This window comes from Melanotaenia boesemani, chromosome 13 (genome assembly GCF_017639745.1).
Source record: "Melanotaenia boesemani isolate fMelBoe1 chromosome 13, fMelBoe1.pri, whole genome shotgun sequence".
NCBI lineage: Eukaryota > Metazoa > Chordata > Actinopteri > Atheriniformes > Melanotaeniidae > Melanotaenia > Melanotaenia boesemani.
The window spans coordinates 18,171,539-18,315,717 of NC_055694.1; the positions used below are offsets into that span (position 1 = coordinate 18,171,539).

General features: G+C 40.1%; 5 protein-coding genes and 1 long non-coding RNA gene across 14 annotated transcripts; 4 read left to right on the forward strand and 2 right to left on the reverse strand.

Annotated features, from left to right (window-relative positions):
- Positions 1–379: 379 nt before the first annotated feature.
- samd11 (sterile alpha motif domain containing 11) lies at positions 380–51,634 on the forward strand. 3 transcript variants are annotated; one of them, XM_042003194.1, is made up of 13 exons: positions 380–1,113; positions 2,303–2,394; positions 13,642–13,817; positions 21,877–21,986; positions 29,640–29,732; positions 34,531–34,701; positions 40,057–40,210; positions 46,004–46,119; positions 46,666–46,744; positions 46,897–47,684; positions 48,690–48,823; positions 49,601–49,711; positions 49,966–51,634. In XM_042003194.1, the coding sequence occupies exons 1-13, from the start codon at positions 414–416 to the stop codon at positions 50,224–50,226; spliced, it is 2,985 nt and encodes a 994-aa protein (XP_041859128.1). In that variant the 5' UTR covers positions 380–413; the 3' UTR covers positions 50,227–51,634. The 3 variants fall into 3 exon arrangements, with proteins under 3 accessions (XP_041859128.1, XP_041859129.1, XP_041859130.1); XM_042003196.1 differs by lacking the exon at positions 380–1,113 and adding an exon at positions 1,285–1,422; XM_042003195.1 differs by lacking the exon at positions 49,601–49,711 and having other exon boundaries at positions 385–1,113.
- A 1,036-nt stretch (positions 51,635–52,670) lies between these two features.
- Positions 52,671–71,234, reverse strand: noc2l (NOC2-like nucleolar associated transcriptional repressor). Its single transcript, XM_042003197.1, has 18 exons — positions 70,860–71,234; positions 70,385–70,504; positions 70,100–70,283; positions 69,781–70,024; positions 68,579–68,669; positions 68,071–68,149; positions 67,828–67,938; positions 67,619–67,732; positions 67,206–67,394; positions 66,678–66,817; positions 65,500–65,611; positions 62,821–62,934; positions 61,244–61,345; positions 60,867–61,010; positions 56,636–56,749; positions 56,300–56,435; positions 54,446–54,538; positions 52,671–52,983 (listed from the first exon to the last, which is right to left on the reverse strand). The coding sequence occupies exons 1-18, from the start codon at positions 70,877–70,879 to the stop codon at positions 52,841–52,843; spliced, it is 2,250 nt and encodes a 749-aa protein (XP_041859131.1). The 5' UTR covers positions 70,880–71,234; the 3' UTR covers positions 52,671–52,840.
- On the forward strand, positions 70,936–85,119 carry klhl17 (kelch-like family member 17). 6 transcript variants are annotated; one of them, XM_042003203.1, is made up of 13 exons: positions 70,963–70,977; positions 71,840–72,135; positions 73,942–74,206; positions 74,905–75,026; positions 75,143–75,364; positions 78,399–78,515; positions 78,641–78,872; positions 79,004–79,148; positions 79,450–79,617; positions 79,779–79,867; positions 80,020–80,093; positions 80,240–80,421; positions 82,379–85,119. In XM_042003203.1, exons 3-13 carry the CDS (start codon positions 73,993–73,995, stop codon positions 82,605–82,607), a joined length of 1,794 nt encoding a protein of 597 aa, XP_041859137.1. In that variant the 5' UTR covers positions 70,963–70,977; positions 71,840–72,135; positions 73,942–73,992; the 3' UTR covers positions 82,608–85,119. The 6 variants fall into 6 exon arrangements, with proteins under 6 accessions (XP_041859132.1, XP_041859134.1, XP_041859137.1 ...); XM_042003202.1 differs by lacking the exon at positions 70,963–70,977 and adding an exon at positions 71,258–71,371; XM_042003198.1 differs by lacking the exon at positions 71,840–72,135 and having other exon boundaries at positions 70,936–70,977.
- A 6,194-nt stretch (positions 85,120–91,313) lies between these two features.
- Positions 91,314–104,179, forward strand: plekhn1 (pleckstrin homology domain containing, family N member 1). 2 transcript variants are annotated; one of them, XM_042005088.1, is made up of 16 exons: positions 91,314–91,481; positions 93,272–93,362; positions 93,527–93,688; positions 94,540–94,620; positions 95,042–95,132; positions 96,895–97,028; positions 97,634–97,783; positions 98,670–98,750; positions 98,850–98,925; positions 99,749–99,894; positions 100,218–100,370; positions 101,018–101,260; positions 101,669–101,821; positions 102,108–102,341; positions 102,569–102,629; positions 103,416–104,179. In XM_042005088.1, exons 1-16 carry the CDS (start codon positions 91,408–91,410, stop codon positions 103,598–103,600), a joined length of 2,115 nt encoding a protein of 704 aa, XP_041861022.1. In that variant the 5' UTR covers positions 91,314–91,407; the 3' UTR covers positions 103,601–104,179. The 2 variants fall into 2 exon arrangements, with proteins under 2 accessions (XP_041861022.1, XP_041861023.1); XM_042005089.1 differs by having other exon boundaries at positions 102,111–102,341.
- A 1,411-nt stretch (positions 104,180–105,590) lies between these two features.
- Positions 105,591–109,414, reverse strand: LOC121651888 (PPARGC1 and ESRR induced regulator, muscle 1). The gene is made up of 3 exons (XM_042004345.1): positions 108,534–109,414; positions 106,613–106,729; positions 105,591–106,339 (listed from the first exon to the last, which is right to left on the reverse strand). Exons 1-3 carry the CDS (start codon positions 109,150–109,152, stop codon positions 106,224–106,226), a joined length of 852 nt encoding a protein of 283 aa, XP_041860279.1. The 5' UTR covers positions 109,153–109,414; the 3' UTR covers positions 105,591–106,223.
- Positions 109,415–110,535: 1,121 nt separating this feature from the next.
- Positions 110,536–116,315, forward strand: LOC121651889. The gene is made up of 3 exons (XR_006012521.1): positions 110,536–110,546; positions 114,373–114,378; positions 116,233–116,315. It is a non-coding gene; the product is annotated as an uncharacterized LOC121651889 (long non-coding RNA).
- Positions 116,316–144,179: the final 27,864 nt, after the last annotated feature.

Consider the following 144,179-nt stretch of genomic DNA (forward strand, 5'->3'; position numbering starts at 1 on the left):
ATTCGTCCCAGACTTAAACGCTATTAATGTTACAAAAAAGAAACACTGGTATGAGCCTCGTATTTTTACTTATGATTTTCGACTGGTAACATATGTTAAAGTAGCCCAAGATACGTTTTTTTTTTCTTTTTTAAAATTATCATTAATGGCTTTGAAGCCACATATTGGCCAAATTTCCTTCCCGATTCTCAATGACATTACTCTTCTTTGTATTTGAAGAAGTATCGATTATAAATTCGTCCTTTTCTTTGTGAAATTTATATAATACCACTAATAAATCAGAATTCTAAGGAGGGATAGAAATAGGAGATAGGACGTGTAGCTTTGACCGGTAGTGATGACAATAAGTAGCATAATGTAAGGGGCTCAGGGCTTCCCAGCATGTCAGGTATTAACAGAGCGAGTGAGATTAAATGTGGGAGGTAGTAGCTGTGAGGCTGGCGGAGAGCGCTGCTGCCGCTGCGAGCTGGAAACTACTGAATGGGAATCTATCCGGCAACTTCACCAGACCGCTGTCTCACGGCGACACGGGGACTCTGCGTAAAACCAAGCGGCGCGTCTCTAAGTCTGGGTCAGCCCAACTCACACACGAAGAGGACGCTCAAGTTGGATCGAGAGAGCAGCTTTTCACTTGTTACCGGCGCTCGACTCCCACTAACATGCCTGCCATCAAAAAGGAGCGGCTGGATGGAGACGACATGGCATTGACCGCGTTCAACCAGTCCGAATACCTGGCCCCTTTAAATGCCGCCGCCATCCCCGTGGTGACCCCGCATCCGCCGCCCTACGACCACATTTTCGCCCATCACCGCGCGTACTTGGGGCTCCATGACTCGGCGCTGCATCACCAGCACCTTCACCATCACACGGACGACTTAATGCTGGAGAGATTTTCTTCCATCCCCGACTTTCAGCCCTTTTTCGACAACGGAGAGCCATGCATCGAGGTGGAGTGCGGAGAAAACAAGGCTTTGCTTTATATTAACAAACTGTGTCAAGGCAGTAAGGGACCTTCAATTAAATACAGGGGCGAGTGGCTCACCCCCAACGAGTTCCAGTTTGTCAGCGGACGAGAAACTGCCAAAGATTGGAAACGGAGTATTAGACACAAAGGTAAGCACACATCCACTTTCCTCACGGTTCACGGGTGGGAAAAGAATAGTCTGAGATTACTTTAAAGCTTTCTGGGAAGCATCTTCTGTGGGGACTAACTTGGGTCTGGTGGTTCGGTTCTGAGTTTTGGAGTGAAAGGGTTACAGTAGTGCAGTCAGTGCGTAAAGAGACAGCTGAGTAAGCCGCAAACTCTGCACACATCTTCCGAGTCTTTGACACAGAGTTTGAGCTGCGAACAGACACCAAACGGCGGCATCTGGATTTGGCTGCACGCGACTGGGGTGAAAAGTTAGGCATGGATAATTAAATGTGAGAGACTTCAAATATTTTTTCACTATAATGACGTGAATCGTGAACTGCAGCTAGCATGTGTGCGTGGATGTTGACACTTTTACGCACTGCATGTCGGGTTTAAGGGAACTTTAGACGATAATGTTTGCTTTCAGCTCTTACAGCAGTTAGTGCTGAACTCGAATGGTTTTTATTTGCTATTTCAACCATTTAAAGAGAAGCTGATCTTCGAGACGCATTCTGCAGGTGTTTGGTTGGTATGTTCTAGAAAACAATCTTGAGAGCAGTCATATGTACATATACATATATTTATATTATCTTGAGATGTGTAACAGTATATTTGTGCTGTAATTAAGATTGATACGCGGACTCTCGCCACACACATGCACACTTAAGGTTAGTCAAGCAGAGCTGACACGCGTTAAGGTGTGTGTGTGTGTGTGTGGAGGTGGGGATGGGGGGGGGGGGGGGGGGGGGGGGGTGTCGCCCCCAGGTCAGAAATGATAGCCTAATAGTTTATTATACCGTTTCCTATAGACAGATGACAGTAGGCTTCTGTCTCTTTAGCTGTCTGTACTGGACTGTGGGCCCAATTATTGACAACATTATAGAGGTAAGCTAAGTTTATCTGCAGGGACTTTCTTCTTAAACGTTAATTCTGAGAGGTTTTTTTTCTTTTAGATTTTGCATTCTTAAAAGTATTTATATATATATATATATATATATATATATATATATATATATATATATATATATATATATATATATATATATAAAGTAAAACAGGTTTAAGCAAGTTTATAACATCTCGTGAGATGATTAGTCATAGAAATGAGTTGATAATATTGCACACTAAAGAGGGTTTATTTTGTTTTTTTGGGGGGGTTTCTTTTTTCAGGAAAAAGTCTCAAGACGCTTATGTCCAAAGGAATCTTACAGGTGCATCCTCCAATCTGTGATTGTCCGGGTTGCAGAATTTCATCTCCAGTGGTAAGAATACTTTGTCTGATGATGCTACTTCTTTGTCCTCCTCTATTTCTGTGTCCTTGTGTTACAGAGTGGGAGCTACTTAAAGATATTCATTTGATCATATTCAAGGGCAGCTTCTTTGATCTAGACATAAGAGGTTGAAAATTGTTGATTGGCGGGGGGGTCAGGAATCAGTTTGTCTCATTTATGTTGAGCAATAAGTTCTGAAAGATTACAACGCCGATAGATTTGATGTAATACTAATATCTGTACTAAAAAATGACACATTTTTATTTTTAATGTTATGCATAATTTTTTTTTAATTTTTGCTTCACCTTAAGTTAAAGTAAAAATGAAAACTTGGTCTACGTTTGCTTTTGAATGAAGTCACATCAGATTTTCTATATTGCATAATCACAGGTCAGGTCAGTCTAGTGAACATCCTCCTCTGTTGTTTATGATATTTTTAAAAGGTGAGTCTTTCTAAAAGCTCAGCTAGTACACTAGTGATATACTGTGTGTGACCCTGCCCTTCTTAGGATGGGGGTGAGTGTCTTAAGACTATGTGCACATTTTAAAGCACTGCCTTTGTAACCTTCATGATGAAGACCCCACAGGCACACGTCAACTTTGATGCTAATTTTTCTCAGCATGAATATCAAATCCATTTTCAGCCTTTCGTAGACGCACATTATCAAACAGCTTTTTATTTAGAGGCGATGAGCTGCGTGGTATGGCCGCTTGACGTTAGGTATATAGTCGGTCAACCTCTTCTGTCTCACTGAATCAGCTTCCTCACCTGGCCGTTGAACTCATGTTTGCTAGTGCTTTCCTCAGGGCTTGAACCAGGGGCATAATGCCAAACCTTGAGGCCTTGCAGGTGTGTCACGATTATGGCATCACTGCTCTGTGTTTTTGTGTGTCTGTGTGTATATGTGTCAGCTCTGAGCAAGCACACTGCTGCCAAATCTGTTCACACAGGTGCAGCGGGCTGTGAGTGTGTGCTTTTGCATGTGTGTGTGTGTGTGGGTTTTTATCACCACAGAGCGCATCTGTCGTCGCTCCCAAGCACTAATCTTGAGGGAAGGGTGTAAGAGGCTTAGCGGGCTACTGAGCGTGGCTACTGCTGATTATTGTGTGTGAGGCACGCAAGGCAAAGGCGGTTTTGATAAGCCGGAGGTGTTTGAGTGATACAGGTAAACTGGCGACATTTTTTACAGATGAGAATGAAGACCTGCACCCTGACACGTAGGTTTAAGCCAAAATAACTGACACGAGAGAGGTCAGGGGAAGGAAACAGACAGCAGAAATGATTGTGTCTTATTTTTTTACAGAAGGATTTGAGATCATGAGTGTGTTTGCTTATGTTTTGGCTCATTACAGATATCAGACTGATTGGCTTTTGGCTTGCCATGACTTGTACAGTTCCACTTTAATTACGGCAGTGACTGAGAGAACTTTGTTACTGACGTAAGCAGAGATATGAGAGCCTTAAGGTTGTTGTTGTTCCAGTCTTCTCTCCTGCTCTCCCTTTTCTTGTGTGGTGGTGAAGCTTAAAGCCTAACCCACCAAGTGAATATCACTGTGACACACAAACACAAACACACGCACACATACACACACACAGGCTAAGTATGCTGGCAGTTCCATGCGAGGCTGAGAGGGTTAGGCGGAGGAGGGAAGGCAGCAGGGCTTGTATGGCCTGTACTGGCGTCTCCTTCTCCCCATTGACTCCCCTCAGGGCATAGCAGCCAGCACTCTCTCACTGATGAGCTCTTACATGCACACACACACACACACAAGCACGCAAACACAAGCCTGCCTACCGACACAAATTACCTCATGCAGGCATTTATTTAGAAAGTTTGACGGCTGAACTTTGAGTGATCTTGTTTCGCTCATAGGCATGAGGCAAGCAATCATAAAGTACAGCAGCTGGTGGGGAGACGTTTCACCTGGCTGCTAGGAAATCACGGGTGTTAATTTTCTTTGTGTGCCTGTGGAAAAGCCGTGTATTATGAAACAAACTGTTGCAGAGTTTAAAAATCCTGATTGTACATAATATAATATGAAATCAGTTGATGCTGTTATGTGATAATCAGGTGCTTCTACTTGTACAATTCCTGTGTGATGGCAGCTTGAACTGTTATTGCTCATTAAAGTTGCTAGATGGAATATAACACCCAACACTGTGTGTGCTTGTTGAAGTTTATTGCCAGCATCTGTGTATTTGTATTTTTGCCGGTGCATATGTTTGGGTACTTAGTAATTGTGTCTCTGTCTGTGATTGTTTGTGAGCCTGATGCTGACTGACTTGCTAGTTTGCCAGTGTGTGTGCGCATCAGTGTGTTTGTGCATGTGTGTCTCCTCCCGGGAGAGCTGGGCTTCCTCTGCTCTGTTATTTCAGCGGAACTGGCGGAGGCCGGGAGGAAATTACACTCCCCTCCTCCGGCTCGTAAAGACCTCCTTCAATCAAGGAGTGCTCTTGCAAAAGTGGAATTAAACACACAGTTGCACAGATCTACACACGCACACACTCAAACATAAAGTACAATAAACACTTTTTACTTAGAACTTATGGTTTCTATGACAACATTTCCATGACTGAAGTCATATTGGGTGAAATTAAAGATGCTAGTCTGTTACTTGAAGGACTCAGCTTCAAAGATCATTCATTTACTCTGCGATGTTTTTGCTGTGTGTTTTGTGTGTGTACATGTTGCTTATGCTACGTTGCCATGGTAACACCGGAATTGGTCATTGGCCCAGAAGTGTGCAAAACTGAGGTGGTGCCAAGTGCATCTGAGCATTTTGTGTGTCTTTTTGTGTGTCTAGAACAAATTAGACATTGCAAGAGTCTCAAGCAATAGGTGCGACACGTCACTGTCTCATAGAGACCAGAAACAAACTGGGAAGTGTTGCAGAACATAGGAAAATAAAATTTACACACATTTGTGAAAACAGTATCATACCTCTTCTTGTTATTTATTTTATTTAATTTTTTTTTTGTGTGACTGAAGTATTTGTCAAAAACTGTTTTTCTCAGGAAATAAGCTGTTAGCTTCCACTATTTCAGCCAGATGCTAAAGCTTAACAGCTAAATATGTCTGTGCTCCGTGTGACACTGTGTGAGCGTATGTGTTTGGGTGTGGACCCTGTTAAAATGCAGTTAAAATATGTTGGAGCATCTGTCTATTACTCAAATGTGGTTAATCGCAATGACGCCTGAGGGGTTGCTTCTTGAAAACCCTCCTCCCCAACATCTGTGTGTAAGTGTCTGCACAGAAATATGTTTTACTTATCAGTCCTACTATGGAGTTTACTCTGTCACTACAGACCTTTACAGTGAACAACACACACATATATGTTCATAAACATGGTAAAGTTTTGACTACCAAGCATTTGGTTTTGCTTTCACAGAGGTTTGGGACCTGCTCAGACGGGACCAATTCTACCAATTTATCATCTCTTGCCACTTCTAGGCCAAAATCGCTGCTGGTTAAGTTTTTTCACTTCATTGGTCTCTGAAATTTAACTGAAGTTCTTCACTGAAATTAAAATAAATATTTCATAAAGGAAGCAAAGATGCAGGTTTAAGGTTGTGCATTATGAACCCTTTTTAGGTTCTTGAAGTTAAAATAAGATTCCTCTACCTCGATCAAAGTAAACTCTTTTAAAGACCAAAATAAGAACCAATTTCAGTTGAATTTGTAAACCACAGCTTCACTTTTGCCTCTACTTCCTGTGAGTTTGTCAGCAGAAAGAAAGGCACAGTCTTTACCTGTCTATAAAGCTTCCCTGTGGCAACCTCAGTGGGCCTACACAAACACAGAGAGAACAAGAATAAGGGAGGAAAGAGGTAAGAAACAAGAGGGAGAGGGGAGTGTGAGAGCCGCACTTGCACGCCTGACTGCACCGGCGCTGACCTCCCAGCGCCGAGCCAGCAGCCTCCCCTCCACCTCGCTGCCTCTCGCCCTCTGTGCAACCCCCCCACACATCTCGCCCCTTCAGCCCCTTGTGCCGCTCCACTGGGCTGCAACTGCCCGCCCGACTCTGCGCGTGGGGGCCGGGTGCAGGAGAGCATGCACATTTGTGTGTGTCTGCATTGGTGTATATGTATGTGCGTGTGTGCTGGTGAGGCTTGGGTCTTGGTCGCATGCCTGTCTGCCCTACAGCATTTTCTCACTTTTTTTCCACCCTCTTTTCTCTCACATGGCTTCAACAACTAAGTGTTGCCTTAAGTCTTAATGTACACCACACTCACACACACACACACACACACACACACACATACGCACGCACGCACACACACACACGCCCAGTCCTATCTGGAATCAGATTTTTTCTTTGCCAACTCCATTTATACTTTATAAAGTTTGTTCATTGGTGCTTGATGTCATGGGTCACCTACAGTAGCATTTCTGAATAAAGACGTTCTTATTACAATATGAGTGAATCTATGCACACTCAGAAAACATATTAACATACATCCAGAATCTTAACCTTGAATGTACACAGTGTTTCTATGTTTTAATTTATCTCTCACAAATATTATTAGAATATCCAAATTCTCCATGTTTTACGTTTAAAAAGTTAAAAAAATCAACTTGTCTAACACTGGATAGTGAAAATGATGTCACTACTGTTTCTTTAAATCAGAATAAATATATTTGAGTTAACATTATTCACTTTGCAGAGGAAAAGAATAAACAGCAAGCAAAGCACAACAGGGCAAAAGTCCTGTTAAGTGTGATTTTTTGTTACTTTTCTCTTTTCTTGTGCAGCTTTACATGAACATGTAATCTTTTCAGGCATGTCTAAAGTCTGTCTCGGTGAACATTAATGCAACAGTATCATTAGGATATGTTTAATGAGGAAAGTTTACAATGTTATACATTTGGAATATGAAAACATATAGAAACAGTGTGATAGACAAACATAGAATATTTAACTTTATTTAACTAACTACAGTGTCACCAACAATGTCAACAATGTCAACAGCACCAAGTTTCAAGGGTTGAGTTACTAAAACAAATTAGGAAAGTAGGAACAAAATATTGTTTGCTTTTGCACGAAATAGGACATAAAAAGATGGTCAAGCAGGACCGATGTGCTTCCTTTCATTCAGTGTGTTTATGTTTGCATGTGTTTTAAAGGAGCTACATTCTTGTCCCGCACACATCAACATGTCTTATAACACTGCTTATCTGTACACAAGTCATTTGTTTAAAACCAGTTTAGGCAAATATAAAGTGTTTCTTTAGCTTGTACAGAATAGTGAGTTTTTGTCTTGTTGTGTCGTTCATAGCCGCTTCTGAACATGCACCAGAAGGGTCATGGAGTACAGTGGATGTGAACTGGTGATTTTTGTAGGCATATACTGTCATGGCTTCTGGTGAAGAGTAAGAAAATGCTAAAATTACTTTAGGATGACAGTAAAACAGCATCAATGTCACACATAATGCCAGAAGGACATAGAGCTTGGTTTTTTTGTGCTCTGTAGAATCATCTTTTTGTCTTCAGCAGACATTATCCCCACATAGTCATAGTCAAATAAACTTTGTTATTGAGTTACGATGAAAATCTGATTATTGTCAGGCTTGAACACATAAATCAAACCATTACTTAATTCAATTTTTCAGGGTAGCCAGGTTAAAATGGCTGATGCTTGCATGCAGCCTGATCTTAGACAGAAGATGACAAATTGGGTCAAATCACCATTAGCAGCTGCACCTGTAGAAATGTCATGTCCATGCATTTGATTCAGAGATGAGGAGGTGGAGCTAAACAAAGTTAGATTTTGGGATGAGTTGGATTTTAGATCATTAGCACACAGCAAACATGCAGTTTATTTTGGCCTTGTTTCAAATCTTTTACGTTATCACCGTAATGACCAGTTCTCCCCTTCGTTCCTCAAACTCATTTTTTTCCCCTCTCTCCTTCTCTGTCATCTCATTCCCCTCCCCCTTTCTCCTGGTGCTCGCGCCAAGTCGGCCCGCCATCCCGCCTCCACACACACACAAGCACACACACACACACAGATGCTGCGAGGTAACGGCAGACAGGCGCGTGACTCATTAGGCATCCGTCCCCCAGGGAGATCGCTGGGGGGACGCGTGCGAGGGAGAGAGAGCGCCGCAGCTGCAGGAATGTCACGGGCAGCTACTGCCTTGTGTGTGTGTGTGTGTTTGGGTGTGTGCTTGCTCATGTTAGTTTGAGCCAGCGGCAGGGCATTGCACCTTTCAGGAAATAATGCAAGGAGGAAAAACAAAACAAAACAAACAAACAAAAAAACAACCCACACACACACTCATTAGTCTACTTTTCCACCAAGAGTTTTTTTATAAGTCTGAAGAAAATGTAGAGAGAAAACATTAGATTGTTTTACAATTTCTGCTTGAATATAAACATCTTTGCAGGCCTGGCTTATCTGTGCTGTACCTCAGAGTTTCTTTCCCATTACAATGGCATCTAATTAAGACTCTGACATTTCCAAATTTTGCTTTGATTTTGTGGGATCTACAGCAAAAGCCTCGTCAACATGACTTTCAATGTAGACTGGGACCGTTGACTTGTTTAAGGTGTATGGAGAGCTGTGTCGCAAAGTAATTATAGCTTTGATGTTTAAATCGGACTGATTTTTATCAACTACACCCCTAATTTAAGCAGTGCTTTGGCTATGAACTGATGCATTCACATCAACTAAATGAGTTACTGCTGCACATATATTGTATATCTGAACATTTTTCACTGGAAAAGCCAAGCTTCATTACAAATGTTCAGCTATTACATAAAACCGCTTTAGTCGAGCTTTTCTCTTTTGTTTTTCCACCATATCTCAAGATTTTCAAAGAACTTTAAAAAACCCAGTACCTCAGGCGTCACCATTAAGCGGCATTCATGTCTCTAAGAGATTTTAATTTCTTATGACCCTTTACGTAGCATGAATCAACGTGTCTCCTTCTTTTTGGTTTGACATGATAAATCCTTGTATGGGGTACTTTTCCCAGTACTATCTCAACATAGGTTCCAAATGAGCTGAATCACAGGCTACAGTATTATACTGTTATTATTAATGTTATCATTTAAAATGATCCCTATTGAGGAATGAAAACAAAGACTTTGTTATAATTGCAACTTCAAAATACTTATACAGTACGTTTGCTTATTAGATTCAGTTTATCTAAGTTCAGTCATACTTGCTTACAAGTGAATATAGTACAATCTAGTTTTGTTGACTTTTGAGTGCTTACTTAAGAGGATTATTGTTAGGTCTTCATATTTAGATTTTCCTGAGGTTAGTTTTTGTTTTGAATCTGTGTATTTGACATATAATTCTCGAGTTAACTGTATTTAGAAACAGAGGTTTATAGAATGAAATGAACTGAAAAGTCATCTGCAGACTGCAGAAATGGAAACCTCACTAATAATCTTCAGTAAACCTGAAATATGAAGTCTAATCAGCTGTTTTGAAATACAGAGTCAGATGTAACAGACTTGATTTTTTCTCCAGTTTTTAAAAAGTTTTTTTTTTTTTTTTGACAAACATCTGCAGCCTATTCTCAGTTTCAGATTGCATCATTCTGCTGCTTGGTCAGAACCTACTGCATCAGTTTTAGACTTAGGATTTCCCAAGGTGGTATACACTAGCAGTCAAGGGATGTGTTGCCATGGCAACGTGCAAAATGTTGGTAAAGCTTTTTGCAATAAAATATATTTTATTTTTTATATAACACCAAACCATGATGCTTTCCTTACCAAGGACGTTTAAGGAATAATGAAATAGTAGAGTAGAGGAGCTAAGGAGTGAGAACACAGCAGTACCTAGTTCAGACTCAAACATAAGTCCCAAGCTTAGGTGTCAAGTTCCCTTCCTCTGAGCTCCCTGCACCATCTATATTACTTGTTGATAACTCAGCACTAGAGAATCATCCTGTCACAGCCAATGTATGCCATCGCAATAGGATAACTAGAAAGAGTAATTTAATATCAGTTTAAAATCAAGTATGAACTCTTAATCAATCATTAATGTGTAACTAGTTCAAATTGAAGATGTGTTGGTTGAGGTTGGTCCCAGCAAACACAACATAGGAAAGTGATTTCAGTTTCTTTACGACAGAATTAGTGTAGCAATGTAAAGACAGGCTTTAAACAGTCCACATGGCCATACTTAGAACACACTCCAACATCTTCAAGAAACACTTTGTCATGAGTGGGTTCCTACAGTTTTTTAAAACAATAATTTTTTTTTAACTTGATATTTTTTTCTTTACATTTTTAACTTTACATAAGTGGAACCAATTATTTTATGTCAACAACCATGAGTTAGAGCAGCTTATGGTTCCATGTTATACAAAATAAATGTATACATTCAGAATACATTAAAAAGAAGATTTTAGTTAATTTTATCTCAATTCTTGTATGATATTCTCAACATAAATGGAGGTGGACACAGTTGTGTAATGTACTTTGAGATAAGCCAGTGTTGTATAAAATACTGTGTTAAAGATGGCTCTGGGTTGATACAAGAAGTCAGCATGGTTGTTTTATATAGAATACATCTCTTTATATGTTTGACCTGTAATAGGTCACATAACTATAATAATTGCCTGTGTTGTGTTGTTTTTCCTGAAAGCATTAACATGCAATAATTGGTCTGAGTCATTTAGAGTGTTGCATTAGTCTCTGTGGATTAATACGGTAAATGGACTGTGCTTATATAGCACTTTTCCAGTCATGTTGACTACTCAAAGTGCTTTACACTACATGTCACATTCACCCAATCACACATTCATTCACTGACAGACACATCGGGAGGCAACATGGGGTTCAGTGTCTTGCACAAGGACACTTCGGCATGAGGTCAGGGGAAACCTGGAACTGATCCACCAGCTTTCTGGTTGGTGGATGGCTGCTCTTCCAACCGGCCCCTATATCAAAGACAGTGATGAGTTGTTATAGGAATGTTTTCTGGATGTTTAAATCATGTCCTGATATGATCATTTTACTTCTCACTCTAGATTGCGTAAACAGTTGATCGGTATTTCTCTGTGCATGTGTCTCCATATGTGTGTGTGTTTTTCCTTTTTGTGTGTAAATGTGAAGCCCAGATATATTTCTTGGCCGCCTGACTGTCAGACAGAAAGCGTGGGAGGTGATATTCATAGAGGTGCTTTTAGTGGGACTTTTATGAGACACTTTTTTCCATGGCTGAAAGGAGGTTGACCACACACAGTAAGGTTGCTTCATCTCAGCACACACCCGCGTGTGTTTGTGCGTGCTCGTACGAGCCTGAGAGCTCGGCACCCTTCCTTTGAGCACTCCTACGTGGGCTGCCAGGGGTGTGTTCTACTTCATGTTTTGTTTCAGAGAGCCCTCCCCCGTGCTGCGGAAGTGTTGCCGGAAGCAGTGGGAGCTCACCCCCAGTTCTGCGTCAGTGCCACTAAAGAAAGGACTGGGGCTTTCCGGGAGGAGAGAAGAGGGAGGAAGGGATGGGGGCTGTCAGCCTGGGTATGTCACGGCCATGTGGGTGGTTGTCTACATGCGCACACACAAGCGCAGTCACGACTGCTCATAGACAAGCTATTCTTGTATACTCTACTTTGCTGGCCTGCTCCAAGTAAAATCCCCAGCTTTGGAGGGGAATTCTAAGGAACATGAACAGGTGTGTGCATCTGTGTGAGAGTGCATGCTTTTATGTGTATTGATAGTGAGATTAGTTCACGTGAACTTGAGTGCGTTCCATGTGAGTTAAGACAGAAATAATTTGACTTCGAGGAGGAGAATTTGTATTGAACAGATGTGTTTGCCTGAAAGAACTGTGGTTGTGTCCATAAATGAGCGTTCATTCGCTTTGACATGATGTTTCGTTCCCGGTTGCCCTTCCATCACCCTGTTCAGGCTCCAGGACTAAATTCCTACATTGAGGCCTTGTGTGGAAGGACCACTTCTTCCAGAAAGTGATTCACAGTCCTCAGATGCTGGAGTACGGCTTGTAAAAAGCTCCAGCAAGAAAGAAAAAAAATGTCTTTTCTGGCAAGACACAGGAAAAGAAAAGGGAGAGAAATGTGCAGAACCCTGTGGCCTGCTCATCCTGAGGGATGTTTTCATCTTTCTCTGCTCCCCCAACTCTTTTTAATGTCTGCCATTTGAGAGACTCCAGAGGGGCTGCACCTGTTTGCCTCTTGGCTAGGAGCCCCCAAATCCCTCCTCCTGCCCCTGCCTGCCACTCAATCTACTGCACCTCCTGGGATGGATGGAGCAAGAGAAGGAGGGGATGGGGCTGAGTGGAGGAGTGTGGGGTTGCGTGTGGTGGAAGGGATAGCTGGAGGGCTTGAAGGCGTTTGGGAGTAAGAGCAGAGATGCAGGCATGGAGAGTGAAAGAGAATATAGTTTTAAATCCAAGTCCACTCTCCCACACTGGACAGACCTTTCTTCAGTGGAGGTTTCTGTCTTTCATATTTTGACCCACCACATTCTCTTTTATTTCTGCATTTTCTCTCATCTTCTCTCTCCTGCACAAGCCCACATCTGCTCTCCCTCTCCTCGGTGTTAGCCTATTGTTCCCTTGCTCTTCTCCAATTTCTGACTCATTCTCTTTTACACTCTCCAGTTCTCACTCCTCCTAGCTAGGTTATTCCTCTGCTCCCCTTTCTCCCCTTTGCCTATTTCTCTGTGATAGGCCATGGTAATCTGCAGTGACCCCTTCAGGTCACATTAAAGGTCGCCCAGCTTCACTTCTTCGCTCCCTGAGGGCCACACTCTTGTCTTAATCCCTACTTTTTTCTGTTTACTCCTAGCAGCTTTGGAACAAAATAAACACTCAGAGTATCTCCCCCATTCATTTATTTTAGACTTAAAAAAGAGGAGGAATGGGACTTCAGTCTCTGTTACAGTAAATCTACTTTATTATATCATTAAAACTTAATATTTATTTTGGTTTTATGTGTAACTCAGTGTGGGTTATATACACGTCTCCTCTGAATCAATTTGTGATATTTTTCAAATCAGTTTAGGTACTTAGCTTCAGCTATGGTAATGGTATGGTAAAGATGTCTCATCAACAAGATAATGGAACACAGAAATCAACTTGTAATGCAAAATAACACATGAATAACTTAATCTGTGCCTCCAAATTTTAAGCAGTTTAGAAGAAAGAAAAGGTTTTCTCTTTAAGGAATTGTAAAGTTGTGTTTTTTAACTTTCGTGTCGAAGAGTGGCGAATCCTGTTGCTAAAATGTCCTCTGTTCTGTGTGACATGGTCTTCAGAACCGCGGGCGCTTGGCAGAGAAACGCACCATCCCCCTTCCACCTAACCGGGTTCCCAAGAAGGAGCTGGCCTCCATCTTCAGCAGTGACGACAGCGAAGGCAGTGAGCGGGCCAGCGGGGATCATGCCCACATCAAGCAGGAGGACGAGTTGCATTACAGTATCATGAGAAAAAGGTAAGGCACTTTTGATTTTTGTGACCATACCTTCAAGCTTCAGGCAGTTTTACTGGCTTGTTTGACATTTGGGACTCATGGATGTTCCTGTCATGCTCTTATAGAGTCTTTTTTTATTGTACATGGAAATACATGTGTTGAGAAAGGTTGAAAATAGCATGTTAGCCTCTGAGTGATTTTTCTTTTTGTTTGCTACTCTTCAGGTACCTGAGACGTGCTTAATGTTTTCATCAGAAGTTGTTTCAGAATAATTTAAAGTTTTAAAGGCTCAATTTTAGACAGAGAGCCATGCCTCAAAACATGTTTGCTTTGAGATGTCAAATGGAAGTTTTTGGGCTTTCAGAATGTTAATTGGTTTGTTAGTTTGTATTTTGCTGTTCCTTCCACTTGGTATATCTCAGTATAACTATCTTGACTTGGTATTGAGAGACTGTTACTGCTTGCTTTGATCAGAATGTTGAATATAGATTTATTTCTACTATGGTTTTAGTTGTATTTTTTCACACATAACTGATGAAAACATTTGATAAATTATTATATAGTTCTTATTTTAACACAACCCTACTTTATTGTAAACATAGATTAGATTTTTTCCCACAACCCAATGGCCAGTAGTGCCATTTCCTTCCTTATTGAACTTTTAAAAGGCTCAGCAAAATCACCAAGTCTGTACATGGAAAGGGAAACCACATTCACCAAAGACCTGTTTAAATCAAATAGTCATGTTCACACACCATGCTTTGTTAGGAACTAAAGCAAAGGATCGTTCTATCTATCTATCTATCTATCTATCTATCTATCTATCTATCTATCTATCTATCTATCTATCTATCTATCTATCTATCTATCTATCTATCTATCTATCTATCTGTCTGTCTGTCTGTCTGTCTGTCTGTCTGTCTGTCTGTCTGTCTGTCTGTCTGTCTGTCTGTCTGTCTGTCTAATTCCCATGTGAATAATTCTCACATGGATTTTCTTATTATGGTATGTAAATAAACTTATTTGTATTATTCAGAGAGCAGACAGCATATTGACAGTTATAATGCAGAATCTGTTCATTGATTAACCTCAGAAAGTCCCTAGCTGCATTATAAGCAGCTTGTGCAAACTCATTACAGGAGGGGATGTTTTTCATGTCTTGAGACTTGCGTGTGACATAGCAGACAGCACAGCAACTGTGAAGCTTTAAATGGATCCACTAACCTCGTTTAAGAGGGCCTCCCCTCCCCCTGACACTTGTGCCGCTGGCGTGTTAAGATGATAATGAATTTAAAGAACACTTATGACTAATATGTCAGGCTTTTACCCTTTGAAAGGCGACGGACTCGCTGGAGCCGCAGCTCCGGTCTGTCGTGGGCATCCGTCTCGGCCCTGCTTTATCCCCCAATGTGGGTCTGGACGAACGGGATAATGGGATGTCCAATCATGGAAATGTGATTTCCATTGACCGCAGCTTCGTAAGTGAGTCGTAGAAGGGTCTTAACAAATTGGATTTAGCCAATGGATGTGAAAAATACAGGGTCTCTGTATACATGTGTGAGTGCGTCTGTGATGTCTCATCCTCACATCATCAGGGCTGGCGGCAGGGGTGACACACCCACTTGGTTGTAGTAACCTGTGTCATGTGTCAAGTTTTTTTTTTACAGCATAAGTTAATAGAGCAATTTACTGTACCTTTGTATATCATTAAAGATGTATTTTTTCTAATTAATGTAGGTAACTATTGTAATTAAAAAAGATTTAATCAGTGTCAAAAGTCTTGTTTTCATAGGTCATAATTGTTATTTAGATGCCTGGATGGCTTACTATAAGATAACCCATATTCTTTTAAACAATATTGAAAATTGATGATGGATTTTTAGGCATAGTTCTGGATTTTCCCTTGCTCAATAAACAAAAACCACATACAGACTGAATTACTACCAGACAGTAAAATCAACCAAATACTTATAAATACAATAAAATGCATATGGGAGTCTCTACAGGTGTCAGAACTTGTTGTAGTTCTTTGGAAACATATAGGAGCTGGACTATAGTTTGATGTTGTGGGAAGTGTTTGTATCTGATTGATAAACTTTTTTTATGAATATCATCTTAGGAAATTTCCATTATTTAACAGTTCATAGTGAGAAATGATTAAAAGGGAGATTGACTCTTGGGTTTGGAATATGCAAAGGAGCAGCACTATATCCGGAGTTTTGTCCTTCATCCCACGCAACTTCCTCCCAGTGAGGACTTTGTGGCAGTGTAATTACTCTACCTTACTTCCTCCTTTTTTCTCCTCATAATTACTAAGGTCACTGTCATGATGAAACAAAGTCATGGGTTGAATAAGCTGCTTGCACAAACAACACATTTGTTTATGGTTTTTGGCTTTTTTCTTTTTTTATGGGAGGACAGTCTGAAGATTTCAGTTTTACTCAAGGGCAAAACAAAGCCTTCTTTAGTTTGTTTTAGTTGGCCGTAGATAACAAGTTTTGATTGAGAAATGCTGACTGAGAGTCTGGGTAATTATCTAGCAACCACTGTGTATTTTATAACTTACACCTGCTGACATCTGCCTTTCAGCCTGAGCCTTCTGGAAATAAAACTTCATTGTACCTACTATTACACTTTACTAGGACAAACATCAGGACAGGTTCTCTAAATTTAAATTAAACCTTTTGCCTCTTGATCACTTGTATGCAAATGTTTAATTTGTGTCTTCTTTCTTCTTCTACTGTATGTATTATTGCAGTCTTTGTGGATTAAATCATTAAAGTTGTAGTGCCTGATACCAGGGCTGTACTTTATAAGAGCCATCTTTTCTGATGTTAAACAAGGGAAAAAGTGGTGACTGAAATAAACACTTTTTCAAATGTCCTCAAATCATTTAAAGCTACAGTGAGAGCTGCCATAGCTTTTTCCTATCCTTTGTTATCATTCAGCGAAACACTGAGACAGTGTGAGCGTTTGTGCTCACTCGGAAAAACAAAACTCATGACTATCGAAGTGTTTGTAGCAGGTTGATTCTGATAAAAAGCTGTTTACTGAAATTAGAAGCTTACTCAGACTTACTGTCAGAGTATTTGATCGTAATGGGTGCCAATGCTGAAAGGCATTGGGCATGCTGGAATTTTGGCATCTAACTTCGCCTGGAGCTTTGACTCTACCCCCACAAAGGTTATTCAAAACCAGGACTTGTGTGCTATGACTTTTGTTGTACAAAAGTGTTAGAGTGTTAATGTAATTTGCGTAAAAAAAAAGAAAAGAAAAAAAAGCTACTTTTTTTTCCCGCATAGGAATAAATGGGATTCGTCCCAAATGAGCCAACAACCTAGCCTACGTTGGAAACTTACAGCTGAGGCCTACTTTCAACTAGAAATATAATTTAAAGTTTAAATGGGTCATGAAAAATAAAATTTTGACTAAAAGGAGGTTTTGATATCTTTTATAGATTTGACACAATCACAGGTTATGTTTTAAGAAAACTCAGAAATCCTCCCCACCCTAGAATTCACTCTAAATCTGGCCCAAATTTTTTTCTTAAACAAGAGTGTGTAAGTTTTCCCTGTACTTACACAAATTATATATAAAAACGGAGGAATTTAAGTTGGCTTCAAATGAACCTTGCCTGCGAAAGAGCTGGGACTTACAGATTTTGAGCTACTTTCTTCCAAGCGTCAGAAAGTCTACCTTTTCCTCCCATTAACCCCCATTCAACAGAAACTTGGGATTCTCAGAGCTAAACGCAATTCTCATGTGTGTTTAACTTGCTACCATTTAAATCCTGTTCACATTAGGGTAAAATAAATTACATCCATGAGTTCCTTCAACCCATCTGGCGCCCGTGATTCAAGATTTCTTTTTATACAACTTTTCCTTTGCAAACACCGCTTGGTTGTTTGGGGGGTGTACTTTGAGCCCTCACTCATCTGTGAGCTCCGAGTCTATCTGTTTCAGAGTGACTCAGGAGCAACAGAATGTCCCTGTCATCATAGCAATGCCAACTAGCAGGCCAGAAACAGTTGTGTGTGTAAGCTTAGAATCATGCAAACACCACCCCAGGACTCAGAGGAACAGGATGTATTTAATGAACAATCCACAGTTTTTATTTGTTTATAATAGACGTCAGTGATTTAGTGCAGTCATTCAGTACACCTCTTATGACATTCTTTTTTATACACCAATACACACAAGCACACACTCTACACATCAAAGTGTAGGTGTATTTACATGTCAGACAGTCTGTTCACAGCCCCTTCCTTACACTCATAATGACCTTTGCTGTTCCATTAATAACTTGTCTTTGCATGAAAACAGCAAGGCGGGGAGTTTTATAGCCTTTTCAAGAAGCTTTCTACTTCAGAAATGTTTGAATACATTTAACATTATAACAGAGTCAATGTACTTTAGTAGTGGACTGGATGTTGGCTAGCAAAAATATGTTTATTGTGTCCACATAAAAAAGCACTTTTGTATTACCTGCCTGTCAAAACACAACAATAACAAAAACATGGCCAGGAATGTTCGACCAGTTTTATCTCATCATTTTGACACACACTGGTTATTGTTCACCATTTCCTCTCTGCTGAAATCAGGTAAAAATAAGGCTTTTGGCGTCATACTGCAATTTGTGAAAGCTCAGAGGAATTACATCATATATTGTATATTTACAATGTATATATATATATATATATATATATATATATATATATATATATATAAAGTCCTTTTACTGGCCAAATGTGCATTAAAATTTGAAGGTCTCTCCAAATTAGAAAAATGTGAACAAGATTAGTGTCTTATGAAGTGTATTTCAGATGAGAAATCAGGAGTGAAACTACTTAGGTATTCAGGAGAACTTCAGTTCAACAGCGTTACTGTATATCCTATTTCCATTGTACTTTTCTTTCCTCCCATGGCTGCTTTATCGACCTCATGTCAGCTTGTACAGCGGAGGAACAACAGAGAGAAGTGAAGCAGGGCTACTCTTACTTATTTATGTATCTATTTCTGTATTTATTCATTACCCCCTGTGCTTGCAGGGTTCCCAGTTGCAAGTTGCCTTCTGATTTAGCTGTGAGAAGCATGACAATTGTGTGGAAGTTGCTCACAAGAATTAGATAACATATAAAAATGAAATGAAATGCATCTACATTCCTGATTTACACTTGATATATCCAAAAGTGCTGGTTTTCTTGGATGTATTCTTTTTGAGCTGTAAGGAAAGGTCGGCGATGTCCATATCTTGCTGTGCTCTGGTTGTTGAAAATTACATCTTGCTTGGCAGTATTTGATTGCTGCTGTGGGCCACCTGTGCAGGTTGTAGCAGGGTGTGTTCAGGCTGTTGTCTTGAGCAGATGAGGGTAGCAAACCTGCAAGCACCAGATGTTACACAGCAATCGCAACCCTTTTCCCTGTCTTATGTGTCTCTCTTTCTCCTCCTCCGCTTTTGCTTCCTTGCCGTCTGTCTGTCAGCGCTTTCCCAGCGGTGGTGTGAGACATGGCGTCAGGGTGCCTGGGCCGCCAACTTCTGCCAGCTCACACTGTGACTTCCAGCTCTGTTGCCTCAGCTTTATGTGCCAATGCCACAGCAGGGCACTACTGGACATTTATACCAAGTGAACTCCCATTGCTATACCAGCAGAGGACCCTTTTCATGTTGTTTGGACTATTAGAATAGTAATGTGTATTATACTGCATAAGTGAGCAATATGTATTTTGTTAGAAAGCATTAAGTAAATTAATTATTAGAACGTTTGATATGATCAGTATCGTTCGATACCAGTCATATCTGTGACAGATTTTGAGTAATAACACATATTTGTTGCCCCAGTGTCTGAGGTCAGGGTGTCTGCTCTGAATCCGCAGATGGAGGGGCAATATTGACCAGTTTAAGGATGAGCTGAGCAAGAGATGATTGTCTCCGGTGTGTACCTGGGTGATAAGAAGGCGGCTCATGTCCTTCCTAGCTATCAGGCCCAACAGTCACAATATAACCCCCTTTGTATCCTCTTCGAGGCCCCCGTCCTTCCCAGCTATCCCTTAGGTGCTCCTCGGGGAGCGCTGACTCAGGTGACTGGGTTTTACACAACGTGCCCAACCCCCTCTCCGCCTTCCATGGCTTGAGTGTGACCTTGCCTCCACCCACAGGAAAGGGAGGAGGATTTGAGAGAGGGCAAGGGTGGGGATAGGACTAAGCCCTCATTAGCCCAAGCTGAGGCGGGACAGCTCAGGAGAAGTGCGCTAATTACCCAACTAACAATGTCCTTGCCGTTCATGGCTTAGAGCGGCCACTTCGCCACAGGATAATAACCCCATCACCTCTCTGAGAAGTTCAGGATGGCATTATCATGATCACTTTAAATGATGGACAGAGGGGGTGTTATAATGCAGCAAGCTGACTGATGGGTTTGGCTGCAGTTTCTTTTGCAGTGTGTGTTTGAGCTGTAGTTTGTTTGCTGGAGTCACTGGGTGGAATATATACATTATTTTATAACTTTTAACAAACCTTTCCTATATCTCATTTTCTTTCTGGAGAAAATCATTGGGCTTTCAGACATAAATAGCTACCAGTTTTAGCAAGTTACACGTTAAAAAGAAGTCTATCATTAGTTTTCAGCTGCAGTCCAATCAAGCGTCTCCTTGCCTAGCAACCGATGGGAACTGTTTTGTCTGGGACTTATTTCTGAGTCATTGGTTCTCTGTGACTGAGAGGTGACTGGTGAGGCCAGCATGAGGCCCTTAGCACTACCCTTCATCTTTTCTGAGGAAAACAGCTTGGCGACCGACAGCCTGACATTACAGCAGGAGTCTGTAATCATGGGACTGTAAAAACCCCAATCCAGCAGCCGCAAACAGTGTGGCCTCGTCACGGTGGTGGCAGTTAAGAACCATTCACCGCTTCTGTCCCATAAACTATGCTTGCCGTGTCATACCAGACCCCCTTCACAGATTACTGTGCTTTCAGTAAAGTTGCCAGTTAAACCAATAAATGTGATCCCTGCTTGTAGGAGAGCATGCTGATGTCATGAAGCTGAAACACACAAGTGCTGCAAGGTTTAAGACAATACAACAGTGTAGATGAGCCTTCACATGCTAACTGACTTTGGAGCATCGTCTTAAAAAATTGCATGTTCTAGTCACATAACAGTAAATGATATTTAGACAATAAGTAAAATATTTGGCTTTATGGCTCTCCTACCATACATTACTCTGATAACACTTTTATCACGCAACTGCCATATACTCCTCTCAAACGCTAAGCACCTATTTCCCATCATTATTCCTTTTTAATGCGATCAGTATGGTAATCAGATTGCACATGAAATACCTCCATGACACACTTGTGTGGTTCCACTGGTGTGGGGAGTTTAGAAAGACAGAGAATGGAGGATTTGGAAGGGCAGAGAGGCTCCAACCATTTCTAGGGCTAATCTGTAAACCCTCCTCCTCCTCCTGCTCCTCCTTTGACCGCTGAAGGGCAGGACAGGGTGCTTGAGTGACTCTTATGGACTTTTTTGTGAGGGACGTTTGGTTAAAGTGTTGAAAAAAAAACCTGGAGACCTGTTATTTTAATAATCAATGTCTTTAAAGCACAGAACATGTGTTTTTGAAAAAAATATATTCTTCATCTGTCTTTTCATATTATTTAGTTGTCATATTTAGCTAAAACAGCCATGTATAGCCACAGCTGAAAAGGAGTCATAATAAGATTTTAAGCTGCTAAACTACTTATGACTTGTGAATATGTTCATTAATACATCTTAGTGTGGAAGATGAGTAAGGATGAGATCTGAAAGTGCTGGATGCAGTAGTCTGTCAGAGTGTATTACACACCTCAGAGCTAAGAGCCAGTTAGCAGGACAGACACTTGTAGCTGCTAAGTCTGTGTGAAGGACTACATTTTATAGAGATCAGATCTGTCTGGATGGAGGATCTCTGTGGTATGTTGGTGCAAAATGATTTCAGTTAATACATCAATGCTTTTTCACATACTGCTTTCAACTGCAAAATGTGAATGTGATTTCCCTGTAGTTGATTTTAAATATCTTGTCTTTCCTGTGTGTGTTTACAGTCGTGACAGTGACCTTTCCACAATTATCTCCAACCTGCACCACACCAGACAGCACGGCATGCCCGACGGCCAGTCAGCTTCTGACCACAGCACCAGTACTGGACACACAGGTAGGATCCCTGCAATGCTGTGTATATGTGTGTGTGTGTGTGTGTGTGTGTGTGTAGTTTAATTTATTGGTTTGTCAGTGTGCAGGTAAAATGCAGCTTCCGATTTCTAGAATTCCCTTTCTTATTTTCCTAGGCTGATGATATATGCCACCTTTACATCTGCTGTAACACATATAAATGTTACATTACCCATAATTAGCTCTAATCTGTGTGATTTGGGCAATTTAACAAAAGCTTATTAGTCATTCCTAAAGGTTTCGCTCAAGTTGATTACTTAATGTTCTTCCCACATTCCCTGCCGCACTCCAGGATTTTTGTTAAACCCCCTGTTTTAAATTAACTCTGAATAAATAGCTTTGTTTGTCTTTAATCCAGTTTCATGTGAGCAGAGGAACCATAGTGTGTGCATGTGCTAAGCTAAGAGCTTTTCCTACAGCTTACCATGAGAACACAGACCTCATTTAATCACAGCTACTTGTCAAGAATCCTGTTTAAGGATATTCGGCAGCCATCTGTATATCACTATTCAGCAATCACACCCACTATACTGGATTTGCTGCCGCATTGAGTTGGTTGTACATATTATAATGACATACATTACATTTGGTTGATGCGCTATATGATACTCAAAGTGTATGACCAATAGCATCAAGGCTTCATGGTAAAAAAAAACCAATTTTATATATATATATATATATATATATATATATATATATATATATATATTCGCTGTGATCCAAGCAAATTTTTCATTTTATTACATCAAAATCTGACAACAAACTCGCTCAGTTTTGGTTTTTAACCTTAATTCACAAGACTATCCAGTGAAATTACAAATAATTATGTATTTCTATTTGTATAAAAGTACAATAATTATTATTGTAACATTTTATCTATGCTAGATATAGAAAAGTGTTGATTGAAACAAATCCATCCCCTGAACTGAAAACACCCATAAGCCAACCTCTTTACCCTTGATTAATGGTTGAGGTGAGCTGGTTGTACCATTGCTCCAGTGTTGCCCGAAGTTCGACCCTGTCCATTCTTATCCCATTAGCCAGAGGCACAGCAAGTGGCATAATCACCCCAGACCCAACACCTCCATACCCTATCCCTTTATGCTCACCTCCTATGTCTGCCAGATTATTTGCCCATACGGTGTCTTTGATATCAGGTAAGGTGGGTGGAAGAGGAGGACGGTATTATAGACTGTTCAACCGCCAGCTTTGCCAGAGCCTTAGACCCCAAGTTTGGGACAGATTTCCTCCAATATTCCAGTCTAATCAGCTGCTAAACTTAATGGAAAAGTCAGAGCCTTGAGTGTTCTTAATGTGGGAGGACAACAGTGGATAGGAGTGGATAAGTGGGGTGGTGATGGGGGAGGGTATGAGCGCAGTGTGGTCTACGCTATAGGGGGTCCAAGACCCTAAAATCTGTCCGTTTGAGCATTAAAGAGAGATTTAACAGGCTGCCTAAGCAGCTCGCTTCGTGTCTGTAAACAAGTCCAATCCGATCAGCCACTGGCTCTAATTCTGTCTGCCAGTGAAAATAGACACACACTTATACTCAAACACACAATTACACAAATAACACATATTTATACAGATGCATGCCTACGCTAAATCAACACCGGTTGAAATTTGCATCCAAACACTTAGGTGGGTGAAATGAGCATGAAGTACAGCAGTGGATAAATTTGACTTTGAGATGGATGAGACGTTCAAATCAGCTTTCTGCTATCATACAATGTGTATTCTATTCTGTCATTCAACCCTGCTATTTGACTTATCCTCCTGAAATGTTTGCCAGTGAACTGTGGAGGCAATGAAGAGTAGGACAGGTGAGACATTAAGGAAAAGTCTGAAATGTGAGAAACAGAGATATATTAATGGAAGAACCATTTGGAAATCAAGGCACAGAAGAGAAATAGATGAGTGAATGCTTTAATAGTATCAGAGGAGGGCAAGAAACAACTATGGCGGCGGATGGTTCTGTGTGTGTGTTTGTGTGTGTGGCGAGGGTCAGGAGCAAAAGGAAGCAGACTTGCTGGGTTTTCTCTGTGCCAGAGTGGGCCGTTAATTAAATTTGAGGGACAGACAGGAGGGCTGCCTCCCTCCTTCTCTTCCGTGCTCCATCCGTCACTCCCTCCCTCCACAGCCACTGGCGATTCAGAGGCTCTGTGATGGAGGGGGAGGGGGTGGTGGGGTTGTTCAGGGCGCTGACGCTGAGAGTCTGGCAGCCTGTGGAGACTGTAAACCGTGGCTCTGTGGTCAGACCGGAGACTCAAACAGGCAGATAAGGTGTTTTTTGGGCCGCCACTCTCTACCTCTCCCTTGCTCCTTACACTCAGACTCCCAGAGGCAGTTACAGCCTGTTGGCGTGTATGTGTGGCTGGGGGTTGCAGCAGCGGTTTGTGTCTTGAGAACATTTTTGTGTGTGTGAGTGCATGTGCACCTTTCCGTCTGTGGTTTAAAATTTGCTTGGTTTACTTGCGTGTGAATCTGCAGTCTGGCATGTTTGTGCAGGACTTCTTCTTTTAAAGTAATTATTAGTGAGGATGGCTTTTAAAGTAATACCAGCTTGTTATTACATGATTAGCATAGAAAGGAAACGCTTGCAGATCAGCTCTGATATGAGCTCTTTCCTAAAGAAGCAAACAGGTAAACGTAGTCATAAATAACAGGGATGTCATTACTCTTATCATAGTAAAGTCGCTGTCACTTTTGAAATTTTTATCATATCTGCTGTTATTTTGTCTCCTTTATCCTTCAATTTTGGCTTTATTTGACATCACTTTTACGATTTTTTTGTACATTTGAACAACATTAATATTAGCTAACAGTGGAGTAATGCAGTGCATACCATTATATGTTCTTTACATCCATCTTATGAAATTGTGAAAATGTCACTACATGTGGCATATAATTATTTGATGATGCTTTTAAAACATCAAATGCCTTTAATAACCTGTGAATTTTGAGATGATTGACAGGAATATTGCACAAATACTGGCATGAGCCGTTACCTAGCAACAGTAGCTGTAAGCGGAAGAAGATGGATGAAGGTTGGGATGACAGACTGAAGATTTGACAGAGAAAGCAGTAAATGGATGAATAACAGAAGACAGGAGGAGAGTGTTTCATGATATATAAACTTATTTGTCAGGGCAAAAGTTTTTTTTGTTTTATAAATTTTAATGAGTTTAGAAATATTGAAGTGTTTAAATGTTCAAAGGGTATATAAAAACATTTAAGTTTGTCTATAATTTTAACCACAGCTATAAAGAGATAAAAAAAAACTTGGGCTCTAGAACCAATACTTCAGAAATAATTTAAAATACCACCACTGCTGAAGTGCAAATGCTCCTATACATACAAGCATTTCCTTCAAATCCAAATTCAAGCAACAGATGCAATGAAACTAATTTATTAAAAAAGTTTAGACATCTGTTTAACAACTCAATTTTAATGTAATATTAAAATTTCTATAAAATACATTTACCAAAACAGAAGACAAACGATATTTCCAACAAAACACATCATAACAAAAAAAACAAAACAAACAAACAAAAAAACAACAAAACAACAACACACTAACAAACAAGAAATATGGGTTTTTGAATCAAAGTGGTGAAACATACTTTACCAAGTTTTCCTGTTTTTATTTGACTAGTTATGCAGTCCTGTTTCATAAGAAGGCCATGGCAGGGCAGACAATGATATGTATATTCATTATTCTAAAATCCAACAAAACTCTTCAGACCAAAAGGACTTCACTTCAGGTCAGTGCCACAGCATTAGAAATCAAAAGTCCCACTATTCACTGGTATTCCAGCACAAATCAGTAGAACTGTAGTTTTTATGTTGGGAAGGAGTGACTTTTGAAAGAAAGTCAAAAAGTAACATAGTTGTATGTTTTATTAGTGACACTTTAAGCCCATTCCAGTTAAAACTAGAAGCACTCATATGTGCAGACCTCCGCCAAGCCATTGTAATTTGTTTTGCTAATGACTGTGGACATTATTTTGAGTTAGAAGTTCTAATTGCAAAATTACCCCTCTCTCCCCATAGTAAAGAATCCTTTAAATAAATTCCTGGATCCAGGTGGTGATCTGGATCACCCTCAAAATGTAATCACTTGTTCCTTATTCCATTTCTAAGATTTTCTGAAAATTTAATCAAAAGCTGTCCATAACTTTTTGAGTTATGTTGCCAACAGACAGACAGACAGACAGATGGACAGAGAGACGGACAGACAGACAATGCCGCTGAAAACTTAACCTCCACCACAACAAGCCACAGATTTTAATTTTAAGATCAGTCAGTTTTTGACATTTCAGTCATCTCTGTCCATCTTATAATTCATTCCATCCTGTCTGAAGGAATTAGACAGTAGAGGTGCTCTTTATTTACCAGTGTTACTGTTTCACTGGTGCATCCTCTTCTCAGCATGATCAGAAATGCCTCTCGCCTTAGCTCCATCAGCCACCTCTATCCATCCATCCCCCCAACCCCACCAACCCTTTCCCAGCTGCATCGGCCCGTAAGCCAATCAATGACAGGGCTTTCAGGGCCGGCGGAGGCCCCGGCACACGGAGGGAGAATCAATAAGTTATTAGCACCATTCTGTCAGCTGTAATGTGGAGATTGATCGGGGGGCTGCGGCTGGCGGCCTACCCCACATCCCCACCTGTCACGCCCCCGCCCCTCAGCTCCTCTCTCCACACGGCCCACCCCCCTCCCTCCCACCGCCCCAGCCTGATAAAGATGACAGATTAACGGAGTAAGGGAGGAATTAAGGAGTCTGGCTGTCTGAGCTGTCAACATGCTCCATGGGATGGAGAGAGGAGAGGGGGACAGCTGAAGTTTGAGGGAGAAGAGGAAATCAGAAGAAAACAGAGCGCTCTCCTGCCTGATGTTTTGCCCCGGTGGCATCACTTGAAAGACGTTTAGGTCCCGCTGTTTCCTCTTTCTCTTTTCATTCCTCTGTTCTTGTCCATCTCTCCTCTCCTCTCAGTAGGGGGAAAGAGAAAATAAGAAGGAAGTAGTAGCTAGGAGAAACTGAAGGGAATGCTTGAAAATGATGTTTTAAAAAAAGTTACTATATAAACTGTAGTGACCACAAATGGCAAAAATATGGGGGAATATCATAGCTAATAATGCCTTTTTTGCACTATGTAATTGCACTGTTTTGACAATGAAATTCACAACCTTGAAACTGAAGCAAAACAGCTGATTCCACAACCTTAGCAAAATTAACAAGCAGGTGATAGAAAAAGGCCTGGGGTCGTGAAGATGACTGTAAGGGGAGTTAGTGGGAGTAAAAGGGTTTGCATAGACGCTAGCAAAGCTCAGGGTTTGGCATTAAAAGGGAGCGCCGGTACTCTAAGAAGCCCCATTTAATTGGCTTTAAAAGCTTTCCGCCCTCAAATCTCTGGCCCTCGGGCACTCGCTTAGGAGACGCGGTGTCTTGAGTGAGGTCGGCTCAAGAGACATCTCGAGTGTATATGTTTGATCATGAGAGGCTCTGGGTGTGGGTGTAAGCTTGTGTGTGTTTGGTAGAAGAGGGGGTTTAACTAATGGGGGTTCACTAATATGATAGATGGAGTCTTCATTTTTTGAATGGGCAAGTAAAAAAAATGCACTGGTGGTTTGAAAATGAAAACAGAATAAGAGATCATAAAGGAGAGGACAGAGAAAGTAGAAATCGTGAAAGGCATTCAGTGTGTCTATGCATGCTCTTGTCCATTAGTGCTCCTGCCCTCCTCGCCCCTCTTGTCTCTTTTGGATGGTATAGGAAGTATATCTCCTTAGGACCTTAGAGGCAACATCAAACACTGGATCATTAGTGAACCTCCCTCCTTTCTCCCTTCCTTTCTGGTTCAGTCGGCCTCTCAGTAACACCAAAGCTGATGTAGGAGCACAACAGAATCCTCTGAGTCTCGTCTAAGTCGCTTTGTCTTTTCCTGCTCCCTGAGAAGTTTGAATGATCTATCTTCATCAGTAATGTTTATTATTTGAGATCTCATCAAAGCACCTTTTTGTAGGTATTGTTTTGGTGAACAGCAAGGAAAGTAAACAGAGATATTATAAAGAAGGTTCATATAAGTTGTCTAATCCATTTAATTGTCCAATTAAAATTAAAGAGGATGCCATGCTGAAACAAATCCAACAATGATCCCAGTGATTTTTTGGGTTAATTTTTCGTCTATAGCAAACACTGATCCAAACAACCTGACCGCAAAATGTTAGAGTGCTGACACTGCATTCTTGCTTTCGACCAAAATCCAAGAAGTCCTTATAATGTTCCTGCTTCAGCCTTATACATGAATATTGCTGTCTTGTTTTGGTAGAAGTAAGAGCTGTGAACATATTGTAAAGCCCCTGAACACATTCGGCAATTAAACCCAAGATGCACTTCTGTTAATCTAAGTTTCACGCCATCTGTCATCAAGACTGATAGGTTGAGGGTTAAAGAGCAGATGCCAGAGTTGGACACATGACAAAAAACGCCAAACTTTTTTTTAACCATCTTTTCATTTCTTTCTTTGTGCTGTTTACACATGCTGTGTAAATGATGAAAAATTGCTTTGTTGAAAAGGAGAGTGAGCAAGAGAGGAACTGTTCTTCTTGAGGCTGGAAAAAAAACTCCCCCATCCCTAAAAATATGCATTGAGAAGTGAGAAAGAAGAGAAACAGTTGCTATTGTGGGTTGGCTGTTTATGTGCAGGGAGAAACAGAAGAGCTGGAGAAAATCAGAAGTGTGTAAGACAGAAATAAGAAGAGATAGATGGAGCAATGACAAACAGCTCTTTCCTTCCTGCCAGCATGATGCGCTCTGCATCCCCTCCCTTTGCTGATTAGGCCTGTATTGATTTGAGGCGTGTTTGAAGGGGTGGAGGCAAGGTGGAGGGGTGGGAAGGAAGAGAGAGATGAGAGGTGGGGGGGCTGCAGTTGGGGGCTCTCTGTAATTGTACACTAGATGCTCCTCTTTGGTGGCAGAGGTGGAGGCAGGGGGACAACAGGGAGGAAGAGAAGGAGGGTGTTAATGGCAGGAGAGAGGAGAGCTCCTGATGGGAGAAGGGCTCAAACACATCAAGGTGAGAGCAGAGGGAGTCGGGAGCAGATGGAGAAATTAGTGTTTATTAGGGGAGGACAAGAAAAAACTAAAAAAACACACAATGTAGCCATGAAGTCTGCTTATAGAAAAATATCAAGCAGAAAAAAAAGATGCTGTCTTGTGCTTTAGTTCAGTTTTAGGCTGAAAACCTGGAAAAAGAGGAGAAAAAGAGACAGAGATCGGTGATAACACTTGAGGACAGACTGGATAGAGACATTGGAGGAAACACAGGGAGACAGAGCCCATCTCCCCGCCTCAAACAGACAAACACACATGTGAATTAAATGGGCAGGTCTGTCATCCACAGTGGTGCAGGCTTCCTCCTCATTGCTGACAGAACAGGCACATCTCCAGATGCCCGTGGCTTGCTTCACTTGCTCTATTTTTCTTTCTCTCCAACTATCACTTTCTCCTTTGCATTTCTAAAGCAACAGCCGTGTATACAGGTACAAAAAGAGCAGGGTGGGAATATCAAACCCTCTATTTGGTCTTTTTTTCTGAAAGATCTTTCTCCCTGTGTTTGTACATTTACAGATGACCTTCTAGGCAAAAGGAGAAGCTTCTCTCCAAACAGCAGCAGCGAGTGTCCCTCTGACAGCAAGAAATCACGCAGTGTATCTCCAAAAGGTAAGACTGACTAGTGCTTGTATGTTGTTACATACACAGTTTGCTTCTTCAGAGATAAAATTGGTTCAAATTGCCATGATGACCATGGTACTGAAATAATAGAAAATATAGAAAATGCATCTCGTCCAAAGATGCTCAAAACATATCTGCACACCTGCGCTGAACCTCACAGAGTAACCTTGTGCAGAGCTGCTCGTCAAGCATTGTGATTGGTTGATCCACTTCCTGTTCAGAAAGAAGGCAGAAACATGCAAAGGCTACAAGTTTTTTTTTTTACTTACATACAAATTACACAAAACATGGAAAGGTTTTTACATAAAAAACACTTGTAAAAAGTTTGAAGAGCTCTCATTTAAACTTTCTTTCAAAGATAAATAGTGCCAAGTAGTATTACGTCTTAGGTAGTATTACATATTACGTCTTTTTATGAAAAGACTTACATTTTTATGGATGCTTTTGTAAATATAACCACTACAGTAGGTTCAATTATGGCAAACCTTGACAAGAAGCATAACGTGGCAAAACATCGCCCCTGTGTAGCGCTGCAATCCCACCGCTGTTCTCTATTATTCATTTCTCCCTTGTGTGGTGTGAAACCGAGCGCCTGACATGGGGCCGGCATCGCCATTGAGTCTGTCCCTTTGGGCTCCTGAGGAAGACTTCCTTAATGATGCATTATATAGCAGGCAAAACCTACAGCAGCTCACCACACAACCAGTCCTATCTCTGCAAACAGCATGAACGTCCACACACATCTTATAATCTTATAAAATGTAATGTGATGACGGTTCCATTTTGCATAGAGTTCAGCATGACCCCTGTTCTGACCTTTGCCCCATGGATGACCTGTGACCGGAAGCAGCCCTGCCTGGAGCTTCCTTCTCTTTCTCTGTGTATAGAAGCACTCACTCCTGACCATTATCGTTTTACTTAGACACAATCCAGCGTCTAAAAAATGCATGGGTTTGTTATTGGTTGAGAGGGAGCCTGTGTGTTTAGAAGAGTGTGTGCGTATCTGCTTGTATACTCTGCTTGAGCTTCCTTTTAAAGCCAGTAGGCAACTAGGCTGTGTGATTTCATTTGGAATTTGCTTTTAAATGAAGCACCCACTCTATATACTTTGCATATATTCCTCTGTGGATGTATATTTACATTAGGAGCAGTGTTTAAGAAGACGTTGTGGGTTTGTGTGTGTGCAGCATGCTGCTCACAGAAAAGCCATTTCAAAACACTGCTGATCCTGTGTCTTAACCTTGAGCTCTGTCCACACCCAAGGCCTGACTCGGCACCTGTGTGTGTGTTTACGTTTATGTGTTATCTGTGCTGGTTACGTCTTCTTGTAGTCTGGCGACAGCCACTCTCCTGTAATGACTAATACAGGTGGAGAAATAAACTATAAGAGAGCCTGCGAGAGTAGTGTTTGGATGGAGCCAGAGAGATTGGATGCCGCTGTTTAACTGATGTTGGTTTTGCTTTCAGCTGCAAAATCGGCACCAACTGCTGTGTTTAGAGAACAGGAAAACTTTAGACAAGCACTGACTGGTTGCACACACATACACACACACAAACACATACACTTTAGGACCTTGGGTGGATTAGCAGGAGCTCGGCGGCGGAGACAGAGATGCTTGCTATTTGCTTCCTCCCTTACCACCTCCACCCCACCTCCGCTCCTCAGCGCCACTCCTGCTCGCCTGCCCGGGGCCAGACTCAGGTTTCAATAAGGAGGAGGTGGTAAAAATAACCCCTGCTTTCCTCTGTTTCTCCCTCCTCCACCTCATCCTCTATCTCCCTCTTCAAACTCCTGAACCAGCTCCCAATATATCCCCCACCACCCTTACCTTAGATCATGTTACTATTGACAGAAAGGGGGAGAAGGGAGGTCAGAGGAAGAGATTAAGGATGGGGACTGACAGCTAGATAGATATCACACACCACATCATTTAAACACCACATGAATGCAACACACATACTGTGTACACACATTTTACCCCTTTGTTTTTATTTTTCTACTCTTCATTAAATACAGTCAAAGTACAGGATAGCACTGTTATTACAGAAAGTGCTGCGCTTTGCGTCAGAGGAATTCAGAGTTCATGACAGGGTCAGGCTCTTAACATTAACATTGCATGGCTGCACGTGTATAACTTCATGTGAAGAGGCTTCCATTTTCTTAATGAATAATCTGTGCAGAGATTGATGCCAGAGAAATGTTGTAGGTCGAAGTCAATGTTAGTTTCAATAGTCTTAGACTGTGGAGTATAAAATGCATTTTTTGTATTTTCTTGTTTCATGTGTAACGCGTCTCTATGTAGTTTTAAGACAAGATTTTGCAAAAGATGGGATTTTTATCCTAAAATTAAATATTACCTCATCTCAGATTTTTTTTAATAAAGTTGTTTAGTATAGATTTTTTGCAGAGGAATTAATCTGCAAGTACTGCAAAATGACTCTTTGTATTTCCACCACAAGGTAAATGGTACCGTTAGCCCCAGGGACTTTTTCCAGGGAACTGAAAAAATTTGCTTAAACTGTCTGCATTTCCACTAATCCCAGGAAGATTAGGCAAATTAGCCTTGAAATCTGAGCTGCAGTAGACACAGAACAGAGACTATAATAACTGAAACACACATTAATGAAAAAGTTTGAACTTTATACTTTGACTTTATAAACGACAAAGACACACAATGCCAAACCAAAAATGTTTAGAACTACAAACTTCACCCTGAAAGTACCAGTGACTTTCAAAACTACTACTTCCTGATCAGGGTTACTTTGATGGATCAAAATAAACTGAGTTTGAAATCCATGGTTCCTGGTGGAATTGAAGGGGATAAGGGAATGCAAGAGCCCACAGTTAAAGAAAGTTGGATCAAGGTTGCATAATGCTGTGTTTTGCAATGATACATTCTCATTGTTCATGACTAATCTATTAGAGTCTGATATAATTTATAGCTTCACATAGAATTAACCAATGTGATCTTAACAAAAAAAAAAAAAAAAAACACTTAAGTCACATAAATAACAAAACTCTCGTTCAGCATTTCAAAAATGTTTAATTTTTGTTTCTCTGCACTCCCCCCCGGAGTGATTCATCTATTCTGAGTAGATCCAGTCAAGTAATTTTCTTTTAATACTTTTAATTTTTCCAATCGCAATATATGTTTATAAAAATTATAATATTTCATTATTAGTTTGTTCTAATTCAGAACAGCCCCTAGCATCATACTGGTATTCCAGGAGTCCCATCCCTTCTTTGGCATGATGTCAAGGTTTGCCACAACAATAAGTCTATATAATCTATGTTTTGTGATGCTTTTAAATCCTAATATTTAGTTCTTCAACAACAGAACTGTGGTCGCTGGCAGTCATTTTGAACTACTGATGGTTTAAAGCTTTGTACAGGTGAAACTCAAAAAATTAGAATATTGCGCAAAACTTAATTTATTTCAGTAATTCAACTTAAAAAGGGAAACTAATATATTATATATACTCATAATACATTACATGAAATTAATATAAAAAAAATTATTTTGAATACACAAATTTTGACCATCTCATGCATATGAACTCAGTACTTACGCATAAATTACTGCCTCAATGCTGTGTGACATGGATGTTTTCAGCCTGTGGCTCTGCTGGGGTGTAATGGAGGACCAGGATACTTCAATAGCAACCTTCAACTCTTCTGCATTGCTCGGTCTCATTTGTCTCATCTTTCTCTTAGCAATGCCCCGTAGATTTTCTATGGGGTTCAGGTAGAGAGAGTTTGCTGGCCAATCAAACACAGTAATCTCTTGGTCATTGAACCAGGTTTTGGTTCTCTTGGCAGTGTGGGCAGGTGCCAAGTCCTGCTGGAAAATAAAGTCTTTTCTGCTGAAGGAAGCATGAAGTGCTCTAAAATATCCTGGTAGACGGTTGCGTTGACTCTGGACACCGGCAGATGAAACGGCTCCTCAAATCAACACAGACTGTGGAAACTTCATGCTGCACTTTAAGTGTCTTGGATTGTTGCCTCTCCATTCTTCTTCCAGACTCGGGGACCTTGATTTCCAAATAAGATGCAAAATTTGCTCATCAGAAAAGAGCGCTTTGGACCACCATTTTTCATTGGCCTTTTCCTGACGATCCTCTCCAGGCTGCAGTCATCCCTGCTGGTTGTTCCACCTTTTTCTTCCACACTTTTCCCTTCCACTCAACTTTTTATTGATGTGCTTTGATGCAGCACTTTGAGAGCATCCAACTTCTTTTGCAGTTACCTTTTAAAGCTTTCCCTCCTTGTGGAGGGTGTCAGTGATGGTTTTCTGCTCAACTGTCAGGTCAACCACCTTGCCCATGATTGAGAATTCTACTGAAATACAATGAGAGATAATTTACATAATCAGGAGTCCTTTGCAGGTGTGTTTAATTTGCTGATTAGTGTGAACCACCATTGAACCTTTTCACACTATTATAATTTTCTGAGATTTTGATTTTTTGGGTTTTCATAAGCTCTAAGCCATAATCATCAAAATTAAAACAAAATAATGCTTGAAAAAAATTCTCTTTTCATATAATGAGTCTATATATTAGTTTACCTTTTTAAGTTGAAATACTGAAATAAATTATGTTTTGTGTGATATTCTGATTTTTTGAGTTTCACCTGTATAGCTGTTTACAGTCAAGACTACTGGAGAGTGTGAATGTAGAGATGTGTTTTAAAAGACTAAACTAGTAACAAGTTGACAGTTTTACTCTGTTAAGCTAGTGTTTATTTTCTAAAGACTTGGCTGATGATTGTCACGCCTTACTTTTGCAGAAAACTCCCAGAGCCCGGTAGTGGAGGCAGGCGGCAGCCACGGCCACGGCCACATGAGCCCTGAGGAGCATTACAGGCGAATGATGTCAGCGCTCAGCGAGCAGGGGTCCTTTGAGGAGCAGCAGCAACGCCTCTACCAGCTAGCAAGCAGTATGGGTCTGCCTGGCCATGGTCAGTTTAAAGCCTCTGTGTTATGTGGACTATGTATCTGTATGTTTACAAAATTTACAGCATAAATACTTAGGTGAAAAAAATGTTTTTTTTTTAAACAGTAACTTGAGATTTAATCATATTTCAAAGTAACTTGAGAATTAGAGGAGTCCCTTGGACCTCTTTAGCTGCTTCTTTAAAAAAAAGAAGGTAAAAAAAAGCTTCTCCTATCACCTGTCACCAAGTCACTTAGGTGCAGAGCTGCTTTGTAACCGCAGAGCGTAGCTCTGTGTTCAGAGTACCGTGTTAAGGTGTGCCACCCTGCTGCCATGGTAAAAACCCTGCCATGGCGACAGCTGACATTTCTATTTGCAGTGCTTGCCCACCCTGTGTCAAAGTGTCACTCCAGGTGATTTCTGACCACCCTGAGTCTCGGCTGTTAACAACACCCACATGCATTAATGCCATGATTGATCCGGGAACTCTCATTGGCTGCCTGCCAACCCTGTAAATCTCTCAACACCCAGGAAACCGCCAGCGTGTCACACATTTACTCAGTTTTTGCAGACATGAAATTTACTGACTTTGGTTGAGAATCGTAGTTTGATAGGAGAAGAAAATGAGAAAAGTTTCCTCATTTGGGATTTTATAAGTTGGCATTACATTCATGTCGCTCTTCCTGCCATTAAATGTGAACATTTCTCTCATATTTTTCTAAAGAATGTTAAGATTAAGTCCTACCAGCTCTTATGAGCTCTGTCACAGTAGCATTAATCCAATCGATGCTCTGCCTGAATTGTAGTTTTAGCTACTTTGATTTTTATTTGATTAGTAATGATTTGTAATTGCTGGCTGCAAATCTAAGGGCGAAACCCATAAATGCTCTAATTGCCTTTTCCCTGAGTCTTACAGAATTTACAGGCAAAATGCGGTACAATGTGAAGGTTTTATGACAGAAGGCTTGCTCTGATTGCTGGCTTATTTTCCCAGAAGCCTTGTTGGTTTTTAGGCACAGCACATACATGCTTTCTCCTCTCCTTCTCTTCCATGCTTCAAATCATATGGTAGCTTACACTCTACTTCCAAGCCACATTTAAAAGCTGTCTATGTGCACAACAAAAAGAAGCAAAGGTGAAGAGACACTAGGAACAGGGCTGGGAAAAAAAGAAACTAGAGAGAGAAGTGGTCATAGAAAACAAATACATTGAATAAATAACTTTTCATGCAGCAAGAAATCAAAAGAACATCAAAATACATGCATACAACTTTTTTTTTTTGTCACAGGTTTAAAGACAACTTCCTGCTAAGATTTACATATAGTGTCATGTAGTATGTTTAGAAGTAGTAGAAGAGCCCCATGCAACACCCAGCAGCTTCCTCCAGATATCCACAGACTGCAAGTTTATTTGCAAAACATGTTATAGCACTACCTCCACATCTTCCCTTCCTTCAGTTAACAGGTGGAGCTTGTTAAGAAAATGACACTTTCACACACAGTGAAGGAAATGAGACCAGGTTTGAGAAGGGTGGTGGGGGGGTGCTTTTTCTCTAAAGAGGCTGGTGTGAATCTCTTCAGTGAGAACCCCTTGACACTGACCTGGTGTCCAAAGCCCCCCCCCCCCCGTGACATTCCCATCCCTTCGCCCTTGGGCCCCTCATCTCCTCTATACATCTCTCTCACAAGCTTCTACAACCATCCACCCTCACCCCCCTTTCCCCCTCCTCCTCCTACTTTCCTTAGCACCAACTCTCCCTTTAGCCTTGGTCCCTGCAGAGCATCCTTTCATGTGTTTGAAGTGTAGGGCACAGAAAATGAAAGTGTGTGCGCGGCAAAGAGGTGGGGGTGAAGAGGATCTCAGTGTGTATGTGCATGTGTGTGTGTGTGCGTGTGTAAGCATGTAGGTGCAAGGTGTTGTTTGAGAGGCTCTCTCTGGACCTGATGGGCAAAAGAAGAGTTGGGAAAAGAGTTGGGGGTGGGGGGGTGTTGAGGGGGGTGGCAGGGTTGTAGAAATGGCCAGGAGGGCTTTCCCTCGTCCTCCATATGATGAAAGGAAACTGAGGGAGAGGAGAAAGAAAATGAGAGGTGGGGGTAGAGATCCAGATGAAAGTGAGAGGAGGAGTAGGATGGAGGTGCATTTTGTTTTGTCCGCTGAAGTTTAGTTCACACTGAAACATCTCCAGTCTCTCTTTAGCATCATAAAAAAGTAGGAAACTCAAGTATATGATTAAACAAAGGACAAAAAATATCAGGGAGGAAGACTTGTTATATATTTACAGCTACGCAAGTTTAGAAAACCGGCTAAATACCACTTCTGAAGAAGAGACCTAATTTTCTGGTGTATGCGGCACTTCACCAGCTGGATGTTGCCTTTTATGTACCTGCTAGTCCACAAAATCCATCATCAGGCAGGCCAAGCTGTATCGTCGCAGCACTCGCCTGCATTCTTGTGTTGAGGAAAAACCGGCTTAACTGAAGGGGATTTAGGCCTAATTCCAGGAATGATTATGGTGAGAAAATGGGAGGGCACAAAAAAAGGGATTGAGTCCGAATGGCAAACTGGGACTTCCCAAAACTTAAAATAACTCATGCAAAGTAAGAAGTATGAGAGTGTAATAGTGTTTGTGCATCCTTAATTAGGATTGTTATTTGTAGTCAAAGGGACTATCCTCATGTCCCTGTAGCTGCAGCACGAGACAAGAGTTTTAGAGGGGAAAATTCTGAATCCATCTATCTGCAACGTGCACACAAACACACACACACACACACACAGAAGGGGAGAGCCCTGGGTGGCCCTGCTCCTCTCAGTTCACATAAAAGAGAAGTAAAGAGAGGAAGGAACAAAATATGGACCCACTGCTGCTGTGAGGTTTTCCAAGCTCGGGCTGAGTGAATAATGAGAGGAATAACTAGAGAGATGGAGGAATTAAAAGGAGAGAAATTAGTTTTACAGGTATCGTTTTGATTTAAAGAACTTCACCTGTTTTACTTGTCGAATCCTTGTTTTACTGTGACATTCACAATTTAAAACAAGTTTCGTGTACACGAATTTCTGCATTTACAGCCTACTCTAAATACAAATTAAGTCATAGAAACTATTAATGAAAATAAATAATAAATTAACACTATTATACACACACTGAATTATAAAAAAAACAAACATCAGGTATTTGATTGTATGCAAGTGTTTAAAGTTTACTTTTTATTTTTAGACTTTGACCAACCATTGAAACAGCACTTAATTATTTTATTTAAAAAAGAAAATATGATCAAAAATTAAATGATAAAAAATATTTGGTTTGTTGATAATGTCAATTTGGATGAAAGGAATGAGTCACAGGATTTCATGGTTAAAGCTCTGTCAGAGAGAGAGTACCACGACTAAGGATGTAGTATAAATTGTACTATATTGTAAACTAAAATATAGGAGGGCTGTGCTACACTGGTCCTTATAAATTAGTGCCCTGCAACCTAGACGGATACACATAAAATGGACAAAACACACAAATATTTACCAATTTCACAACATGTGAAGCCTTTATGAACCACAGCCAAACACTAAATTTGTAACACTTGAATCATCAAAAATTGTGAAATATAAAAACTTAAAAAAAAAGCTCATTCACCAATACCAATGTAGATTTAAATAATGTCAGTATCTTCATGAGTCACCATGGCAACAGTTACATGGATATCCAGCTGCGTTCATCACTTTATAGTCCCAAAAATGCTGCATGTGTTGTGACATTGGTGAAGATGTTTTCCTAATTTGTTCATGTTTCCAAAATAGCTTTGTATGTCTCTTCTTTTTAAAGTTTTATGTCAAAAGTTAGCCTTTGCCTCTGCAGCATTGATTCTTTTCAAATCTGTTGCTTTGAGGTACCCACACTTTGTGAAAGTGCCATATTAAAAATTGCTAAAGTGCCCCTTTAAACTTGGCCAGTCTTACAAAATAATTGGTGAGGTGGGACTGTGACCACAGAAAACACAGAGGTCAACCGTTCCACCCTGTCACAACTTCACAACACAACCTGTGTGTTTGGGTGTGTGCTTTGGGGCTTCATTTCCCTCTGATCCCTCTCTTATCTCTCACAACCCACCCTCACCTACCCCCCACTATACCCCCCCATGCACACACACACACACACACACTCTTGTCTGCCGCCAGCCGAGTCCCCTGCGGCCTGGCGCTGCAAACAGATCGATACACCGGAGCTAGGCCGCATTAATATCTGTCGCTTCACCCCCCCACCCCGGCGCCCACTCAACTGCTTCAACACACACACACACACACAACACAGTCAGGGACGCACAAGCAAGCACCTAAATCACACAGACACACAGAAACACACATCACACCCGTACCGGCGGCGGAAATGGCCCCTAGCTCCCGAGGGATCTGTCTAATTAAAAAAAGGGTGGTGGAGGGTCGGAGGAGTGTGTGGTGGTGGTGGGAGGGGGGTAGATAGATTGAGGCAGGGAGTGAGAGGGAGGAGAGAAAGAGCAGGATGGATTTTTCTCTCATTAGAAGACATGTCTCCTGGTGTGGCCTGGCCTGGCTGATAATGATGAGTCCTTCTCCTATGAGGGTGAAAGGGAGGATGAAGGAAGGAAGAGGTGGAATGAGGCGAGTGGTTGAGGGCAGGAGGTGGAGGATGAGGGCAGGCAGAGATGGGGGGAGAAGGCATGATGACTGTGGTGGTGGAGGGGGTAAAAACACTGCTCTTGATGTCAGAACCTGCTTTTTGCTCATTTGTACAAAACACAGTGGGCACAATTGGTTTTGAACAACTTTTCTTGGTATCTTAAGAAATTATTTTGTCTTTTATTTTCACAGATCCATTTATGTATGTTCTCACATCTGCATGCAGCTTCTCAGCACAGTTTAAAATGAGTTTGAACATTATATGCTGATCTCATGTCACTTCTTTTTCTTTATTAAGGGAATGTACACAGAGATAACCTGGATTAGGATATTCATGACCAATATTTTCTGCGTTATACCTGAATGAAACCAATAGAGCTTTTTTTAAAAAATGACTTATAAGGGGGTTTTAATGAGCTGTCTGCATTTCTTAGCTCTTCCATTCGTCACCATAGTTAATAATTTCTAAAAGTCTACCAGACCTGTGACACATCTAGCTAAGATATGGTGCACCAATAACAAGCTGTTGAATGTGTTATTTGGCTATATGTTTTTCAATAAATGTTCCCCACCTCTGTGAATATCTTAGGACAAACATGAGGAGATGGGGGCTAAACTTGTTTTTAACTTTGCCCTCAGCATTTTCTCTGTGAATCCGTTATTTCTCTGTTTTTGCCTCAACTATAAACCCATAATTTCTTATCGTGTCTCTGTTTCTCTGCTCTTAATACAGACATGCTGCGTGCTCGTCAAGAAGCATTGGCTGCAGTGGTGAGGAATCCAGCAGCTTTAGAAGCTCACCTGCCCACAGCAGGCAGCTCTTCATCATCCAGCCAGAGACGCAAGCAGGGTCTGCCGCAGCATCGGGACGCACATTACACCGACAGGTAAGAACCTGCCGTGGTGAACTGTAGTTGGTGAAGCTGCTTCCCTGCTTTGCATGCAATCCCAGCTTTGCTCACCATAAAAAAAAAGAAAAAAACAAAACAAAACAGGTTCATACTGTACAAAAACTGAAAGAGTTAATCACCTGTCAGTTTGCATCAGTACACTGCTGCAATCTTCTTTTCATTCTTTCAATCAATCCTCGCTTCCTGAGCAGGATCTGATCTCACATTGAGTTTTTCCCAATGTGCTGCAGTGTGCGAGTATGTGCATTTCCACATACATGTCTAAACCAAAGATCCAATAACCTCTTTGCTACCAGTGTGGAGTTGCACGCCTGCACGCCAGCTCCTCCTCCCCCACTCCAACCCACACCCCTCCAGCTCTGGCCTGTGCGCCTCCCAAACAAAGCTGGGGGCAGCGGGAGTGGGCGGGTAATTGCTTGTCGATTATTTATGTGGCGCGGGGAGAGGCGGGGGATCGATAATGGGCCGGCGGTGCGGCAGCAGGGGTGTGTGTATGTGTGTGTTTGTGTGTGTGTGTGAGAGACAGAGAGGGATTGGTGAGGGGTAGGAGGGGGAAATAAGCAGGAAGCAGAGCGGTCAGGCGCTGTGTGATGCAGCTTTGGGAGACAGTGGGGGTGTATATATTTTGTGTTGAGGTGAGGAAGGGGGGAGAGCTGAGTGTTCATGTGTGTTTGTTTGCTCCATTTTTCAAGCTGGCGGTCTGCATGCGCGCTCATCTATGCGGACTGAATGTGAGTTTGTTTGTGTGAATATGTCTGCTAATTTGTGTGTGTGCGAGCGTGAGACGCCAGTGGTTCAGTGTGAATGTACTCGGTGAGCCGTGGCAGTTCTCCCACAGCACACTGAGTAATTAGCCGCACAGGACCTAGGAGAGTTAACCAGGCTTTGCTATCCATTCATTCATCCATCCATTTCTATCTCATTCTGCCCTCTTATCTCCCTGTGTGAGATCTTTAACCCTTTCCCTATCAATATGGGTTTTAAAGTGGGAAAAAAAGATGTAAACAAGACAAATATGTTGAAGAACTCGTGAAATTTTAAAGTGAAAAGAAAAAAAGGGAAATGAAGAATAATGTTAAGTCTGTACACAGATGCACCTGTACGCAATCATGTGTACATTAATTACATGATGGTGTGTAGAAAACTGTGACAGCGGATGACTTCAAACTTGTGGAGGGCAGTAGAAAAAAACCAAACCGTCATGCCATTAAACATTACTGGCCCTATATCTCAACTTCATGTTTAAATTTCCCTTTGCTTCAGGAGTCACTTTTTTATTTGAAGTATGTCCTAACAAGATTAAATAGTTGCTCTTGGTTTGGTTGTAAAACAATTTGTCTATGTTGCAGAGTTTCACTTCTGACCACATTCCAAAATGTCTAATGTTATCAAGATATTTGATAGATGGCACATTTCTGTATCTTAATCCCTGTTTTGCCCAACAGACTTCAGTAACATTAGTCCTTGCTCCCAAGTTTGTAAAAGTTGAGAGGTTTGTTGAGGCCTCTGCACATCAAGTTTTTATTTTCCATATGCATTCTTCTTTTTATTCGTCACCTGATGGAAATCATTATGAACATAAAGTTTGCACGCAGAGTCTAAACGGAGCCATCAAACAGGAAGTTTTTCAGTGTAGTCCAATCTAGTGTCACAATCAAAAGAGTCCCATCATCTGCTAGAAAAGTAGTTATAATAATTACTAATGACTAATTACAATAATAATTTCCCCGATTGCTAGACTAGTTCCAGTCAGTGGTCGAGTCTAAAATCCTGCTGGAATTAAACCTTAAAAAGACAAATATCTACAATCCAAAAAAGTCTGCATTTTTTACATGGTTATAATGTTCTTGATTCTAAGAACCGAAATGAATTCACTTTGAATCATCACTGTAAAATAATTGTCACGAAGAATTTTATGGGAAAACACAGCAGAAATAAATCTCTAACAAATACTTTATTACAATAATCTCAAAATTGTAATACATAACGTTATGGTTACATTTACACACTTACTGGTGCAGCAAACATTGATTAATGTGTGAAGTTATAGCAGATTAAATCCATTCATATGGCAGAAGGAAGTTTCTCCATGTGTTGTCATCTACGCTCCTTTGCGCTTTGCTGTGGCAGCTAGTCTGCATCAGATTGCTTTGTTAGTGGATGTGAAAACTAACTGATTTTCTTTTTCTGAATCAGCCATGTTCTTCAGCCATAAAGCATCCAGTGTGGTTCCCAAACTTTTTCTGCAGGACCCCCTTTATATTGACAACAGTCAAGCCCTCCCCAATCCCACCACCACTACCATGTGCACCCAAACACTTAGAATAAGACTTAAGAAGAAATGTGCAGCAAAATCATATTGTTTGGCAGAGAAATAGTCAGCTTTAGATTATTGGCTGCTACTTCAGTTAAAACCAGTTAATTACCCTGCTATATTGTGAGGCTTACTTAGATCATTAAACTCTGCACACTAGTTTGTATGAAATGAGTTGAGCATATGACGAGGCGGATGTTGCTTAAGTAAAACAACTCTGCTATTTATGACAGTTGTTTATTTTTTCAGTAATCAACAGGCTTTGCGTTGTTTTCAGAATAAGAAGTCTAATCATTCTGTTAGATACTAATATTTTGAGACACGTGACATTGCGGTCTCTCTTCATTACCTATCATTGTACTGGTCAAGACCAGAACAAGATGTCTTCTCATATTTTCAAAAGCTATACCTTTTACTTAGCCTAGCTGAACCCTGCTTGCATTGCTCTGGGCCCCCTGGAGGAAATTTCCAATGTGTCCAAGACACACACATATACACAAAACTTGTAGAAAAACAAAAAAGAACATCATTTTTAAGTAAAAGCAAAAACTAGCAATATAAAATGAAGTTAGTTAAGAGATGGAAGCTCAACCCCTCTTCTTCTAACTCTCTCCACAGCTCACCTTTCCATCGACCCCTCATCATTGATTATTTGGGGCCCATTAGGGCCCATTGTTAAAAACAAATCATTAGGGCCGCTCGATGGGCTTAGAGCCTGGCGCTCCATTTGTCTGGCCTTAAATGGCACTAAGCTCACCAAGCATCTGCAAGGCAGATAGGGAAGAGATGGAGAAAAGGAAGAGAAAGGAAGAGACAGAGGAAGTGGAAAATATGGAGGCTTAAAATGGGGATGAAGAAAGTGAAGCAAAAGGGATGGCGAGAAAGAGAGAGATGAACTAAAATAGAGCGAGGAGATCGAGAGAGTGTGAGATAAGGGGAGGTGGGGAGTGGGGGCAGGGAGTGACTGAGATAGAGGGAGGAAGAGAGCAAGCGTGGAGGGAGCCTCATCCATTTTAATGAGCTTCCTGTGTAAATGTGTTCCTGCGGAGAGGGAGCCGAAGGCGGCCGCGCGGCGCTGCTAATCCCCCCCACGCTTCAGTCATTAGGGGCAGCCCTGTCTCTCTCTCTCACACATACACACATGCACACAAACTGCCTGGGCTGTTGCGGGACGGGACCGCTGTCGCCACTCTGACAGGTCGCCACACACCAGTGAATTCCCCAGGAGCCCGCGGCCTCACTGCAGGCGCACAGAGACAAAATCCAGTGATGGAGTTTTGTGTGATTATGAGTCCACCTTGCATTTGTGGTTCTGTCTTTTTTTCAGTTTCATGCAAAAATGAGGTGAATGTTTTCGCCTCATCTTTTTATAGTCTGTCAGTGGTTTTGCCAACAAAATGCACAGAAAGTGCAAAATGAAAACCACACAGACACAGAGATAGATAGACAGGCACCCAACACACACATCCCCAGAGCAAAACGACAAATGTCTGCAACTCCTCCCTCAAAATTGCCTCCTATAAAAAAGAGAGAGAGAGATGGAGGAGGAGGAGGAGGAGGAGGGGGGTGGGGGCGTCAGACGCACACTCTTTCTCTGCTCTCCCTCTCTTACCCGTGATTAGGCCTAATTATGGTGGCGCAGACGCCTGGCAGCCCCAGTCATGCAGCTTTAATTGACCGTTATTCATCTGCGGGCTAACGCTAGGCAAGGCGGTGCAGGGAGAGGGAAGAAAGAGCGAATATCAGAAAGGGTAGGGAGGGGGAGCGTGTTGTGTTGGGAGTTTGGCATGCAAGAGCAACGCTGGGGGTGGATGGGAGTTTTGCGGACGCAGTAGCGTATCCTGGTGGAACTGTGCGTCGCAAAGCTAATTGCTAGCCCTGAGGGATTAGGCCAGGTGATTACACACTAGGTGGTGTAATTACATAAGCAGCGGCTAGCGGGGCCCCAGCTAGTGGCTCCAGGGTCACGCGCCACAGCCCTCACCCAAGATTAATTGGAGCTGCCACTGGAGTGCAAGGCACCGCCGGAGAGAGCGGTTATACGATTAGTATTAACATTTCAGCTGCGGAGGCGATCGATGATTGCACACACAGACGCACACAAACGATCACCCTCTCAGTTCTGGCTCCACAGCCCCCCATCTCATCTCCCTGCTCTTGTACATGTGCCCTCCCTCTTTGCAGTTTCTCTGTCTCCCTCTCCGGTTAGAGAAGTGGGAGACATGCAGGCGCTAGCTAATTTGAACACAGTTGCAAAACAATATTTGCGGTTGCACGCGTCCCAGTGTTGGTTTTGACTTTGTTTTCCTCAGCTTGTTTCCTTGTGTTTTCTTTTGTGCGGCGGCAGTCACACACAGCCTGAGCTCTGATTGGTGTGAAAGCAGCAGCAGAGCGGGTGGGGAGAGAAACAGGAGAGGCCAGAGTAGAGAGCTAGAGGGGGAACCCTCAGGACAGCTGTGGACAGGAGGCAGACAGCATCATCATCCACTCCTGGCTCAAAACTTCACAAACTTTGACACCTGCAGGGGATAAAGGTGCATATGCCTCACTCTAGTGACATCTTGACCCCCTCACATTGTGCATGAAGCTAAGAGAATGAGAGGAGGAAGGGTTAGTTCGCCCTTACAGAGGCAATGTAAGGATGGGGTAAAAAGACAGGATGACGAGATGAAGAAGGGGCTGAAAAACACTTGAAGGCAAAAGAAATAATAGTGTAGGGGGAGAAAAAAAATCAGTAACCACGACAGAGTTTTTCAGAGGTCACAAAGAAGTATAGAGATGGGAGTAAAGAACACAAAAAAATGGTTAAGACAGAAAGACAAAGAGAAAGGTGAGAGGCACCTTTCCCCCTCGAGGAGGACAAAAGATGGAGCCAATAATGGAGAGGCCCTTTGAGAAGCAGAGGTTGCAGGATGCTCCATCTTTTCAATACAGCTGAGAGGGTGAGCGGGAGGGAGATGGACAGAAGAGAGGAGGGATGAGTGTTAATTAGAAGGTCCTTCAGCCCATGGCCCCGGTCAAGACGCAGGGGCCGCCCCAGCTGTCGGAGCATGACACACTGGCATTGTGCATTCAGCCCTCATTATGTGTGTGGGTCTGGGATTGTGTGTGTGTGTGTGTGTGTGTGTGTGTGTGAGAGAGAGTGAGAGAAAAAGAGAGAGAGGCGACAGGGGAAGGAAAGGCTGCAGTCCAGGGTACAGCAATGGCCAGCGGCGCTTGCTGCAGCGTGACAAGACTGATGAGGCGCTGGGGCGACATGGGGGCCTCCAGAGCACCAATGATAAAAATACACTGCATACATTGGTGTTGCAGTCAACACACAGAGATATAGCTGAGATGTGCTGAGAACAAAAAACTATCTTGTGGAGAAACTATTCCACATAGTGAGTAATTTTTTGTGTTAACAACCAAAGCCCAAGTTTTTACTGTTGTCTTGTTTATTTTTGTATCCTCAGAGAACTGACCCATCCTCCACCCCTCCTTTCTCCGCCAACTGCTCCTCACATTGCCTTAGGACCTCACCTGCGGCCTCCATTCTTGGGCATGCCCTCTGCTCTTTGCCAGGCCCCAGGTGAGTCTTCATTAATAATAAGGATTTAATGAATTATCAGCTAAGAAGCAGCCAGTAGCTCTTTGTCAAATAAAAATATTTCTTTATAAATATTTAAATTATAAAAAAATGGGGTTGTAATCTCATGGTCCCAATTTTTAAAAGTATATTCTGGCAAACTGAGATGTATTTTCCCACCATGCACCAGCATAGTATTTTGGTTACTTTTTCACACATTTGCTCACAGAGGTGCATCATTTCCTTCATTTCCGGCAGCAATGACGTAATTAAGCTTATTTATGTAAGTAACAGCACGAATACAGCAAGATAAAATATTGTGTGAATTCTAACATAAAAATGTATTTGTATAAAAAAAAGTCTTTAAAGAAAAAAAAACATACAAAATGTCAAGTAGTTGTTCTGCAGTAGAAATAATAGTTTTCTTCCCTCTGAGAAGCTGTTTTAAGTGTAAAGCTCAAGTACTTGATAAAGTCTACTTATACTTTCCACCACTCATTTTCTCACATTGTGGGACTACATGTCACTGGTGTGTTTTTTTTTTAACAGGTTATGGTTTCCTCCAACCAGCTCAAGCCGAGCTCATTGCCCGACAACAGGAGCTCTTGAGGAAGCAGAATCTGGCTAGGTGTGTATTGCAGTATTTAATAATGAGCAAATTATAAACAGCTAAACTTATCAAGTAGAACAAGAGTAGATTAGGGTATGGGGGAAACTCAGCAGCATCTTGTTAACATATGGCCTTCATTGTTAAAGTACTTGTATGTTTCACTGCCTCAGACTTGAGATGTCCGCAGAGCTGCTGAGACAGAAGGAGTTGGAGACTCTCCACCACCGACAGCAGCAGCAGCGTCTCCTGGGCTCAGACCCTCTGGGGGCTCTGCCTCCTGGCCTGCCCCCTGACCATCCAGCCCTGCGAAGTCTCCACGACATCCCAGAGGGACATCCTCTTCGTGAGGAACTGGCCCGCCGCTCAAATGCAATGTTGGTGCTTCGCCATGGGGCTGCCACACCCCTCTTAGCCCTCAACCAGCAGCAGCAACAATCAGTGGCGCCCTCCACACCCAAAGATACCCAGGTGCAGAGCTCCACTGCTGGACCAGACGGTGAATCTAGAAAAGCTGCTCGCAGGGAACCCCAGACACAGCTCCGTGCTGGGGATCACAGAGGAGGGAGAGAGGACAGAGGAAGGGAGGGAGATGTGGAGGTGCACGACGAGGAGATGAAGAACTCAGACAGTGAGACAGAGACTTGCGAAGACAGACGGGAGGGCGCCCGTGCAAAGACAAGCAGTAAACACAGGGACAGGGAGAGAAGCAGGGGCAAAGAGACTGGGAGCAAAGGAGGATGTGATGGTGCCAAGGAGACAGGAGAGAGCTCAGGCAGACTGAGCGCTCCTTGTAGTTCAGCAGGTACAGAGTCACCCAGTCGCCACCTTTTCACCCCTGGAATGGGCAAGGCTGATCTCAAATACCACCTTCCGCCAGGGTTCATCCCTCCGCTGCCTGCTCTTCACGCCCAGTCACTGCCCTTTGGATTCCCCTACGCCAGCCCTTACTTTCACACGGGTGAGACACTCAAACACACACACACAGCTTAGAACTGACATGTGAAACCCATTAGCGTCACTTTGTATGCGTGTCTCTAGTGTGGAGACCTCTCCTTGTTAGGGGCCCTGCCTCTGACCCCAGTGTGACCCAAAGGCACACTACCAGCAGCATAGCCACGAAGGCAGGATGGAGGGGGTTGTTCACTCACACACACACAGTACACAGACTTGTCTATATGCGGTGCATTGCTTAAAGACAAAGAAGAGTCCTTAATGGCCGTGTTTCTGGAATGCACAAAAAAAAAAAAATCCAGTTATGTCCGTTTTCATCTGCTGTGTGGAGGGTGTAAGTAATGGGAGGACTGCTCCCATTGCTTACTTACAGCAGGGAGGACTGTTGCAGTAGCACATTTGTTTTCTAAAATCAAGGAATGACGTTTACCTTGCCTAAGAAGGATGCAAATTTCAAATACTCCATCATATCCAGGATGCATCCTTTACTTTGAGGACAGTCATGGTCTAATGCAGCTTCATTTAGAAGATTAGCTAAGCTTTGTGCAAAGCATAAGAAAACATTCACCATGAGCAAGATAATGACAGAAGATTAGAATTAAATCAACCATTAATTTCCCTGTAAATAAAAAGATATCATTCCATGAATGTTTGTAATAGTTAATTGTTAATAAATAGTAAATTATTTAGGGAACAAAATACTTCCAACTATCCACTTATTTCATCTCAGACTGATATGTTGCAGGGTTTCCTTTCACAGCTCTGATTAACCAGCATGTCCTAAGCAGTTACTAAAAACACTGATTTATTGATCTTTCATGAATCAGTATCAAATAATGTACTTCTACATCCTCCTGTTCATCTCATTAATATTTTAATTCAAACTCCCCACAGCTAAACACGATTTGATGTTTTCTATGAAGCAGCTCCAAAGAAAAAGTTAAAACACTACGAGGCTTTGTACCCACCATTTATTTATTGACATCACTTTTACCCACGGCTGCTTTTTCAGGCTCTTTGGGAGGTCTTTTCATGGATGGGGAGGACTCAGCCACAGCCAACCCTGTGGAGGACATCAGCAAGTGGAGTGTGGAGGATGTGTGCGGCTTCATAAGCAGCCTGGCTGGATGTGCGGAATACACACAGGTGAGAGAACCGGGAGAGGGAGGACAGAGAGAGAAGGGGATGAAGACCAGGGGCAGGCTGACAATTAATCATAGAAGAGGAGTAGTGACAAAGAAATGTTGTATACTCAAAAACAACTGTATTGTTTAGGGGGCATAATTATGTTTAGATAGAAGAACTAAAACTAAAGTTATCACGTGAGATTTTAATGTGAACGTGTGTGGATGGACGAATGGTCACATTCAGAGTTTCAGCCATATTTGTGAGCTTTGTGTGAATGAGTGCGAGTTAGCAATGCATGCAAGTGTACATGTATAGCTTGTGTGAATGAAATATGTAAAGCCATTGATCAGAATGAACTAGTCAACATTTGGGTAAAGTCAATCTATTTTATATCCAAACAAATATAAAATTGTTGCTACTGAGAGAGGAATGTTTACAGTATATGGGACTAAATAAAGTCCCTGTTTTAAGTTAAGTTTGATTTGACTGGTTCAGTAGACGCTATTAAAGCTTAAATTGTCATCGATTTAGACTTTTTATGCGTTTATATTTTTTTAAAAGGAACCCTTCCCAGGGTGAAATTCCCTCCAATTAGCTTTATATTAAATAAAACAGAATAAATAATCTTCTCCAAAGCCAGTGTGGACAGTTATTAGCCCACACTTGGATCATGCATAAGGTAAAACACTGATGGGGATTCACATTTTTGGAATCGAGACACTGTTTTGTAGTCAGTGAGTGTGTGTGTGTGTGTGTGTGTTGGGGCTGTAGCTGAAGCGGCTGTGTCTCTGCCAGGTGTTTCGGGAGCAGGCCATTGATGGAGAGACATTACCGATGCTCACTGAGGAGCACCTGCTCAACACCATGGGACTAAAGCTGGGGCCTGCGCTCAAGATCCGCTCACAGGTACACACACTGCAGACCTGTGTGTGTTTTTGTGTGACTGAGTGGAGCTGTGTGTGTTTGAATGTGTGTTTCTGTCCTTAGGACAAGTGCAATCTACTAGCATAGTGTAGCATAGCTGATTCCCCTAAACTAGCCTGCCCCCACAGACTACAGCTTCTCTTCTTCTCTCTCTGAAATACAGTTACACATTAGCCTGCTACACAAAGCTCAACAGGCTGTCTTGACAGTCATATGGTTTCTTCTCATGTCCTCAGGTGGCACGTCGTGTTGGCAGGCTTTTCTACATGACAGGATTTCCACTGGCATTCCCGTTTACACCTTCTGCTGGCCTGCGCCCTCCCGAGCGGGATCGAGACCCCCTGCCCCTCTCTCTGTCTCTCCTGCATCGACCCACTTCCACCAGCAGCAGCTCCTCTCCATATAGTGGCCCCACCCCAGGATGCTCCTCCCCCAAACAGGAAAATGGTAATGGCTCTGCAGTGGTGGGAAGATACGAGGCCAAAACTCCCTCATAGGAGTGAACAGTGCGCTGGGGGGTGAGAGGGGCAGACCTGTGTCATCCATGGGCCTAAGAAGGGTCACTTGAAAACCCTTCCTCACCTTGAGAACTTTAATTTTAAATTTAAGAGAAAATATTGGACTGGAATAAGAAACTATTGGACAGTCTCTGCAGTAGCTGGAGCTGAGCAGAATCCAAAGAAACTGAGTTGGAAGGGAGAACCGTGAACTGATAAAAGAACAGAGAAGGAGAAAAAGGAGGAGACAGCTGGTCACAGACTGCCTGCCAAAAAAAAGGAACAGAGTCCTGCCACAAATGCAACATTCTTGCAAGTCAGAGAGACGCTGGCGGAAACTCTTCTTTCCTTCCTAGGCAGGAGGAAACTCTTCTCAATTACTTTCTTTCTCTCGTCTCCATCTCTAACTGTGCTCACCACAAGCCCTACAGAGCCTAGACATTAAAGAGGGACGCCTCTCCCCTCTTTTCTTTCCCTCCCTTCCTTCTTCTCGACTATTTCCCCAAGACCAAACGGTAGCGTGGCGCTGTCTTTATACAAGCTGGAGTTGAAAAACATGCTGAGCAGCACTAGATCTGACCAGCTCTTTCTTATATCACTGCAACTATGCATTCCACTGTCCTGATACCAAAGATGACCGGATGTGTGGAATTGGAACCATGTTTCACAATGTGTCCGTTTCTTTTTGCATTAATGGTTTCAGAGAAAGACTGGTCCAACAGGGAAATGACAGGCTAGTGCCTCACACAATGGACTCGTATTTGAGATGACACAGGTAGAGTGGTCATTTACTGACATACAAAAAGCTGTACAACTATCAGAAATGGGGGGGGGGGGGGGGGGGGGGCTTCTCATTGTATACTTGTGTTGACTACTGTGGGAGGTAGGGCAAACATGCTAAATTGTACAGAATCACGCTTAAGATGAAAATATTCTGATGGTTACATACGTGGTACGTTCACTTTTTGTTTAATGTAGTTGCACGAATAAGGATTTCTTTACTGAAAAATGTGACTTGCTGAACTTTGGTGGTACTTTTGTTCATAATTTTTTAAAAAAGTGTAATATTAAAAAGAAGACGCTTCAATCTCAAATGCTACTCCAGCATATAAATATGAGGACAAAAATATTTATAGGACTTTTGATGTAGTAGATAAAGCAGATTATGATATGTATTGAATTTAGCCCTTAACTCGATTCCAAAGATACTTTCACTTTGTTTTCTCTTGGTTGCAGGGAAAAGAAAAGGCACAAAGCTCTTAATGCAAATGTTTTGAATTTGTTATAGATTTTTTTCTTTAAACTACATAAGCAATGAATTAAAAATGGTCTAGATTTCCCTTCAAAGTTTTGTCTTCATCCTATTTTTCTATTCACCACACAGGTGAAATAAATCCTAAAGAAATAACTCTTGTATTTTTTCTTTCATCTGTCTGTGTACTTTCATCAGACAACGTACAAATGGCTTTTCCTCTCCAGGTGTCTGTGGTTTTTTTCTATAAAAATGTGCAGAGATGGGGGAGTTTGTGGTCTCCTGGTGTGTGTGGAGGAGGAGGAGGATGTGACCCTTAAGGGGCACAGTTCAGGTCAACACCAGCTGTTGAAGTGTGAGGTTCAGCCGCAGGCCAAGTCCTCCTTGCCTGTGGGGGCCAACCTGACCCTTCTCGTATACCCACACAGGAACAGAACCAGGAGCAACTCACGCTCACCTTCCTCCTTCAAAGCACTAAACTCTGCATGCTCTGCTGGAACATCCCGTCGCTTCAGGGGAGCTTCTGCACCTGAAGGTTCTGAATTTATAACAAAAACAAACAAAAAAAAAAAAGGAAAAAAAGTGACAAGACCAAAGTGTTTCTGTTTGATATCCATTGGTGATTTTAAAAACCATGTTCAACAACTAATTCACCCCGTGTTTTGCACCAGTAAAATAAATGCAATGATCAACTGCCCAGGAAAAGCCACATCCACCTTCAGTTTAGTTGTCAATTCTAGTAAAACGTGCAGAAAAGTCAAGAAAGAAAAGAGAAGCTTGAGCAGAAACGCTGTCGGAGCATGTAAATACAGAGACTGAAAAGACGGCGGTCTGAGCAGGGGGTGGGTGAGGAATTGGCACAGAAACAGACCAGCCTGTGTTGCTCTTCTACCACCTGGGCAGAGTTTTGGCACAGCATCAGACATCACCCTGCCAGCCTGGCACAGCACTGCTGCCTCAGGGCTCAACACCCGCCTCTTTGTGCCCATCCTCTTGGCTTGGCTCGGCCTGGCTCAGCCAGGCGCAAACCTTCCTCCAAATAGCCAGCTCTTACAAAGCCTGAAGGTACCTACAGGTGCGCACATGTACAGACGACACAAATTTCATGTTTCAGGTGCATGCATTTCATGCATGTGCACACTGCGATTAATCAGCATCAAGGAGAAAAAAAGAAAAATCAAGGAGACATGTAGAGTCTTGAACTTGTTTTTAAGTTTCAATGCCATATAAAATTACATGATGACCTCATTTGTGCTGTACATGTAAATCGGTCAAATATTGTATAGCAAAGAGCCAAAAGTCAAAACAAAAAATAGCTGAAGTATGAATATTGTGAGAGAGTGTTGACAAGCTCCATGAAAATCAGTCATCGTCAGACAGCTGAAGGTCTTCCACCACATCCTCATCTCCCTCTGCCAGCTTTATCAGAGCAGCAGAGGACAGGGGCTGAGGAGCAGTGGAGGCCTTTTCATCCCCTTCCTCTTCATCCTCGCCATCATCATCACCTAGGATACAGACAGGAATAAACTTTACACGGTCATGTCAGAAAGCACATAACATTAATTTTTTTACAGTGCAGTACTGTAATCTCTATTAAAAACATTTTACATCAATAGCATTTTTTAACTTTTTTCATTCATTGATTTGTAAACTTGCCTCTATTCATGTGAAAGGTTCTAGTTGGCAAACATAAAAGCAGTAAAAAGGTTAACTAACCTCGCCTACAGAAAAACTACACTTGAACCACTTGTGTGGTCCAGGCTTTTATTCCTTTACTTAATGACATCACTTTGAAGCACATTTGCCTGATGGGATGTGTTCACTTTAAACAAAGAAAGTTGTGTTTGACCAGTCAGAGTAAACTAGGGTTTCTAGGAAGTATCCTTTAAAGAGACAGAAGCTAAAACAGAGTATTTCAGACTATAGTATACTTGAATTAAGAGAGGATAAAGAATTTATTTCTTGAAATTAGTTATGTGTATTTTACTCCCCCCTAACCTTCTTGCTCAGTTTTAACATTGCATTTGATTTTGTGCAGAAGTACCCTGACCTTCTAATCTGAACACTGTCCGTTTGCCGGTATACAAGCATGTCAACACTGGACTTACTTTAAGCTAACTGAATGGTGATTTTGTCAGTTGATGCTGTGGTTATAAAATCACAGCATCAACTGAAAAAATGTTATTAGTGTGCTTTAAACAAGAGAGCCTTAATGAGCTGGTTTTCCATTTTTAGTGCTTCGATTTTATACAATATGGGTTAGACTAAAATAAATTTGCATGCAATTTTAAAAGACCAATTTTGGTCAGACCAATATTTTTATTTCTTCAAATGACAAGTAAATGTGCTTACTGTTGGTCAGATTTATCACTCATTTTGTGGCATTAAAAACTGATATCACAGGACCACTAAAAGTCTTGTTTAAGAAGACATCCTCCATTTTTTCCATAACAAATTTTTTCTGTAAATTTGTAAAGTAATAAAATAAAATGAAAAAGTTTCAGTGACTGAATTACATGTGGAGGATTTCCACACAAATACTGATGTTCTGGTTGCACTTAAACACAAAAATCTAATAGTACCTAAATAAGCCTAATAAATATTTCCATTAACAATTAATCTTTTCCCTTTTTCCACTGCTATTAATAAGATTAGGAATTGTGTCAATTATGTGTCATTTCAATTATTTGTTTAACTTTATCAATTTAAAAACTCTGGACATTCACTTGACAATATGCAACCCAAGATAATCCTCATTTTAGAGCCTATCTTCAAATGACACTTGGCTTATGCTTGAAGCAATTTTAAAACAGGCTTTTATCATTAAAACCAGCCTGCCTACATATGAGATGCACTGACTGCATAGTTTCTCTTTTCCACAACAAATATAAAAAACTGTAAGGAAATCTAAATTGTCTGAAAACTCCTGGTTTGTTTCTGTTTATATACTGATGATTGGATACCGACCTGAATCTCCTTCCTCCATCCCCTCGTCATCACTCAAGTCAGAAGTATCTTCAAAATCATCGTCGTCATCTGATCCAGCGCCGCTCTTCTTACCTGAGAGGAAACAGTGTAAAACATCACACCCCACTGATTTTTGTCTAGTGTTACATTCTTCAGATATTCCTAAGTTTGCACTCGTGCATTGCTGACGTCTTTTAGACTTTGGAGACGTGGATATGTGGGCCAGGTATCAGAGGCAGCTGGAAGTGTCTATTTCCTCCTGAGATGGAACTGAGAGTCGATTACAGGCACCGCTGCTGCTGCACAAACACCCATGACAGTTTACTACTGGCAATTTCAGAAATCTTATGCTCACGGCCTAAATATAGCAAATGGAGATAGCAGGCAGGTTCCAGAGCTGCAATGATGATGGCAGAGTTGGTGTGTGCCTGCTGGTGTGTGTTTGTGTGTGCTAAAGAGAAGTTGGGAGTTTGTCTGAACTTGTGTTATGCTATCCTTGGAGTAGTGCGAAAGAGTGTGTGTGTGTTGCATAGCCAAAGGGACAACTGGGGTCCACAGGCTTTGAAGTTGAGACGCGATGAGAGGCTGACGGTGTGATGGAGAGAGGCAAAGCAGAGCTACTTCCTGTGTGCAACACTAACACACACACAGTTTACAGTTAAGTGCACATGCACACACACAAAGAAGTAAACAGCATCTATTAAAACATCGGGTACTTCTCCTCCCATCTGAATTTAAGACAACAAACATTTTCTCGCAGCTTACACTCTTTGTAGCTCACACGGTACGAGCAGATTTTAGCTGTGCCTCTGAGGTTGCTCCTAAATGACCTAGATGACTTATTACCACCACATGGACACCACAAACATATACTCATCAATCTAAATCAGTGCCCTCCTCCTCTTAGACTCCCCCTCTTTCCGAGAGCGTGTGAGACCACAAACAGCTTTGGTGAGCTGTGCAAAAGCTTTAGGCTCTACAGGACTAGTTGACGAGATGGTGGCTGTGCATTTGTGCATCATCTTTGTGATGTGTGTATGTGGGTGTGGGAGAGAAAATGCGGGGGGCGCTAGTTGAAGCCCACAGAGCCAGAAAGAGGAAACAAAAAAAAAAAAAAAAAAAAAAAAAAAAAAATGGAGAGGAGTAGGAGCGGCCACCTCTGGCTGTTCCAGTGAGCTGGTTTGAATTAGGAACCCCCGCTGGGATCCAAGCCTGTACTTCCTGTTGGGGGGGGTTTCAGCTTGTGTGCGTGAGCATTATGGGTGGAGGAAAGACGAACGAAAGATGTGGAGGGCGGGGGAGCCGCTTGCCGGCAGCTGCCCATCCGTTTGTGGGGACTCTCCCTACAATGAAGTCCAGATGCATTAAAAAAAAATCCCCCTGCCGCCTACTTCTTTCCTCTGTGGCCTTGGAGCTTTTTTTGTCCGAGCGTAGAGCTATGAAAGAGAGGCTGCAGCTACCTATGACCTGTGGATGACCCTGAGTGGACGAGACAGGTAGAATTTAAAGGATGAGCTGGTTCCTTTTGCTGGGCAGTGAACCAAACTGTCTGATAAGGAGAGATTTTTTGTTTTAGTTTCACTTGGGATTTAATTTTAATTTCCAGACACCCCCAGAATGTATGTTTGTAATATCAGGGCCTCGTGGCAATTGAGCTGCAGGTGATTTGCCTCATGAAGCCAAAACATTAAGGCAGTGAGCTGCACACACACTCACAAAGTTTTAACTTTACTTTTAGCCTGGTGTGACAGAATACAGCCCCCTGGAGGCCAGAATGGGTAGTATATATGAAGCTGTTATATCTATATTCAGTTTCAAAGCCTGGGGAAAACCTGTATGCCAGAGTTCACTTGCCTTTGATTTTGAGTCCTGTGTCATCTTCATCTGAGTCACTGTCAGACTGGAAAAGATCCTTAAACTCCTTCTTGTCCTCCTCCTTCTTTTCTTGAACCTTCTTTCGTTTGATCTCAGGCAGATTTAGATCCTCCATCTTATCAAAACAACACAAACTTACTTTCATGACTTCTGTGTTGATCATGAATTAACCATCCTGCTAGTAAAATGTGGAGCATGACTGCTTTGTTATTAATGTAAAAGAACAATTCTGGTAGGAAATGTTAACATTTTTACCAGAAGTGATTAATGATGAGTGAGATGAAAGATGGTGTGTTTCATCAGTCAGATAATTACCCTTTCTTTCCCAGATATCTCCAGCTGGATCTCCTTCTCCCTCAGCTTTTTCCACTGGCTGTAATACCTGCTGAGCGGAGTTCCCTCCTCCTGGGTCTGCTTCTCCCAGGCCGCCTGACAGAACACAGATGTAGAAGTTATGTGGAGGTGTGGACAGGTTTCTATTAGATTTAATAACAAGGATTTCACACAATCTTTTAAACCTTTCAGCAGGTTTATTTGGGCTCTAAAATCATCCAAATAAATGTGGCTTTCAACAGCACATCAAGCAAAAAGAGAAAAATTGATGATGGGAGTCAAAAGATACAGAAGACAAACAGATTGAAGAAGCCTGAAAGAAGAGATCTTCTACAGCCCCTAAAGGTCTGTGAGGATGATATTGATTAGGTCCAATCACATTATCCGACCGACAAATCCAATAGACCAAACAGACCACGGCCTCCTGCACCCGTTAGCTTTACACATATATCACAATTTGCTGTGCAGCTATTAAGATGGCTGACACCCCCCCCCCCCCCCTCACGCACACACACACACACACACACACACACACACACACAAACACAGAGAAACCATAACAAAAAAAAACAAAAACAAGGGACTGTCTTTACCCTTTAAATTCAGTCTAAGGCAAAAGAAGATACTTCCATCAACAGATGAAAGAGTGCCAAATGAAACCAGAGCATGACCTCGGTATAAACGGGGCATCATTAATTAGGCTTGCTCTCAGCTTGGGTGACATGTCAGCAGGAGTCTGGTGGCTGGAGGGGGGCCGTGGCCTTTCCACAGCGGCAGCAGAGGGGCCGTCCTGTCTCCCTCGCCTGCAGTGACACCTCTAATGCTGCCCCGATGAGAGGGAGTCAGTGCCATGGCGACAGCAACAACCTCCGAGCAGAGAGCCGAGGCGACAGACGTTGGCACGCTGCCGTCTGAACTGTTGCGCTTTTACACACACACACACACACACACATCTGCCATTCACATTAATTTAATCCTTAAACGATATTAAATATCAAACACTACATGTAAAGTCAAGGTGCATAAAAAAAAAAAAAGTGTGGGGACAGGTAACATAATAAGAGGCCAATAGAGGCCCACACACACACACACACACACACACACACACACACACACACACACACACACACATACACTAATAGCTACTCATTAAGAGAGCATTGCCTCTGGTTCAAAAGCCTTTCAGAGCTTCAAATAAGCACAAGGCCCTTCTTAGCCCAGCTCAGAGTTTAGACAGTGAACTGTCTACCATTAACAGTTGTGCCTGCAGCACCTTCCCTAACAGGACTACAGCCCCAAGGAGAAATTTCAGGTTTTAGTATTTGCAATTCAGTAAAAAGTATTATTGTAAGGATCCTTCACCTCCAATTTGGCTCACGCTCTCCCAGTTCACTCCTTATTAAAGCACCTGGGTCAAGTCTAGCTTAGACAACAAGATCTTCAGTGTTGTCATATTGGTGTGTTGTCCACACTACGCAGCTGGTCTGCAACAGGATGGAGGTCACACAGTCCAAGATGTGCGAGACAAACTCCTGACTTGCCTAATTCATCTTTATCGAGTTACTCAAGCCGTCACGCAAACAAGTCTCTCTCTGGTCATGACCGTGACACCATGAGACAAAGTTTCAAATCTGTCTTCTTCTTGCAAACTGGAAACACCATATATGTATGCTCTATATTCTTTATGTTTCTCTCTTGGTTTCTCCATACTGTTATCCCCTGACCCGGTCTCTTGGCTCACTTAATATCAAACAGGATAGGTATTCAGTCTGGGGACCGGGATGTCTCTGCAAGCCTGTTAAATAAGGTCTTTGAATCGTTCAAATACAGTGATGGATAACTGCCAATCGAACATCTGCTTTCCTTCAGATCTGGACCATTTCTCTGCAACCTCCAACATTTGTATTCCAAGTGAAAATTGGTCTTAAAATGTAGTAGTTTGAACTATGCTTAATATAGCTTTTCAGCAATTTGTTACGGTGATGAATCAAAAGAATCTCCTCTACAAAGAGTTTTGTTCGGGCACTGAAATGTTGCTCTTCAGCTTCTCAACTTCCTTATTGTTTTTCAGAACCTGTATTGTTACTGAAATGACAGCAGGAGAGCGTAGGATAGACATGTACAGAACATTAATATGACAATGTTTGTATTTCTAATTAGTTCACTCCATCAAAACCATTGCATCCAATGATTATCTTTGCCCTGCTGCTGGACCTCTCTGCTTTTTTTGTAGCTGTGTGCAAATATTCAAATAAGACACTGACTATTAGTTAGCAAGTTATGACTGAAGACAGTAATCATGCTTTCCAGCTAATTTCAGAATACGTTTTCCAAAGGAATTTTCACCGGAATGACCTCATTTGTTCGAACGAAGAACTTGTAAGTTGCAGATGACTCTGAGATTCCAAATTTAAATATGGCTATAGTCAGTACCAACTCTAGTTCACTGTTGTCTTTATTAAATTTCTTCTAATATGTTTTGTGTCCAGTAAGTTTTGAGTGTAATGAACACTGAGCTGTTATTAATAATTATGTTAAGGTAGGGTTGTTTGTAGAACGTAGCATCAATGGTTTATTAATCTTTATGACTAAAATTAACTGCTGTTCTCATGGAGCACATTTTTACAACCGGTTTGTGATTTTCTAATTGCATGATTGTAGATGCTCACATATTAGCTGTTTTGGACATGTCTATTTTTTCAGAGTTGGTGCAGCGGGAAGGCAAACCACCTGGTAATGACGTCTCTTACTCTCGGGATCTCAGAATTACGAGTCAACTGGAATGCACCATAACAAGATCACTAATAACTAAAAAATGTCCCACGAGTGTGGTTCAGTAAACAAAAGACATCAATAACATGGACCAGCTGCGTCAAGTTGACCGAGTTGAATGTACTATAATCATAAATGCCCCTCACAGCTGGCACCATTTAACCACAAACTGGCAAAGTGACAATAATCTGCTCCTAAGCTGCTCTAATTTATTAATAAAAAGAGAAAAATGGTGAGATTTGCCAGTATACTTAATTTGAGTTTTGTCTTTTGTGGATACTTAAACCCTTTTTATTTTTTCAACTGAATACTAAAAATACAAACGTATTAGTTTTAAGCTTAGATCGGAAAGTTTTCAGTTTACCAACAGTTGTGAGTAAATGAGTAACACTAATCTAAGTATTAAATCTGTAATATTTCAACATACAATGATGAGGGCTTTTGATGTCTATCTGTTCTCTGTCTGCACAGCATGCAGCGTTTTCAGAGAATTAACTTCTGAAGTAACACGTGTCTCAACATAGCAGGCAGTCTGAAGCCTTTTAAATGTGCCAAATGGCACAATACAGGAGGTAAGTGGTTTATAAGGTGAATTAATAAAATCACACTGCAGCTAAATAAGCTGAAATTAAAAAACTGAGTGTGATGGGAGCCATGTTCAAGGAAAATTAAATTAAGAATTAAAAAATACTTAATTAGTCCCCAAAGGGAAATTATAATGTTGTAGTAGGGCTTTCCTTTAAAATTAGGGAGGGGGGATGATACATCAGGAAAAAAGTCAGGTAAAAACTGTAATACTGCACCCTAGATATAATTAAAGCTTGTTGGTACCAGATGTCTTGTGGGCAGCACATGACAAATAAATATGTATTTTACTCGGTCTCACTTCCAAGTACCCACACATGTTAAACGCCAGTGGAAAGTTAAGAATTTAAACATCTGAATTATGTGTATACCATTTCAGGCTACAATCATAACTGTAAATTCAGTCCTGTAACAGTCCTGTTACATTAACATGAATTGGGTAAAATAGTTTGTCCTCAACAAGTCTTACCCATAAAAAAAAAAAAAAAAAAACTGTTTTAGGCAAAATTGAAGGATTTCAAGGGGTTAATTTAAAAATCTAAATTAAATCCATAATTGAAGAACAGATTAAGCCATCCCAAATTTCTGCAACACATTGAAATCTAGTCTAGTCTTTTTCCCATCTGGTGTTGGTAAAATGACCTGAACACTTCAGTTAGGTATGAAGGTTTAATTTCACCAGAGACTTCCACAAACTCACAGCACTTTCACATATTTTTATTATCTTTGGCTTACCTCTGCAAATGAGGAACACTTTCCTCTTTATAATCCTTATTTCCTAACTTTAAAATGCACAAAGATTAAAGAATTATTGGTAATGCAGCTTCTGTCTTTCACACCATCTCCCGACACTCACCACAGCGGCAGCATCAGCCACTCCAAAGGCGGCCTTCTGTCTACGTCCTGTGATGTAGCTGCTGTTCTCCTGTATCTTCTCCAACAGCTGGCGCATAGGCTTGGAGTAATTGGCCACTTTGCACTCCTTAAGGAACGCTTTAAGCTGCATGGGCATAAGAAGGAGCATGAATGGGGGAAAGGAACCTGTCCATCCAATAGATACATTCCAGTGGAGGGTTTGTGGTTGTTTTCTCTGAGTTAAGTAGATTCAGACTCACAGGTCCTGAAATCATCTACACACATCATAAACTCTGGTATTGATTGAATAATTCACTTTGCATTTGTCTTAATTTTGTACACAAGTCAAAAAAAAGAAAGAAAGAAAAGTGGAAATACTTGAATGATGGTGGGCAGGGCAAGTTCGGGGAAGCCGATGGTGCTGGCCTGAGTGTGGAAGTATTCCAGTATCAGGTCGTACAGCTGGTCAATCAACCCATCCTTAAAAAGAAAAACAACTTGAAACTGAGCAGCAAAATTCACACTTTACACAAACGAAAAATTCAGCTGATGATATTATCAACTTTACACCTATGAAGTGTTCGGCGCTCCAATTCTAACAGCAGCAATTGTGTCCACTGATCAGCCACTGCTGAATGCATAGACTAGTCAGTCTGAAAAATCATAGAAGCTAACAAACATCCACCTGATACTAGACTGAAAGAACAGCAAAAAAAAAAAAAAAAAAAAAAGAAGAAAAGCAATATTGCAGCTCAGCTAAAATCTGATTAGATTCAGCATTTGGAAGACTACAATTAGCTGAGTCTTGGAAAGAAGTGATTCATTGACCACTGTGCAGACTACACACTCAAAATTACACCTGAATACAACAAGCTGCAGATATAAAACTGAAAAGTATTTCAAGACAACATTTCAAACCTTGCATCTTTATCCAAAAACAAAACAAAAAAGGAAAACTGAGCTGCACAATTACACAACTGAGATCTCGTTTTAAAGGAATACCAACCAGGAACTGACCTTGTGTTTTACTTTAACACCAAAATACATAGAGGAGGCCCCTTGATACCAATGAGAATTAAGCTTTAAAAGCGGCATTAGAAAAGCCATTTTTTTAAACATTTTTGGACCAACACATTTTCACATTCAGGCAAACGAGGTTGTTGCGTCTTTAAGAGGCAGCTGCCCAGGTGACAGCAGTTTACACAGTACTAGCGAGCGGAGTGTGGGGGATAATCCCAGAGATCCGTCCTGCAATCCTCTTGGCTACAGCACTGACTGTGGCGACTCAGGGACAGTTATAGAGCCCTGACAAGGGGCTGTGAGAGCTGCCCTCAATCCCCTTATTCACAAACACAAGCTGAGTGAGCCACTCATCTGATCAGCTGCTTCTTCTAAATGCAGCAAAGAAGCAGCCACAAACACCCATGTTTTCCCAGATGATCACAGTAGAAGCCCATTTATGCTCGATGCAGAAGACGAACACGCAGACAGACGGACACTTTCTTCCATCTCGTATCGTTTACGTTTGGTACCTTTTCGGTGCCCTTGTGGATGAGTCCCTTGACGCAGCAAATGAGCAATACCAGTGGAAACAGTGGGGACAGTGTTGAGCAGTATAGCCAACATGCAACCAGAGAATAGGAAGAGGAGGAAGAAGAAGACATGGGCAACATGGCCGGAGCTTTTGAAGAAAGGCTGTGTGAGTGTGTCAGGTGTGTTGGGACGTTGCAAACAACTTTACAGTGGTGCATTACTGCCACCAACCAGAGTCTGAGACTGACATCACAAAGCGGAAGTGAACTCTGAACTCAGCACAGCCCACTAGTGGATGGATTGACTTCACCATGGCAACATAAAAGACACATGGATGTATTAAGGCGGTGACATATGAGAACGTTTGAAATAGGCATACCCATTTGCTTTTTAAGTGAGCACAAATGGGCCTTTAGGTTTACCTTGTAGGCTTTCTCCATTAGGTTGATTTTGTTCAGCTTCAGGATGACTGCAAAGTTGATGGGTTTCTTACTCATCCGGCCAGGTTTTTTGTTGAAGTCCACCTCCTGGAAGATCTATAAAAGAGGCATAAAGTATAAACAAAGAGCTCTGATTTTAGTGGTACAAAAAAAGGCAACAAATACATTTTCAGAAAGCAGAATTCTCAAAGTCAGCATAAAAGTTAAATTAACATTTTATTTACTTACAGTTTCTTATCACTGTTTAAGTTGAGGATTTAAAGAAATGCTTCTTTTTTTTCTTAAAAAAATAATAATTAAAAACACCCAACAAAACTGGGTTAAGCAATTAGACTTCAGTCCGGCTATTTTTTTTTTAACTTGACCCCTTGTCTCGGGATACATGTACAGGAAAGAAATCAACCTGCTAACCAAATGTTAAGTCCAGCGCACAAATAGTGTACTGGAAAAAAACAGCCAAGACACTCTGCTTCCTTTAACGTACTCTGAAGGAGATCATGGTACAGACAACTTTAAGTTATCTGAATGGTGATTTGATAAAATCAGGATTCAATAAGAGCAAACTGAGAGTCTAGAAATACTTTAAATGACTGTGAGTGGATCAAATGCTTTTCAATCAGTTTCTGAATCATTTAGCCATCTGATAAAGGAAACAAAAATATTACTGTATTACTTTGTTATTTTAAATAAATGTTTTATTGTTGTTTTTCCTTTGCAACATACAAGTAGGACTTATGACACCAAAACTGCATCATCTATTAAACAATTATTTGTTTTTCTCTTGTACCATGTCAATGTGCTGACTGAAGGAGTTTATAAAAAGGTTAAAATGGTTTACAAATTTTCAAACCAGTCCTTAACTACAAGCTATGCAATTTATACGCTTCTTGATCAAAAATCAAATAGAAATACACTGGAAGCTGCATTTTGCATACATTAGATATATTCCTTTTCTTTTTAAACAAGGTTGTCTGAAGTACTTATGAGCAGTCAATGTCTTACCTGCTTCATCGATAAGAAGCAGGGTGAAATTCAAGCTAACAGCTACTCAGAATGGGATGAGCAGAAGAGTCAATCTTTGCCTTCTAACACAACTCGAAATTCATAAACTTATAGCAGCTTTTGTGTCAACTGCTTTTTGTTGTGTTTTTGCACCCTCATTTCTAAACCAAAGAACACATTTGTGAATGTAATGTGTTGCTACAGATCAATTATTGTTTATACAAAAGCAATACATTAATGAAGCAGCATGAACATTCTTTGTTGTTCATCGATTTCTAATATGTACTTCATGTAAACCCATATTATATGAAACAAAACAGGCCCTTACATACATAAATACAAATCATCACTTTTTCACCAGAGATATTACAGCCCCAGACAACCTCATTTGCTGCATGTTGACTGTATTTTGACAATTACCACAAAGAAAAAGTGTTACCAAGACAAAACATTTCTATCTTTTACTGTGAAAGCACATTTTAGCCAATGTGAGGGCCATTTGTCTGAATGCTTTAGCTTCACATCTGCCCACAGTGTGCAAGTGAAATTCTGTTTTGTATTTGTGTATTGAGCTATTTCTGAATCCCTCTATCTCTGTGTGTGTGTGTGTGTGTGGTCGTTAATGTTCTCTGTGTGTGCAATAGAGCAACGCTCCTGGCCGGTGCTGTCTGTACAAACATAGGATGTGGTGGCGGTCTGCGGGGGAGCCAGGGGGAAGTGGGAAAGCACGGGCCAATCCTGTTGCGCTTGCACACACAAACACAGCACAGCTACTGAAGCAGGAAGCTCCAAATCATACACCCCCCTCGGAGATACGAGAACACACACAGGCACAGACATGCAGGAGGAAAGGGGGCTGCTTCTGCTGCTCTAATTAAAACAGTAGCAGCGTACCTCAGCCTGCCTTTAACAAGGGGAACAGTAAGAGAGAAAAAACACAGGAAGTACTGTGCGTCACAAATAAACACAGCTTGCTGTTGGGGGATGGGGAGGGGGCTCCAAGAGTGCATATGTAAAGGGGGGTGGGAGGTGTGTAGTGGGCCAAAGGCAGAGAGGATGTGGTCTCCACTGCGTGTTAGGACCAGAGTGAAAACCACAACTGTGCCTTTATCGCGTGGGTCAAACTGCAGTAAGCACACACAAACAGCCCTCCACTGACCACTCCCAGTGGGCTGAGCTTGATGCTGCTGCCAGCACACCACTCTCCTCCTGAAAACCACAACAAAGCCTCAGCATGAGCAAACACTTGCACACTTTTATACAAAAGACGCACAAGCACATACAGCCATGTGCCTAACACCTGAGCTGGAGAAATGCTGTCAGTTGGTGACCTGTGATTGGTCTGATAACAAAAGGTGGCTCCACTCTTCTATGTTTCCTTCTGAGCTCCTTCAGTTGTGGCCGTTGAGACCAAAATGCATTTCACACACCACTGATGTTTTTCCACGGCAAACCACTGACGGAACATTTCATCACATCCACCTTTTCATCGTTTCCATCTGTGACAGAAACCAACTGGCTGTTGTTGATTCTAGCTGGTTGTAAACTATCTGATGACTTGAGGTTGAGTTTTGGTTCGAGCTCGGTTCAACTCTCTTTAAGCGGTGCTGACCTGACAAGCTCTGCGCGGTGGTTACTGGAGTTGAGGTGAGGTCTTACCTCTAATAGGAAAGGCAGAACAGGTACAAAAGTGTTGGTGCTGCTAGAGAGCAGGGTGATAGCTCTGCAGCAGTGCATCCTCAGAGGGTAATATCTTGATGTAGGTACCAGCCTGAAAGGAAAAACAGTGGTCAGTGTCTCCACCTTCTGTTGATAAAATGTATGGCTGTCTGGTGGATTCACACAAATGATACAGTCTTATAATACAGATGAGGGAAAGTAAATGCCAGCAAGGTTAAAAATTTTATAAAAGTATGAATTAATGACTAATTTAGACTATTATTACAAATTCTACCAACTTCATACAACATGGTCTAAAAGGTGTTCCTCTGCAGACATACAGTTAAAAAAATACCAATTAAATCCAAATTCTACTTATTTTAAATAATAATTTGCAAGTTTAATTACCAAAGCAAAAAGTGCACTGGAGCTGTAGTCTTTGCTTATATTAAAGTATCTTTATTAGTCTCACTCGGGAAAAATTGGTCTTGGACAGAGGATTTTGCTGCACCGACAACACAAATGCATACACATCCATATCACTAAACAATATCCATTAAAAATAAATAAATATGTTAAAAAAATGCTTTGCAATTATAATTTTATATTAGTTGAACATTTTTAAGATAATTTTATTTACTCCATGTATTTCAAACGTTATAATCATTATTAATTTTTTTTATCACTTGTCAGTTGGTGTGTTTTCTTGTGAAACTGTCAATGTTTGGACTCAAAGTATCCCCGTTTAAAAAAAAAATAGATTAGCCAGCAAGGTTTTCTGATGTACAGTATCTCACTGAAGTGAGTACACCCTTCACATTTTTGCTAATATTTCATTATATCTTTTCAGGGGATAACACTATAGAAATTAAACTTTGACATACAGAATATCGAAGTTTAGTTTTTATAGTTTGGTGTCCTGTATATCAAAGTTTCATTTCTATAGTGTTGTCCCATGAAAAGATATAACGAAATATTTGCAAAAATGCGAGGGGTGTACTCACTTCTGTGAGATACTGTATATAAAAAACTAATGTTAATTTCTTTTATTTATTTATTCTTTAAACAAATATAATATCCTTTATCTTCTGGACAATGAAGCAATCTGGAGGTTTTACTGTTTTATTGAGCATCTGACCAAACATACTGAAAGTGAAATAATACAAGACTCTACTCACTTGATGGTACCAATAATGACTTGGCAAAGTGGATAGATGAGCGGTTGAAGAACATCACTGGGGTGCAAAGTGCTCAGGACCCGACACCACAGGTACAGGCAGTGAATATACTGCCAATTATACACCGACTGATAGGTTTCCTAGCAACAATAAAAGAAAAATATCAGAAGATCAAGCTGGTGTGCTGAACATTTAAATATACCAGATAAGCTCTAAGTTGTCTTTTACCAGCATTCAGTCTATATGTTCAATTACTTTTTTAGGAGATTCAGACATTTCAAATCAGACACTTTTTTTCCTTCAAGGGAAAATCTCAGAGTTGGTAAAAACACCATATCATATAAATCTAATGAAATTCTCAGTTTTTTGCACAAGCATCAATAAAGCACATTTGTATATAAAAATCTAAACGGCAAAAAGCTATACCAGCAATCCGACCCGTCATTTAGCAGAGAACTCTGCTACTACTGGATGCTTTAGGTTGTGAGAGACGAGTTCGTTAAGCACACACAGAGTAAACAAACCAACCTTTTTCTTCATGGTCATGGCGTTTCTCAGGTGTATGGCCAGTTGTCGGATGTAGATGAAAGCATGCTGATAGGTAGTCTGTGTGTCCAGGGCATACATTTCTGTTAGAGTTCTCTGCATGAAGTTGATCATGGGAAGCACGTTGGGAGACGTGAACTTGCAGTTTTGGACATAAGAAATGTACATTTGCTGCAAAAAGGAAGAGAATTGACAAAAGAATTAGAGTGCTGCAGGGAGAGCTAAGTCAGCGCTGGTTGTAGAAACTAAATGTGGCCTCAACGGTCCATCAAATAAAAAAGGTAACTTAATTTGTTTTTAGCTTCTGTTTTTATTTTAACCTGACATTAAGATTTCCTTTTTCAGTCTACTTGGCAGCCATGTTTACCTTTGTGTGCCTCCGTTATGCTGCTTACCTTAAGAACAGGGTTAAGATTAGTTTCCTGTTTGTGTCTGCAAATTTTGTTGAGGGCCAGGAAGGCAAGAACCCGATTCGTCTCCTCCCCTGTGCTCCACTGCTTCATTAGTTGCTAGACACAAAAATAACACAATAATAAAGAACCACTCTTTAAATCACCACTTCTACATGAACAGATTAAAAAAATCTTATTCAGTCAAGCCTTACTTTAATGAGGTGACGACACTGTTTGGGTAGACAAAGGTAATAAGATATGAGCTGGTTGGCGTGCTGCAGGACTGCACTGATGACTGTTGCTTCTGTTAGACAGGATAACAGCTACAGGTGGAGGAGAGGAAGAAAATCAAGAGAACTATGGATGTTCAGCTCTTTAAAATGATCAGTCTGTCAAAGAAAAAGATATATTTAAAGTACATTATCATAAACATACATAAAGATCACAAAGCAAACCTGAACTACTCCACTGAGATACATCTTGATATCAGTCTGATTCCTCTGCCATTTTGGACTAGATGAAGGGAGAACCAGCCTTTCAATGACATGCAGAAAAAACAAAGTTATTGGCTGAAGACCTGTTCCACTGCTGTACTGAGATTAGCAACAAAACATGATATCAGCACGTTTCAACACTTACATCCCCCTACAGTACTCGCACACATGCACCCAACCCTCTACAGCCACACACACTGAAGAGTCACACCTTCTCAGACAAACACACACTGCTGCACTAGGATTCGCTTTATCCACCCTGTAAATATTACTGTCTGCTGTGAATTTGTTTTCTGTAAATACAGAGGTGTTCTTATATCCTTTATATCTTTATTTTTTTACTTATGTCCACCTGTTATATTTCTATTTTCTTATTTATATGTGCATAAGCTGATAGACTCCTCAAAATTTGGTTATGCTTGCATAACGACAAAGATCTTCAATCTTGAATGTATTGCTGACTTCTTACTTCTTTTGGTCTTTATCTTGCTTCAGGTTGAGCAGCCTCTGCAGGGCCGCGTGAATATCTTTGATACAGAACAGGACCAAAGCATTGAACACTGCAGAGACAACAGAAAACAAAACATTCAGCTAGAGGATATCTTTTCAGCCATTATAAAATGGGCACGTTTAAATTTATCAACAAAATCTTTTAAGCTTTTAAGTTAAAGCTTAAATTTTTCCTTTGGCATCAAAGTATTTATCCATCTTGTCTATCTAAAGCTAAAGTCACATTTCAGGCCAGAATTATAATCAGATTTGCTCATTTTTGTCTTAGATATGGTCTTAAGTTACAATAACAAGAAAATAATATTAGGATTTTTATTATCAGAGGATTAATAATTTCATCTATTTGTGCAGTGGGTCCTTCACCAGAGGTGAATGGCCATTTTAACACCACCATAAAGGGCATGTAGAAGAAGAAAACTGCTCAGAGGGTTAGAAAGAAGTGTCAAAATCAGTAGTTCCTGATACTGCTTTTGTGAAGTTTTGGGGTGCAAATAAGAAAAATGGAGAATCATAGTTTCAAAGGATAAATCAACCTTGTAATGCAGTACAATTAAGAGGCAAATTATACACAGGATATATGAAGACAGAAAACAAAAGTAAACATTGGTGTGACATGTCATGGAAAGGGATAATAATAATAATAATAATAATAATAATAATAATAATAATAATAATAATAATAATAATAATGGATTAGATTTATATAGGGCTTTTCAAGGCACCCAAAGTGCTTTACATTGTGTATCCATTATTCATCCACTCCTCACTCATACCTGGTGATGGTAAGCTACGTGTGTAGCCACAGCTGCCCTGGGGCAAGCTGACGGAAACGTGGCTGCCAATCCGCGCCTATGGCCTCTCCGACCATCACCGAACAATTATCCACATTCATTCACCAGTGATGCCAACAATGGTGAATGACTGTATTGTACTTTTATATTTTGAAATGACTGTTACTGTCATTGAAACATTGCCCTAATATCGCATGGAAGACATCAGCCATGCATTGAACTGACTGAATGAATGAATGAAGTGAAATACAGATGTGACAGGACAATGCAAATATAGTTGCATCAACTTTAAATTTGTTTTCCTCTTACCATTCTTCACATAAGTAATAAAGTGCAATTCATCCATGAATAAATTTAAATTGTTAACTACCTGAACTATCAGCCACTGTGTACCGACTCTGTCCGCCTCCTTCACCCTTTGTTGTGGCAACAGCAGCCTTAAAGGCCTGAATAACTTCTCTGAAGAGTCGCGGAGTGGGCGCCGTCTTCATAGCAGCTTTCCAGCCCTCAATCATTTTGTCTGTGACTTTGATCGTCTCCACTGCCTTTTTGGCCTTCTTTGAACCTTTCGGCCAATCTTCATCATCATCATTGTCGTCACCTGAGCTGGCCTCCTACATGTAAAATATGTCAGCGTGAGAATCTTTAGTATGCAAGACTCTTGAAAAAAACAACAGCAACTGACTTACCTCCAGTGCTGATGGTAGTTTATGGTATTTTTTCTCATCTTCATCATCAGAACTGTCTGTGTCATCAAAATTTAGCAATGTCTGGTCGTTTTCTTGCAGAAATTTGTAGAACTCTGGATCTTTATTCTTTAACCTGCAGAGCTGCTCCTTGTGTTGAGATGCTTTACCTCTTTTCTGTTCGCCTCTATGAAACCATAATTCACAACGTTACAAAGTACCGCCCTTAAAAGATTATATCTTAAAGAGATATAATGGACTAAAATGATGACATAGCCAAACACTCACATCTTAGGGTTCACATTTTTCTTTTTCTTCTGTTTGGGAGTCTCTTCCTCAGAATCATCTTCACCTGGAGAGTCAAAGCCTGACAGTAGGAACTCGTCCAAACTGAGGTCCTCTAATTTCCTACAGGAAATACAGAAAATGAAAATATGTTATAATCCGGTACACACGTGTTCAGTGCGTTTACAGCTTATAGCGTTAGTACAAACGTCTGAATGTTTGGATGTCCTCTAGACGCTTGGCTGGAAATATCTTCGTAAACAGGTTTTGCCAAAGAGAAAACAAACTTTAAACTCTATTTGTTAGCGTTAACGCTGTATGCTATCGCTATGATTGGCTAAATACAATGACGCCGCGTTATAAACGTTCTTGCCAATCTCACAAGTTTCCCAACTGGCTGAATTACACTTAAATACAACTTGAATTAAAAGCTAAAACTGATTATTTAATACACATTACGAATAAAAATCTAACATACCTTTTCTGTTTCGCTGCCATGCTGGATCCACAACGTGACGCCAAACCCCAATACCCACAATCCACCGGTGCAAATAGAAAGAGTTGGTTTTATGGTTCCTGGGTTTTGGTTTGACGAGGTACTTACTCGTGATTAAGATAACCATAAAAACACAAAATATTTTCAAAACAGCACCGCGAGACGCGCTAATTTCGATTTTAATAATAAGTAAAAAAATATTCAAATGTATGATAGTACATTAAAAAAAATTGTTATGTGTTGACGGCAACCGTGAAATTTTTAGTCTGAGATGCGCTTACAAGAACAAGCAGTGTTTTGATGCCGCACGTGAGGTTTAAACTGAATGATCAGCTGCGTTCACGAGATCGAAGAAGCTAGGGACACGGACATAAATAGCGAGGTTTTATAAATTGCTTATTGTTTTTTTTAAGCCAGCCACAAACCTGGGCAAGCATACAAACCGAAAGAAGCCACAGTTGCCATATCAACACCGACGGCGGCTGCGGGTGATGGTCTGCTGCTTTTAATTTTCTTGTCAACTTCAGTATTAGCTTAGCCGACTAGCACCCACGGTGCCAAATTTTTACTTAAACAACCAAAAACTGCATTTTAACGTTTTAACTGATATTATAATAATAATTAAGGAACCATTTAGACGTATTCACCGCTTTAATTGGGGAAAATCTATATATTATTTTATGTGATATTCATGAGTTGGTGGCTGAGTGTTTGATTTAATCTCCCGATCTCCGGGTACGCGTTTAGTTTTGTCTAATCACATCGCTTGGACACCAGGCACCGCCTTTTGCGAGAGTTCAGAAATGTATATATCGAACGCACTTCCGCACTCTGACCAAACAAAAGGTGGCTTTTAAGGGCGTTTGTGTGATATAAAATTTTAAACATCATTGTAACAGGTTTGAAAATTGCTCATGCAAAAACATGTCCTGTTTGCTGACATGCTTTTCTATATTCCTAAGGCACTCGTTTTGAACGGAATGGATAGTGCAGCCATTTCCACCTACAGCAGTTAAAGCTCCACCTTAACAAACCGATGTCAGCTTTCATGCGGGTCTTTTTTTTGTTTTTGCATTGACGTCAGTGCATACGGCACAAAACAGAGGCTTTCTTCATATTTCCTATGCTGTAGTCAGAATGTGGACATACAGTCAGACAATGTACCAGTTTTAGGCAAATTTGGCTGCGACAGCTGTTGATTTATTTCCCATCACTTCGAGGAGGTCTCCGTCCAAGGATAACTGCAGCACAACCAGCGGTAAAGAAATTACACATTCATTTTCTATTGCTGCTGCTGCTACTGCAGCAGCTGATAGCTGCTGTTATTTAAAATAACACACACACACACAAAAACGGTAGAGCGGGGGTTGGTGTTTCCTCTAATCACTCAAGGAGTATGTTGTATGGTTTTAAAAAAATATCCTGCTCAAAAACGCGTTTTAAAGAATATTATTCACAAACTGTCAATCAGCAGCAGCCACCAAGCCTGTGAGAGGATGCAAGCCAAGGTTCTGAGCCCTGGACAGGAAAGAGGAGACAAGTGCTTTACTATGTTAGTTTTAATTGTGGTAGTTGTGTCAGCCTTATGTATATGCATGTTTCAATTAGCAGCATTGTGCCATGTTATTCCTGTGGGAATGACTGGAGACTGTTCCCTGATAGAAGAACACGGCTGTTGTGGCTTTTTTAGATCCATTGTGTTTTGGAAAATGGGACCCAGAGCTAGTCGCCAGGCAGCTGTGATGATATTTTAGATGGTGGTCAGTGGGACAGTGGAAAGTACATACTTGAGAAAGCCAGAGAATAGATGACAGATATTGTCACAATGCCTTTATATTCAGATAATTGGGTATTTGATTAATATCTTATTTATAAGGCTCTTATGTTCATGATTTTTTTCAGCAATGTGTTGCACATTTTGGACTTAAAACCTGTCAATATTTTCTCTTGCTGAGGTTGTGGGGGCTGGATATTTGTTCAGATTTCTTTCAGCGTTTGTCATTTTCACGCTTTTTTAAATTAGGAAAAAATATAAATATTTTTTTTCCCCAATACCCAACAGATTTACTCACTCATAGTGTGTCAGGTGGTATGAGAGGTTGTGTGTGTGCTTGTTCAGAATATGTGCCTGTAACTGTGTGTGCATTGTATTGTTTAGTGTATTAAAGATTTCCCGAGTTTTGTTTTTGCCTAAACAGGCTTTGCAAAGAGGGGTTCTGTCATTGTTTTCCCCCCTCCACCATTAATGGGTAGTACTCATAGTTAATACAATTTTATTTATTTATTTATTTTTTGATGAAGGCTTTATTGTTGACAACAACACAGACTTTTACTGCACGTAGTGGAGGGTTAGTCTAGGGAAATGCACCTCATTCAGTGCTTTCTTCACGTATCTTAAATATTTATTACAGAACTAAGAATGCAATGCAGATTTCATACAATTATGGCAAATGTTATTAGTCAAGAAACTGCAATTTCAAAAACAAGTAAAATCTAATGAATAACTGACTTAGATTGGTTTAGACCCAGGTGAAGAAATGGTGCCTTATGACTCTTTGTAACTGTCAAAGCAAGATGTAATCAGACTTGACACCCAGTGTCATAATCAGGCCAGTCAAGCTACTGCGCTTTGCAGTTGTATTTAGATTCCTGTCAAGATCTTGTGTGATTGCTGACAAGATGGTTTTTATAAGTGTAACTAGAAGCACTCAGAGCCACTGAAAATTTTTTTTTTTGTCAATGATTGTGGGCATTACCTTTTAGTTAGAAGCTCTAATGGTCAAATTGTCTTGATCTTTAGAAAATCCTGCATCCCCATCACCCCCAAAATCTTATCAATTCTTGATTATTCCATATATACCTTTTTGAGTTATGCTGCTAACAGTCAGACAGACAACCTAACGCTGTCTAGTGCATGACCTCCTCCTTAGCGGCGGTAACAATAGTTGCAGTGATGGCTTATTCTTGTCTCCTTGTAGATAAAGTTCTTAATACTTAACACCTGACAAAAGAAGATTTTAATGGGCCAAAGACATTGGCACTGACATTTTCCTTAATCTTTTAGGTGCCCAGAGTGCGGCGCAGGCAGGAACCAACGGCCACAACATCAGGGATCATGATGGAGGGGGGTATGCAGCTGATCAACCGTGATGGCCACAGCATTTCGCACAACTCGAAGCGACACTACCATGATTCCTTCGTGTCCATGAACAGGATGCGACAGCGTGGCCTGCTATGTGACATTGTGCTTCATGTCTCCAACAAAGAAATCAAGGCCCACAAAGTGGTTCTTGCATCCTGCAGCCCCTACTTCCATGCTATGTTTACCAGTAAGTTGTTTGATATAATGCCATACGTGCTGTCTGTTCTGGCCTTCTTTAATGTCTTATCCCTTATCAGTTATAAAAAGCAGCACATGGTTTATACAGCCTAAGCACTGATATCATACCGCACAATGTTTTGGTTTGTTGTTGGGGTTTTATGACTCAAGAACTTGTGTGTACAGTTAATGATTTTAGCATCACACTTCCTTCCTATTGTTCCTGTCTGGTGTGCAGGTGGTCAGACGAGCTGTGTCAGTCTCTGATTTCCTCTCAAATCAAGACCTTTTGTGATCATACATTGCATCTCCACACTGCTAGTAACTCAGTTACTAGCTTTCCATTTGTTTCACCCAGTCACTAATTTACCCAGAACAGTTTTAACAGAAAAGCTCTGCAGATGTGTTTGTCTAACTAACAGGAGATGAAATATTTGATGGTGCAGAACCTTCTGGCAAACGTCTGCTGAAACCAAGATGGAGAGAGAGTTAAGATTCAGGAATTTAAAAAACCTCCCTCATTTAGAACAACCCATGAAATAGATGGCGGCAAATGAGCTGTCTTGACATTTAGCAGCAGCGCTGTATACATTAGCAGATGCCGTGTGTCAGCATGATTGAACAGGGAGGTGATCTTATCAGCTAACGTTGTAGTTGTTGCAATTTTCTGGAAAAATGCAACTGCTCTCCGTCTGTGTGATCATACAGATGAAATGTCTGAAAGTCGGCAGACCCATGTGACCCTTCATGACATCGACCCTCAGGCTTTGGAGCAGTTGGTCCAGTATGCCTACACTGCAGAGATTGTTGTAGGTGAAGGCAACGTGCAGGTAGAGTAAAAGCTTTCAGATTTATATACTTGAATTCTGATCCATATTTACAGTGACGTACCCCCCCTCCCCAATCCATCTCTGTTAATTTCTGCCTGTAACTGCACTCTTCCTAGACATTGCTCCCAGCAGCGAGCCTGCTGCAGCTCAACGGGGTGAGGGATGCCTGCTGCAAGTTCCTCCTCAGCCAGCTGGACCCCTCCAACTGCCTGGGCATCCGAGGCTTTGCTGACACACACTCCTGCAGTGACCTGCTCAAATCAGCACACAAATATGTGCTGCAGCACTTTGTAGAGGTTTCCAAGACAGAGGAGTTCATGCTCCTGCCATTGAAACAGGTAAGGGGGGTGGGGGGTGCTCTTTCTGTCTCCCCAGGGTGGGACATAAACACCAGCTGTTTGGAGCTGTTAAATGTAAAACAAAATATGAATTTGTAGTGATCACTAATAAGATCACTGCTTCCAGAATAATTTTTACCACCATGTGTAGGTAAGGAAAGTTGTCATGGACATGCTTTTGTGTTTTTAACATTCATTAGAAAGCCTCTAATTGACCTGCCTGTCATCAGTCTCTGTCTCTTATGGTTTTATCATTTTACTGTGTAGCTGTGGACCAATTAATCTTCCCTGTCAATTCAGCCAAACTATCACTTATTCATCTGTTGGGCTCAGCGGTGACAGCCCTGCAGTTCCAATCGTGGAAGTAGTAATTAGTCAAAGCTGGTGACATTTTCACAGTTGTTCAACTGTTTATAAACCAAGCAACACTGTTTAGTCCTCTGATATTTTGACTGAGGTTTCTGTTTTTGCTCTTTTATGTTAGTTTTTATCAATTTCAGTCAAATTTTTAGGAGAGATTTTACTTAGTTTTGTTTATCCATAGTTGTAGTAGTTTATTCTTACAGGGTCGTGGGGGGCTGGAAATGATACTTGGAACTTAGACAGTGCTTGATGCTAGTTTGACTCTTGAATTGGCAAGTTAAATTTCCAGTAAAACTCAATGGACCACTTAGTCAAACTGTTATCTGATGCCCCTTTTGTAGTGGACAAAAAAAACCTAACTCTCTTATACTTTTTTTTTTTTTTCAGATTTAGTAGAAACATTTACAATCAGTCCTGCTTAAGTGTGTATGATATGGTATTTACTGGCTCTGATCAGTGGTGAGGTAAAGCTAGCACCTGATGGGCATCCTGATTGTGCTGTACTTTGGCTGCAAGTTTGAGGAAATCTTGAAGTGAAGCTATAAAACACAGGATTACTCCCTGAAACATGCCACATGGAGGCTGGGAGACTAACAGGAGCAATGCTTTGGATCAATTTGACCAGTCTATATAGCAACAGGCAGCTGGCGCTCGTAGTTACACTCTGTATATCTGGCTCCCGCAATCCAGTCAAAAACAAAAAATAGAAAGTCATGGTTATCAGAAAGTGTGGTCTATCAGAGTTTGTAGAATAATCAAATGCCACCCCTTTCTGTCAGAGTGATGAGTTTTTCTTAAGTAATAGTTTTGTACAAGCCTAGTGCAGTCCTCTGAACATAAACATGCTTATTAAGGCAACAGGAAGCAGATATCGCCTTGTTTAGGAGTTGTACCTGCATTTAAAAAAAAACAAAAAAAACAACAAAAAAAGCATTAAACGCTGTAATTGTGATGGATCAGGGATTTGGGTGTAAATCTTTTTAGTGAATAGAGTAGTTGAACAAAGAATGATTTTTCTTTTAGTTTTTTTTTAGTTTTCCATTTTTGTATGCTTTTACAGAAACCATCATTGTTTCTTTTAAATGTAATGCAGTGCAAAAAATGGGCCTCAAAGCCAAAACCAGGCGATCCAACATTTATTAAATCTGTTGACCTGAATTATGCTGACCATAAAACTACAGATCAGAACAAAATCTTTGCAAATTCAAGTTTTAAAACAGCCGAATAATACTAACTTCTGCAGTCCTCATCCTGAAGGCTTCTGAATCTTCAGAAAGCACAATCCAAATGTTGACTAGTTAAAGTTCCTGCAGCGTAATCATACCAAACAGAAACAGCCAGGGGTTAAAGAAATTATGAAGGCACAGACTGTGTTCAATAAATGACTGGTGCAAATTGATAAAACTGTGTCTGTTAAAACAAACACTTCAGGTGATGGAGAATTAAAACGAAACAAATAGCTGTTGGCGTCCCTCTCCAATTATCTTCTTAGCTCCATGGGAGTGTAACACTAAGCTTCACTCTGCTTCTGGCCCTTAAAGCCCTCAGACTGAATCTGCAGTGGGTGTGAGAGCACAGTCCATTAAAACAGTGAAAGTTAAGCTTATTAAGGCAGATTAAAAATAGACCATTTTCTTTGATTCTATTCTTCTTCTTCTTATTTTGGCTTTCTGCCCTTTTCTGTCTGCAGATGTTCTATACCTGGCATAAATCTGCACCAGAGCTGGATTTATGTACTGGCTGCTCCAAAAGACTGAGCTAACAGAGCTGTGAAATATACTCCATATTTCATTCCATCTTCTGTGAGGGAAGGGGAAAAGCGTGACACGAATGTAACTAGTCAGCTTGGTTGATGTTTCACTTAGGCAGCATCCCACATGGGACATTTTGAAGCATGATGGATGCTTCCTGATTACTCTTTGTGCTGACATATTAAACATCTCAGTGTGGCCACACTGCTTGTTATTTATAATTTTCTCCTTCCTTCTGCCATCACACAGTACAAGAACAGTTATCCCCCTAATAAACAGAACCAGTTTTTTCAGAATTACTCATACACATGCACACTTTGGTGCAGTATGTGCATGCAGAAAGAGGACTAAGTTCAGCGTGAGGCAAGAGCAGTATCTATTTGTGTGACTGTGGATTAACAGAGGCTGTGTTCCTTGGAGGCTTCTAAGTGTTGTCCTGATCTGTCCAAGCAAGATGGCAGCAACAGCAGCTGTCTGCTCTGTTCCCTTCCAGCCACACCAGCTTAGTTTATCTGGGAACAGTGCCAGCCAGCCACTCAGATTGCAGCATACATTGTGGCACACAGATATGCATTAACGAGTAGTGGTAGCTTAAAATAAAAGTCATCGCAATTACACAAAAATAGCATAATTTTTTTTAAGATAGGAAAATTGAGCAAAGACGAAGAAGAAGCAACTGCTAAGCCAAGATTGGATGCAAAATACAAGCATGAAGTAATGCTGTCTCTGGCCAATGTGTTTTGACATGTTTGGTTGCAAAGATTTCACTGTAACATTTGTATTTATAATTATCAAGAACAATTTCTTTTAAAATACATTTTAATTTTTGAAGTTTAATTAAATTGTGCAACATTGCATTTTAGATAATTCTTCTTTTAAGTTGCTGTATAACCCATTCCTGTTCTGTTCTGTTCATCCAGGTCCTGGATTTGATCTCCAGCGACAATCTAAATGTTCCATCTGAAGAGGAGGTGTACCGGGCCGTCCTGAGCTGGGTGAAGCATGATATAGATGGACGCAGGCAACATGTACCCTGGGTAAGTCTTTCTTGTTTCACTTAACACATTTTTTTTGGCTGTGTAAAAACACCTTAAATACTATTTTTCTCTCTTTACTCTTAAACACAATTCACCACATGCCCCCCCCCTCCTGTCTCCTGCAGCTGATGAAGTGTGTACGCCTGCCACTGTTGAGGCGAGACTTTCTGATGAGCAATGTTGACACAGAGCTGCTGGTTCGTCACCACTCTGAGTGCAAGGATCTGCTGATAGAGGCTCTAAAGTACCACTTGATGCCTGAGCAGAGGGGAGTCCTGAGCAACAGTCGGACGCGCCCACGACGCTGTGAGGGCGCGAGCCCTGTGCTCTTCGCCGTTGGTCAGTGTGCTCCTGAAGGTACCCATTAGGGTACACTTATACCACATATCCATCCATCATCTTTATTCTCACTTCTTTGATGGAATGTCAAAAAAACAGTTCTAAGTGGAGCGTTATGTTAGCATGGTGTTTGTTTGTTTGTTTTCCAGGTGGTGGCAGCCTGTTTGCCATCCACGGAGACTGTGAGGCATATGACACCAGGACAGATCGCTGGCACATGGTGGCATCCATGTCCACAAGGCGGGCACGGGTGGGTGTGGCAGCCATTGGAAACAGACTCTATGCTGTCGGAGGGTGAGTTATGATAAGTGTAGTTATGATAAGTGTAGAGTTACCTAAAGACGTTAATATTATAGTCCTCTGGGAAGTTTTTAACCTCCATTGCACTGGATTCCCCACGTTGTGGGTGTTAAATCCTTTTGCTGGTCACAGTTAAGGTAACACCGTCACCATCTTTTAAAGGCTTTGGTTATACACAATGAGTTTTTAACAAGACTGCTAGCCAAGCAATATATACAGCATGTAATTAGAGAGGATTCGAGTCAACGTACTGCAACTTCACATTCAACCCTTTTCTATTCATATTTCTGTTAAGGTATGATGGGACCTCAGACCTTGCAACTGTGGAGTCTTATGATCCTATCACCAACTCCTGGCAACCGGAGGTTTCCATGGGAACAAGACGGAGTTGTTTGGGTGTAGCTGTCCTTCATGGCTTGTTATATGCTGCTGGAGGTTATGATGGTGCTTCCTGTCTCAACAGGTAAACACAGACTGACATTTTGATGATAAATACTAAGAGTCTTTGGACTTAAAATCTAAATTAAATACATTTTCTTTAAATGTTTTTTTTCCCCATAGGACAGGCTTGTCTGCTGTAAACTTAAAGAGTTGCAGAATCATAAGTCTTTTTCTCTCTTACAGTGCAGAGCGTTATGACCCGCTCACCAGTACATGGACCTCAATTGCTGCCATGAGCACCCGAAGGCGATATGTTCGGGTAGCAACTCTAGGTAGGAATTTCTCTAGGAAAATATTATGAGTTGCTGATCTACTGTTTGTTTATGTTTTACATATTAATACCAGAAATCAAGAGGGAGTTACCACCTTGGTATGCGAATGTTGATATTTACTTTCTGTATATTTTCTCCCTTTCCCCCTGCAGATGGCAGCTTGTATGCAGTGGGAGGTTATGACAGCTCCTCACATCTGGCAACAGTGGAGAAATATGACCCTCAGGTAAACTGCTGTTTAATTTATCATGAGAATCACTCATTTGTTGCCATTCTTGAGCCCACCTAATTTTTTAGGCAGAAACATACACTACAGCTGACGCTACAGCATAAACATGTCACCAGTGCTGACTCTCTTGATTTGATGAACAGAGTAACACATGGACGGCCATTGCCAACATGCTGAGTAGGCGCAGCAGTGCCGGTGTGGCCGTGCTGGATGGGATGCTGTACGTCGCAGGAGGCAATGATGGCACCAGCTGCCTGAACTCAGTGGAACGGTTTAACCCTAAAGCCAACACCTGGGAAGGAGTCTCTCCCATGAACATACGCAGGTCAGCCGGCACCCAGAACTTGTATCTGAACAAACATGGCTAGCAACCTCAGGTCCAGTGAGCAGAAAATAAGCAAAGTCAAGCCTACCTCCTGTGAACAATGTAGACAACATACCAGAGCAAGTTGTGTTGTGGTTGGCTGCCATAAACATAGTTGTTCCACAGACAAAAAGAGATCTTTCTTTGCTCCACTGAAAAGGCATAAAAGCCCAGAAATATGGTAAACTGGCTAGTGGTTATTAAGCGTGTTAATGTTGATGACTTTGGAGTCCTTTTAAAAAATTCAACAATTTGTTCAAATCATTTTGTGGCTGAGTTAAACATTTATTATGACACTACTGCTTAATGTATTGTTGTTTTTGTATAGATGCCAAAATACCATGAATTAGCTGGCTACAGTGACAAAAACAAACATTTGGTGGTGGTTTTTGTGAAATTCTCAGTGTTTATCAGCAGCTCTTTTACAGTGTGATGGCAGATATACATAAGGCCAGTTTTTCAGTCCTACTGCCACTAGCGTCGCCTCTTATCTTTGTCTAACCTTGACACTGAGGGTATCAATGACATTATGGATAATTTTCTTTAAAAAACCTCTGGAGAAAACTTGAAACTATGAAAACAATTTGCACACTTTAACACGGATGCTGGTATGATGTGGGGGTTGTTTTAACCAGCAAGCTGTTCATTGCCACATGACCACTGAGTTGTGATGTGGGTTTATGGAAAAAGTGATGACTAATGACCTGTGTTAAATTCAGGAAATTTGATTAAATGAGACACACCTTAGCCAGATGACTCATCAGGATGACCCAGTTATTCACCTCTATTAACTGAGCTTCAACTCATTAGAAAATGACATGCTGAAAAGGCTTTAAACTTCTTTTTGTGCATCTTAACAAACATGACGCATTGCAGCCAAATGTATCTGGACATGTAGATTCAGACATTTTAATTAAATATTTCTTCATGGAATTCAGCAAATATCTCCTTATGATCTCAGGTTGCCTTGTTTCTTGCCGTTCTCTCTTGGGTCACTAATTTTGTGAAAACTAACTTCGGCTTGTTTATCACTATAGTGTGAGAAAGTCACATCTGTGCAATATAGCGATGACATGTTTCTCTCTTGGTCATATAGCCTGATTACTATTTTTGTGTGTGTGTGTGAGAGAGAGAGAGAGTGCGAGACATGTTTGACGGTTGCTTTTAATAAAATGAGTCTTATATGTAGTACTATTTTTCAGCAAGTATAAGATAAAATCACCTCCTTTTGAAATGAAAAAATAAAACCAGTAAGGCTGTCTGTATGGGGTGTGTTCAAAACGAAGCATTGCTGCAGTTATTTTGCTCCACACCAAAACCTTTCTCTTCAAGTAAAAGGGTTTCAGTCTTCTTCTTAAACCTTTTTAAAGCATCAACATCAAATGGCATGTTTTCCAGAAAAGTCGATTAAAGGTATTGTAACAGGTGTGCATGCAAACATTTAATGGTATTGTTACAGAATCTGCAGCAGAGACAGAGATTTAGATACATAGCAGCCTGTAGCAGTCTTTGTGATCACATCAGTAGATTCACTTCTTCCCTTGGGTTCCCACACTCAGAGGCACACTCTTGGTTATGAGTCAGTCAGTATCATGTAGGAACAAGAAAACTTGTGCAGCTCCATGAATAACACGTGGCTTTGACTGCTTTTGCTTATCCAATGTTTGAGAGGCTCAGTGTGAACAGTTTATTACATCACACTGTACTGATCCCAGATGAAAATGTTGTGAGAAGCACATTTGGCCAGAAAGGTTGATAATTTATCATACTCTGGAGCTTTTAAAAAAATGAACCATAATAACCTATTTTTGTGTTTTCCTTCCATTTAAACTATATTGCACATGTGCTTGAACAGACAAAAAGAGAAAATAAAACTCCAATACTGTGAATTTGAAGAATCTTGTTTTTTACATTGTAGGAGCACCCATGATCTGGTGGCTATGGATGGCTGGTTATACGCAGTGGGAGGTAATGATGGCAGCTCCAGTCTCAACTCCATTGAGAAGTACAACCCACGCAGCAACAAATGGGTGGCAGCCTCCTGCATGTTCACACGGCGCAGCAGCGTGGGCGTGGCAGTGCTGGAGCTTCTGAACTTCCCTCCACCTTCCTCACCCACTCTCTCGGTTTCTTCCACCAGCCTTTGACACGGGGTCACCGTTTGGCTGACCTCAGCCTCTGCTGCTGCTACAGCCCAGACCGGCTCTGGGAAACGACGCAACTGCTCAGTATAGGACGTGGAGTAGGAGCAAGAACGGTTGGGATTGAACAGGTAAATGTATGGAGGGGAGGGAAATGGACAGACTGAATGAGGACCCCCATCTTGATACAGTGCACTCCAGAATTAGTGGTAGATTGGCCAGTTATAATCCATAATATAGAATAGTATGAACCTCAGTAAAAACAATATATAACCTTTTTTTTCTAAGTCTCCGCATACCCACTCCACAAGTAAATTTTCTCATAATTATTAAAGCAAAAAGGAAGAAGATTATTGAAGAATCCACAGGGCTTTAAAAGTCACTGCATTTGTGCCACAGGTAATATTTTAGAAAGCATCATTATTGTAAACATGTTAAATGGTGCAATGAAATTGAGGTTTTGAGGACAAACACCCTCAGTTTTAGCTAAACAAGAAATTAGTTATACCAATCATCCTTTAAGTAATAACTTTGATTTGATCTCTGAATTTTACTGTTAATTCTAAACTGCACAGTATCTGGTTTGGATGTCCAAGAGTCCACTGTAAAGCTCCACCATACATATACCAGCTCCCACTTTCCTCAAGATACATTTCATGATAAAAGATGTGTGAATTTCTTTTGCACACCACAAAGTGTGTGACACACTTACTGTGAAACAGAGAAAGTGTGTCAAACATGTAGTTCTGTCATATGTGTTGTAGGTGTTTTTGGTTAGATATTGTCCTCTGCAAGGCTTTTCTTTGATATTTAAGAGTTTTTGCAATATTGATTTAAAAGAGAGAGAGAGAGAGACTGAGAGACTGAATGATTTTAGTTTTGGAATGTAGCTTTTTGGTGATTGTACCATGCATGTTTTCGTATCAGCACAGACTCCCCAGAAGAAATGTTGTTGTGCTGCTGTGCCACACTAGGTGGCAGTATCAACCCTTCTCACACCACAAGAAACCATGGAGGTATGTAACGGACACCAACAACACAAGATTCTGATGCTAGGTCCTGAGAACTGTAAATGAGTTTGGATCCTTTTATATATGAAACAGAGAAATATATTGAACTATACATATTTATGAAAGCTAATATATTCTGTTTCAAAGATGCTTAAAAAGGAAATAGATCTAAGACATGCCTATTTAAGAGTGTTTTTAATATATTTATTTAGATGTGTGGTGTGCATATCATCAGTGGCAATGACAAAGAGAATGTGTTAGCACAGGGGTCCAACTCCAGTTCTTTAGGGCCACTTTCTTGCAGGTTTTAGATGTTTCCCTGCTGCAGCTCGCCTGATTCCAATTATATGGTTCTCTGACAGCTTGATATCATATTCTGCACAAGCCTGTTAATGACTCATCAATTTGAGTAAGGTGTGTAGCAGCAGGAAAGCCTCCTTAACCCGTAGAGCAATGACCTAAGAGGTATGGAGTTGGTGGTTCTTGTCTTAGCATGAAAGAAGTACCTGTTGAGTTTATATTTGGAGTTTAAGCGGACTGCTAGCTGCATTATGATATGCAGCATTTCATTTGGATTTCTTACATGTTTCTTCACTGCCACAAGCATGAACTCACATGACACTGTTACTTATGTCTGTATTAGAAGAAAAAATCACTTGCAGAACTGTTGGACAGTCTGTAAAAAGACTCCATATGGTCTTAAATCTTACTTCTAATTTATTTTAAATAATACTTTGAGATAAAAATCTCAGCATGACAGCTTCAAATTTAATTTAAATCAAAAACTAGTTTACGCTCAATATATATATAAGCAATTGACATTTGGGGCCGTCAGTATCCCTCTTGTTTTATTACCTCATTGTTAAAATGGATATAATTCTATTGTACGAAGCTGAATAAGTAAGAACTGCTTAACCAACCTCAGTTTTACAGATTACAGAGTCTGTGGTGGGTAACTTCACCAATGAACATGCTTTGTCTAAAATACATGTATGACTATGAATCATCCAGGTTCATGTATGAGTCAGCATCTGGGTTCAGTGCAGTTATTGTGGTGAAGTGATGCCGTTCCAAACTTCTAGGAAGTTGCCTTTTCTCCTTATTTTAAAGGATTTTGTTGACCCGGTTCTGTTTTTTCTGAAACTACCTTATTTTTCATTGATGTGCATGTGACAGAATTGGAGCAGTGATGGCCTTATAGAGATGCTATTTATCTGTCAAGTTGAAGTGAGTTGGACAGAATTTGAAGACAAAGGTGCACAAAACCACATAAAACTTTGGCCTCCATTCTGTGCATTGAATTGTACATAAAAGATTGCTCAGCTTATCTTAATTCCATCTGTGCAATTTAAATGTGACTGTAGCTTTCTTTAGTTTGTGGTTATTGTAGTAATATTTATTTATGTTTGTTATTTATGACATACTTTAAGATATTGAATTTTGCACTATTGCGAAGAGGAGCAATACCATACACTTAAAAGAAGAAATAAAGATGTTTTCAGATGTGATGACTTGTCTTGTCATTGTTTAAATAAACTGGTTGGAGCTCTGGGAAATAACACATTATCTGCATATAAGAAGCAGCAAGTTTTGTCCCTGCATCTGTAAATAAAAACTATAAATGCAACTGGATACGAGAAGCAGCTTAATTTATGATGAAAATGCAAACACTAAAGGTTGTTGCTAGTCTTGCTGTACACAGTTCCTTGGTAACTTCCAAACATACTCTTCTTTCACAGTGATCTAAGCAGACAGCTGAACACTCTCACTTTACTCTTCTTGACCTCAGTCACATGGCATTCACACCTGTGGCTACCCCTGCACACCCTCGGCCAGATGAAATCCTGTTCTCCCAAAAGGTGCAAATGCAGGCCAAATAAGCACAATCCAGAATGCAAAACCTCAACACTTTTTAGTGGGGGTGGGGTAACATGGAAAAATTAAACATGTGCCTGTATGTTATGGCTTTGCATATTTGTGAGATTATATAACAGAAAATTCTTGATACTTAAATGTAGTGATTGGTGCCACCCTAAATGTCTGTAAGATAAATTTAAAGCCTCAGGTGTTTCTGTATTCATTTTCTGGCCATCTGCCAGTTATCCGAGCATAGCAAAAAGACAGGAAAGTTAGTCTCACCAACAAAAGTAACACCACCTTAACAACCAGCACAACTGAATCTGATAAACTATGTCCTAATGGTTGTACAAATAAAATAAATTACATTTTGTTTAGTGTTCTGGATCATGCTTATGAACAGCTTATATGAGGCAGTGTGTTCATTTTTAGATCAACCCATTCAGCTTTTATAATAGGGTAAAAACAGTTTACTTGTATGTGTATAATATACTTGTAAATGTTCATAGACTCTTCCCAATGAATGGCATTTGAAAGTAGGTTGGAATGTCACTGATACATGTGCAAGTACCCCTGCTGGAGTCTAATCAGTGGGTTTGCATCTCTGACTGCTGGGACTGCGAGTTACCTCATCTGCTATGAGTATGCTAATGAGTTTACAGCCTGTCTAGACGAAAGAGTTCTGTCTCTGTAGAAGTTGCTGAGGTTTGTCTGGGAGGCAGTTGGTGCTCCCAGCATTCCAACCACTGTAAAATCTCTTATTGGAGTCACCCTCAGCACTGCCCTTATCACACCATGGCGATGCTGTCACTTTCTCTTTAAAGACAGAAGAGTCAACTGTCCCGTGGCACCTACTGTGACAGACCCCAACATCTTCTGACTTGCTGGTTGGGAAAAGTTCAGTAGGCTTATCATGAAAAATGTGCTTTCCTCAACACCTACAATCAAACCTTTTACAACTCATGCCAATATATTTAGAATGTTTAAGGTCTTTATAATCTCAGGAGAGAGTTGTGTCTGTTTACTAGTTTCTGGAAATTTGATTAATAAAAATTTTTACATGTACATATAGGATGTGCAAGTTTATATGGCATTAGGGACTATTTTTTTGGGGGGAGATAAAATTGCCTGTGCTTTCCAAAGAAGGCATCATTGGGCCTCAGGATGCGGTATCATCCTGAGATGTCCTCAGGATGGTATTACCTTTTCAACTAACAAAGAAGTATAATTTAAGAGTATGAAATACCAAAACACTCTACACTTTATTGTATTCTATAAATTACCTATCTGTGCTGTGTTGCTTGATAAAGCTTCAATTCTTCTCTCAATTTGTACAAAACTAACTCAAAATTTTTATCATGTTTATCAGGTAATCTAATAAAGCGACAGGCTCTCTGTTCAACTTTCACAAATTTCATTATATGGTTTCTTATGCAATATATTTTAAATGCAAATATCCTGAAAAATAGTGTCTTGAGATGATATATAAATGTGTATACAAAATAAAATTCAACCAGTAACCTTCAGAATTCGAGTCCACCTGTTTGTAATTCATTCTTAGTATAAATACAGCGGTTCTGTGAAGGTTTCAGTGGTTTGCTAGAGAACATCAGTGAACAAACAGCATCATGAAAACCATGGCAGACAGCAGACCAGGTCAGGGGTAACCTGTCGGGCTTTGAACATCTCACAGAGCCATATTCAATTCATCATCTGAAAATGGAATGATTATGGCACAACAAACCTAACAAGACCATCCAGCTAAATGGACAGGCCAAAAACGAAAAGCACTAATCAGCTTTGTTTCCTCTGAGCGGTTCGGTTTGGGCCAGTACGGTTTGGAAGATTCATAATGATCCGACCAATTAGGTGATTAGAATTAGGTTAGACTCTTCTATTGCAAGTGGGACCACTACTGGGCATGTGGGGTTTAGACCAAATGCCTAGTGTAGTGTCATACTAGTGTGACAACAACAATAGTGACGCTACAAACAACAATGGAGGCAATTTAGCAGCTTTTTTTTTGTTCTGCTTGGCTTTTGGTTCTTTGTACAAATGATACATGCGACATTGTACGACCTGGCCTTACTGTTGTTGACAGGTATCCTTTTCCTAATATCTTTCCAATATCCAACTGAACCATGAAATGAACGGCAGCGTTGTGTTTGTTTCATGTAGGGGACAGCAAATGTGGAATAAAGTGCTCTGGTCAAGTGAGACCAAAGTTTTTTCTGAAATCCAAAACACTGTGTGGTGAAAAACTAACCATGCACATCACACTGAACACACCATTGCCACATTGAAACATGGTGGCGGCAGCATCATGGTGTGGGGATACTTTTCTTTAGCAGGGACAGTGTAGGTGGTCAGAGTTTAAGGGGAGATGGAAGGAGCTAAATACAGGGCAATCCTGGAAGTAACCTTGTTAGAGGAAAAGACTTGAGACTTGGGCAGAGATTTAATTTCCAGCAGGACAACAACCCTAAACTTATAGCTAAAGTTACTATAGGCTGACTTAGATCAAAGCATTGCCATTTTAGAATGACCCAGTCAAAATCCAGACCTGAATACCCTTGAGAATCTGTGACAAGACTTGAAAATTGCTATTCACATTCTCCATCCATCTTACTAAGCATGAACTACTTTGTGTTGGTCTGACACATGAAATCACAATAAAGTTTGCAGTTGTAATGTGACAAAATGTGAATAAGTTAATTGGTATTAACACTTTTTCAAGGCACTGTATATTTACAAAATGTTGGCTCAGTGGCTGTAACAGAGATAGATTGTGGATATAATAAGGCACATACTGTAGCGTGTTTTCTACTTCCCTATAACTTGTCCTTGTCATTTCCTTATAAATGATCACCAGATATATTATTTGGAAATTCCTCTGACATTGCTTTCTGTTTTCTAGATAAGTATACTCAAGTGGTGACAGGTCAGACTGCATAAACTTTAAGTTCACATAAGAATGTATGTCTCTGTGAACATGTTTCCACAAATTTTAAAAATGTCTCATTTCATTTGTTTGCATAGGATGTGTCAGAAACAGGTCTACAGAGGGTAGAATTAAATCTCATTTTGAATTATGTTGCCTTCAAAGGAAGGCCAGGCTCTAATTAAGGTTTCTTTATGGTCATCATGTGTGAGAATGTTGGCACTTTAGCTTCTCTGTTGGACACCTGATGTTTGGGGTCTTATATCCAGACTTCGTTTTTATTGGGCTAAGGTGTGATTTTAGCACCGCTGCTGCCACCTCCCAAGTCTGGATAAACACAGGTGAGTGATTTCTCACGGAGACTTTAGCTCACCACATGTGACAATGGACACATTCCAAGTAATGAAATAGTTGTTATTTATCGATACTTTCATAGGTAAGGAAAATACTTATTTGGAACTAACTATCATGACGAGTCGGGTAGAAAAAGAAAACATTTACAGTAAATGAAACTGGATTTTCTCCAGGTGGGATTATATTTTATATAACGCTGCCAAAGACGTGAGTCACTATTATCTTTTTTTCCACTACGCGTCATCAAGTCACCTTCCTGATTTTCCAGAATGTAGCAAAAGATACTTTTAACATATATAATTAGTCATGAAGCAAACCATTATCACAGGCGCACGAAGTGATCACTGATTAAATTCCACTGAACACAACAAACTCCTTGATTACTTAATATTATATCTATATCTATCTATACCTATATCTATATCTATATCTATATCTATATATATATATATATATATATATATATATATATATACGTATATATATATATGCATTTTAAATTTCAATCCAAAAACTGTTGCCAAAACACAAAATTTATCCAAAACTCAGTTAATACAGGATATTGTAATGGTGAATGTTATTATTTGCTTGCTAATGTGTTTTACTATGATAATGTAGCTTAGTAAATTCTACATAATTCATTTAGTTGGAAATGGCTTTTCTAGAGATTTTATTTTCCCATTTTCACCCCTCTAAATTATTTTATTTAACAGTACCCAACATCTAATTTTCAGGGGGTTGTATTCCTTTCATGTTTTTGTTGCTTCGGGATAATGTGATATTCTATCTGATAATTAACTTGGCTTTATATGAGTAATGTTGAGCTGTTAAATGGTTGAGGGTCCTGTTTTTAGACCATATTGGTTCAGTGGGACATGAAAAGACAATTGTCCTCCTCAGGTTATTAAAATGAGCCTGCAGGTAGCAGGTTTGGTTGCACAATGTCACATTTCCTTTTAACTGAGAAGCCTCCTCATACATTATTTTTCATCTAACATATCCCTTTGTAAATAAGTTGTTTAACAAATATGACTAATCTTCACTCAAAAGAACAAACTTCTCTTAGTGTGTAAAAAATGACAGTCTATTTTACTCAGTTTCTGCTTTAATTATAAAATTTGATATTATTTTTTTCCTTTATATGTAGTTAATATATCTGTTTGATATTTACTGTAACCTTAGTAAGTATTCCTCAATGATTAAATAAGCTTCCAGAGAACATTATCTTGCATGTAGGAAATTCAGACTCCACATTTAACAAGCAGATGACTGTTGTGCCTCAGGTGTATCAGTTTCAGCAACCAGTTGAGCAGGTTGGATTTAACTGACAGATCACAGCATGTATTTCATGCTATGAAGAGGCTGTAGCTGCTCACCACAAGACAATGACCTAATTACTGAGCAAACTGCATGATCATGAGTCTTTCACTCCTTTGTCTGACTGATAAAACCTTTACTCATTGTCAATTTGGGGTGCTCAACTCTAGAAAACTGCATGTTTTCAAGTGCGAGTAGGAACTGCTGCAAAATAAAGTTCAATAATTGTGAACTATAAGATAAGATAATCTTTATTTGTCCGACAAAGGGGAAATTGCTGTGTACCAGGAAGTAAAAAGGTTAATCTGGCAAAGTGCTGATCTACATTAAATGATTTTTGTAATTCTTAAAGTGGATCAATGTGCATTTCTTCAAAACACAAATATAGGAGGATAAAAAGATTATTTTGAAATTGTCCCATATCCAAGTCTTGTGCTTAAGCCCCTGTGAAGCACTTTTGTCAACTGAAGTTGTTTTTTTGATATGCTATACAAAAAAATTTAAATTAAACTGAATTAAAACATTAAAGTGGAGTGAGACACTTTTAGGTGGTGGTTATTTCACTCAGGAACATCCTCCCTACATGCAAACAAATTGTGTTTGCATACACCTCTAGCTGTATGAAAATATTGACCGTTGACTTCAAAGGTGTCCTATTTAAACTATCCCGTTACTATCTCTGATAGAAAACATGTAAAATCTCCTCTTTGAAACCAGATACAGTTATCCCCCGGAGGTTTGATATTATAGTGATATTCTATTTTTAAACGTGTTTTATTTACAACTCCATAAGTGAAGCTTACTATAGTATAAATTCCCCTCAACAATTAAGTTTCACAATGACATGCATGTGATGGGGGCCAGTAATAAATAGAATACTCAAGTGTGGAAGCATTTTCATGTCTGGGCATGCCAGCTGAAGTCCCCATCTTCTATTTGATTGACACCATCCAGTGCATTTAGTGACCCATTCATTGCCGTTGTGACCCAACAACAAGCTCCATTTGGCTCCTGGAAGGTGTGAAATGGCACACTTCCACCCCAGGTCCCCGCCTTTGTTGCTGGGATTGATTTAGCAGACAGAGGTAGCTCATAGGGAGTGTGAATGCTGCTGCTTACTCACCACAGAGACTGCCTGTGACACAGCCCTCAGCTCCACCCCTTTTACGCAGACACACTCTCACAATTTGACTTTACAGTCCTCACTCTGCCCTCCTCCAGTACAAGTCTGACTTCTGCAGGGAGCACACGGCTCTCTTGGATTAACTTCATTCATCACAGACAGCGTACCATTTATTGAGAGAGAAGACCCAAAGATCACAGCAGCATGGGGAGCAGCATCTCATGTGTCCCTGAGCACAACTTTAGATTCTCCAGCAAGAGTTTCATTCGCAGAAACAGGTATGAAAATTCCAACCTGTACAGGTATTCATACTGTACTTATGTCAGTGAGTGCACAGAGCACAAGTCATGTCTTTGACTACTCTTTGTTATTTTAAACTCATCATTTCAACTGGGAGGAATTCTTAGTCTTTCTCAGGGTTTGAGCTGGGGGGTTAAAGGCAGTTGTGAATTTTGTAAGGGTAGGTTCAGGGTCATATGAAAATACTGGATAGTCCCTGAGTCGTGCTTGAGCGGTGCCTGTTTGGCCAGTGGTGTCAATGATCCAGTTACCATTTGCCTTCTCTTTGCATCTCTGTGAAGATGATCTGCCAGCTGAAAGTAAATCTGTTTTCACCACATATAAAAATTAGGGCATGATCCCATTCATCATTAGGCTCACATGTGGAATATTTTAGTTTTTAATTAATTACTTCTGATTTATGACTACAGATATATAAAACAATAGATAGTACTGATCTGATCAAGTTATTTAAACATACATACAGGAAGTTACTTACATTAGTGGATTATATTTTGTTTTCTATCATGGCATCTTTAACCCTCCAGGATTATATGCCTGGACATGTTAAAACTCTGCTGGACCATCACATCTGATGGCAATTAGCCCCATGCAGCTCTAGTCCACAGTTTTATGTGCTGTGCTGTATGATGATTCAGGGTCTGGTTTTGCTAGACATGCTGTGTCGCTCTTAGTTTTCAAATAAAAACAGGTCAGGGAAAAAGCATTGTGTTTCAAAAAACTTGACTGCTCCAAGTTGGATCGATGTTTGAGCACAATGCATTCACTATTCCTGTTTCCTGAACCCTTCTAACTCTTGTATTGTTGAACTGGGTGAGGCTCAGGTATTCCCCAAAGACAGTACGAGTGAGTGGTGCTGAATGCCACGGCAGTGACTTTGAGAATGTTGGGTGTGCAAATCTACAACCTGTCTATTATTTACAACACATTTCTGTTTCACTTTGCAACTCCAGTCAGTGAGCTTTTGTATTATTTTCTTTGTATACACGTAAATTTGAAAAAGAAAAAAAGACTTAAAGGGAACAGTATCGTTCACTTGACACCCATGAGTGATTAATGCTGGACGTGGACTTCCTGAATAGACAGTTTTTGATTCCCACCACACAAACAAAAGCCTGCGTTGTTGCACAGTGAGGATACTGGCACACATATGTACAGATAAGCAGATAAGCCACAAGCTGAAGCTGTAAATGCAGCCCCCTGCCTTATCTTTGCAGTGAGGGTACTTCCTCATAAAGATTTGACACTAATGGCAACACATGAGGGACATGCAAAACAAAGAGGCACATTGAATGCTGATTTTCCTGCACACATCCTCTAGCACTGCAAACACAAGACCTGATTGTTCTTATCATTTAAATAGTTGTCACTGATGGAATAAAGACAAAGAAATAGGCTCTGATTAGTTTGTAGGACAAGAATCACAAAACATGATTAACAGCCAGACAGCTAAAATGGCTTGAAGTAATGAATCAGAAACAAAAATAAAAAATATATTTACTTCCATGTTTATTGTAGTTGGAGCAAATCCCAGCTGTTGGGGGTGAGAGGGTACACCCTGGACAGGGCACCAGCCCATCACAAGGCCAACACAGAAACAAACAAGATAAACCGCCATGTATACTAACATTCATTGAACAATGACTGGTGAAATGTTTCCTATTTTTGCCGCAGTTAGGAAATTAATTAACCGAAAACATGGAATAGATGGTAAACACTGGACACTAAGAAGTAAAATATTTCTTTTTCCCCCCTTTTTTTTGAGCAGCAGTCGCCTATTTCGCAAGAAAAATCCCCAAGAGGGACAGGAGAAGTCCAACAGCATCATCAATATTCTGTGCACAGTCACCCCCAGAAAGGTAATAAACTCCATCAACTTCTGATAACGAGACACTCAATCATGTGCACACCAAAACCTCTTTAATGTCAACATATTACATTTTTAATGCAGTCTTCTGACTGATTTTAACATTCAAGCATTTAGTTTATGTCTATATTTTACTAAAATTGTGTCTGCTTGCAGGAAATGTCCCCTAAAGATCTGCAGACGATAGAGAACATAAAATGGGATCCTCCGTTTCCCTACGACCTGGCCAGTGGCTGGAAGAAAAGCAGTATCAATGTGAAGAATTACGGACGGATGATTCACAGTGCTAAAGTTCGTTTCCGTTTCCTGCACTGCCAGGTGAGCGGAACAATATTACATACTAATGACTGTATGATGAAATATTACGAGAGCAGCTGTAACAAAAAAACAAAAGCTTAAAAACCCTTGTTGATGTTTTAACCAATGACCAAGCCTACAATGACACATTGTGCCAGTCAACCTGTGAGTTCTGAAACACACACACACACACACACACGCACACACACACACACACACACAAGCAGGCAGTGTCACAGGATGTTGTCTTTGAAACACACTCAACACACAGATGGTTTTGAGGTAATGCTGGCTGTGAATAATCCAATCATTTTCCCACAAAGGGAACTGCAGCCTGTGTTTGGACATGCTTGTTTCTGTTGCAGTTGTGAAACATCTCTAACAGTGAACCTCAGGGTAGAGAGAGTTCCTCTGATCCCATGGGCTGATAAAGGACCTACTGGCTCCTTGCGGTGGGAATTGCAGTTTTTCTGAGCCATGACACAACAGCACTGTCAGAAAGCAGAAAGAAAAGATTGATTGAGGGAATGGCGTCACATTGGCAAAAGAACACACTGTATTATAACAGAAACTACAACCACAAAACGTGTCCAGTCTTTTAAGCCAGAACTTTTACATGAATCAGCTGATGATATGTGAACAAAATGTTACAAATGAAAGGAAACCCAGAGACATAACTAGAGATTTCCGTAATGATTAATGCTGAAAATATTGGCAGGCTGTGAGCCAGATGTATGCATACAAAGCTTCATGTCATGAACTGCAATCCAGCAGATTTATGTGAATATAACTGCTGCAAGAGGATTGTAGTTTCCGTTTTCATCAAATTCTGTCTCTAAACCTATTTCATTCTTCTCTAACTTTCTCTGCAGGATATCCATGACTGCTACCTGGATCTCTTCCAAACACATCTTCATTTTGTCTCCAACAACACAACTGGACTGACATACCAGGTAAGTTTTTCCTCCTTCAAAGTCCCAATGCTGCACACTTTCACGATATTTCTTTTAAATAGTTTTATCAGGTTATAACTTTGTACACGGTCTCCTGCCAACCAGCACTTTGTTGGTAAACAGAAAGTATGATTACGTTTCTTCACCTGTCTCATAAAGAGTGAGCAGCCATTAATCATCCATTTATTATGCCCCCTGAGAATTCAACAGCATGTCAGAAAGAAACAGCTAAGCTCTTTTGCGCCGTGTTAGTCAGCGAACAAGGAAAGCAGACATGATACATCATAAGCTTACAAGTCTGACCTCAGTGTCATGGTTATTCAAATGGAGCATAAAGATAAATTTTGCAGAGAATACTTTTAATTTCTGAAAATAAGAAGTCTTTGGAGCATGATTAAACTCTTTGTTGTTTTGTGCACAGGGTACTCTTCCTTTGAAAGAGCTCACCATCTGCAACCTGCAACAGAACTGCAATCACAGCCAACCCCAAGAATTCGCCTTCCAAATAAATGGTAAGTTTGTCTTAATGGAAAAGATCCAAATGGCTGTAGGCACATAGAGCTGGTATGTTCAAATCATCAGTTTAGTTTCATTGGCTGCGTTGAGTTATATAATCAATCATTTAGAATAAAATTCCAACAGATCTACAAGTTTGTGGCAGACTTTAACTTGAGCTGTATAAAAAAATGTTTTTACTCATATTTATCTTTCATTCTAATGCCCACTTTTTATTTATTTATTTATTTTAACCACTACTGGTGGTCTGCTTTGTCTAGTCCTCTCATCAGTTATGGATCAAATTCTCTTCACTTAAAAGACTAGCAAGAAACCACACACTACTGTCAGGCTGTGGCATTTCCGATGTTATCACATTCCAGTGATTCAAAGGTGCCATGGTTCCCCTCACCTCTTTGACCTCCAGTCAAACCCAAGACTAACTAGAGCTGTGTCCCCCTAACCCTCGGTCAGGGGGCCAAACCGGCCTTGAAGGGCCTGCTTGTTAGACAACAGGTGCACTTCAGTCTGCCCAGCTGTCGTGCTGAAAAGCCCAGCTTCTGCTCTTAGCTTTGTCACTGCATATAATCTATAGCACATTCCAAAAGCAGTTCAGGTTAATGTCTGAGAAATGCCACTTAGCTGTCCCCCCCTCCCATAAACAAGAAGTAAGCTGCTGTAATGAGAAGACGAGCGTAGTCCTTACCTGGGAGAAAAAATAGTAAAAGTCTGAGATTAATGCAGTTATTATGTGAGAATCCATCCCAGTGATGGCAGTATAAGGTTTCTGTGTTTATATGTTTTTATCATTGCTATCGTTCTACAATCTCTGCTGTGAAAATATTGACACTCTTTGGTGTTTCTTTATCATAAAGTCAGTTTTGTAATTTCCCAGATCCAGCTTGTTATTTTGTGGTATAGTCTTTCAGCTGTTTCATAGTTAGGTATTTTTTTATCTTCTGGGAAGCATCACTGACAGGAATCACAGAGGAAACATGGTGAAATTCTGAGTCAAGTGAGAGATCTAATGCAGAGATTCTTCCGTGAGGTCAGTGTTGGTGAGGTGGAAGGTGATGAAGCAAGTACAGCTCCAGACGATGTTAAAGAATTCCTGGAAACTCTGGTCTGGTTTGAGTTAATGTGGCTGTGAAAGTTAGTTAATGGTAGATAATTACTTTGACGACCGCTGTGAACTCTCATACCCTGTCTTTTTTTGAACATTTAAATTCAACTTTAAGAGGAATGGAAAAAAAATGGCCTTCTTAAGGGAGTGTTATGGTCAAGGTCTTTAATTAAGAACTGGTAAGAAAACAAAGTGAACAGATGAGACTTGAACTGTCGCTTATCGACTAACAGTAAACATTCACTGTATGGTTCCAGACAATTAGAGTACAATGCAATGGGCTGGAATGAAATAGAGTATCAGTGCTGGTTATCTCTGGTATGTGTGGAACTGATAGGTAAAGGGAGATTGCAGCTCTGATCATCCCACTTTCTGTTCATTCCTCTTGAGTAAGCAGTCTGTGGGAGAGTCTGCTCCAATCTCTAAATGCCAAACACAGCAGGTCAAAGGGACTTTTTTTTAGTGGGACTTAAATGTAGTTTACTGTTTGGACCATGTGTTAACGTTTATTGTACTTGTTGCATAACTTGCTGTAAACAAAGAGGCAGGGTGTGAATTTCATTAATGGCTTGTTATCATCAGAAAAGTCTTTGATTAAAAAAAAAAGACCTTAACAGTGAAACCTCTTTTGACTTCATGACCTTTACTTCCTGTAGGTGTCAGCCTCAACCCCATCATCATCTACTGTGCCAGCCAAGAAGAAATGGACATGTGGTTTGAATTGCTCAAAGAAAATATTGAGGCTAATGGAGGCGCTGCAATCGCACCTGAAAACTACACCAGAGTTAGAGTAAGTACAAAAACACTTTTTTTTTCTGACATAGTGACATGCCAGAGAAGAAAATGTGCTGCTGTGTATATGTTTGCTTTCTGTTTGTGAGAGCTGCTGTGCATGCTGCATTACTGTCATAGTTTACGGGGACACTTAGAAGTTAAGCCACAATTGTTCAAGCTTCAAGTGCTTTACTTACTCTGACAAGTCCAAATCCAGATACAGATTAGCCTTGCTTCCAACCACTCCTGATTAAACAGGATGTGTGCAATTGTGAAATTTCGGTGAGTCATTTGGGTCACTTCTGGCTCTCCCTGAAGCCTGGATACTAGGGAGGGGCCCTGACCGCATCACTGCCTACATCAAACTAACCCTTACATCTGTACAGCGCTGACTTTGCAGCCACAGGTGGGGAAATGACTGATGAAACACACAAACATAGTTGTGTCATGAGAGAATAAACAAACAAATGTAATAACTAAGCCTTAGCTTAGAAGTCTTCTGCATGAAGAAAGGTGTGAAATTCCAAGAAGCAGATCAATGCTTACTTAGTACTGGAGCATTCTTCATATTTACTTTGGTGATGATTCTGACTTCCATCATCTAATGTGTGTTAATTATAGGTAAACCAGGACAAGACTTCTGAAGGAAGAGAGGAGCTAAGAAACTCAATCAACAGAGAACCCATTTATGAGTGGGAGGGCTCTCAGAGGGACAGTTTGGGCCCCATCACCTTCGTCACCAAAGTCCGACTGCAGCACCTGCCCTGCCAGGTACTTTTATAAAAAGTGATTTTTACAGGAACTCGCCTACTTATGGAAATGTATAGCTAACTGAAACTTGTGATGTAAGTGTGTTTTCAAACTCTGGGAATTTTTCTCATGATGAATAAAGCAGGAAAACAACAGCTTTAAATCCAGGTGACTCACAGTTTTCAAATTGCGCAACATGCATCACCTCAACACAATGTCAGGACTGAGAGAAAAGGGTGGAGTCTGTATTTTGGCAAGTGACAGTTCTGAAATACACCTATACTAAATTTATTTATCAAATCATCATTCATCAAATCGTACCACTGTGTAATACAACCAGCTGACCAAAATGAAACCCTGGCAAACCAAATCAGTCAGGCCCACAAACAACTAATGCTAAAATGGCCTCATATAGAAGTAAATAAAAAACAGTAGTCACAGCACAGCTTGCTCAGATATTGCTAATTCTCTATAGGAAGCAGCGGCAGCTTTGTTGAGGTGATTTAGGGTATGGGTGTGTGAGAAGCATTTGCTCGGCTCACGCAGTGACTCGACTCACCTCACAGCTGGAATGTCAGCTGTCTATCCAGACACACCCTCTGAGAGCGAGGAAACATAAACGCTGCCTCTTCAAATACCCTACAAACTGGTTCGCCTGAAGATCTCAGTGGGATTTAACACGCACCTCCAAAACCAGTAGTCTGTAGTTTTGTCTTTGCTCAAGTTATTTTACCTTTGCTAAAGATTTCTTTCCTTCAGAAGTTTCTTGGTAGCTCTCTGTCATTCTATAACAACATTTAAACTGCCATCAGATAAAAGGAGATAAAAGTACAATTTTATACCTTGAAAATAGTTTATTTAATTAAAACAGCAACTGCGCACCATTTATAAAATTGTATATCCACAGGAGCAGAGTGATAGACTGCTGGTGATGTACCCATCGACCCTGATCATCCTATCAGAGGAGAACGATGGCCTCTTCTATAAGGTATCATAACCTCCTTTCACTCTTGAAGTGAGAAAGTGTGATTCCACAACATTGTGTGTTTGCATGATGGAGTTGTGTTAAACGTCATTCTGATTACAGGGCAAACTTCCACTCAACATGATTACTGTGACCACACCCTGTCAAGACGTCAAGCCCAACACCTTTATGATTGAAGGTAGGCGAATTAATTCAGTTAATTGCTTATCAACAAACTCAACTGAACCAGTGTCTGTTACCAATATGCAAACATAGGTGGTAAATCAGTTTATTGATCCAAGTATGGCCGATTCTGCTATGATCCTTTCTTGGCTCATTGATATTGGGCTTTTTTTTCCTGTTGATCCCCTTCACAAACCATAACATTTATCTAGCAGCTAGCAGTGAAGCAGTGGTGCAGTTATATATTTCATATGTGTGATACCTTTTATCTTCTTTTTAAAAGAAATGAAATTATTGTTATCTCTTCAGATTATTCTCTGTTTTTGCTGTCTTACTGGCTTCTTCCATTGGTTTCAGGTTTCTAAACCTGAAGTTGGAACTTTAGAACATTCATTGAGCACATAGGTCACTTTGAGTTGCACTGTATGTGCATGTGCAGGAGAAAAATTATTTCCAACCTTATTATCTAGGTGTTTTAGTCCAGGTTTGAGAGTTTTTGTCCAAGTTTGATTTAATAGAATTTTACAATTTAGGGTTTACATGATTATATGTTTCTTTAAGTCTGGCTCAAGGCAGAGTGACACAAAAAAATTTTCTGACATGTTGTACATGTAATGACTGTCATTTAAATATATGTTAAATGGTCTTAAAGAGTTCACATTCCTATGCGTGCTCTATGATAAGCAGCCTTTGCCATGAAACTGCTAGCGTCACATAGTGTAACCCCTCCATGAATGAGCTGGTTTTATCCCTGGTGAATAACAAACTTACTATAGCACATTCCAGTGAGCAAGTAGACCAAATGACAGGCTTTGTCACCCCCTCCTTTCTCTTCCCAGGGAAACTGATCAACCCCATAGTTGTGTCCTGTCTGGATAGGACTGAGTTCTGTGATTGGATCCAGTATTTCAAAGCCGCTGACGTGCCTGTTCTCAGCCCCCCACCCCCAGTCTATGACATCATCTACACCCCAACAAAAACAGAGGTGAGGGCTGCTTGCTTTCTTTTCCAGGGCCAAAAATTAAAACATTTTTCTTAGTTGCTGATGACCCACAACTATTGAGCATGTAATCTCCTGTCAGCCTGTGGGTGGAGTGAATTTAAATATGTGTACAAGTGATAAAGGACTGAAACAACTTAGACCTGCCTCTTTTGTAAACTTACATTCAGCATGGCCATAAATGTTCCTTTTATGTACTATTACCTATTCAATGGTCTAGCGTAAGACTAAGAAAGGCTAAAGGTGTGAAATCTTTGTCTAGTAACAAATACTTAGATTAACAATTCTTTGTGCCCTTTAATCTCTAGGCTCCACAGTTTGACAGATGGAGTGGAAACAGCCAAGGAAAAGTGGGATCTGTTAAGTGGACCCAGTCATCGAGTGCCCATGGGTCCCAGAACCTTCAGTTACCTGTTCATGGAGACAACCCTCTTTCACCAGGATACACTGAACCTCTCTGTGTAAGTCTGTCTGCCAATACTGAAGTTCAAGCTTCACTGACCATATAAATTTAATCAAACTGCTATATTTGCAGAATGTACAAATGTGATACGGGTTAGTTGTCTTCTTAAAAAAAGAATTGTATTTGCTTGGAAGAGATAAGCAACATAGTTCTTTAACAAAATTAATTACTGAGCAAGGTCCACAGAACAAAGTGCTCCTGTTACACATCAAAAGGGTCGAGCAAATAGTTTTTCTATTAGCGGTAGGAAAATAAGAAAATGCCAAATAGATTATTCAGCAGAAAAAGTTAGCTTGTTAGCTTCTGAGTCCTTAAGAAGTCCTGAAGCACTCTGCATTATTAGGACATTTGCCCAAACTCCCCCAGGAGGAGGGCTGTGCTGGCTACCTGCCCATCTAGTTAACTTAAAGAGAGGGCTGAGTGCTGAAGAAAATTCATCTACTGACCTTAACCATCACTCACCTAATTTATTTAATGAAGGCTTTTTTCCCATCTCACTTGTGTCTTTAAAAAGGGAATATGTACTGAGAACTAACACTTTTAATAATGTTTTGCTGGGCGGTTAACGTACCTGATGCTAAATATGTTATAAAGCCACACCTCTTCGCTGACCTTCTTCTCTGGGTGGGAATGTTGATCTTACAGTACAGTTCCAGCCGTCCCTCCTCAACCGAGACTGCTCGGCTGGGCAGCAGAACCAACAGCGTGTCTTCCCACACCAGGCCAGAGCGTGACCCACGTCCTTTGTCGCTACGCTACTCCTCCCCCCAGCACACCTCCTATCCCCAGCCTGCAGAAAGCTCTGTGTCATCTCAGGTCTACAGCACACCTTACTCTGCCCTGCATCAACCCAGTCCACAGCGACCAGAGAAAGCCCCACTTGTCAAGGTAATTCAGTCTGGCGTCTAACTCGATACCCAAATATTCCCTTTGAGACTGTTGACTTACTTTACATGCCATGTGCATAGTAACTAAAATAGGCACACCAAGCAGTGGGCAGAGAGGGGTCATCTTGTACAGTGTATGGTGTTAACAGATGGAGTAACATTGGCATTTGTGCAAATTGAAGTTGAAAGATCAATTTACTTAATGGTGGATAGAATTTATGATTCATAAACAACTTTAGTTAATCAGATGATATCTCTATTGCACTATTGCTGCTTATCATAACTGGCGTTAATTGAAAAACTCAATTTAGACAGTTACCTAAGCCAAAGTTAAGCTAAGCTATTGCTTTCGTTCTCTGTCTTTTCTTTCTCATTAACTCTTGATATGTTTTGTTTATTTGATTATCAGTCTAACAGCTGGAGCACACCACAAACATCCCTGAACTACTCCCTAAATGTCCCACAGCGCCACTCAGATATGTGTGCACGACAGCCCTTGTCACCCCTGTACGATGAGCCCTGCAGTCCAGAAATCTACTCCCTAGAGGAGGCCAGGCCAGTGGTAAGTGGGTCAATGATACTGGATCCATAGTTTCAGTTTACACCTGCACCCGATATCAAGTAGTGAATACACACATCTGCATGTGTCTTTGACCAAGGTGATGGTTGGTTCTTTGACGATGTTAAATCTATCAAAAAAGATATCTAAAATAAATATTTCATTACACATTTCTTGAACTAAGTGTGTTAGACATTTCTTTATAATGTTAAAGTCATATAAAAATCTTTTTTTTTTTTTTACCTGCTTATAATTGCCCTATTCTAACATGTCTTGGTCTATTCTTTAGCAGAAAAGCTGGCATGAACCTCATCAGCAACGACACCACCATCAGGACTCCCAGCTCCCCCCCTACTCCTTTCAGCTCCGCACCCCTCCACTGGGCAGGCGCTGCAGGAGAAGCCTGGTCCTGACCAACTCCCTGAGCCTTAACATGGAAACTCCCCAAAGCCAAGCAGATCAGAGAGTAGAGGCTGTTTCGAGGTTAAAGCTGCTGCCTGTACCCAGCCAAGTGCAAGAGCAGGTGAGGAGCCTATACACTCGTTTCACAGGATACTCTGGTTTCTGGAATGCAGTGTTACAAAGTGAAATGCTGTCATGCTGCGTGGAAGCAGAGCAAGTGTATATACTTGTGCTGCAGGTGATATTTAAACAGATGCCAGAGATTAAACACATATTTAAGGAACACAGAAATGTTTGTTGTACTTGATCACAGGAAGTAACTTTCTCTGTTTTCACATCTGCTTACAGATGGTTTTCCCGTCGAACTCTGTAAGAAACACTTCTCAGATGCCTTATGGTTACTCACCAGGTAAGAATCGGTGGCATGCAGTTATAAACCATATGAAGCATTCTTTTATGGATAGTGGACCTATCTGTGTGAAGAATATGATAATATAACTGTACTCAAGAGTTTTAAATTATGATTTTCTTTTTTGGGATTGAAATGCTATTTTAATGCATGGCTAGCTGAATTTATAACTCCAGTGACAAACAATGGGCAGTCTTTCAAATCTATGACACTGCTGCAACATATTTCCTGTGTGTCATGAAAGTCAGCACTCTGAGGTGCCTTCCTACATACCACTAAGGACACAGAACATTGCTTAGTCTCCAGTAAATCAAAATGAATGGTGAATGCATTTGGCTTGCATTGTTTGAGCTCTATGCTGTCAACGGGCAGACAGATGGGTAAAAGGTCACAGGGTTGAAGGTGTGTAAAGTGTTGAAATGTGCCAGTGAAATGTGCCTTAGTGCAGCTCCTTGTTCCATTTGTGCCAATGTCCCAAGTAAAGGAAAAGCACTGAAAAACAACACTGTCCCTCATCTGTGGAGGCTAGAATTTCATGCTGGTTAATTTTTAAATGTACTATTACCACGCTATTTAATTTTTCAGGTTAGATCTAATACTAGAAGGAAATAACCAAAGAACATGGTGCAGCAGTGGCATGTTACACTACAGGTTTTACAGTAAAGTTGTAATTTGAGACAAGACATTTCACGCCATAATTACTATGAGACTGTTTATGTAATCAGGGTGAGGTTTTTCTTTCATTGCTTGAAACTAAAGCCTGAAACTGCTCTTGAACCCCTACAGATCACCATTCGTACCTCAAATCCACAGATCCAGAGGACCAGGAAATGGACTATGACAACATTTGGGATTATGAGGGTGAGCCTGGAATGATTCAGCCAGCGTCTGGAATTTCAACTCAGTGGACAGGATTAAACTTTGGGGCCCAAGGCCCCGGAGCCATGGCAACCCAGCAGAGATGGTCATAAAACAAAACAATAGCCCGGCACTCGTCTGGACATGTGCAAACAACAGATCGCTATCAGAGGGATAATAAAAGCCAACAAGCACAGTATGGAGCAACGAATCCCAGAAAATGCTTCATCAGGTGTTAGACAGTCAAGCAGAGGAGTGAAGGGGCAAGTATGAAAGGAAATGGCAGAAACAACAGTACGAGAGTGACAGTTGTCTAATATGTAGCATTCAAAAGAGAAGACAGCAGCGTGTACTGTACATTATGTATAACTTTAATGTTATTTTTATTATTTACCAAGTAATAGTAGCAGTAAAGGATTTTCTAATGGGCTGTCTTTATTTTTATTTTTTTTATTTCTAATTTACACAATAAAAATCATTTCATCAGGCTTGTTATAGTAAAGAATGTATGTATATTTTGTAAATTTTGTACATTTATTATTTTATTATGCTGCACTGTTAGGGCAATTAGATGTGGCATAACCAGTGCTAATATTAGAATAACTTCTGCACAATACTGATACCTGTGTGACTTGTTTTTCTATTATTGTTTGATGTGTTTATTTATATTTGGAAATAAAACTAAAAATCAACCAACACATTTGTGTCTGTTTATTCTACATACCCTTAGTGTTTATGTAAAGCCCCCATTTTCCTTTTGTATAACGGATGGATCGATTTAACATCCATCTATACGTTTTCTATACTCAATTATTTCAGTGCAGGGTCACGGGGTTCTGGATCCTTGGAGACTTTACTAGTCCATTGCAGAGCAAAGACAGAGAGACAGACAACCACTCACTCCTAGAGAGAATTTTGAATGACTAACCTAACATGCATGTCTTTGGACTGTGGGAGGAAGCCAGAGTACCTGGAGAGAACCCATGCATGCATGTGAAGAACATGCAGACTAGGTCATGGGTGAGCTGGAGCCTCTCCCAGCATTTTAGCAGGTGAGAGGCAGGGTACACCCTGGACAGGTCACCAGTCCATTGCAGGGCCAACACAGATAGAGACAAACAACCATTCACACTCACTAGGGAGAATTTAGAGTGACCAGTTAGTCTAACATGCATGTCTTTGGACGGTGGGAGGAAAACCCATGCATACACGAGGACAACCTGCAAACTTCACACAGAAAAGCCACCACCCCTGGGTTTGAACCTTCCCCCAGCCAAGGCTCCAACCAGCGACCTTCCTGTGAGGCTGCGGTTCTCATTATTATGATCAATAATACTTCTGATTACAGTTTACAGATTAAAGGTTATGAGTTTGAGGACACCTCTGAACTAACAGGTTCTGCTTTACTTGACAGGTCCAGATGTCTGTTGATGTTTAAGCACTTAAATAAAACAGGTTCCACACTTATGTTAGATCTTATCTGCTGATAAAACTGTTTTCTTCGCCCACGCATTTCCTCCATGTCTACATTGTACTGGACTAGTAGAACAGAATTATTATGCATATGTATTTTATATGTTTGAACAGGCATATGTACACATTGGCTTTTTTGTTTGTTTGTTTAGATAGGTTTCTTTATTGTGATGTAAAAAACGCATGCATGAAATTGTGGAATACAATCCATTTAGTCATTTAAAAGGTTGAGCTGTGCTTTCCAGAATGGATAAACAAAGGATCAAGTCGTAAGCAGGTCAAGCTGTCTCAACCTTATGACACACCTTCAGCTGTGGGATTGTTTCTAAATTGCCATCTTAAATGGCAAACTTGAGCACAACTTTTTGTGGAGAAAAAAGGTTCTCCTAATATCTAATAATACTGATTAACACCGTAGTTTGATTTATCAGGTTAATAAGTCACTCAAATTCTGAATTCAGTTACAGATTTTGAACAGAATCGCTTGACACAAGATCAGATTTTTACATGAACTTATGACGCCCTCTAGTGTTTGGAGACGTTCACTTGTACATCTGAGGGCTTATTGATTAAGAATCAGGACACAACTTAAAGATACTGTTTATTTAAAATAAACTCAGTGCAACCGATAAGACAAGATAATTGCATTAATTTACAAATGGTCTATCATGACTATAACTGTTACTGGTACAGAACATCGTCCTAAGTATGACTTTTGTAAAAGAGTACCTTTACATTGCAATTTAACAATAAATCATGTCAGCCAAATAAATCCGTAACATAATAATTAGTTATGAGAACATTTACAATCTTTGGATAAATACGTTTGCTGCATAGAGGTCATGACAACAAATAGGCTCAAAAGCACTGAATTCCCCAAGTACCTCCAAAATCCATGTATCAAATGCTCATTTGTCATCTCAAGTCTGTACATTTCTGAGTAAACCTGCCTCTAGTCTCCTTTCAGAACACACTTACACACATTATTTACAATTGTCTAAAGTCATTTCTTAAACAAACGTACTTGCCTCATCCTGCCTTTGGTCATTTTAAACTTCACACGAATGCTTTCACAACGTTAAATGGGAGAAAAAGTCACTGAAAAATAGTTTGGCAAGAACTTTATCTCAATCATTTCAATTTAAACATTTCTGTTCTCTTGAGAGATCTATTAAGTAGGGTGCAAACATGTAAAAACAAATCTAAGTTTCCTTAAAGGACTGATCTCTTGTATAGAAAATTAATCATTTCAGTTATGACGTTTCAAGGATACGTTAATGCAGGGTGACGCAATTTCATCTCACTGGCCACAGCTTGCACTTTGACGTATTTACGCAGGTATCGGATGGCTGAAAGAGCACTTACATTCGCCAGCAGAACTGTGAAAAGAAAAACAAAGTTACACGCAGGATAAAACTGAGTAATTGTACTGAGAAAAAGTGAGTAAAGTTCACTATTCCTAAAGCTTTTTTTACAACGGTGTTTCCGTGATTGACAGAGAACATTCAGAAAAAATGCTTTATAGTCTGATTACTGTTACAAATCAGAGTCCTTTCAGTCCTTGCAATACTCCTCCTTTCCATTTAATTCCCTCCCCAAATGTTACAAATGCAGGATGAAGATAATGTTAGACAAACTTTTAACAAACATACCAGCCTTCCAGGCATCTCCAACTTGTGGGTTTGCAGTCTTCAGCACCCACGAAGCAAATGCAATACAAACCAGACACATATCTGACTGTTTGAAGGGCAAAAGGGGGGCATCCAACCCTGAAACAATAGGAATGGTTTTGAATCATTAAGCTGTTCATGCACATGCAAAATAAAGCATGGCTGAAAACCATCTACAGATCCAGAGAAGATTCTCAGAAGGTCAGGGGTTTCATATTTGCCTTCAACATGCCAACAGCTGCCAATGTGCTCCCAAAAATATACATCAGTTGTTGTGAAGATTAATTTTCTGCAAATTTACAAGGCAGCTCGAGGTGACTTGTGTTTAAATGTTTGACTCTGGTGGTTTTACAGATTAGTAGGTGATAATCATCAGACACATCTTTAGTTTGATCACTAATTGCTATCCTAGCTTAATTAAGGATTATTGGAGTTTCAAGAAGAGGGATTGACGCGAAGGCTTCTCAACATGAGGTTTTTTTGATTTCCCTTCACAGCCAAGCATAAATTAGAGCGCTCTATTGGCAGCTTAGAGGAGAACTCATCAAGTAAAGTCAAGTTATCACGTAGTACCATTCCTCCTGGTTGCAACACTACGTGCTTGCAGTGTCGTCTGACAGCTGACGAAAGAAAATCCATCCTGGTCATGACTGTAACAGCTGAGTAGGTGACACGTCTGCATTACAACTATCCACATGTGAGGAATACGAAAGTAGCTTCACTGAATAGGTCAAATATGGCATGTGCATTGTTCAGTGGTTCTGTCAAGACAGACAGATCCAAAGGATTACTCAGATCTTTTCATCCCACAGTAAGCCAGCATATAATAACAGCTACCTGAAACATCACAGGAAGTTGGTGAAATGTAATGGATGGTTTGCTTCAAACTGCTGTTTTGGTCTAAACATGATGCAAAACAGTGTTGTTTCAGATTTGACAGTTCTCTGCAAGTCTTGGATTTAGACATCACTGTTTATGTCTAGTGGGTTAGTCTGAGTGCTCACAGTGGGTTCTGGGACAGGCTTAAACAGAATTAGCAGGTTTGCATTACAGATAATGTGTTTCTTATACACTTACAAAATATCTTTCAGCCATGGTGCTACCCTGATTTATATGTTCTATTCACATTTTTCTCTTTGCTTTTACCTTTGCAGCGATTAAATGTCTGACGCTGAAGCAGCTGTAGCACTACGGATTGTGAATGAAATTTTTGTTGCTTTGTACACAGCAACAATCTTGCTTTGTTATTCTAAATCAACAGCCTTATATACCCAAATTCGCATGGCATACACTCACAGATATGTGCATATTCATTCAACGCACTTAGCTCATACTAACGGCTTCCTGTTTGTCAAAAAACTGACTTCAAAATCCTGCTGTTAGTTTACAAAACACTTAATGGTTTAGAGCCAACATACATTTAGGATCATCTGGTTCATTAGGCCATCAGGGTCAAGTCTGCTTCCTGTTTCCAGAGTCAGAGCTCAACATGGAGAAGCAGCGTTCAGTTCATGCTCCTCACATGTGAAAAAAACTCCCAGAAAACTGCAGTTCTGATTAAACTTTCATTTGTTCTAAATCAAGTTTAAACACTTTTCTATTTTCTGCTGCCTTTTATCAAAATAACTGCAATTCCTCACGCTGTAGCTTATATTTCTTGCAATTTATGTTACTGTATTTTAAACTTTTCTGTCTTTATTTAATTTAATTGATTTCTTTGTAAAGTTTGTTTTTAAATTACTTTTTAAAATGTCTGCTGCACCCCCGATGTAATGCTTTTTATGCAAAGTACTTTGACTTGTCTTGTACATGAAATGTGCTACACAAATAAACTTGCTTTGCCTAATGAGCACAACAGCAAATATTAAAGTATGATAAGCTTGTACAGAAATAGTGGGCTTACCTGGATTTGAAACAGTGGCCTGCAAGTCCTCATATCTGAAAGGCTGCTGTGTGAGTTGTCTGGAGATCCTGTCCTCCAAGTAGTAGAGCAGTGGATCAGGAAGCATCATATCTTGGTTTCCCAGCATATTGAGGGTAGTACCAGCCCTCAAGTTAGATCTGCTACTTTGTCTCACAGGTACAAGAGACATGGAGTTCTGGTTCTGGGTTACAGGTGCTGTAAATTTAATGTTCCTGAAGGAAAGAGACTTCAGACAGAAGACGTTCTCTTTAAAGTCTTTTTCTGTACAGAAGTCCTCGTATACATCTGTGGAAAGCTTAGTTGAGCTTGCCTTACGGCTGAACCTGCTCACCACCCTCACTGGACAACATTTGTCTTCTTCATCAGAATCCACAGAAGAATCATCAGATGAGGAGGATGCAAAGAAATATTCGTAGGCCTCAGGGAATTGTAGATTCTTTCCAGTTGAGCGAGAGTAGGAAAAGATGGGAACTGGCTTGTCTTTGTTCTTCTCTTCTGCCTTTATGAGAGGGTAGAAGAAACTTTCTGTATCAAAGTCTGAGAAGAACTCATCATATGCTTCAGGGACAGAATTTCCAGCTGTGCAATAGGTTGTCATGTTATCTGTAGCAGACTGATGGGGAACTGATCGTTTGCCTCCAAAGAGGTACTGAAATATGTCTGTAAGAGAGATGCTGTAGCTGTCTGTGTCTTGCTTAGGTGCAGAATCATCAGTGAAATACCCCAATTTTTCTGATTCTCTGTCATCTATGGTTTGTAAAATTTCACCTTGGTATAAGTAGCTGGAAGACTCAGATTCCTGCGCTTGTAAATTATGCACACTGATGGTTTTGGAAATCTTTTTGAGGCTCTTTTGAGACCTTTCAGTGAGGACAGGTTGGGATGTGTCAATCACAGATGCCAGCATTGTATTCACTGGGTAAATATTGCCACCATGGCTCATTTTAATAGGCTCACTTTCCCACGTAACACTTCTTGGAGAGGAAGGTGTTTTCCCTGTGGCTTGATTGGGCTTTGACTCAGCCATTTCAGTAAAAATCCCTGGATTAGTCACAACAAGCATGCCAGTCTCCTCACTTTCCTGTACAGGTGCGAGGGAATTGGGTGGAGAAGCTTTGCTAGTCTTTCGTAAACCCAGAATGTCATTTATTGTCAGCTTCTCCATCTCACTCCAAAAAGAAGACATGGCAAACACAGAGTTCTTCATCTTTTCAGCTTTGCTTACAGATGTGGATGCTGTGATGACATTCTCTGCTTCTCCCTGGAAATCACACTTTGATTCTGCTTGGCTTTTACGTTCAGACAAAGCATCTGCTTCCTTGTGCTTTTTCTCCTCCTGACTTCCAGAGTCAAGTTCACCAGCAGATGAACAAAAACTTGCCGACATGTCTGTGAGGTTTTCATTGGAGAGAGATGTGAGAGATTCTGCATCCAGAGTATAGGATGTTACGTGAGTGAAATCTGAAGGACTTGTTTTTAAGTCTTCAGAAAAGAACCGTTTGGTTTCTGACTGACTGCTGTTTGTTGAAAGCAATGAAATGGATGTTTCTATAGTTCCCTCAGCCTTTGTGCATTTCTCTGATGAAATGTCTAAAGTTTGAATCTCTATATTTGTTTGCTGTTGTTTGTCTAAACTGGACAGATCTTTAGCTAGATGGCTTTTGTGAGGTGACTGATCTATAAAGTCTGACATTAATTTGGTGCAGGTTGATCCATCACTGATTTTCAGTGGCAGAGGTTTTGTGTTTTGAGTGTGAGAACTGATCCCAACAATAGCAGATGGAGAAAGGTGAGAGTTTTCCAGTGCACGGCTACATTGATTTGTGTGGTGCCAGTCATTTTCCAGCTGTTCTTGAGGCTCAGCCTCATTTTGACACAGCATGTGTTCTTTGCTGCCAGAATTTCCAGCCTCTGCAGCCAGGACTGACTTAGCAGCGGATAGTTTGTCATTTTGGATGACTTCCACAGTTGGAGCACATGACTCTGCACATGGTAAAACACTGACTGATTTGACCTCTGTTGGAGAATATTTTAATATTTGTTCATTTTCAAAGCTGATGTCAGAAATATTTACATAATCAAATTGCAGGGGGTCCCCTGCTTTTACTTCCCATTTCTGATTTTCATTTTTGCTCCATTCAGATTCTTCTGCCTTCAGTTTGCTGCACGGCTGTAAAGATGTAGTCTCATTAGCACAGATGATTGTGGACATTACACTGCCATCACTTTGACTCAAAGGGGATTCTGACCTTTGCTTAGTTGAACTGGCAGACCACACTCCTTGACTGAGTTTGGTCTCTGGTAAATGTGGACCATCCCTTGAAGGAACAATGTTGGAAACTTTATTTTTAATTTCATTAGCAGGTAAATTCAGTAGCAGGTTGTGGGTAGTGGAATATGGAGTAAGTAGATAGGTGAGATTTTTTTGTGGTTCATTTAAATTAAATGGATCCTGGGATAAAATTATGCCTGCTCTTTCTCTTGATGCATACTGCTCCTCTTCTGAGTCGCTCTGCTTGACTAAAACTTGCCTCTCCCATGCCAGCCCACCATCACCTGCCTCCACACTGAGTCGCTTCTTCTTTTTCCTCTTCCTTCTGATAGAGGAGGATGGAGATGATTCCTGGGAAGGGTTGACGTCCTCCTTTGTCCCACATTTTTTTCTGAGAATTACCTGATCTGTCAACAACCCATCCTGCTTAACGTCATCCACATTCCTGCACATTTCCACGCTAAAGGACTGCAGAGTTGCTTCTGAGCTGAGCATGTCTGTTAAATCATGATGCTGAGTCCCGTGTGTTACCTTATTTACTTTTGATTCTGCAAAAGCTTCCTCTCTGATGAATAACTCTACTTCAGTAGGCTTACAAGTCTTGAGCTCTGAGCCACTGCAGGCTGCAGGTTCAAAGGACAATTTTTTCACTGTGTTTATGCTTCTGATGGTGTCGAAAGGCTTCATGGCCTCTTTGACAACCGCTTTTTCACTACTGGCAGGCAGCGTGTTTGACTTGGGGAAGTTTTTTGGTAAACTGCTTCTACTGGCTTGGTGCCCATCACCACATTTCTCCTCCTCTTTTATCGCCTCGCTGTTGTTTTCAACTCTGTCTTGGCTCAGCTCAGGCTCTGTGAGAGTTTTCAGCCTTTCAAAAAATATATTGATAGACTGAAGGTGTAAGTCTTCCTCACTGCCTGAGAGAACGCTGTCAAGTCTGCCGGTGCCTTGGTTATCGAGGCAGTGCTCCACAAGGGATGCATCACAATTCAGGGGGCTGTCAATATGGTGGTGATTCTCGGAGAAGCTTTGTGTTGGGTTAATAATCTGAGCCCTCTGGCCAAGAACAGACCCTTTGTCATCAATGTCACTCATCCCAGAATCATCCACACCTGCTAACGAAGGAGGAAGCAGATTACACTCCTCACACTCTGCAAAGAAGCATTTCCAGTCACGGTCGGAGATATCCACACTGTATTCAAAATCATCCATTTGGAATTGGGCACACTACTTCCTGCAAAAAAAAAAGAGCTAAAATAAAAGTAAATGTAGTACCTCTTCAGGAAATTCTAACATCTTACAATAACATATATTCCACAAACAAGCAACATCTCACATAATCACACATGACAAGCCTCAAGATGTCAAAACTAAGCAAAAAAATAAATAAATAAAATATAAAAAATGTCAACAATAACTGTAGTACATTTTGCACTTGCAGTTTTCTTCTACTTGTACTTCCATGCAGCCATATTACCTGTCCTGCTTCAGATGTCTGCAGAAGACAAAGGTTGAGGAGGTCTCAGCAGCACCATGCTGTATCCATTCTGGTGGGTGATCTTGTGTATGAGCATACAGTGCAGCAAGCCCCATGATTTGTTAAATATAGAGCGGTGCATCAGATCACGTAATACACGCAGTGTTCTTAAAGCAGCCATTTCCAACAGAGGTATAGCATTTCAGAACTTTAAATAGTCTCACTACTTGCCAACTGGTTAACTAAACTGTAGTTTTGAATGTATTATTTGGTTTGGAGGTATATTGCTGACATCCACAATATTTATGTTTGTGTTATATAATTTTTTGTGTATTTTATATTTTGATAGAGGGTCAAAAATGCAGCAGTGCTGGCAACCACAAACCTGACAGTGGCTACAACAGCAGCTGTCTCAGCAGATCTAGTGTCATATGAGGTGTGTTTCAGTCAGCTGATTATAACGTGACATCATGGGGGAAGAGTAAATCTACGTCTTTCCAGGCACTGCAAAAGAAGCCGATAGCTACTTTGAACTGGAACAACAAAAATGCAGAGGAGTAATAAACAAGTTCACAGCATTTAGGAGAAGGATAATACTGTAGATTTAATGTATAATTTATTCATCTGACGCATTCACTTCAAGCTGAAGATGAGAATTTGACCATGAATCCTGCTGAACTTTGAACATAATGACTGGCTGGGTTCAATATGCAACAAAGTGTGACCAGCAGTTCACAAGGTATTAAGAATTTAACAAGTTTTTAAATAAATTGTCAATACTTTTGTTCTCCACATTGGAAAACAAAATTAAAAAAAAGTTTTTTTTTTTATTAACTTTTAATTCAGCTACAAACCACAGGAAGCATTTCTTGAATCACTCAAAACAAAGCTGATGAGAAACATTTTATAGCTCATGCACTAATGTTTTGTGGATCAATAAAAACACATTTTTGCTGCCAGAGCACAGTAAACCATTAAGTTTGCAATTGGAAGAACTCTGCTATGCCATAAACGGGGATAAATAAAGTTGTTTGAATCTTGAATCTTTGAATAAACAATACTCTAAAGGGACTGCCTGTGTAGGAACCTATATATGTTCCTTATTATTTTATTATTAGAGCTCTATGGAGTATAAACTAACATTTAATTCTATTAGTTAAACTTCTAAATATTTTTCATGTTATCTGTGCTTTGTTCCTAATGGCAAGAAAATGACCACATCTTACTTTCACTAAGCTCCAGTTAAATGGAAATGTTGTTTTGTAATTTAGATGCAAAAAGATGGTCATTTGCCTTAATGTAAAAAAAATAAAATAAATAAATAAATCACCTAATATTACATGATAAGGGAATCTTGTCATTTCACAAACACTTGGTGGTGATCTGAGAACTCCCAAAGTCGAGTCAACATGGAAAAAAACAAGAACACACATAAAAACAAATGACATAAAGAAATACTGAGAGAGGTGATAATCAATTAAAACTCAATTATAACACATGCACCTAAAACTAAACCAAATGCATAATAAAGAAAAAAATACAAACTGAAACTCTACATTAAAATTTTAGCAATCAATTTGTGTTTAACCTGAATCTCAATCTCAATGTTTGCGAAACAAGATGATGATAAATGAACTGAATCATGTTAACTAATGACGGCTGTATGTGGTAAATAAATTTAGATCTTTGAGTCTTATTACAGAAGGCTGTACCTTGTTACCTTGTTGATGTTATTAATACTCTACATTCAAAATAATAAAACAAATCTATTAACAGCAAAAAATGTGACCTTATAGCGATAATTTGCACAATTCCAAAATGATGCATTGTTGTCATATGCTGAAACTATTCCCAACTAACCTAGTTTGGTTTTTATTTTCTAATAAATGTTTTCACATTTTCTTTTATTTTAGCTATTATATGGGGCATAATGTTTTAGTAATAATTAATTAGGCACAAGGATATGTATAATTACATTTGTTGTGGCTGTTAAGACATATAATCAACTCAAAACATCCCAGCAGGCAGTGGAGCAGACTGAGTGTTAGGCAGCTGTAATGACAGCAGAGCGTACTGTCAACAGCAGGAGTGTCAAACTCTGTTTGGTTCAGGGGCCACATACAGTGGAATTTGAGCTCAAGTTGGCTGGACCAGTAAAACAACAGCACAATGAACCATGAATAACAAAAACTCCTAAATTTTCTCTTTGGTTTAGTGCAAAGAAGTACATTATCAATATGTTTACATTTAATGATCAATCCTTTTAAAGAACGTCTTATGATCAACCTGCATATTCTTCAGAAAATAATGATTTTATTTGAGTTTTATTATACTTTCAAAATTCCTTTATTTTATTTATTTATTTAAACTAAATTATTCACACATTTGGTTTATTTGACATATTTACTCATTTGCATATGCATTGCAATGTACAAATCACAATGGATCTACAAAATCACAAAACTTTTCACAGGCTTCTGGTACTGAGAAATACAGTATTTCAAATTATCATTAGAGTAACTTTTAATGAACTACAGGTTATTTTAAACATACTTACCTGTACATTTCCACATCTGTGTAGCAATCCCAACTGACTCACCTCATAATACAAATTGAAATCAAACTTATTAGGTTAGAAAGATATAAAAGATGTAACAAGTTTTGCCCCCTGCCTTGGAAATTAATATTATCATTCTTGCATTTACTAAAATTATTCTGCGGGCCAGATTGGACCCTCTTGTGGGCCGATTTTGGCCCACGGGCCATACATTTGTCCCTCCTAGTCTACATGCATGTGAAATCTGTTTTTAGGGGGGAAGGCTTAAGAAGGTTAAGCCTTTGTTTACAGCTTACAGCAAGACTTACAGCAACCTAAGTTAAGACAATGTAATTACCGGAGCATCTTTTCTGTAAAAATATCCCTGACACTAAAAGATGCCAAGATAACCAATCAGACCGATCTCATCTTGATCTGTTAAACTGTAGTTAACATAAGCATAATGGGCCTTAATTGCTCATGAATGCGTTAATTAATGATGAAGGACTCACTAATAATTCAAAGAAAGAGCATGTCAAACTGTGTGTCGTTAATTTCTGGCAGAGCTTTTAAAAGAAAATAAGCAATGTGAATCAAGAAATTTACTAACAATTCACGACTCCCAGTGCTGTAGCTCTGTTTGCAACAGGTCAAGCTTTAGATATAATGATGCTTAAAAAGATAAGATTTTGACTATTCTTGAGCTGTAAAAGCCAACTTAGGCCAGACAATCTTGTTTAAGGTCACTTCTATTGAGGATTTGAATCTCACTTTCACAGACTGTAATTAAGACCTTTATTTGCCTAATTTTCTTCTCTATAGATATTAATGAGAAAACAGACCCTCTAATTAGCCGAACCACCGTCTGGGCTGTGTGCCCAAGAGGGCCCTCTCAATTCATCCTCTGTGATGAAGGAAGACAAGCCACAGCCTGTGTGTGGCTACTGCACCTGGGCCAGGGGGCTGTTTTCAGACGGGTGGGATTCTGTTTCTATCAATAGGATTAGGCTCTTATGAGTTAGTTGGTGGACTTAAGATTTCTATCTGTTTGGGCCGCTCCACAGCTGCTAATACGACAGAATTGTTTACCGTGTCAGGCATGGCGATTCAACATTAATTAAACAAAAAGCAGATGAAAAAACAGATGAATTCAACACCATGACATGGCATTCAAACAGAGAAGAGTTTGAGTTTGATCCTGTTACCAAGCATCCTTGGTTAGAAACCAAGTGGTTGTGTAAAGTTTTAGTGAAGGTCGGAAAAGAGCAGACAAAGACTTGTGTTTGGGATCTTCAGGGATGATTTAGAAAGCATACAGGCTATTTAACAATTTATAAATTGTTCAAATTCAAATTAATGGCTCATTAGCAGACTTGTGCACAGCTTGTCAGAGAACCATTTAACTGGAATCAGTTGTGTTGCAGCAGGCAGACATCTAAGATCTGCAGGATCTGCAGGATGAGGACCAGGGTTGGGAATCACTAGTCTAACAGTCCTGGGCCTGTGTTAATGGATTTTTCCATTTCATGATGTGGCAATTGTTTTCTATTTGTGAAAGACCTGTGGCCTATTGCACAAAGCCAAGATAAAGAATTAAGCTGGAATATGTTGGTCATTCTGGCTCAACCGTGGTCCGGTTGAACAAAAGCGGGATAGAGGAATGTTTAATATGCTATGACATAAGTTACCATGGAGATTTATTCTGTGGAGCTAGTCTGCTCCAGACCAGGCTAAGTTTAGGCTAAGGATTTATTTAATCTCATGCTTTCATGTCAGCAGTCCCCACAAATGGAAACAATATTTATCTCACTGCCTGCTACACAGTTATCACATTTCAACACTTATGATCTTAAAATCATTTTAGATGAATGCTTTGTCAATCATTAGATAGTTTACACTTTCCCATAGACTATATATAAAGTACACATTACATATAAATACACAAAGGGTAACATGATGCTTCTTCAACAAAAAGGATAAATCCAAGCATTAATGCCTTAAATTATTATTGTTGAAACATAAGTCTTATTAGCGTGTTAATAGAAAGCACAGAATCACAACATATTATAAAACACAAGAATAGGTAAACAGCAACAAACGTTTTCATATAATACACCCCTCATGTCTGCAAACTGAAATAAATGCAGGACAGATCTATACTCAACAAATTAAGAGAGAAATGAATGGATGAAGTAGCCTCCCTGCAGACCTGTATACACACAGTATACAACACAAACATCATAACAGGCCAAATTAATTTAAAATGACACCAAATCTTCTGGCAGTGGCAGAAGAGCTTTGTCATTGCAGGTCATGTTTAACATAAAATAAAAGCATGCATATAAACTACAATAAATTAAGGCATATTGGTCTCTGACAAGCAGACTACTGTCATTATTTAGGAAGATGGCAACACTGTCCCAGTCCACATGTAGTAGCACTTTTTGGGGGTCTTCTCCTTCCTCATGCAGGCTACACTGTGGAGGGAAGCATAGGACACCATGATGTCCCATGTCCTCTCTAGGCTGACCCTTAAGTGGTGAAGACATTGCAAGCGTGCCTTCAGGAAGTCAAAGATGCTGATATCTCAGGTATTAGAAGATGTTCCTTATTATGTGTAGAGCACTAGATCTTGATTATTGTTCTCCTGTCTCAGGCTGTCTTAAGTGCAGCCAAAGAACATCTTGACATCTTGGCATGCAGTTTACTGGGTTTATTGGGTTTAGAAATATCTGTTTCAGCAAGAAACCAAATTGTCTATACTCTCAAATAATTTATGAGAGAGATCAACAACGAGGCAGAAACCCCAAACAACACAAAAACCCAAGAAAAATGTTTTAAATGTTTTAATCATAATTTGACTTGTTGAAACAGATGTCTTACATCTATTTTAGCTGATTTTTGTGTCTTGTTTTTGTCACTTTTTTTTGTTTGACTGCTTGGTTCAGATATAATGCTTACTGTATGTGATATGTCCTGTTCTTTTGCAACCCTTTGTAGAATGTAGACCCCCAGTAAGAGTAGATAACACCTTAGTGGCAGCTAATGGGGATCAGAATAAAAAATAAACAAGAATAAAGGTAATTTCTATTTGCGCCCTTGTGCTGGCATGGGCATTACTATATGTCTGCTGTACTTCCTGAGGGTCTGCAAGTAGTGTCAGGAGAAAAGGTTGGCAGGTATACTCTCTCCACCACGCCAGAGAATTCACCTACAAAATGACTGATAAACAAAATGTTATCCTCACAACCTCATAAATAGAGGGACATTTTGTCAAAGCCGTGATGTGAACAGTGATTATTAATAGAGGATATGTGGCTCACCTTGTGATAGGTGCTGATAAGTCCAAAAGACTCTGGAGACATGGACCGAGCCACTTTGCAGCAACATTGTGTCCATTCATAGACAACATCAAAAAGTCATGTTCACCTGAACATTAATGCTGTGAAAGGATTTCCTATTCACAAAACCCTCTCATGAGCACATGTGGGGGATTTTTTTTTTTTTGATGTGGGTGCAGTCCAGTTCCCCAGTGACATTGGGGAAACCTCTAACACAAAGCGATGAGTATCCTACTATAACTTATCCTATGAAATCATCTTTGATGTCTTCATAACATAACTTCACTCACAGCAGTTTTAATGGATTCATAATCATAGTACACCTATGTTTTTGGAGTTGTTAATTATGTGGATTGTAATTGAGATGGTTTCAGCAGTGTAGTGAGTATGTATTTGTGCACTACTTATACATTTACACAGTCTGTAATACTTTGCCACACTCTCTATTTTATGACCCATGATGGTGTTTCCCAACTTTTTATTTGATCCTTGACTTCTTCATTCGCTTCTAGGAGGATTTCCTGCTCTGACTGGGAGAAGTGCATAGATCCCAAAGTCTATTGAGGAAGCCGCTAGTTTGCACTTATCCAGGATAAGTTTTACCTGGCTTGATGAATCTGTGTCTAGTCATCCTGGCTTGCTCTTTGTGCAACCAATTAAGCCTGGATGTTTTTGTTTTGATTTGATGAACCCAGCTTAGTTATTTATGCTAAATGTCTGATTCCTACTTTTGTGCAATAGGCCCCTGGACTTCAGGCAAGCCAGTTCAGCACCCGAATGTTTGCTCTACGATGCCAAGCTGCTGTTACACATGCAGTATGTGATATTGCATTGTCCACTGAAATATCCAGAATACATCCAACTCCATTTTCACAAGAATGAAAACTCAAGGTTATATAACCAAAAAAAGTAAAACCAACAGAAAACAAGACAAACAAAATAATCCAACAAACAAAATAAAAACATGTTTTGTATTTTATCCTGCATGTTTTAGATGTTTCCTACTCTAACACACCTGTTTCAGATTAACTGAGCTACTTGTTACTTGCAAACCTGCCAATGAGCTATTCACTTCAGTCAGGTGTGTTGAAGTGGGGAAACATCTAAAATATGCATGGCAGGGGTCCCCAAGAACCAGGATTGAAAGACACTGGTGTAAGCTATACACAACATAGGCACTAATGTAGCCCTATGTCATCAGAGATGGAGGTTTTTGAACTGTCTCCTGATAAGCTGGGTAACACCTTTTCTTTTCAATCTGTAGGACATGACACCCGTAGTTTTAAAAAATGTGTCATTTTTATCCATCAAACAACAGAACAGTTGTCCACTTTGCCTCAGATCATTTTAAATAAACTTTTATTTTAAAAATATCTTGTTAATGTTCTACTGGGAATAAAATATGGGTTTATGAGATTTGGAAATTATTACATTCTATTTTTATTTATATTTTAATTTTGGGAATTTGGGTTGTATAAAAAATATAATCCTATGATTATGATGCTATGGTGTAAACAGAAGTGATCACTCTTAAGCACAGTTACACAGAGGCAAGCTTCTGTAATAGCCATTTTTTAGCTGGTGGTACATGTAACACTGATAGAGGAATGAGTGTCCATTTCTCTTTATTCAAGATTTGAAAGTGGAAACCTGATGTTCACAAACTGGCATCTTTTAGCATTGTTAACCTGTTGCCATACACTAGTCTACTGTATCTCACCTCACGATCTTCTAACATTAAGACAAAAAGTCACTCTGTTCAAATAGTCAGCAGTGTTAAAATGAGTCTTAGCTGTTTACTAAATTGCTGTAATCAAGTGTAGTTATCATGTACAGCTGATTTACTGAAGGCAACTTCATGATTCATGGCTAGTTACTGGTTTGAACATCAGATATGACCTTTCTAAGTGGAATTTGCATGCTTGTTTAATTCCTGCATGAGTTTTCTTCACCTAACATCCATGCAACACCCAATCACTTCCTAGTCCCCTCATGACTCTGTGTGAACAAGATTAAACAAGTAAAGGAAATTTATTGTTGAAAGAAAATGTTTTCTTTTTTTTACTTTGCTAAATTAATTTTAGGGCCTTAATTACTTGTGTAGATTTAGAAGATTAACTAAATTAAAAAAATGAAGATAAAATATTTTAAATGAACTTAATTAGGCTATACTTTAATTACAGATTAAGATACCACACAGTTCATAAAGTAATAATAATGTGTTCCACACTTTCATAAAGGTAAGGTAATACATCAATGAATCAATAATCATGTCCCTACCTTTGAAGTCTGAGATAAAACTTTGTCATTTGTTTCTACAGATATTGAGACGTCACTGAGTTTTGAGAATGTGACACATGTCACCCAGGGGTTGGCAAGTTCAATCCAAGTTCAGAATCAGGCGTGTTGAAACAAGGAAACATGTAAAACTTGCAGGACTGCGACGCTCAATGATTGTACTTGCCTACCCCTGACATAGTCACTTTAAAAATATGTTAATTATACTTTTGCACTTTCATTCAAGTAGAGCTTCCATTTGCTGCATATCTTTTTGTGTTTTTGCATCTTTAATCAAATAAACTGACGATTTGATAAGTTTCTACTCAGTTTGATTATTTGAAATTAAATGATATACTTAGTTTTTTTTCTGTTCCACCCTTTTTAATCAGTCTCAATTTCACAGCAGATACTTCTACTTGAAACAGTGGGACAAGTTCAGGTGTATTAAAAAGGCCTTTATTGCTCCTCTGTATGTTCAGTTACACAAAAACAAAATTGAGATGCAACACTTATTAATACACCTGTGCCAAGACTTCTGGTACCTTCTTCCTCATGGTATCAGCCATGAGGAAGATATAGTTGGAAGATTTTTATGACTGTGGGACCTTGAGAAAGGGTCCAAGACTACTTCTTTACCACTAGATGGCAATAGTCAACCACTGTTTAACAACGAACCCTGCAACGAGGCATAATCTCCACTCACAAGGGCATTTACATTTAAAGATGGATTATGTCTTGTTCTGAAGTACTACAGTGAATTTTTGGCTGAGGAAATTTGAAAAACATTGTCAGAGAATTTGGGCTGCACGGTGGTGTGGTGGTTAGCACAGAAGCCTCACAGGAAGAAGGCTGTCGGTTTGAGCCTCGGCTGGGGGGGTTCGAACCTGGGGACGGTGGCCTTTCTGTGTGGAGTTTGCATGTTCTCCCCGTGTATGCGTGGGTTCTGTCCGGGTTCTCCGACTTCCTCCCACCGTCCAAAGACATACATGTTAGGTTAATTGGTTATTCTAAATTCTCCCTAGTAGTGAGTGTGTGTGTGTGTGAATGGATGTTTGTCTATATCTATGTTGGCCCTGCGACAGACTGGTGACCTGTCCAGGGTGTACCCTGCCTCTCACCTGCTAAAATGCTGGGATAGGCTCCAGCTTACCTGCTACCTGGAATGGACTAAGCGGTTAAGATAATGACTGCATGTCAGAAAATTGCCTAACAAATCTAAAAGGTCTGAACATTGAATGTTTCTCTAACAATACTAACTAATGTGCATATGGTTGTAGTCAAGTAAGGATATAAATCAGGTAATTAAATGGACCGATTTGCACATTTGGATGGAATTATGTGTTACTGTTTTACATTTCGGAAATCTTTAGACACATTTCTGAGTGTACAATAGCATGTTTAAGTTGCGTACATGCCTTCATTTAAGGATAAAAGGCTAAATAAACATCTATGTTTACATCAGTGGGATTAAGATGAGCAGTTGCCCAGTTTTAAGTTTTTGTAGTTAAATTTTTATGCAAATTTAAACCAGAACTCCAACAACAGCATAGATAACGTGCATACCCCCCCTGGCCTGTACATTTATGTTCTGCAATAAAAAAAACAAACAAAACAAAACTTGCCTGTGCATTAAAACAAGTCATTTCATATCAGAAAGTCTATAAATATTCTTCAAGATATTTTTGATGGGAAACTGAGCAGACTTGCAGAGTGATACTTTATAAGGTAGAGCTCTTTTACAGTGTGCAAAGTCATATTTGTTTCTTTTTACCAAGCATTTTGGTTTCATCTCCACTGCTTCCTTTCCATTCTCCATTACGCATACAACCACATCATTACATATTGGCTAGAGTTTCGATATTTTTAGACCTCCAGACAGAGGTTGAATTCTTCTCTCACACCTCAGGCAGTCTAACACTTTGCACACAAGAAAATGTGATCCATTTCTTTCCTTGCAGAGAAACAGCTGCAGCAATTGTAGTGCAGACAAAGTGAGAACCTTGCATAATCAAAGCTGATCAGTGCAGAATGAAAGCAGTATACACATGACATTGGCTTAGTGCCTGCGGCGTGAGGAGTGACCCTGACTGACTCTGGTCTTCCTGTCTGTTCTGACCATAAGCAAGCCTGCAGGCCTCATCAGATGGGGTAGTTAGTGAGACAAAGTTTAAACTGTTCACATCATCTGCTCTCATCATCAGTTTCTGATGGTGGCAGTATCTGCTGAGCTGTGCACCATTATTCAGTCGGAGTTAGGTTCAACATGGAAAGCTATTATTCACAAAACATTTGCTCTGCAAACTGACATCACCTTTTGTTTCAGATGTATGAAAAAAAGGTCTATGAATTAAAATGTTAAAGAAAGTGTTCTTCATACCCTTCCCACCAGGTTTGTATTCATTTGTCCTTGGAGAATAGCTGCTTCTCTGTAGAGTGATGCCTAAAAAGCTGTTTACTCTGAGCTAACCATTCTGTGAGCCATGTGAAAAATCATTCTTCTCTTGGAAGACTCTGTAGGTTAATAAGTTATCAGAGGACAAAGAGCTGGCAACCCCACCACCACAAACCAAGTGATGGCCTTCCTTCCTTTGGCCTGGGTCAGTGAGGTTATCAGTGACAGGGGAACAATAGGAAGTGGTCAGAATAATCACAACATGGCACATCACTCACCTCCTGCAAGCCTCCACAAGGCTTTCCAGACTGCTGCTTGGAAGCAGAGCTGTCTATCCACCATCACTTTCGTCAACATGCAAACACCCATCAGACTCCAGTGCTGTCACCACCACAGCCAGTGTGTCACATAGCGTGAAACAGCCCTTTTGAGCTCTCATATATAATTACTTTTCACTGCCTGAGGTCAGTAACGATCATGGCCTGGTGTCAGGGTCTATTCATGGTATCTCTGTAGAGTGCATGACCCACCGACTAACATGAACTACTGAAAAAGAATGCACATACATTGACATCATGACTCAGAGACATATCAGAGAATCACCAGTCAGGATGGAGAAACTACAAAGAGCAAAGTCAGTAAGATGAAAATTACACCACCTGCACATGTACTGACATTTCTTTCTCCCATAAACAGGGGTGGGGAATAAACTACTTCAATATTCACCTTGCTGTACTTAAATGTATAACTGATAATTCTGTCAGTGCTTTTAATCCATAGCGATAGCTATTCTGTTAAATATGTTAAATGTAAGAGAAGCTTTTATAAAAATGAGGAACAGCGACATTAGATGACACCTAATCTAATATGTAACTGTTTGCTAACAAGTTAAATTAAGTTATGCTTCATCCACTTTTTGTCATTGACTTTATTTTTCTAGCCTCCAAATCAAAATGAGGATTAACTGGATTAAAGCAAATAAAAGAGTATGCTTCTATTAGAAGTCTCTAAAAGAATTTTCTGTCAACTCTTCAGAGCACGTTCACATCTTTCAGCTCAATGTTTTGGTTTTACAGCCCACAGCCTTTCTGCTTTTGTTTACTGTCACCAGCTCTTATCATTCTTGGCTTTAGCTGTACAAATTCCATCTTAGCTGAGATTTTCCTTCTTGAATGGTAGCTGTGGAGTAGCTTAGTGAAGTGACAGACTGACATATCTGTGTGCACTCATTTTATTTCTGCTCAGAGTAGAAGCCTCAGCTGTTTGTGCTCATAAACCAAAGCTGTTTCTTTCTTGTCAACTTCAGTCAAAGTGTCCCTGTCTCAATGACTGGAGCTCATGTAGAGCCTCCCACTACCATTCATTCATGCTACACATAATCATTGTCACTTCTTAAATGAAATTAATAACTCTATACTACATAGACTGAGATTACGATTAAAAGCCAAGACCAAAAAAGAGCATATATTTGACCACATTCCTATCTCTTTAAGGGCTTTTGTTGAGCCAATATTTTTCCACTGTCATGTTAATTATGCAATGAAAATGATCAGACACAGTGAAGTGGATATTTTGTATAACTGTGTTTATATTCTTAGTTTGAAATGATTTTTAAAAGTTATTTTTCAGGATACAGTTTAGCATCAGGAGACATTTTATAAACATAAAGTTCAAAAGTGGCACCTAACAGCTTGTAAAAGTTTTATCTTTAGATTTGGGCTGTAACATGAACATGCAGGCATTTTGTAGGGTGTCTCCTCTCCACTGAGGAAAGGGTGCGAACAGCACAGGTTGCAACCTTGTCAAAACCAGCTTGTAAATCACAGCTGAGCTGCACAGCAGTGCACCACCACAGACCGGGCGTCTCTCATGTTTGAGTGAAATGCCTGTTTGCATGTGTTGTGCCTTGTCTACCCTCTGGATCTGAGTCATCTCTCTGGCGAAAGAGGATGTTGAGCTGTTGTGGGCAAGGGCTGTCCTCTGTGCAATCATAGCATGAGGCTGCACAGCTTTGTGAATGTGCAGAGTGGTGTAGAGAGGGCACAGTGCCTTGCTCTACACTGAAAAATGTCACTCCTTCTGCATATTTCCCTTCCTAAATCTATAGCTTTGCTTCCTGTTGATGTGGTTTACCCACCGTGTGAAAATGACTCTACCCTGAAACCACTCCGTGCACAAGCTTTTTAGTGAGCAGGGTGGTAAAACTGTAGCTTACTTTCTAGTTTGTTTAAGCATCGCTGCCTGTTTGTTACCTGACAGTTGTTAATGATGTTTTGCTTCATGGCTGAATAGCATATTTTTTGCACCAACACTTCAAATGTTTTTAACTTTGTTGCCATTGAGGTGTAGAAGACTTTTGATCGAGTGGGACTGAAAGGCAACTAAATTAACATGACTGGCCTGTCAATGCTGGCCTTTGGCACTTGAGAGTGGGGAAGAATTTGCATTGAGGCCACGCCATTCATGATACAATATGCCAGGTCTCTGACAAGTGCTCCTGTAGTTGTCTGGGTCTTGGGGAGTGCAGCTCTCCAAGGAAAGAGACTCTTCACTTGTATGACGCCAGAGGCCAAATGGAGAGCTTAGGTAACAAGAGGCAAGTTGAAGCTATTTGCTTGGTAGTTGCCATAGCAGAAAGAGTAATAAGAAGCATGGGCTGATGTGCTCCCCTACTTAATAAGACATGACAAAAGAAAATGGTCAGAGGTTGGCACTAATCAGTGCTGTTAGCTCCTAAAACCTCTCAGAGCTGCAGTCTTTTCACTCTGAATAATCAGCTTCTACTGTCAGGACTGTGTACTCAAATTCACAAACATGCATAGTCAAGCTTAATTTACAGACTGCAGAATGGGAAGAACAAGAAATCCTTCCGTTATGTCAGCTTAAGAACATTCATGCATTATTTACTTTGGTTTGTCCTGCTGTTAACTTTTGGGTCACTGCAGATAATCAGACTAATTTGTTTGTTGGGGTTCCTGCATATGACACCAGATACAGACATGCATGTGGAGCTAGTTGGGTGGCTAAATGATCATTTAATTTTTTTTTAAATTGGAAATTACAAATCAACACATACATGGTAAAAAATACACCTGTATCTTTAGTGATTTCCTGTAACTGAAGAAAACATTAACAAATAAAAAAACAGTGCAAGAGAAACACCTGCAGTTCTTCCTGACTCATTGCATGCTCTCATCTTCTTCATTGCTAAACCACAGTGGACAGGAAAAAAGTTGTAAAACCAACAGTCAGCTATGTAAACAAGCAAAAGCTTTTGAGTTTCTGTTTTTCATCCATTTTATGTGTTTTCTCCACCAGACAGAGATAAACATTGTAGCTTTGTTTTGCTTGCAGTATTTCATCAAGGGAAAATTCATCACATGCAGTCAGTTGCCATGCGGTGCTGTTTTCACCACAAACTAGTTTTGATTTGAATTGTGCTGCCTAAATGATGTTTCTTAAAATAATTAATAAAGGAAAACCCATAAAGGGTAGGTGATAGGTTGCTGGAACAAAACAAGCCAACAAAAACTGCACATTTTGTTTAAGTTTTAAAGTAACTACACAGAGCATGGCATGCTGGGAGAAAACCTTCTCCCACCGTAACCTGGGAACATGCCAGCCTTGATTGAGAACCTCCAAAAAAATGACTCCTTCCCATCCTGTCCTTTCTCAGTGCTCCCACTGTGTTGTAATATAACCTTAGAAGGGGGTAGCAGAGCTGTGAGAGGTTAGTGCTGTCATAGGGTACATTATAATTGAAGCTGCTGGACCACCACATGATATTACTAAATACTAGCTATTGCTTTGAGGTTGCTGAGGTGAGCTGCTCGATTGTGGCAGGTGGGGAGCCGGGTGAGGCTCAGGCTCTCACAGTAGGCTCTGGTTGATTAAAAGTGTTTCAGCACAGTGGTAACCAGTGCTACCCAACTGGTTGCCATGAAGAAACTAACAGCATCATATATTAAAATGATCAGCTGGAGCTAGTGAATGTTCCCACATCAATCAGAACATGAGAAGGTGGGCATGTGGAGACAGAGATTTAAAGAGGTGAGGTCGTTTTAATATCACCCTTCTGGACGGATAAAGTCAGTCAGATTTAAGAGCTCAAAGCCTGGTCGCTGCACATACTCTGTTACAATTTTAATAAGACATCTACATGTTTTACAAATACCAAACTATTATGATTCATGCACAAAGAGATATGTGGGTTGACACAGATCACTTTCTTTCTCAGTATGTTGCAGACTGATGCTTAATCAGGACTCCTTTTTACTACTTTTTAACAACCAAGACAGAGTAGTCTGATAGACCTCAAGAGAAATCCATCAAAACTAAAATCAACTTTCACTGTCACGTTTGCTGTCTGATTTATTCAACACATAGCATGTCACTACATCCTGGTTTTTAGCCACTAATGTTATTCATCATTGAAACACAAACAAGTCAATAAGTCAACAAGTGTTTTTCTATTCAAATCAAAATAAAAAAAGCATTGCAGCTACTTAATGACCCTAATTTACATCTCATTCCAGACAGTTCAGCTGAACAGTAAGGAATCCACATGTAATAAAAGGCGGAAATTATGTTTTCTTTTTTTTTAAATGTTGCCTAATATAAACGCAAAAAAAAAAAAAAAACAAACAAAAAAAACAAACAAAAAAAGAAAACATAAAACTATAAAAAAATATATCTGATCAGGCATCACTGCATTGCTTGTGGTTTGTTAAAGTTAGGGTACAAAATACATGTGATCAAACAGTAAGTGTTTAAATGAAAGCACTCTTAACTGACAACCTGCTCATTTAATTCAATGAAAGCAATACAGTCATTGCACTTAAATGTGAGTGGAGTGATCTACACTATGTGGTACAAAAGAATAAAAAAAACTATGTACATAAAATAGATTATTTTATTGAATGCATTCAGAATATGCATATATTCTGTAAAGAACCTGCAGTCAATTGGTCAGTGAGTATTTTTAAGGACTTCAGCATTAACTTGTTCCCACAATTCAACTCCCTCCTGATTTCACCTTAGGCCATAATGTCCCTTTTACTCCTGCTGTTTCACCTTCTCTTATATGACCATCCTTTACTCCCCTGCTGTTTACCAATCTGATGTAAAAAACTTTCCCAGCAGAGAAAGGGGCTCAACAGGTAAGAGCAGCCTAAGGACAAACTATCCTGCTGGGCAGTGACACACACATGCACACACTGTGGCCTTTCTCTGGTAAAAGTTTAAGTCCTTGCTTTACAGTCAATACCACATATGCAGTGATGCTTAAACATACATAGCTGAAAGCAAAAAACAAGCTGTTGATATAGTGTGTTTATGAATACTGTTGTTTCTCTCTGCTGGAGATCTTGAACATACATACACTTAATAATGTTAATAGGACTGAATGACTTGAACACAAAAAAAACTGTATGTTTTAGAGTAGCATGTTGTAATGCTGTTTGTCCTTATTGCCACAGCACTACTACACCATCATGTTGGGCAAAGCGACAGAAGCAGAACTCAGATATAGATGGCCACGCACTTAGTCCCTTCCTGCTGCGTCTTGCTTTCAGTCTGCAGCTATTTCAGAGGTTATTGATGTGTCTGCCAACTGGGAGCTTTCTAAACAACTACCCTGCTGCAACACGTTACAAGTCCAGCTTCCCGAAGCTCATTAGGCTCTAATTGATTGTAATCTGGCCTTTGAGAAGTACTGGCCCGCTATGGGGTTGTTCTGCACATGTGAGTGCCCCCACTGTCCTTTCTACTTGTGCACCTCACTCACCAGCAGGGTCTGGAGTACAGACACAATTGGTCCTCTCAGATGGAATCATTAAAGCGGGTGGGATAGCATGAGTTCTTTCATACATCAGGCCTCTGTGGACCAGCTTGAAACTAGGGACAGTAGCCGCTCCGCCTGCCCAGTGGGAGAGCCCCATCCTGGGCAGGCTATTGTTGGCCTCAGCCCTCGACTGGCTGCCTGTGGTTCTGGCTGCATTGGCTTGATTTGTATGCCAAGGCCCTGGACTAAAGAGAATCATGCAGGGGAGCTGGGTCAATATTGGTTTTGAGAGCAGGAGGAAAAATGTCAAAATGTTAAATTCTATTGACTTCCCCCTACTGCTATTTGTTTCTGTGGCAAAAGGCCTAGTGGGCCATTAGTGTAAACAGGGCTTTGTCTTAGGGATCTGAGCTTCCAGCAGGAGGTTAATAGAACAAACCTGGAGTGGGTCTGGTCAAGCTTAAAAGTGGCTGAGGTATTGAGGGTGATGAGAGACCTTATGATGACAAAGTCAGAAATGTAAAAAGCAGCTCTGAAGCGCTCTGACATTGTAGAAAATGTGCTCACCGCTCCTGCAAATTATGCTTTTTGCAAAAATCTGAAAAAATGTTTGAAATCTTCTATTTTATTACAACCGTTTGCTCCTTTAAATATTGAGGATGTATAGTGTCATTAGTGGTATAACTCCTTCTGTTAGAATGCCCTTTGCTTTTCAGTATCATTAGTATGTAATAATCTTTCCACATGCAAATTTACCATCTGTGTCTTTGTTAAGAGGTTTACTGTGTAAAAGTGAAGAGCAGGAGTTTACAGCAGCACATTTCCCTTCCTGTTGCTTTCAGCTGTGTCTTCTGTCTTTCAGCCCTCTGGGAATATGGGATCTTCATTTCAATTAATGTGGAGCCATAAAACCCTTCTTTTTGAAAGTTTTTTCCCCACCCTCTTCGTTGCTTTCTCTGGTCCTCCTCTCTCCTTTTTGCTTGTTTTAACCTGGCTTTATGAGCTGGGAGACTTTTGTGTTGCTTCAACAAGTTACTTCCTCCACAGCAAGACAGGGAGGGATTCTGGAGCCACTGAGGAAAAAGCACATAAAGGGGCACCAAAAGCAGAGCTAATTTCTTTCTTTGTGTCCACACACTTGCATTAGATGTTGTGATACATAACCCTGAAGTTATTACTCTCCTGTGTTAGTTTTATTAATACTAATGGATTACTTAACATGCAGTTAAGCTGTGTGAAATCACACATTACTGCAAGGTGACCCGTCTCTCATTGAGCTCCAAAAGACCAACAACGTTTGCATGAGCACACAATGTTCCTGCATTAATAGTTCTTTCGCTGTAAAGTAGTCTAACCGGGTTTACTTAATCTCAGAAAGAGCGTCTCTATTACTTCTCAGAGTGTCTAGATGGATCCTTGTGTCTTTAATATGTATGTATAAAAGCTGTATAAAAAACGCAGATGTAGATCAAACAGATTGACTAAAGATGAATAAGTGTTTTTATTATTTGTGTTGTTGACAAAAATGTGATTTAGAAGAAACTGAATATAAAGGTTAAATCTATAATGAAGCACAAAGAAGACAAACAAATGTGTACAAAAGCATTTGTTTTAGCCAGGTCAGTAGATTTATTCATTCAGGTGAGACCTAGTTGACCCACTGGACAGGAGCCCTATACTGTTGCTTCAGAAGACAATACAACCAGTTTGTGCAACGCTGTAAACAAATCAGTCAGCCATCATAATTTCAGTACATGGAAAAACAATAATGGTCTGGTCTCATTTCTTTGGAGGAAGCTGGAGTACATGGAGAGAGCATGCATGCGCCACACAGAAAGGCCACTGTTCAAACCCCTCCTGACCTTCTTGCTGTGATGATGCAGTGCTAACCACTACACCCCCACAATTTGTTTCCCTTGATAAATTGTCAACAACACAGGATCACACTTCACCATTCAGAAAGCTGTAAAATTTGTAACTTTAGATAAGCCGTGATCATGATTATGATTAATCATGAGCTTGATTTCTTTGGTGCCCCCACTGGCACTTGGTACCCTGGGCCCAGTGCATGATGCGCATGTTGGGAGTATTGTGGTCTAAAATCATAACAAAGGCTTTAACTTTGTTGTGATGGTGTCTTTTTTAAGAAAATAGCATACATATTTCATTCTAATGCAACTGACTTACTTATCACCCACTGAAGTACTGCATGACTTTAACCGATGCTCTCGCTTAACCATATGGAGATGATCAGCAAGTGTGACCATTGTGTTCAGCTCAAAAGGAAAAAAGCTACAATACAAGAACAGAGAAAGGCATGTGCCACCATGGTGAGCAAACAACGTTAAAGAAATTTAACAGTTGTGAAAGGAGAGGCACATGTGGTCACGGCATGGCTCCCAAATCCCCATCTCTGCGCCGTCAAACAAACCACAATTCCCCTCAGTAAGGTTGACTTTGCATGAACATATTTGCTCATTGTGATTGCCAGCTTTCTACCAGCCCCTTCTAGTGAGAGAATGAGCAAACATGTCCTTCTCCCCTGTGGACCTGCTGTAAACCAAAGACTGAAAGACGAAGAACAAAAGAGGGGAAAGAGCAGTCAGAAAGGTAAAGAAAAGCAGACTCAAAGCGGTGATGTCGAAACAGAGAGGATAAATAGACTGTGTTTGTCTTCAGTGCTACTGATACCAAGTGTTGGGTGAAAGGAAAAAGAAAGAATAAAACACCAACACAGATAAGAAATTTTGCAACTTTTTTTTTTTTAATTGCAAATAAAAGCCCCTTTCATTACAGGCAAGATAAAATGTTTTCTTTTCAGTGGAGTCTTCTGTGTCCTTGATGTCAAAAAAGTCAAAAGTCAAAAAGCATGTGGGATAAAGTCATAGCCCAGAGTGACTGCTGTTCCAAGGAATTATTGGGCAAAACCTGAGTCTGACACCTCACTGTTAATGATCCCCTAAAGAGAGTACATCCTCCTCTCTGACCCCAAATGAACTGATTTGATGGGTTCGTCCTCTTCATCTGTTGTCTCACTTTTGATTTCATACCTTAAAATTTCTACCTTCAATCTATTTTACAGTTTGGATTCACATTTATGCAAAAGATCAGACAAGAGTATCTGATTATTACCTAGAATTAAAAAAAAATAAAAATAAAAAATAAGGAAAACAGGGGCTTTACCTCATTTAGCGCAGTGAAAAAAAAGAGCACAGGCTAGTTAAGATAGTATTACTCATCTTGGAACTCAAGATACTTAAGCTACACTGCAAAATGACATCATGAGAAAACACCTGTTGTAGGACACAAAAACACACTGCTTGCCCAGGAAACAGCTGCCCATCTATTGTTGTCTGGATATTTGGTTTATGGACAACATGAACCTCTCAACAAAGCCAAGTCCCCGTGGATGACAATAGCCTAAGTAGGAGGCAGTGTGAAGGGCATGCTGTTTTAAATGAAGTGCCATGTCAGCCATTTACTTGTTTTTATTGAGCAGTCAAGTTGATGACGCTCTGTTGGGGGTAGCAGTAAAAGAGGGGGGAAGATTCTTTCACACTTAGGTGTCTATCCTGCTATCAGATCAACTGGTTTAAGGGGCTACACTCTAATATGCAAGCACATACAGTACCATTCAAAAGTTTAGAAACATTTTTCTATTAAATCCAGTGGTAAAGTGTTTCCAAACTTTTGACTAGTACTGTACATGAATATGCATAGCGGTGGTGTATGTATGGATACTCATACTGTTTATAGATACTTCTGATACCAAATATTTATGTTCTAAAATCTATTCTAATCTTAAGATGCCAATATTTTAGTAATTTGGGGTAAATACATAGTTCATCATTAATAGGAACTAAAGTTGTGCCGATACTAATATTAGCATCTTAAATTTTAACCGATCCTCCCAAAAGTAAGGGAGGTTCGGCTAAAATTAAGAGGATCGGGATATGTGAGTACTTCTGTCTATACACCTGTCTATTACAATCTATCCGTTACAACAGAAGAGGAATCATAATTCTTTTTAATTCTACCCAACCCCGGCAACACCACTCGAAGTTATGTAATCTTGTGTGGTGATTGTTTTGCGTTGGTAAATGAAGAAGTAGCTGCACATGAGTAATTTTTGTGCTATCCTTTAGCATTAGCGTTATGTCAGCAATTTGGCGTTATTACTCATTAGAAAATTTCCTTTAGGGAAAAGCGACAACAAACAAATGCTTTTAAAAAACGTGGGGAATTTGCAAAAGACAGCCAGAAAGCCAACATAATAATGAAGTTTTAGAATTTGTTGTTGTGGATGACCAGCCCCTGCCTTTTGTAGAAAATATTCACTCTAAGTCCAATTGCAAAATTTTATATAATACTTATAATTTTATAATAGAAATTCTTTGATCTTTCACAGTTGCTTCAGGAGCAAAAAGACCAGACGGAAAGATGAGGTAATAACTGGTTTGTTGTTGCTGAACATTCCTCTGGGCGTGGTGCTTAGCTCACATAGCAAAGCAGCCGCTAGCCTATATAAATGCACCTAACCCAGGTTCAGTCCCAATGTCTTCCTGACCCACTTTCTCCTCTACCTGCTGAACAATGAAGAGTCCACACAATGTTAAAAAATATAACAACATAAAAAAACACGTGTTTGTGGAACACATGCAATATGCAAACAACATCTCATACATGTTTTACAATTTCCATTTGGAGATAAAGTATTTATATATATATATATATATATATATATATATATATATATATATATATATATATATATATACATATTAGTGCTGGGCAACGATTAAAATCTTTAATCGCGATAAATCACATGAAATGTTGAGATTAATCACGATTAATTGCATTGTTACATGCAAAATGTCCTTTTCCTTTAAAAGAAGGCACAGTTTTGTGCACATGAGCAGCTGTAAAAAGATTAAATCAGATATGTGGGTCGACCTGCACAAAGAGTGAAAAAAAAAATCTAGGTAAGAAATCTAATTTCTCATAATCATGTAATGGCAGTTATCTGATAAAGGATATCAGATTATACTGTCTACATGACCTCTTGAATTATATGATAACTCTATAAATCAGGTAATAATCTGATTTTTGGTGTGTATGTAAATGGGTTCAGTGAATCTATACTGGCCAGTACTTGCATAGTCTACATTAAATAACTTAATTAATTCTTCTAAATTAAAGAAAAATATTTGTTCACATTAAGTAATCGCATATGTTTGACAGCATAACAATCAGCTAAGGTCTATAGGTGTATAATTTACATTAAGTTACATTTTGTTTTTTATTCTAAGAACAAACAAACAAATGACATTACTTTTTTCTGTACTGAGGGAGACACTGTTGGATTTATTGGATTTTTTGTAGAACTAAAAGAATTACCAAGATTCAAAATAATAGGAAAAAATATCTGTAATCAGCACTTGAAACAACCGTAAAAACCTTGAAAGGTTTTTATGTCTTACGTTATACTGTAATAAAGGCATGAACCAAAAGATGTATCAGTACTGCCCTAATTTGTACTTTAATGCACTAAAAGTAGTTTAAGTGAAACAGGAAAACAGCTTGGTTTAAAATCTAAGCTTTTACAGCTGTTCACTGGATTTAATGTGTTTTCTGTCAGAAACTTGGAATAAAAAATACTTTACAGAGCTTATTTTAGCACACAATGAGGAAGCAGATCCACTAATCCTACACCACAGGTGCACAAATACCTGTGTAAGCAGAGCTAATACTGATAAAAGCTCCTGAAAGAAGAAAAAGGAAACAAAGAAGAGTTCCCACACTTTGACTGTTTTTTTTTTTTTTTTTCTTTATGTCCTTTTTTCAGTCCTGCCAAAATGCAAAACAGTGTGCCAATCATGAATGAAAAATAATAATGAAGGAGTGAAAAAGAATAGACGGGAGAAAAACCAACACTAACTTGTGGAACTCACCTGTTGGAGAGAGTTTTTGTTTGCTGTTCATTCAGACAGTAAGCGGCTGGGCGGCCCCTCCCTGAGGCTGCTTTGGTTCCCAGGTAAGAGAGTTGAGATGGGAGGAGAGTTCCCACCACACTCCCTAACCGTTCTCACTGCATCTGATTGGTTGGTCGTTGCCTCATTGGTGTAACTAGACACTCCTGGAGCAGTGCAAGCAGGTGTATGAAGCCACAGGGCAGAGGGAGCTGGTAGGTGTGTGTGCCAGACACGAGGACAAAGACGTGCGAGGAGGAGGGTGATGAGACAGCTTCATTTAGCTTTGTCATTACTTCAAACTCTCTAGGTATCACACATGTGAGACGCAGTTGAGCACCTTGTTTGTGTTTGGTAGCGCTTGCTTTGCTTTGTTTAGCAGCTGCTCCACTAACCTGAAGTCATGTGTACACAAACAGTGGCTATTTTGCCAATACAGGCAAAGGCAAATGAGCTTCTTTATTCAAATGATGTTGGTTCCCACAGAACTACCACAATCACTGCTGCCTCAAAAGACAGAAGGGAGGGACAATTTTTCTATTTTTTTAAGCTTGAAGTCATGTCTACACAGATCTTTAACCTCATTCATACAGAACAGTTTTTATTGATTATAGGTCAGTCTAGGTTGTTTACTTAATGTTAATTTATCATATGTCAGTCAAATTGTGAGGCAATAATGACCGGAAATTAAACTTTTTTTGGCTCTAAATCAATCAAAACTGAATTTCCTTCAACTGAGTTAAGCCGCTTGTTGACCTGTTTTATGAGGCCCGAACTGAAAACCCTGTGGCTGACACATACAGGTGACCCTGTCAGTCAGTATTTCTATGAGGAATGGAACATGACTGCAGTGCTCACTATTGGTTGTTAAGTATACTGGGATTTTTGTAACCTTTAAAAATCTGTATGAGGTCAGTGGAAAGTGTAAGGTTCAACAAGTCAGTTATGCAATATCTTAGCTAAAGCTGGTGTTTGTGTCTGGAGAACATGTAAACCAAGATATGACAAAACTTGCTCTGCACTCAGGCATGTCATGAATTTCTGGGTAGTTTCCTGAAATAAGTTCTTATCGCAGGATATGCTTCAGCAGTACAAAGTGACAGCTGACTTCCTGGTGTGGCTTCTGAGAAGACATGGTTCTCATGCTTGGCACTGGCAGCTCCCCACCTGGAGATGTGTTTAGACCTACTGTCATCTCAGTATGATTAACAAGGAGCAGTAAACAAATTTGAACATTTATAGTGTTTTCATCCTTCAAGTAAAATTAGCTTGTGTTTTCAGAAAATGTTTTGATTTTTTTTCTCTTTTTCATCTGCAACAAGTGCAAATACTGAAAATGAACCCTTTATTCTTGGAAAGCTGATGACACTAATCTCTGATCATTGGCTGCCATTTTTCTTTCCATTTGATTGTGTTAAACATGGCTACACTAGCTTAAACAAGCTAATATGACTTCTTTTCCATTACCAGCTGTGTCTACGCTCCTTGCTTTGAGGGCTGCAGCAAAGAGTTTAAACTATAACTACCATCTCCCACCCTGCAAAAAGAACAAGCTTGAATAAATTTCTTCTACTGTAACGCAATTATTTAAGTTTATCCAAAAAGAAAAAATATTGACTAAATCCACTAAAATAAACTACAATCATCACCAAGCCAGAAAACTACAATAAATTTACATGAAAAGAGTACATTACATCACCTACAGCTCAGGTTGAAGAAGCTATGACAATACAAATAAGTTACATTTTAATCTATCTTCCAGATAGTGTTGGCCCACATTTTCTAAAACTTACAACCTTCTGACAAGCTGATTAAATTTTTACTGGACTGTGAATGTGCCCCACAGAAGGACTGAGTGCTGCCAGTTTTCTTACAGAAAGGTTAAATCAATCAGTCTCATCCCTCTTTGTCTGCAAGTTCTTGTTAAAGTGCCTCCATGTGAGATGTTAGTCAATAACATGTGTTTCTCACTTGAAAAGGTGTTTGTGCCCACTGCTACATTCACACTGCAGGTTACGTTCATGCTTTGCCCAATTGATGTGGTAAATAGGTGCCAAAATGAAGAGGCACAAACCAGCGCTATTTACATGTAGTGAGAAGCTCGGCTGCAATGCAGCTTCCCACCACTTGGAGGCAGTAATGTGTCAGTTAGCTGCTCAACAAAGTCCAATAAGCAGAAGAAGACTCAGCTAGCTGCCAGCCTGTAGCAAAACTTGTGCAGAAGTATTTAAAATGAAAAAAGTAAGACAAATACAACAACAATAAATAAATAAATAAAGCAGAGCTGAGAAGTGTGTATGCATGGTTAGCTAACACCTTGTATTTGTATTTAAATGTTTATAAATTATACATTTATTTACAGTTTATTTTATTTGAACCTTTTATTTTGAATGCATTTTTTTTTATCACTGCATGATTTTATTGATCAAATTTCCATCTTTTTCAAGTCCCTGCATTTTTTTCCATTTATTTTTGTTTTATTTGCTAAGATTTTATATTTAGTAGATTTTGTGTTTAAAAGCCTGACTTAAGCTTTTAAATTTGTTTTTGTAGGTGCCTGATTTTGTTCCATGAACTATTATCCTTTTGGGTATCTTGATGTGTAGTTTCACATATGAATGTCTTTGTGATGAATGTCATTGCACCAGGTCATATTTTTTTCATCATGTAATATTTCACAAGGTTTTATCTGTTAAATAACAAGTGGACTTGATTTAGCGTTTTAATACAAATGAAACCAAAACTGAGATCAATGACACCAAAACAATGTTAATATCTAAATGGGCCCCGGACCACTTTATACTGGAAAAGTTGGGCCCCAGTGTAAAAAAGGTCAAGAACTCCCACCCTAGACAAGGTGATTAGTCTTACAGAGAAATTGAATGTGGACCATATTTAATAAATGACAATGCAATATTTCTCATCAAGAAGGTTTTAAATAATTACCAAACTACAAAGAGTTATTGATTTTGTTGTGTGTGCTGATGTCAGTAGCATTATAATCCAGTTAAATAATTAGTAGTTTATGTGATCAAATTGAACTCTGAGAGCATGTAGTGATATTTTGTTTAATACTTTAAATACACCCTTAAAGTACGTCAGTTCAATGCAAAAACCTGATGAAGGGCAAAACACTGACTCCTCAGTGTTGCTGCTGGAATTTCAGGTAAAAAACGACAACGTTTGCATTGTTTTCATATTTTGTTTTTGGGGGCGCCACAGTTAAGGTTCGATTGAACAATTGAGCGTGTGCATGTGTGTGAGAGAGAGCGGGTGCCTCTGGCTTCTGCCTCCATCAGTTAATGTGTGTCAGTCTGCAAGCGAGGCAATGAGCCGGGCTGTGTGCCTGCTGGAAACTGCACGTGTGTGTGTAGGTGTGTGTGTGTGTGTGTGTGTGTGCGTGCTCGGCTGCTGACGGGACCTCTCACTATCAGGCCCACACATCTCTGGCACTGTCTGTGTTGACACTCTGCCTGAGGGGGAACGAGCCTACAGAGGTTGAGGAGAGCAGCGTTTTCCCACGGCTGCTGCTCTCGGTCTCGGCCCTGCCTCTGCATTCCAGGACTGCCAGCGCTCTGTAAATGTTTGGACAGCCTTGAACAAATAACACACCTTGAAAGGCACAAGCACAGGCTCTCTCTCCCTCTCTGCACACCCCTTCTCTCCATCCACCTCCTTAAGCTCACATAGCTAACACCCCCAGCCCACCCAAACCACAAATCTACCTCCACCCGCCCTACTTCTGCCTTTCTCAAACTTTCCCAGCTTCACTCTCAAGCACAAATAAACACCAGGCTGCACTGTGTTACTACTGTACACTTGTATATACAAATATGCAGACACACACCTGTGTATACGTAAATAGAAACACACGTCTATTATTTCTTTAAAAGCAGGATTGTATTCACAGTCAGGACTGTAGAAGAATAAGTATACTTTTTTTTTCTGTGTGAGATGATTTGCCAGATAGTACTGTTAGGAGTCTCAAACAATCTCAAACAAATTCAGTCTGGACCTAATGCACAATTACTAAAGACAGTTAAGACACAACTGGCTGAGCTCAAGATATATTTGAGGAAAAGGGTCTTTGCCTGTGTTATTATGCATTACCTGGGAGCAGCATGCAGCCTGGTTCAGCCCTTTGGTAGTTTTTATAAGTAGGACATAAGTTGAGGATTCTACTCAGCAATCTAAGAAAGGCATCTCAGTGTTTTGGATAAATTCATGTTTAATAAAATTCTTGTAAATGCAGGTAGCAGGTAGCATAGAGTACAAGCTAGCTTGAAAATGATGTGCAAGAAATGAAATTTGGCATCCTTTATAGACTTTTTTTTTTTTCATCATTTCAGATGTTGCCAGTAAGAGTTATTTATAAAAAACTGACTTTGTTTCCACACCTGTGCTTTACCTGAACTATAATATAACTAATATAACATTTGCTGAATCTCATCAATATTACCATGATCATAAAATAATTCCAAGTGTTGGCAGTAGAAACAAAAATAACACCGTCTGCTAAAAGTGGCTGATCAACAATTTTGTATTGTGATAAGGATGGAAAGATTATGTCTTTCTCACTGAATCGGTGACATCTACTGGTTTGTCTATCAATACAATTCTTATGGCAGGAATGTTTGCTGAAATTCCCATTAAAAATCCCCAAGAACAGAAAAACAGGGTCTGCTCAGCTTTTTATGCTTTTTTCAACACTAAACTCATCACTTACTAAGGAAAATGACTTACAAACATCATTATGTACCATATGGAGTACATTAAGGACTAAGTTTTAACAATGCAGGGCAATCTCATTTTTATTCTTAGGGTGACAAAATATTAGTTTTGTCAAAGCCTGTACTGTCGCTGACATGCCCATAATACACAATGCTATTTTAAATTTTATTGTGCCAATTTATATTTTGAAAATACAAACATGTTGAAGTGCAGCATGCATATGCTTGGCTAGAAACCAACCCAACAATGCCTAATCACAAATGTGTTTACATGGCTGCCTAAACACACAGAGACTTCCTCCTGAGGAGTTGTGAACATAATGGTAGTTTCAGCCAGAAAACAAGAACAGCTCTTTGATAACAGCGGCTGTTCATAATAGTCTTCCTAATGGAGACTGGCAGTTACAACATGCCAGCTACTGTAAACATAACATTCATGTCAAGAGGATAAATGCCTGCACAAGTCAGCATTCACCCAGAGTGTGAAATTTACATTCACCAGGCACCAGGCCTGATGAACAACAAACCACAAGTGACGCTGAACCTGCATGAATTCCCACACAACCACCAATGATGTCTACCAGCAGCTGTGGAATCTGGAGTTTCTTGCTCACAGTGAATCCCACAAAACACAATGTAGGACAACTCCCACTGCACAGGCAGCAGCCACTCAAATGTGCCTCTGTTTTCATTGTCGAGAGGCCTCGGGGTACATATTTCTGTAATTTGGCTTTTATGCTCAGCAGTTTTGCAGCTGTGATGACATTTAGGTGTCGCCCCCCTGATTCTCACGATCTTGCTGCCAATGCTGCACTGGCCACTGGTCGTCAGCCAAGAGGGAGGTCTGTGTGTCAGCCCCCACTTCTTGTGTACATATGCTTTGTGAAAGAAGGCGCTTTTGAATAAATACACTCCTGGCAAATGAGTTAAACCACAGTGGGCTTTTTTGTGTTTTCCAAACTGTAGTTCAATAGTTTCAGGGTGAGGAGGGTTTCAGTACATGCACAAGCCTTCATTGTTTTTGTGCTTTGTAGGCAGTGCAGGAAATTTTTTCCCCCTCGTTTTGTTGACATAACTTCTGCTGCTGATGTTTTTACCTCAGCTCCTGTCAGCTTTTAACTCATTTGCAACAGTCCAACCTAATATGATTTCAGTGCTAATTTTTTTCCTGATACTGTAATGGGATAACTCAGTTTGTCCCAGGAAACATTTGCTTGGCAAATCCAAACCACTAAAATCCGAATACAACAAGCCAGAGAGGAGTAAGCTGTGTCAATCTAAATAATAATTTTTCTGTCCTGTCTTCCTCCACTTAAACACACATTCTAAAACAACTTCCTTGCTGGGATGGGCTAATGAGCAGGGAGGGCGCATTTTTGAATCTCAGGGGAGTGATAATGGTGGGATTTCGGCATGGTGCCCTCGTCTGCTTGTTCTCAGCTGTCCTCCCGGAAACCTCGGTCCAGCTGTTGCCCATTACACCAGGAATGTATCCTTGGGTCAGATGCCGGGAGTGTGGTGGCACATAAATGACACAGAGTAATCACGGGTCCTGGCCACTTGTGAGTTATTAACATGGCACGCTTAAATCCTTCCCATGCCGCTCATTTACCCCTCCCTGCACCACCCACTCTCACAGCAACTGCTGGACTCTGAGTTTCTCAGAGACAGGAAGTGGGGAGTGTCTTAGCAGGGGTGAGTTTGTGTGTGTGTGTGTGTGTGTGTGTGTTCTGCAGGGTGGGGAGTTTATGGGGTCACAGTATCCGATTAATTGGTCAGATATGCATACCAATAGTTCCTGTTTTGTCTGTCGTGGTTTAGGCCAGTTTGTCTAATTGTTTGACACAGCTGGGACTGCATGTTTGAGAAAAACTGTAGAAGCATAATCAGTTATCAACAGGCTGGGTATTAGATGAAATCAATTTAGAAATCATTAAGATAACTGCTTATTTTGATTAAGAGACATTAAATATAAAATTTACAAATTTGTAAACTTTAAATGATTTTAAGCAAGAATTTGGATAAACAGAATGTGGAAAAATTTAACTTTTCTTCTTCTTTTGAGGTCAAGTACAACATTTAACTTACTGGATGTGGCTATGAATGAAGTTGCACACATAAAACTTGTGCGTGTGACTCATTTCCTGGCTCTGCAGCATAAATAGCTACTGAAGTTTTACCGTGCCTTTGAAATGTCCCAGGAACAGAAATAATTACTCCCATTTTTTTTAGAGCTTGTTTTTAAAAATGCACTCGGGAGTCTTGGTTGAATGTACACGTATTCTATGTATTCTCTCAACATAAAACATGCCAGTCTTTGTTTGAACTGGCTCAATTGAAAGAATTTAAGGACTTCACTCATGCCGCTGAGTAGGAGCAGGAGAGTGTGTTACAAGGCCTGAAAGCTTGTGGATTGCAGTTTTTCTTTACGTAATCGCTCTACATATTCAAACAGTGAGCACCTGGGTGGATCATTTTGGTCTTAATGATATGACCAACAAAATAACCTAAATGGTACTTGAGCAACTTTTTTAGAGTCTGTGCCTAATTACAAAATCGGACAAAAAAATCAACCCACCCCTCACTTAATTGGCTTATTTTCTTTTATGCTGCTATACGTGTCCATTCAGTCATGAGAGGGTGGCAAACAAAACCCTTGCTCTCTCCTTGACCTAAATCACCCCTCCAATTACTGCTGCATAGCCAGCTACAGCTGTAGGTGGACTATCTTAGCTATCCTATAGCGGAACATCTGAACAAAAAGGTGGAAAACAACGTCATCATTTCTATACTTGAGCATCATCTTATGTAGCATACAAATGAGGCATACAGAATCAGATGACAGGATAGTGGTTGGTAACTTATGTGTAAACCCTATTTGTTTCTTTTATTATTTTTCTTAAGAAATTATGCTTTGTAAATTCTAAAGGAACAAAATTATTGCAACGCTCATGTTGACAGAATTCACATGTATCCCATCTTACAAAGAACTCTGACACAATGGACTTTCCTCATTTGGCCTTTAGTTTCTCTTTTGCAGTCAGAAATCTGTGGCTTCTCTGCATGCTAGTTGGTTAAATGTGTCTCTGCTTCCTGTGTCTGCTGTTGAGGTCATGACCCAGCACATGCACACATGTGGCATCTGCACGGCGGGCACATGGCAGAGCAGCTCTTCGTCTGCAAGGCAATCAGCACGACATGTGCAGAGAAAAATACAGGTGAAGAAACTGCATGACATCTCTGCATCAAGTACCTTACTTATGGAGTCTTTAATAGGAGACTGGTGGCTGTAAGCAAATGCATTTTGGATGTTTTCAGCAACTTCACAAGGCTTGAAGAATGCTGTGAAAAAGAATCTGTGAATCTCTGTTTAAGAACATGCAGCACTCAGTCTCTTCTTCAGCTCTGATGAATGCGATTCACAGACAGATAAGTGGAAGAGCTGTTAGTGGTTATTTGTGTGTGTCTGAGCTGCTTTGAGGCCGCTGTGTGGGATCCTCTTTTCACTCCCCACCCCTCACACGGCTGGCTCTAAGCTCTGACCCCATCAATAAGATGTATTTTGAATCCATCAAACAGACGAACTGCTGTATCGGCTGCAGCAGACCGCTGGGGGAAGAACCATGGGAAACACTCTTTTAATTGCCCCCCAAACCTTTTTAAAGAATATTAAGCTTCATTAGCTGACCATGAGCATTTCTTCGTGCGGCTTTCTTCAAGAGAGGGCTTCAGCAACCCACTCAGCCAACAGACCATTAAACGTGACAGGTCTTTGTGAAGAACAGAGGGACAAACTCAGAAGAAAGTGCAGTTAGCAACCCCCTGCCTAAAAAACAAGGGGACAAACAGGTTAGTTAGCCTTGTATCTGGTTTTTTTCAAATTGTCTGTGTAGCCTTAATCACTTAACCAGCCTCAGACCTATTAGAGGCTATAAAGTATCCTTGCTTGGTGAGTCTATCCAATAATAATAATAATAATAATAATAAATAAACAAATTTTGATGTTTTGTTTAGCTTAAAAAAATACATTTGAATCTTTTAGAAATCAAAGATTATTCATTGTATCTCTAGTCAATAAGAGATTTACAGACAACATAAAATAATAAAAGAAAAATGCTTTTTAAAAGTGGATTAGGTTATTAATACATGATGGGAGCTCTAGATCCCTTTATATAAATTAATACAAGCTTTAATCAGAAATGTACTTTCCATTTAAAGCAGATAGCAGCATTTAAAGATGCTGTTAGCTTTAGTTGGTCAAACAACCTATAAGCTGTTAAGACCTTAGACTCCTGCCTGCATATAAGATGGATATAGCCATCACTGATGATGTTACCCACTGATTTGTTCACTTCTATTTTAAAGCTTTGAGGTTGGCATGTTTTGGTTGTCACAGTCTTTGTTATTTAAAACAGGGCATGAGCGTCTTTGAAGGGAAGCGCAAGAACTGAGGAATAACTATAGATGGATTTCATTAGGAAACTTCAGACACTTTACAGCAACATTTAAAACAAGGTAGTCCTGTCTTGATACATCCCATGCTACCTCACTGACATTATTTTGATGATAGTTTTCAAGATTAATATCAACCTTTCATGCTCAAAATCTGCAAGGGAGAGCATACACTCACTAGGAAAACATTTACTGAGGGTGATGGATCAAATGGGGCGTTATGCTCTTCATAAATGGGCACTTTTCTTTGGGCATCGCTTTTCAGAACTGGAGGTTACAGCAGCCAGGCCATCATTCTGTTTGCTATGATGCCAGAAAAGTTCAGAAAAAAAACAAAAACACAAAAAAACTGGAGGTTACATTCATGTTTTAAAAATTACACCTGATTCATTCA

What these genes read in the sequence shown, in the direction of transcription:
- samd11 (XM_042003194.1), top strand. Translation starts at nt 414, where the DNA reads ATGTGGGAGGTAGTAGCTGTGAGGCTGGCGGAGAGCGCTGCTGCCGCT. An exon ending in AGGAAGCAGAATCTGGCTAG is followed by an intron (nt 46,745 to 46,896) that starts GTGTGTATTGCA and finishes TCACTGCCTCAG; the next exon opens with ACTTGAGATGTCCGCAGAGC. An exon ending in CGCTCAAGATCCGCTCACAG is followed by an intron (nt 49,712 to 49,965) that starts GTACACACACTG and finishes TCATGTCCTCAG; the next exon opens with GTGGCACGTCGTGTTGGCAG.
- noc2l (XM_042003197.1), bottom strand. Translation starts at nt 70,879, where the DNA reads ATGGCAGCGAAACAGAAAAG. An exon ending in ATCTCAGTGGAGTAGTTCAG is followed by an intron (nt 67,939 to 68,070) that starts GTTTGCTTTGTG and finishes CTCCACCTGTAG; the next exon opens with CTGTTATCCTGTCTAACAGA. An exon ending in TGGCTGATGCTGCCGCTGTG is followed by an intron (nt 56,750 to 60,866) that starts GTGAGTGTCGGG and finishes GTGTTCTGTCAG; the next exon opens with GCGGCCTGGGAGAAGCAGAC.
- klhl17 (XM_042003198.1), top strand. Translation starts at nt 70,951, where the DNA reads ATGGTTCCTGGGTTTTGGTTTGACGAG. An exon ending in GCAGGCAACATGTACCCTGG is followed by an intron (nt 78,516 to 78,640) that starts GTAAGTCTTTCT and finishes TGTCTCCTGCAG; the next exon opens with CTGATGAAGTGTGTACGCCT. An exon ending in TGTTCGGGTAGCAACTCTAG is followed by an intron (nt 79,868 to 80,019) that starts GTAGGAATTTCT and finishes TTCCCCCTGCAG; the next exon opens with ATGGCAGCTTGTATGCAGTG.
- plekhn1 (XM_042005088.1), top strand. Translation starts at nt 91,408, where the DNA reads ATGGGGAGCAGCATCTCATGTGTCCCTGAGCACAACTTTAGATTCTCC. An exon ending in TGCAGCACCTGCCCTGCCAG is followed by an intron (nt 97,784 to 98,669) that starts GTACTTTTATAA and finishes GTATATCCACAG; the next exon opens with GAGCAGAGTGATAGACTGCT. An exon ending in CAACACCTTTATGATTGAAG is followed by an intron (nt 98,926 to 99,748) that starts GTAGGCGAATTA and finishes TTCTCTTCCCAG; the next exon opens with GGAAACTGATCAACCCCATA.
- LOC121651888 (XM_042004345.1), bottom strand. Translation starts at nt 109,152, where the DNA reads ATGACAACCTATTGCACAGCTGGAAATTCTGTCCCTGAAGCATATGAT. An exon ending in GGCCACTGTTTCAAATCCAG is followed by an intron (nt 106,730 to 108,533) that starts GTAAGCCCACTA and finishes CTATTGTTTCAG; the next exon opens with GGTTGGATGCCCCCCTTTTG. An exon ending in TGGAGATGCCTGGAAGGCTG is followed by an intron (nt 106,340 to 106,612) that starts GTATGTTTGTTA and finishes TTCTTTTCACAG; the next exon opens with TTCTGCTGGCGAATGTAAGT.